General features: G+C 40.1%; 3 protein-coding genes across 5 annotated transcripts; 2 read left to right on the forward strand and 1 right to left on the reverse strand.

Moving 5' to 3' along the window:
* The first annotated feature begins 1709 nt into the window (after positions 1-1709).
* On the forward strand, positions 1710-17578 carry WBP11 (WW domain binding protein 11). 3 transcript variants are annotated; one of them, XM_080662366.1, is made up of 12 exons: positions 1710-2152; positions 3096-3238; positions 3761-3792; positions 5142-5235; positions 7516-7712; positions 8623-8756; positions 9188-9387; positions 9929-10120; positions 12027-12128; positions 12553-12843; positions 13826-14008; positions 15582-17578. In XM_080662366.1, exons 2-12 carry the CDS (start codon positions 3175-3177, stop codon positions 16013-16015), a joined length of 1923 nt encoding a protein of 640 aa, XP_080518492.1. In that variant the 5' UTR covers positions 1710-2152; positions 3096-3174; the 3' UTR covers positions 16016-17578. The 3 variants fall into 3 exon arrangements, with proteins under 3 accessions (XP_080518492.1, XP_080518491.1, XP_080518493.1); XM_080662365.1 differs by having other exon boundaries at positions 1710-1916; XM_080662367.1 differs by having other exon boundaries at positions 1761-1838.
* A 4566-nt stretch (positions 17579-22144) lies between these two features.
* H2AJ (H2A.J histone) lies at positions 22145-25997 on the reverse strand. Its single transcript, XM_080659550.1, has one exon. The coding sequence runs from the start codon at positions 25873-25875 to the stop codon at positions 25486-25488; it is 390 nt and encodes a 129-aa protein (XP_080515676.1). The 5' UTR covers positions 25876-25997; the 3' UTR covers positions 22145-25485.
* A 13140-nt stretch (positions 25998-39137) lies between these two features.
* Positions 39138-108315, forward strand: GUCY2C (guanylate cyclase 2C; the record flags this gene model as incomplete). The annotated part of the gene is made up of 27 exons (XM_080660758.1): positions 39138-39354; positions 48984-49096; positions 50447-50511; positions 53513-53728; positions 55042-55163; positions 56594-56690; positions 59190-59307; positions 61571-61706; positions 65746-65831; positions 68919-69030; positions 75357-75438; positions 76102-76207; positions 77111-77173; positions 77814-77885; positions 78340-78444; positions 82602-82688; positions 85294-85426; positions 87361-87498; positions 88722-88810; positions 91254-91345; positions 94121-94279; positions 98107-98299; positions 100343-100517; positions 102951-103049; positions 104460-104554; positions 106406-106482; positions 107567-108315. The coding sequence occupies 27 exons, from the start codon at positions 39138-39140 to the stop codon at positions 107739-107741; spliced, it is 3222 nt and encodes a 1073-aa protein (XP_080516884.1). The 3' UTR covers positions 107742-108315.
* Positions 108316-109198: the final 883 nt, after the last annotated feature.

Here is a 109198-nt window from a genome sequence, read left to right on the forward strand (position 1 = left end):
GTCAAGGGCTACATGCCCGATTTGCAGACTCAATCCCCAGTAGGAGGCCTGCAGGAGGCAGCCCAACAATTATTCTTTCTCATCATTGAGGTTTCTCTCTTTCTTTCCCTCTCCCTTCCTCTCTGAAATCAATAAAAATGTATTTTAAAAGAAAAGGAATTTGTCATTCAAAGGAAAATCGTAATTGATTATCTTATGAGTTTTCAGAAAAAAATAAATTTCACTTTCAATACCAGCAGAATGGAGGAAGTTGCCCTTGCTATGTAAAGCTTTGGGTAGTCCATTTCATTAATTACATTAATTTCAGAAATATCCAGATATTATGGAGGCCTACTGGTTCAGTTAAATTTCTGCAGATGGAAAAACCTGCACCAACTAATAATTTCCTATTGAGACTCTTAGATTATACTTACAAAATTATTAATAAGCTGTTGATGCAAAAATATATTTGTTATAGTTGATTCTTGCATCCAAGTTCAATAAATGTCTTGAAATGTAAAAACCTCAGCATATCTTAAAAAGTAAAAGCTAGATGAAATACATTAATTTTTCAAAAATATTTTCTTTTCTATCATTGATTTTTAATATTAGTTCCAAAATATTACAATTTACCTTCAATATTAAATATTTTTGTTATTACCTGGTTTATAAGCTTTAAATTACAAGATCGTTTTACTGTTCTTTCTGAGACTCAAGTCAGTCTAAAACCAAATCAAGAATTTCCTAAAACGAAGGTTAGTTCAGATAAAGGACCAATTTTAAACAGTTAAGTGCACATTTAAATATTCTACTAAACATTAATATGTATCTCCACCAGTATTTTAGAATATTGATAATTGATTGTAGGAATTGACCTATATCTAATATTTTCCTATAAGGAATATTCAGATTAAGATCAGAAATAAACAAGTGTATTCTTTAAGGGGAGAATATTTTAAGTATTTAAAATTACCTTTAAGAGGAAATGACAGGGGAGAAGACTTAGAGAAAGAGCGGATGGAAGAGAAAGAAAGAACCTTCGAACACTACAACTAAGGGGATAATCGCCTACGTACAGTGACATCACATAGGATTTGTGGCTGGTGAAAAGACGAGAAGCCAATATAACCACCTCAACTGTCGTAAATTTAAAACTGACAGCACATGTATCCCCACACGTCCTTTCCAAAAAGTAATCCTGAAGATTAGCAATCTGGGACTCCAATAAGGGCACTGATTCATTTGCTCACATGTCTACAAACGTTCTGTGTGTCCATAAACAACTACTGAACTTCCAGACGGGCATGACGCTGGCAAAACACAGTAGCAAATGTATATATATATTCGGGGATTCGTTTCCAAACAGATACTCCTAAAAGATCACACTAGCTTACGTCATGAAGAAGAAAAAAAAAAGAGTCCCAGAACCAGTACAACTCCAGGACGCAGAAACACCACAACACACTTCTCATTATTGAATCCGCCGGTTTAAAGCAATCAATTAAGCACCGGAATTAGGTCAGAGTATCTCTGGCCAAGAGACAGGGCCATCTTTACACCAGCCAATCATATCCGAGCTGGCACGTTTTCTTATTCCTATTGGCCTACAGAAGTGTCGATCAACTTTGCGTCTTTGTACTGCGTAACATTAGGGCGGGCTCTTAGCAGATAACCAACCAATTGGGTTCTGTCTTGGAGCGGAAGAGACTTCCGCCGTGGAGTCCTTGGTTACACTCCACATATCCAGGGCCGAGAAACGCTGAGATCTCGGGCCCACGGGGATAGGAAGTGACGTAGGGACGGTGGCGGGGCGCGAGGTTTCAAGATGGCGGTTGCTGGATAGCTGACCGGGAGCCGAGGTGAAGGCCCCTACGAAGGGAAAGAGGCCGAGAATCCTCCCCTCCCGGCTTCTCGCAGTCCCAGAGCCCAGCAGAAGTGTGAGTGTGCGGGATCGTCCCAAGCGGGTTCTTCATCTCTCCAGTCCCTCCCCGGGCCCGCGCGGTGGCCGCGGGGACGGTAGGCCCCTTAGCCCCGTTTTCCTCTGCGCGGTTGGGGTCTCCCGGGTCACGGACTGGAGGGATCCTCGAGCCTGGGGCGGAGCGGCGACCAGCGGTTAAGCGGCGGACTTCGCCCGGGTCGGTTAGCGCCGCCTCCTGTCTGTCCACGTTGATTGGTAGGTGGCCTTGGGTTTGATGTCTGCACCTCGAGTCGGGGTCAACCGTCGCTATGGTTGCGGCAGTTGCCGCCGAAGTGACCCCTGGCTGGAGTGGGCTCCTTCCCCTGGGAGCCTCTCTGCCTGTGCAGAGTTCCCTCATGGCTTTGTGGCCCGCTTTCCCTGGCGCCTGTGCTTTAAGACAAAACAGTCGTGTGCGCAGAATAAAGCTCCGCTGTCTTCTATAGAAATTACTGTAAATAGTATTCTGGTTCAGTTTCGGAAAGGTGAGTCAAAACAAGAGCCTGAGGATAATGGAGAGAGGAAAGCCAAAAAGGTGCGGGCCATCCAAGATAGGAGAGCGGGTATTTGTACCGGCTTTGCTTGCTTCCGCGGCCCCCAGTGCCTCCGAGAAGGAAACCCTTCACAGGTAAACTCGGTGCCACTGGAGCGCGTGGAAACGCTTGGCAGAAGCCCGGGCAATTGAACACCCGCTGAAAGAGGCACTGATAATACCTGATAAAATCTTCATAAAGAAGGAAAGGTGTCATTGTAAGGTCTACCTCCGGCCTACAACGTTCCTAGTAAAAGGTTTATGGTTTTGTTAAGCGAGCCCTGGCCATTGTTTGTGTGTATGTGCATGTGCTTCTAGGTTAACACACTTTTAAAAAGCTTTCTCAGACCCCTCAGAAAGTTTAAGGACCTTCAAGGGGCCACATTATCTTATTAACTATCCTGAAACCCAATCATAGGTATTTCCTCCCCGCCCCCCCCCCCCCCCCCCGCCTTTGCTGCTTTCTCCCACCTCAATGAAATGGTGCTCACATTCCCTCCGTAATTCCAAGGGTATAAATGGGACTGCAAAACTGTCATTATCCAGAGCAATTTTGAGATCTTGCTGCCAGGCAAGTGATCAGTTTGGCTCAGATAAGCTCTAATATGCTCTTATACAACTTTTCTACAGGTTTGGACATTCTTATGTTGATCCTGGTAGTTTGGTGTGTGTTTTTTTAATAAACAAGTGAACCATACAGATTGTCAACATGGGACGAAGATCTACATCATCCACCAAGAGTGGAAAATTTATGAACCCCACAGACCAAGCCCGTAAGTATCCATTAATGAGGATGCTGGAGAAGTGGTAGAAATTGTAAGCATTAGGGAATCTATTTCATGATGTCCTAATTACAAGATCAGCAGTGCTAGGAGTCAGTTGTGTGAAGTTATCCAGTGTTCTTGTGGGCACATGATTAACACTTCAAACATGAAAAAAAAAAAATTCACACCCATATTTCTAATTTGATTGACTTGCACAGTAGAATTAGCTTAAAGCTTTCTTTTTGTATTCAGAATTCTGAACAAATTAGGTTTGCAGGTTCTTTAATATTTTATGGCATCTTTTTTCTTTGTGTTCCTAATTGTTAAGAAAACAAAAAGAATGTTGACATTTTTAGTTGACAAAATCAGAAGGGTGCTAGTAGCATCCAGTAGGTAGAAGCCAGTGATGCTGCTACAAGAACCCACAGAGTACAGCACAGCCACCCACAGTATGAATTATCTATGTTGAGGAAATGCTGTAATAATGGTCACGATTTGAAAGATCTGTATTCTCTCTTTCTCTTTCTCAAGGAAAAGAAGCCCGGAAGAGAGAATTAAAGAAGGTATGATTTCAGATGATCAAATTAGCTATAAGTGTTGTTTGTCACATCTTACATTTGGGATTAGTGGATTTTAATAGGACATTTTCAATTATTTGCCAGAAAATATACTTCTTATAATAAGCCATAAAATTTACTAATCCGAAATATCATGCAAATGCTCCTTGACTTAAGAGGAGGTTACTGTTATGTCCTGATAAATCCATCATAAATTGAAAATATCTTAAGTAAAAATGCTTTTAATAGCTTAGCCTACCTTACCTTAAACATGCTCAGAACACTTACGTTAGTCTACAGTTGGGTAAAATCATCTTGCTGCTGCCCAGCATCATAAGAGATTATCATAATGCATATGGCTAGCCCAGAAAAGGATCTAAATTTGAAGTACAGTTTCTACTGAATGCATATGACTTTGGCACCATGGTAAAGCCATACCATGGGAAGTCAGGGGCCATCTGTACTTGGAAACTGAAGTAAGTAACCTTGCAGATAGCTCACAATGTGTCACATTGTTTACTTGATTACCTTTCCCAGTGAGCTAAAGAAATACTTTTGAAAGTAACTTTTTTGTTAGTTATTATGATATACTACTTTTTTAACAGCTACTGAACTAGTGAATGAAAATAAATGTGATGCTGAATTGTTCATTTTCCTGGTTTTTGTAGATGATGAGTTTGTGACAAAGTGCTTCCCAAAATAAGGAAGGATTTACTTGTTAGTATAATGCCTTAGCACAGTGGTCAGCAAACTCATTAGTCAACAGAGCCAAAAACCAACAGTACAACGATTGAAATTTCTTTGGAGAGCCAAATTTTTTAAACTTAAACTTCTTCTAACACCACTACTTCAAAATAGACTCGCCCAGGCCGTGGTATTTTGTGGAAGAGCCACACTCAAGGGGCCAAAGAGCCGCATGTGGCTCGCGAGCCGCAGTTTGCTGACCACGGCCTTAGCATGTTGAGAAAATGTTAAGATTTTAATTGTTTTCAATTGTGTATTCTTGTTGCATTGTTTAGCATTAAAATCCTGCAAAACTTTACTGGTATATAATTTTAGAATGTAGCTGAAACCTTTGTTTATTAAATAAAGCTAAAATATTTTAAGTGACTGCTTTACGTCTCATAAATACTTGTCTCAGAAAGCACTTCTAATAAATAACATTTATTTACCTCTTTGTCTAAAGTTGAAGCATTTCTTTAGAGTAAAAAGTTACATGGTTCTGTTTCTGGTGGTTGAAACGAGATCAGAAACCAAGAAGTTCAATCCCAGTTTAAATATATTCTTGAAGCAGATTGAAATAAAAACTCAGGAGTGTCCAGCTTCTTAATATACTGCTCTTTCCTTTTCCTAAGAACAAAAAACAGCGCATGATGGTACGAGCTGCAGTTTTGAAGATGAAGGATCCCAAACAAATTATCCGGGACATGGAGAAATTGGATGAAATGGGTAAGAATTTATTAAAAGGCTAAATTTTATGGCAGAAATAACAGTCTGATACACAGAGGCAGGCAAGCAGATAATGAGTGAAGCAGAGCAGGCATAAGAAAAACTAAAGCATGGTGGCATTTGACCTTTGAATTTGGTTTTAATATCACAACAGCAAAATGGGGTGGTGGGGAGTTCATTGTAAACTGAAGATATCTGGAATAAGAGGGAAGCCATTATTTAGCTTGAGCTCATTATTACTAGGTAATAAACACCCACTTTGGCCAGCTCATTGTTTTTGAGAGAAGACAGAAATCTGGCTTCTGAAATCACCTTGGGGTTTTTTGTTTGTCTTTTTTTTTTTTTTTTTTTTTTTTTTAATTTTGACAGCTACCAAGTAAATCTATTAGGCCCCATGCGTATATCAGTTTCCCATTTTTTCCAATGAGATGATCCACAGATACTTGACTACTTAAGGATGTAGTAGAAATCATCAAATACTTAATATCAATTACCATATTGGGATCCCTCCCTTTTTTTTTCACATTTCATAGTTTTATTTAGTCTCTGTAGGAATCTTCAGTATCACTGCTTTGTCATAACTGGAATCATAGGAGGTAACTAGATGTTATCTTTCCTTGCATCTAAGGTAGATAGAGAATCCTGTGTGATTCTGGCACTGGAAATTTTATTCCAACCCACAAATACTTATTTTCTTAATATTAGAACATGGGATTTTTAATTTTTCTTTTTTTAATAGAAGTTTCCCAACATGCATAATTAAATAGTTAATTCCTATGTGCTTTTTAGCTGCCGAGTTTTTGCCACTCTTTCTTCTGCCTCTGCCACTTTTTTAATTACATATTAAAGTGATCTTTATAAGTTTTGTTTACAAAGATACCCAAAATGTTTCAGTTGTTTGCCCAAAAACAGTAAGAGTTACAGTGGATCTCCTTGGTGATGCATTAAATGGGGTCCCAAAAAAATCCAGCTTTATGTGCATGCAGTATTAGAAGCTTTCTAAAGTAATTTGGCAGAGCCTGTGCACTAACCTGGGCAAGAGTTGTGGGCCAGGCTGCATGATGCCAAATCTTTCCCAGTTCAGCTGTAACTGATCCACTTGTTGCCTCTGGTCTAAATTCCAGTAAGGACAAATGCTGTCCCCAGAGTATCAGGATATTACCTATTAAATGATACTACATTGATTTAGGAAGTTTAATCACACCAGGAATACTATGGTGTAAGACAATATCCTCTGGTTTTGAATAAATTGACAAGTTAATGAGATTTAGGGAAGAAGATAATTAAATTTGTTATTCTTTAAGGAAAAGGGAGAAGGGAATACTATATCAGCACTCTAATTACAATATAGAAAATTCAGTACAAACTAATTTAATCAGAAAAAAAAGTATACATTGACTCCCATAATTTGGAAATCCCTGAGGGATGCTGACCTCAAAAACCCAGATATCATTATCAAGCCTATTCATCTCTCTCTGGTCTTTTGTATGTTACCTTTATTCAGAATAGTCCTAGTGAATTTCTTGAGGTGGAAGGTAGAATAAGTATGGAAAATGAATGGTGGTTTGGAGACAAGGCCACAGATAGCTCTAGGTTTATTTCATCTCTGCTTATGAAAGCTTCTCTCCCACATCTGCATTTTAAAACCTCAGACGGGGATCTGGCCCCGGTTTGGATCATGTACCATTTGATCTCTGAGTCAGTCCCTGGCAAGGGTGATGGAGGGGGGCAGGTATGACTGACCAGGCAGACTTGGGAAGAGAAGGTTATATGGTAGTGAGACAAAGAACACCATAGTTAAGTGATAAGCCAGACACCTCTGGATATTTTTTATGTGATCCCATTTAATCACCAGACCTTTGTTGTGACGTAGTTGATGTCCCCATTTTGCAGATGAAGAATCTGAAAATAAAAGAATTTAAATAAAGTGCCTGAGATCTCAGAATTAAATGACAGAGCCAGGGATTTAGGTCTCTCTGGCTGAAGCTTAACTATATCAAGTCATTAGCATAGAGGAGTGAAAGTTGATTTTTGTTACAGTGATGATGGATTAATTAGGTGACATTTCTTAGGAAAATACAATAAATGGCCCTCTTAAAAAAGTGTAATTTTCATAAGTACCTATTGCAGTTCTTTAGGAATTGTAGAATATATCTGGTGCCTAGCTCCCTTTTAAAAAATGTTACCATAAAAATTTTTTATTAAATCATGTAGTCTGTTGACAACCTAGATGAAGTGACCTTTGTGAGTTTAATTCCATAATCTGCTCTTTTCTCTCAGAGTTTAACCCAGTGCAACAGCCACAATTAAATGAGAAGGTGCTGAAAGACAAGCGTAAAAAGCTGCGTGAAACCTTTGAACGTATTCTACGACTCTATGAAAAAGAGAATCCAGATATTTACAAAGAATTGAGAAAGCTAGAAGTAGAATATGAACAGAAAAGGGCTCAACTTAGCCAATATTTTGATGCTGTGAAGGTAATTAGTTTCTTTTAAAAGAGAAACTAAAGTGTTATATTTAGATTTGCTCTTAAACCTGTTAATGGGAGAATTGATTGTTGAACCTCTTACTCTTGGCAATTTCTTATGAAACTGAACATATACAAGAAAAATTAATCCAACTGCCAACATATTAATAGACAAAAACTGGAAATTGCTCGGGTATTTTTAAATCTCAAAAACAAAACATACTAAACTTCTGTAGTTATGATTCCATTTGTATGATATTGTAGCACAGGAAAAAAAAATTGTAGCGGCAATTGTTTTGGGATATCATTAGGGATTAACTGGGAATTAGTATGAATACATGCTTTTGTCAGAACTCATTGAATTTTAAATGTCATTGTAAATTTTGCCTCAAAATAAAATTGTAAAACACCAAATGCTATAATTCTTGTAAAGTAGGTAGTATGGGTCCCATTTACAGAAAAAGAAAACTAAGATAACTTGCTCAGTCATGCAGCTAATATGTGGCAGAACTTCATCAAAGGCAGACTAATGTTAGAGCCTAAGCTCTGCCCCTGGAAATAAATACACTGTTAATTGATGTATGTTATTTGTCATCCAGAATATTAAATAGGGTGGCTTTAGTACTAGACACTTAGACTTCTCTAAACAGCAGCTATTTCAAACCAAAACCAAAAAGAATTCATTGATACAGGGAGAAAAACAATTGGGTATGGTTCTTTTAGAGGAGATAGTTTTGTTTTTGTTTTGTTTTTTCAATTCATTGACAGACTGGAAATATTGATGAGGCCTGTTCTTAATTTTTTGTGACATACATTTTAGGTGAAAAGCAAATCGCAAGTTATTCAGCTGACACTGAATTTTTAGTGTTGAGTTTGTGGATTACTCTTACCTTCTACTGACAGATTTCTCTCTGTTTCAGAATGCTCAGCATGTGGAAGTGGATAGTATCCCTTTGCCAGATATGCCTCATGCTCCTTCCAACATCTTGATCCAGGACATTCCACTTCCTGGTGCCCAGCCACCCTCCATCCTTAAGAAGACCTCAGCCTATGGGTAAGTTGTAGCATAATCAAATTGCATGTATTAAAAGCACCTCTGGACTATCTAGAGCAGGGGTGGGCAAACTTTTTGACTCGAGGGCCACAATGGGTTCTTAAACTGGACCGGAGGGCCGGAACAAAAGCATGGATGGAGTGTTTGTGTGAACTAATATAAATTCAAAGTAAAGGAGCGGATGGAGAGCAAGAGAACCCTCCGCTCTTTCAGCTCCACGGGCCGGATAGAACAGCCGAACGGGCCGGATCCGGCCCACGGGCTGTAGTTTGCCCACGATCTAGAGCCAAAATTAATGCAGCAGGAAATAAAAGAGAATGAATATAAGCAGCATCTGGGTTGATTAAAAATGAAATTTTACCCTTGGAAATGGTTTAGAAGAGGAAGTAAGTACCACTGTTAACGTGATACCTATAAAATTTTCTTTACAGGCCTCCAACTAGGGCAGTCTCTATTCTTCCTCTTCTTGGGCATGGTGTTCCACGTTTGCCCCCTGGTAGAAAACCTCCTGGTCCGCCCCCTGGTCCACCTCCTCCTCAAGTCTTGCAAATGTATGGCCGTAAAGTGGGCTTTGCCCTGGATCTTCCCCCTCGCCGGCGAGATGAAGACATGTTATATAGTCCTGAACTTGGTAAGGAGTGAATGTTCCTTTTGCTCTTACAGCCTTTCCACTGTCATTTTTTTTTGTTGGCCCCATTCACCACCCTCAGAATTTGGGAAATAAATGATGATACCATGTACATACTAAAGGATGGATAAATCATAGGATCTAGCCAAGTAAAAGCATCAAACATAACAAAGTATAGAAATGTTTATTGTGTTTCAAATTAGGCTATACCTAGAAATACCACTTACTACCAATTCCCTAAGACTTAGCTATCTGTTTCCCTTTCAGCTTTGTCATCTGTGCTGAGTATTATTGTTTAGTCACAGTGATTGTGTATATGTGTATGTATACAACCTTCTAAATGTAATTTGTTTTCAAATTTGAATTTTAACTATTGTGAAATGAAAATATTGTCAGACCATCTGAATAGCTGAGATCTACACAAACTTTTAAAACAATTAGATAATTGTGTTACATAATGAGCATAATTTTCTGTGTTTCGGAGTATCATGTAAAGGAGGATCCAATCATATTACTTGTTCCCTGTTCCCTCCTCCCTTTTCAGCTCAACGGGGTCATGATGATGATGTTTCCAGCACCAGTGAAGATGATGGCTATCCTGAGGACATGGATCAAGATAAGCATGATGACAGTACTGATGACAGCGACACTGACAGATCAGATGGAGAAAGTGAAGGAGATGAATTTGTGCACCGTGATGATAATGAAAGAAATAACAATGAAGAAAAAAAATCAGGTATGTGCAGATGAAAGTTCCATGGTATTGATCAATAAATAGGACACAGACTGAAGTCCTGATTTATTAATGCATCTGAGGAAATAATTGTGAGCTCCTTGCAAGGAAGGATCATAGTTGTATTCTTTATATCTCAGCTGTCTCAAAGTTCTTAACACATACTAAGTACTAATGGATATAAAAACAATTAAGCCATGTATATAATAAAAATGTCTATGTAATTAAGTTCACTTTTGGGGGGAGAGATAATAGCTATTCAACAGCATAAAGATATACTCATGGGTATTAATAAGTCTATTTAAATATCTACATTTAAATACCTACCTTTAAATTATGTGTGATCGTGGTATATTACATGAACCATAATTATACAAATAGGCCTTTGAGTGGAGTCATGACTTAATGGAAACATGTTATATCCATAATGTATGTTATGTGTTTGATTATTATAAATTCAGACTGAGTTAGGTGTGATTTTAAAAATTATGACATTCATCAAGAAAATTTCAACCATTGTAATAGGTACTGAGCATTATAAAATGTATAATGCATCACACCCCAATAGTCTTAGAGCTTCTTTTGGAATTATTTTTGTAGCCTACCACTTCTGTATTTATGTTTTAATAATACTACCAATATTAGTGTTTATAATAATGACAATTTTTTCTCCTGTTAAGAATTATGGTTGCAAATCAAAAAGCTAGTTTAAAAGGGTGGATAGAGAGAACTGGTAATGAAAAATTGTGGAGCACCCTTACTATGGCGCTCTTACTAGAAAGTAGAAAGCCCTTAGAGCCACAGCGGCTCCCATTTCTTCTGGGACCTTGTGATCTTTGCCTATTTTCCTCTTTCTGACAACTGTTCTTTTTTAAACATGTACTTACCAGTGCACACTTGATGATCAGTGCATTCATTCAGATCATATTTACTGAGTTTTTACTATAAACCAGGCATTTTTGCAGACACTAAGGATGTGGTGTAAACAAAACTAAAGCCCACCCACATGGAACCCCTGTCCTTTTGTAAATATTTACCAAGAATGCTCCTAACACTGCATCATTTTGTATGACGTTGAAAAGTGTCTAGTGAATAGCCTTTTTGTCAGTTAAGAAATTCCCTCCTAGTTCTAGTTTTCTAAGAACTATAAAAAATACTTTTTAAGCATCTGTCAGAATGTTGTTTTTTATTGTAATGAACTGCATTATGGCTTGTCTAGGGTAAAAGGCAAAAGATTTACATTATAGCTTTTGTAATGTTAAACCATCTTGCATTTCTGGGACCAATCTTATGTGTTTACAATTTCTTTTTCTTTTTTAAACTGTCATTCAATTTGCTTATATTTTATGTTGGCTAGTAGGTTAGTTTTGGTATCATTTTGATATCATTTAGTATAATGCTAATTTCATGAGTTCTGGATAGCATTCCATCCTTTCCTATTCCCTTTTACAGGAAATTTCTGTAATGTAATGTTTGGCTGAATTTCCTTGTAAAAACCATTTTAGCCAGGTGCCTTTTAGTGAGTAAATCTTTGACTACCATTTCATTTTTGTTTAGTCTGGTCATACCACTTCTTTTACCAATTTTAGTAACTTACGTTCTTAAAAATTACCTATTTTTATCTGGGTGTTCAGTTTTATTGGCATAAAGATGTTATTAGTATTCTTGAAGTTTGTTTGTTTTTAATCACTTTTAAATCACTATAGCATGTATTTACCAGCAGTTGGCACTTTATATACTACCTGTAATATGGCGCTCTCTTTCTGTGCTTACCTTCTGCAAAGTTTTACAGGAATTTACAGGCAGCATTTGTGTCTAGTAATTTAAGGCATATGTTATTTAGTAAGCATTTACTGAATTTTGTTGATGCCAATTCACCCCCCTTTCTCTCCCTCCTCTGGCACCTTAGGTCTGAGTGTACGATTTGCAGATATGCCTGGGAAATCAAGGAAGAAGAAGAAGAACATTAAGGAGCTGACTCCTCTTCAAGCCATGATGCTTCGAATGGCAGGTAAGGTAGGGAAAGAGTAGTGAATCACCTTTTGGTATTTCCTTATGCCAGTTTCTTTATGTACGTTTTCCCATTTAGTATCCCATCCACCCTGAAATAAGTAACAAATCCTCATTTTACAAAAGGTAAGGTTTGGAGACATTAAGGTGCCCAAAGTTACACACAGCTAGTAAGTGGTTGAACTGGCATTTAAATTCAGGTCTGTCTTGTTCTAAAGACTGCTCCATCATGCTGCACCAGCACAGATGAGTGAAATGCCATTTGATTCTTCCACATCTTAGGTATTTTATTGAAGAAGTCTATTTGGTTGTTAATTTTAAGAAAGCATTTATTGAGCATGTGTCTTTAAGCATTGCTCTTTTACTGGCTCCTTGCCTGTAAAAAATTGGTCAACTCCATTTACCTGGTTTAAAATTTCTTTCAGGTCAGGAAATCCCTGAGGAGGGACGAGAAGTAGAGGAATTTTCAGAGGACGATGATGAAGGTGATTCTGATGATTCTGAAGCAGAAAAGCAGTCACAAAAGCAGCATAAAGAAGAATCTCTTTCTGATGGCACATCTGCTTCTTCACAGCAACAAGCTCCCCCACAGTCTGTTCCCCCTTCTCAGATACAAGCACCTCCCATGCCAGGACCACCTCCTCTTGGACCACCTCCTGCTCCACCTTTACGGCCACCTGGACCACCTACAGGCCTTCCTCCTGGACCACCTCCAGGTAAGCATTTCCATTTATGGGTAAATAATTAAGTCCACATGTGGTTAGAGTGAAGTTATTCCAAAAAATATATCATTAGTATTGGTGTTTTCTTATTTATCCTAGTGCAATTCCTTAAGAAATCAGGATTCTCAAAGGATAAGTGCAACTGGTTTATTCTTCCAGCATTGTTTGCAACTTAGTTTTTCTGATACCCATCTTTTTCTCCCAAGATCTTCCTTTTTCATCATTCTTTAGTTCTGATTCTAGCAGGCAGAAACTGGAGTATTTAACCGAGAGTTTATTTAATACTACTTTTTAATATGACAAGTTGACCCCATTTAAAATTGGTAGCCAGTGGTACTAGAACACAGTAAATATTAATCTCATATCCTTTGGTTTGGGGATTATTGGATGTCAGTGTAATCTTTATAGTTAGAGACAATCTTTATAGTTAACCAGGTCTTTGGCTTAAAAATATAAAAAGTTTATTTATAATATGAAACAACATATAGAACTTCTTGGCTTTTCATAATTTTATTCTCTACAGCCAGTTAAGTTTTCTTCAGTTGAATTCATCTTTTTCCTATTGGTCCAAAGCAAAATGACCTATCTTATGTCATTCTCAGTGGTCTTTGACTTTATGAGTTTCAGGAGGTCATTAAAGCACTTTACTTTATAGTCCATTTTCAGCTCACGTTGGAACCATTTAAAAATTCTTCTCACCTTCATATGTTTCCAGCCCAACAGAGCTGTGATTGCATATCCTTTTGGTCAGTGCTAGGAAATAAAGAGGTGATCCGAAAGAAATTCAGTACCCTGTCTCTGGTGCTCAGATATTTGTTGGATGAATTCTGCTTCCACACATTTCAGTCAGTTTTTGAAGTTAACTGATAATCAGGTTAAAGTGATAAATCATACCACATTTGAGTTACCTTTACTGATATCATAGTTACTACTTGATATATATTTGTTTGACATTAATTTATTCTTACCTTTTCAGGAGCGCCTCCATTCCTGAGACCACCTGGAATGCCAGGACTCCGAGGGCCTTTACCCCGACTTTTACCTCCAGGACCACCACCAGGCCGACCCCCTGGCCCTCCTCCAGGTCCACCTCCAGGTCTGCCTCCTGGCCCTCCTCCTCGAGGACCCCCACCAAGGCTACCTCCCCCTGCACCTCCAGGTAAAGCTTTTGATTTCCAGAGCGAACACTTGTCTGCTATACAGGGTGGGGCAAAAGTAGGTCTACAGTTGTGATTATGCAAACACAGTTTATTCTTGTAGTATTATTGATTAATTATTGTATTATTTTTTATGCAACCAACTGTGAACCTACTTTTGCCCCCCCCCGGCCCCCCCTGTATATTTTATTTGCTCTAGGACATATTTTCACATTTCAATAACCTGAATTGAAGGGGTATCTTAAAATGGTGTTTTTGATTGCTATTATCCTGGGTTGAACTTGAGTTCTTTCATAGAGTATTTGCATCCTTCCGCCTGTCACTTGAGGGATGCTCCAGCCAGAGACCACTTTGGATTAAATTCTCCATTTGAGTTTTTAGTTCATTTATAATTGTAGTGATTCCATACATCTACATAAGTACCAACTTAAAGGCTGTTTGTTTTTTTTCTCAACCCAGTATCAATGCTAGATATGCAAATTTCCTTGTGTTATTATGTGTGGCAAGTATAACTTTGGTTTACTGCACTGACTGTCCCAGTTTAATATAAACGTCTTTTAAGCCCCCAGCTTCGACATTTTCTTTCTCTCTCTTAATTGTATATGGAATATTTATGAGTTTGTATAAGCCATAGCATCTTAGATTTGACAAAATTTGGTACTTAATATTCATTCATAAAAATGGCAGTTGAAGAAAATTAAACCTGCTGTTCTTGGTAAAATGTTGATGGTATGTCTGAACCGTCAATGGGACTTGGATTCTTTTCCAGGAATGGTGACATATTGTGATTAGTTACAGTATCTTATTTCCCACTCATGGAGTTACTATGTTGGGGGGAAGAGTGGTGTGAAGATCAGACCCCATGGGAATCAAACCCCAACTTTGTCTGCACTATACAGCTAGAATAGACTCTTGGGCTATCAAATTTGAAACTTAACTATTTTAAAATCATATTTGAAACTAGGTGGTGTTTTCAGTTTTACTTTATATTTTAAAATAGTACATTGTTTAGAGAAGAAGACATTACTACTACTATAAGTACAAAATACAGACTAAAGGTGAATATTGTTTTATAATAAACTAGAGGCCCAATGCACGAAGATTCGTGCAAGAATGGGCCTTCCTTCCCCTGGCTGCTGGCACCGCCTTCGCTCTGGCCGGAGCTGCCTTTCCGCTCCGGCCCAGAGCAGCCTTTCTGCCTTCCCATGCTGCCCAGAGGCCCAGAGCGGCTGGGGTGGTGCGGAATGCCTGCATCCCACCCCGCCCCCGGCCGCTCAGTGCCTGCATATGCAAATTAACCGCCATCTTTGTTGGGTTAATTTGCATACTCACTCCTGATTGGCTGGTGGGTGTCGCAAAGGTATGGTCAATTAGTATGTTACTCTTTTATTAGGTAGATAAATTCCTTACTATCAGAATATATTTAAGTTTTAAATAGTAGCATGATTTCAGCTTACTTTATGTAAATTGTCCTTTTTTTTTTTTTAAGTTGTCAGCCTGTTTTTAACACCTTAGTCGCAGTTATATTTTATTAGTTCCTGTAGTGTTCATCAGCCTGTTTTCTCCTTCATTTAGGTATCCCTCCACCTCGTCCTGGCATGATGCGCCCACCTTTGGTGCCTCCACTCGGACCTGCCCCACCTGGGCTTTTTCCACCGGCTCCCTTGCCAAATCCAGGAGTTTTAAGTGCTCCACCCAACTTGATTCAGCGACCCAAGGCGGATGACACCAGTGCAGCCACCATTGAGAAGAAAGCCACAGCAACCATCAGTGCCAAGCCACAAATCACTAATCCCAAGGCAGAGATTACTCGATTCGTGCCCACCGCACTGAGGGTCCGTCGGGAGAATAAAGGGGCTACTGCTGCTCCCCAGAGAAAGTCAGAGGATGATTCTGCTGTGCCTCTTGCCAAAGCAGCCCCCAAATCTGGTCCAACTGTTCCTGTCTCAGTACAAACTAAGGATGATGTATATGAAGCTTTTATGAAAGAAATGGAAGGGCTGCTGTGACAACTTTTGATGCCCAAACACACTTCTGTTCATATCATTGGTTCGTGGAAAAAGAGGCTCTTAGGAAACTTAGGCAAAAGAGCTACTTTTATTGTCAGGGTATTTTCTAATTTCATTTGAAGGAATATCTTAAAGTTTAGCCTTGTTTGGAATTCACTGCATACAAGAGAGGGTGTTTCACTCAGGCTAGGTTGGTTACTGAAGCAGTTCTGCTGCAAGCGTCCATTCCCTTTCATACCACCACTTTCATCCCATTTCTTCCCCTCTCCAATCCTTTGGAACTTGTGATCTGGGGCATATTTGTTTTTGATTCTCTTGTGTGCTGTGGGCGCTGGAGTAGATTTTTTGGGGGAAGAAACAGTTTATTTTACTCCATCTTGCCTTTTGTGTTTATTTTTAATATTTTCTTGTAAATATTTTGTAATATTGTAGTGAAATGGATCACAATGTCATTTCCTAATACAAAACAAGACATGTGGGAAGAAAATGTACAATTCTTTAATTAAAATTATTTCCCACTGACCTAAACTTTGAGTGTTTCATGAAATAAATGTTCTACCCCAAGATCCTCTGAGTTCCTGATAATGTATAAACATGTTATCTTTTTTATGATCAAAAAAGTACCTTGGGTTTAAAAGTACAGAATGAGAATCTTACTGAAACTAAGTTTTAAAGTTAAGGGATAAAGAGGAGAAATAATTATTTTCCTTCAGAACTACCTTATTGACTTTAAAAAAATTGAGCGGTGTTATTTATTGCTAAGAACTTATTTAGTCTTATCCTCAAAGATGACACTTCCCCCAGAGCTTTGTGAACTGATTGAATGGCAAACCTTTTGGAACATTTACAAAACTATTAAAAAATCAGAAAAGGTTACTTTCCTTTCTTTTTTTGAATGTGTTGGATTTATTAAGCTTTTCTTTATAAAAGCACATACAATGAATAAGAATGCTTAATGATGTTAATTTGCATTGATAATATTTTATTTTCAAAGTGCTTTAATCACTAACTCTGTAATTCTGGGAAATGACTTTAAAAGATATTTTTCCCATTTTAGAGATGAGAGTATCAAAGCTGAAAGGCTCATGTGATTAACCCAGTGGCCCAATAGATAGTGTATTTCATAGGCAGACACACACATGCCTGCGCGCACACGCGCGCGCGCACACACACACACAATGAAACAATGTATGCATTGCATTCAGACTAGGCCATTGGTCAGCAAACTCATTAGTCAACAGAGCCAAATATCAACAGTACAACGATTGAAATTTCTTTTGAGAGCCAAATTTTTTAAACTTCTTCTAACGCCACTTCTTCAAAATAGACTTGCCCAGGCCGTGGTATTTTGTGGAAGAGCCACACTCAAGAGGCCAAAGAGCCGCATGTGGCTCGCGAGCCGCAGTTTGCTGACCACGGGCTAGGCATACCTATTCTTACTTTCCATTATATCTTAGATCCCTTTCATGTGTACCTATAACATAAAAAATAAGATTTATTGAATAATGTATGAAAGAGGGAGAAATCATTGAATATATGTATAATAAATAGTTAATATTGTAAAACTCAAAATAGTGTTTGGCACATGGTAAATATGTTTGTTAGAACTATATTTGCATTTCAGAATGAGACCTGTGGCTATGGGATGGACTCAAGGGTGAAAGACCAGGGGTGGGAAGACGCATTAGGAGACCACTGCAGGCAGAAGATGGGGAGTACCCAGACAGCACAGGAGGGTGGAAGAGAGTTGAAGGATCTATTGCAGAGATAGAAAGCACAAGACTGGATTATCAATTTGATGTAGGGAGTGAGGCAGAAGAGAAGAATTTAGGGTCTCCAATTTAGGGCTTGGGTTGTAGGTAGCATCAGTAGGGAATAAAAGGTGTGAAGCTGTAGAGAAAAAGGATGGTAGCAGCAGCTAAGAGGGTGTTTACTGTGTGCCAGGCATCCTACAATGTGTTTTACGTGTATTAATTTAATCCTTACCCAGCCCTGTGAAGTAGCTACCCATCATTTCCTTCATTTTACAGATGTGTCAATTGAGGGGTATAGAATGAAGGGAATGGGCCCAGTTTGGGACAGGCTGCATTTCAGATCCCTGTGAGACAACTTCATGGAAATCTTGAGTAGGCGGGTGAAGTATGAAGCTCAGGAGGCAGGTAGAGGATACTATCATAAACACTGAATGAGAGAAAATACCCAAGGAAAAGGAAAGTGAAGCAGAAATTATAATCAATGATAGTAGTGATTGAGCTCTTAGCATACACTAGTCACTAACTGCTATATAATAAGGAATTATTAACCTACTTTTTAAAAAAATATATTTTTATTGATTTCAGAAAGAAAGGGAGAGGAGAGAGAGAAACATCAATGATGAGAGAATCATTGATTGCCTCCTGCATGCCCCCTACTGGGGATTGATCCCACAACCCAGGAATAGGCCCTTGACTGGAATCCAACCTGGGACCCTTCAGTCTGCAGGCCAACACTCTATCCACTGAGCCAAACAGCTAGGGCTCCCTACTTTTATGAATGAGAAAACCAATGCTTAGTAAACATATAAATAAATGTCTAGATTTTTATTGGGTTGAGTGTTTTTTATGACAATTTTTTTAATTATATGACAAGTTCAAATCAGGATAACATCGATTTTTATTTGGGCTGGGCAAATGGGAAGCTGGATATTGGAAGAAGGGAGGAAAGTAAGGCCACCGTATTTATTTAATATATACATTTACGTATATAAGTAGTATATATACGTATGTAAATTTAAAATTATTAGAAATATATGGATTACCATGTTAAAGAAACTGAAACATTGTTACTCTACATGAAAACACACAAAAAAAGAAAAGTCCCTTGAACATGAAAACAAGGGGATGTTAGAGGACTCGGATATTTAAAGTACATAAATGTGGAACTGAAATACCCATTAACAGCAGCTCTCTTGCATGGTGCTCAGACACTGCAGAATTTGCTTTAAGGTGTCTGTCTACTTCCACTGCTCAGAAAGCCCTCTTCTCCATGTCACACGTTTTCCTTAAGCTGTTGAGAAAGGAGGAAGCAGCCCATGAACAGGCCCCGACTGTTAGCCAGGCACTGGTGTTGCTAGGAGTTGGCCTGACACAGCTACACAGTGGTTTATTGTGGAAATTTTCACAGAACACCAATACCAGACAAGGCCATTCTGCGGCTGTGAAAAATCAAAACAAGTACCCTGCAATCATGTCTGAACCCAAAAATATGAGAGTTGTCCAAACTACAAAAATGACCAAACAGACCCCTATGCTGGCCAATATGCATTAGTATATGCACCAATTACAACTTTACCCTCACTCCATTCCTTGTATCTTATTAGATGTGTTTACCTCAAGTATAGGTTTCCCTCTATTCCCAAGAGCATGCAATCCTGGGCAAAGCTGCAAAGTTAGTGAACACAAACCCAAAACCTATAATAAATCCTAATACCCCCTTAGTGAAACACACCACATCTCCTCACAGTATGTATTCTCTCTTGCTGCAAAGAGCAATAAACCCAACTTGTCCAACTACAGGTATGTTCATGGTGGTCTTTGGATAGAAAGCATAGATGAAACCACAGATTCATCTAAAGCACTTGCTGGGACCAGGACTCTCAACTCATGAATACTGTGAATCTCTGTATGAGGTGCCACCTGCTCAGGGCTGGGAGCTTAAATTCATGCTGAACTGAGTTTCTGTATTTTGTTGAAGCACTTCAATGTTGAGTTTATTATGTATCCCTAGGAATTAGATCTCTCAGAATTTTTTGTCTGATCGGTATTCTTTGGTAAAACTGTTCTTAGTCTTCCCTTCCCTGTTTTCATTGCTTGTTAGCTTGTTTAATATTTAGTGTTGTCTGTAAGAGGCAAAGTCTGCAGGAAGAAGATGGAGATAGGCCTGAAAAGCCTGTTTTTGAGCTGATCTCCAAGAGCTGAATATTTAAGAAGTTCCCAGACCAGTGATCTTAGGACAAACTGTTTCAGGTGGCCATTTTAACTCTAATAGACTTCTTCCTCACTCTTGCTTTTTTGTCCCTGAGAACTGGTTTGTTTAGTTTTCTTTGCCTGGACCCATGGGTAATGACTGGCCATTGGCCAAGTTCTGAGGATCAGAAATTACACATCTTTACAAAACACTATTATTTCTCCTAGTTAGTCTAAAACTGCACCTCTTCCAGGCCAAACACCTGCTTCCTTTATGTCTACTCATTATAACAGTAATTTGCACACCTATCTCTTAAATAGGCTCAACTTCATCAGGGATCTTTTGGAATTGCAATGGTCACTTAAACTTTTGACATGAACAAGGTAGTTTATTTGAAAAGTACTTAACAGCAAAAGCAAATAAGCCCTCATGAGCAGATTGCCCGTCTGGTTTGTATAAAAGAAAGATAATTTTTCAATGTAGGGCTTATCCCTCCTTCATTTCCATAACTGGAATTAAGTTGTGCTTGCTTTTTAATTGCCTGGCTTGATAAAATTATCAAGGACCCAAGTTACTATCCAAATGTGCTATCATTCTCCTTCATGCATGCACTAGTGGCCCGGTGCACGGATTTGTGCACATTGAAAGGAAATTAATTAGAATTGTCAACCAAATTCATGATCAACAATGACAGACTGAAACACACGCGTGTGAATGGCGCCAGCGAGAGCTTTATATGTATTGTGCATGCACGAGTCAGCATTTATTTTTATTTTTATTTATTTATTTATTTATTTAAATATATTTTATTGATTTTTTACAGAGAGGAAGAGAGAGGAATAGAGAGCTAGAAACATCGATCAGCTGCCTCCTGCACACCTCCCACTGGGGATGTGCCCGCAACCAAGGTACATGCCCTTGACCGGAATCGAACCCGGGACCCTTCAGTCCGCAGGCCGACGCTCTATCCACTGAGCCAAACCGGTTTCGGCTCAGCATTTATTTTTAAATTGCCAGTGCGCGTCATATGTACCAGCCAGTCGATCAGTCAGTTGGATGGTCGGACAGATGGATGGTCGGTCACTTAGCCTTTTATATATATAGATACGTTAAAATCTGTTTTTCAACACCTAAAATTTTCTTCCTCTCCTTGGAGAAAAACACAAAATAAAGCTTTACCAGTGACAATTTCATATCTGCCTGAAGCCAGCTGGCTTCCTGTTTTTTCTTCTTGTTTTTATGTTTTCTGTTCCTCTTACTCTCCATTTCCCTCTACTGAGATAATAAACATTATCTGCTTTATAAAAATTTATATAAAAGTACCTTTATGATTTAGTAAGTTACCACTGTTTCTATAATTTTTTTAAAAATTAAACTTCATTAAAATGTTTAAAAATATATTCAACTACATGGAATGATAATAATGTATTTTAAAATGGTTCTTTAAGAATAATCTTCTCATCTTTTATTAAAAGACAGTTTTAGTTGTCACCATATATTTCTGTAAAGAGTAAAAGTGTATATATCCATTCCAGTGCCATTAGTAAAGTGAGCAAGCTTGTCAGCATTTGCTGTGTGGGGAAATGTAATAACCTCTAAAGAAAGTTTTCTAGTTATATGTCAAAGTATAAGCAAATTAGGAGCTATCAAGGAATGCAGCAATCCAAATGGTGAAAAATCTCTATCCCTTCACACTCTGTCTCCTGGTGTCCTTCAGGCCATGTCCTCCCATCTCCTTAGTGACTCCTCTTCCTCAGCCAGACAATTAAATCTCACAGACCCTCACATCCCCTGTTGGCAGTGGCTTTATTTTTATACTTTCATTTACATATCTATACATATATTCTATATATATGCCCTCTGGATGGCTTTGTCCACTCTGACCATTTTTAATCATGATTCGCTAATTTTTATCTCTGGACCAGACCTTTTCCGCTGGATTCATTCACATCCAGCTGCAGGTATTTTCTTTTGACCCCTGTGCCTTTGTGTAAGTTGCTTCTCTGCCCAGAACACCCTGTCATGTCAGGCTAACTCTTAAATCTAGACTATACACAGATGCCACTCTCCCTAGCAGGCTGAGGGACACAGGTGTCTTTATTCCCTGTTATACCAACACCCTAGGTATCTCCCTTTCTTTACATGTAGCCTGCTAGGTTATAATCATCTTTTTTTATTGTATTATAACCCCATTTTTCTTGACAGTGGTTATCAATCATAGGTATAACATATATACACAATAAGTTGTTGAGCAAACAGGTTCCAATTTTAATCTGCATGGTGACTTAATAAACCATTAATTCCAAACCAGATTGTCATGGGGTGGATTGGGGGGAATGCAAATTAAGGTTCATAAGCATCAAACATTTATTGCACCTTTTTCTATTTAGATTGAGTTAGGGACATCCTGTAATTAATAAAACAGCCACTAAATTTGTTATGATTTTCTACCAGATAAGTTTCAGGATTGTTAGAAAGACATGTTTACCTATTTTAATAAGTCCCATAACTACTGCTACTCACTCTAAATCCATTTTCCCATAGAAATAAGAATAGTTCTATATGGAACACTTATTTCTCTCATTCGCATTGTCTCATTGACTCCTCTCCAAAATCCACTAAGGTAAGTTCTATTATTATGCTCACTTAATAGATGACACTGAGGTTGAAAGAGACTGAGTAACATTTCCCAAGTCATCCAACTAGTAAGGAACAGGATGGATTTGAACCTGTCTCATTCCAGAGAACTTGAGTTCTTAAACACCATGGCATATGACCTTTCAACCACTGGAAGGGGATTTGTGAAGAGTTTGCATGTAGTAGGCCAGTCATCAGCAATTATGAAGACAGATTAAACCTTTTGATTCCAGGCACACAAAACCAAACAGACCAGTTCTCAGAGACACAAAGACAAGGCTGGCCCTGCAGAAAAACAAATAAGTTCTGCCCAAGTCACAGCCTGCCCCACTGAATGGCTTTTCTCTGCAGGAAAGATTATGTGTGTCTATAAATACAACTATGGATTACAAATCTACTAAAAATCAGAATTCAGGTCCAATTGGTTTTTGTACTGATTTCTTCCATATGGTCTTGTACTCGAAGAAATGTTGGCCTTTTAAATAAGCAACCATACATTGGCAAAAGCTGTTTGCTCATTAAGGGTCACAGGCTGAATTGACTTGGCAGGAGGTATGCATTTTTCACTGTTAATAAATTATTCAGGTTAAAAAAAAAAACTCTCAAAAACAGAAATGATGAGGGATTGATTGAACCTTGCAGCAGGGCAAGTATTTAAGGAGAACCTAAGAATTTCAGGGCAGTGGCAAGTGGAGGTGGGGTGGCAGTCACTGCACCTTGTATCTTGTCTGTCTTACCTTTCTAGTATCAGGGTTCAATAGACAGACTCCTGTGAATCTTCAGAGGGGAAAGAAAAGTGGTGTGTAGTTTTTATTATAAATGTCTTGATGGTTTTCATCCTTATTTCTTCTCCATGTTGGTAATAAACCTCAAATGTTTCAGGAAATGAAGACTTAAATGTCACAACCAGCACTTGATTTTTTTTCTTCACTGCCTACCAGGTCCCCAAAGTGGTAACACTGAGAACTATCCTAACAATTGGGCAGTAAAACTCAAACAAAACAAAAAATTCTTATTCGTTACGGTTACTTATACTTTAATCTAAAAGGGTAAACTCATATCCTGTAGGAAATGGTACTTCTTTTAATTTATTGAGTGCCTAATGTGTGCAGTAAGTGAACAATCTCAGTCCTCAAGGGGGTATTATGACTATTTTACATGAGGAAGCCTTCTGGATGAAAGGTGAGGAGTGGAGTAAATAGGTGGACATCTGGAACCTGTCCATGGTACCTTTGGGGTCTAATCTCCTCAGGAATGAGGAGGCAATAATCTGCTTAACGTAAGTGTGTGTGGCCTGGCCTTTGTACACCTCAAAGAGGACCACATGGGAAAAGTAATCCCAACATTCAGTCCACAAGTAGTTAAGTGACACAGTACTAACAGAAGCTGAAAGCGAATCCTTTCTCTGATATCTGTTCATTGTACTGTCTTTAGTCATCAAGAAAAAAAGTGAACTCCAAGAGAGTAGTTGGTTTCATTTACAGCTGTACTCCCGTCACCCATCACCTAGTACTGAGCACGGCAAGTAGAGATGCTCAACAAGTACTGGGAAAGAATAGAGAAAGTCCATATGGGAAAATGGGCCAAAGACTACTAAGAATGAAGACATACTCCTTTTTTTTTTTTTTTCCAGGAAGACTTCAACCCTGACTCATAGGAAAGATGAATTCAAAGAAGTGAAATATAAATTGGGATCTTTGTTATGGGCCCTATGGGCCAGCATGAAGCTTGCGGAAAAAGATGAAATGGAAGGGTCAACCAAGGACGGAAGAGGATTGCTAGTGTTTAACTTTTAAATGTGAATTCTTGACTGAAATGTGTTTGTTCCTGCACTTAAATCATCTGTCCTTACCTTTTCTCATATCTCACATATTTATTAAAGCAATGCTTTAATAACATACTAGTACTTATATAGGTATTGTTGGAATGAGGCCATTACTTCAGGCCAGTGGAAGAGCAAAAGGGATTTCAAGCAGGCTATTTGTTGTTATAAAGCAAAATCAAACTCACTACATTTCCAAAGGAATATAATATGATGGAGACAAGACCACTATGAAGCTAGAAACTTGGGAAAATCATTTTAAAAGCTCATAAGCATATGTTACTCATGACTAAAGGCGTTGCACTGTTATGCAACATGAGTGTCAGGGGAACAATTTTCCAACCTCATGACTCATGCTTCTGTATTACACACAATACTGGGTGTTTCCTTCATTTTAAAGAAATGTGAACATAAGTGTGTGTATAAAAATATCTGATATCCAAAACATGCCAACAACAGCTAACAGGTTAAGAAAAATATAAGTTGACACTGTGTCATCAGAGTCCTTCTTCCAAGACGGAAAGTTACTCCACATTTTGAAAAGTACGACCGGATAGAAAACTTCCTACCCTAGACCATCTGGGTCCCACCGTCTCTTTTCTAGAACTGGTTTCTGAACTGCCCAAATAGGGCAAGAGAGCTAAAGCGTGGGAAGAGGCCATAAAAATAATTGCCCCCCGCCGCAGCCATACCTACTCTCCCTCTCCTTTGCCTTAAAGCCATCAGGGAGAACTCCCAACTCCGCCCCACCAGGCCCGGGGGTCCCTCCAGGCCTCCCGATCCGCCCGTAACGGACCCCCGGAGTGACCTGCGGATCAAAGCCGATCCGCCAGTACCTGCTCCAGAGGTCTCCGGCGGCGGGCCCCGCGACCACACAGCTCTCTCGACCACACGATTTTCACCGACTTTATTGGCCCCCGACCCCGGTGGGCCCCTCCGCAGCCCACCTCCCCACTAGATCGCGCCGACCCTCCTTGGCATCCAGCATGTTCCAACACACTGCGGGGCGGCTCTGAGAAGAGCCTTTGCGCGGAAAGAAGCCAGCTCCCCGGTGCCGGCGTCGGGGTCACTTGCTCTTCGCCTTCTGACTCTCCGTCTTCTTGGGCAGCAGCACGGCCTGGATGTTGGGCAGGACGCCGCCCTGAGCGATGGTCACTTTTCCCAGCAGCTTGTTTAGCTCCTCGTCGTTGCGGATGGCGAGCTGCAGATGCCGAGGGATGATCCTGGTCTTCTTGTTGTCGCGCGCGGCGTTGCCGGCCAACTCCAGGATCTCCGCCGTCAGGTACTCCAGCACCGCCGCCAGGTACACCGGCGCCCCGGCGCCTACCCGCTCCGCGTAGTTCCCTTTGCGCAGCAGCCTGTGCACTCGGCCCACCGGGAACTGCAGTCCCGCGCGGGAGGACCGGGACTTGGCCTTGGCCCGCACTTTGCCGCCCTGCTTTCCGCGACCAGACATGTTCACCTCTCGCCTAAAACTCCAGCGAGGGCAGGAAAGCCAGCGGTCCCGTCGGGGTCTGGGAACGCGATGTAACACACCGGAACTGCCTCCACTATCACTTGGCTGCCGCTGGGCAGCGCCTTCCCATTGGACGCCGCAACATTCTCGGCTCCGGTTACCAATGATAGGCAGGCTCCGCTCCCAATTAACACGCTGGCAGAGGGACCGCCTTCTCCAGTTCTCTCCAATCAAAAGAGCAAACCTCAGTTCTCATTTACATAGCCGTCCGTGGGAAGGGTCTGCCTTGGGGGCTCCTTTGGATGTATTGGGTCCTGAGATTTCAAAGTCCACGCTCCCACTCAGCAAAATAAAGTCTTAAGATTCTGTCCTGGCCGGTGTGCTCAGTGGTTAGAGCATTCCTCCCTCTCCCCTCCCCGCCCCCCCCCCCCCCACTTCCCGAATGGAAGGATCGCAGGTTCGATTTCCAGTCAAGGGCTTGTGCCTGGGTTCCGGGGTTGCTCCCCATCCCCGGTGAGGATTAACAATTAAGGGAGATCCAGAAGAAGAGATACTCTATCCATAAGTACAAAGAGCTCAAGAAATAAATGTCCCTTGAGGTGAGGTCGCGCAAGGTGTGTCAGATGTCGCTGTGCCCTGTAAGCGGACTTTCTCACATAATACAGCATCCTAGCCAGGTAGAGCCTGCTCTTGCGGACAACACTGGTCCTTGTCAAGCGAAATCACAAACTCTCTACCGAATTCTGCCGGCCCAGTACAGGGTACGTTGCCTGTTCTTTAAACAAGTGCCTGGCTTCCTGCAAACCCAAAGGCTCCAGCTGATTACCCAACTGGCTAGACGAGAAGCTTCGTATGGAGTTGTCCATCTGAACTTGAACTAGATCAGATGACTCTGGGTCCTTGGAGCTTTGGAGTGAGGAAACCAATGGTAAAGTGCCTGCTGGGAGGGAAGGGGAAGGGGGAGAGAAGAAGAAAAAGGGAAAGAAGGGGGGGGGTGTTTGTGTGCTCCTGGGAGGGAGAGCACCTGTAGCAATATATTAAATAGCAAAAAATTAGGGAAAACCCATATTCAAAAAATAAGAAACTGCTTGAATAAACAATAAAAAATCTACAAGATTAAATATTACACTGGAGTGATTAAAATAAAATTAATAAAATTATCTACATAGGATAAGTGGAACAATGATTAGGATGAAATTATGTAGATCATTTTTATATTTGATTGTTTCTTAGTGATTTGTAGAAATTTTAAGGTAATCTGCACGTTAGTCCTTTGCCAATTAGACATATTACAATGATTTCTTAGTTGTATTTTCACTCTCTTTATATTATATTAAGGAATAGAACTTCTTAATTCTAATGCAGGAGGAAAAAACTAGCTTTCCCTTTGTAATTTTTACACTTTTGTGTTTATTTTAAAAATTGAAGAACAGATGGTTTCAATCATATACTTAATAAAATAAGTAAAGAATAGAAGAAAAATAAAACAATACACGCAATTTATGTTAGAAATTAGTACAACCTTGACACCAAAACCTTTTCTTGTATTATAAAGGTAAATTACAAACCAATATCACTCAAAACATGGATGAAAACGCCAAATGAAATAGCAAATCAAATCTAGCAATGTATAAACAAAACAAAAAAAAATGAGCAAATGGGGTTTATTCCAGGAATGCAACTTTCAACATGATAACACATGCTGATATAATTTGCTCATTAAAACATAAAAGTAGAAAAAGCATTTAATCATTTCAGTAGATGCAGAAAAACAATACAATAAAGTGTTGTCTTATGATTAAAAACTTGGAAAATTAAAGAAAATATCACTGACATGATAAAAGAATCTAAAAAATAAGATTAAAAAAACTAAAGCCACATACTTAATGGTGGAATATTTAAAAGAATTACCTTTAAAATAAGAAACATAAACCTGGCCAGCGTGGCTCAGTGGTTGATCATCCACCTATGAACCAGGAGATCACAGTTGGATTCCTGGTCAGGGTCAGGGTCAGGGCACTTGCCGGGGTTGCGGGCTCAATCCCCAGTAGGGGGCGTGCAGGAGGCAGCCGATCAATGATTCTCTTTCATCATTGATGTTTCTAACTCTCTCGCCCCTCTCCCTTCCTCTCTGAAATCAATAAATATATATATATTTTTTAAAAAGGAGCCAAGGATGAGCCCAAGGTTTAATATATATATATATATATATATATATATATATATATATGTATATATATATATATATATATATATATATATATATCCTCAGAAGGAAGGTAGGGGAGGGTGGAAGTAAGGTGGAGAGATCAACCAAAGGACTTGTATGCATGCATATAAGCATAACCAATGGACACAGACACCAGGGGGATGAGGGCATGAAGGGGAGGGGCAATGGGGGGATAAGAACACATATATAATATCTTAATTAATAAAGAAAAATATATTTTAAAAATGAAATTAAAAAAAAAGAGGAGCCAAGGATGAGCCCAAGGTTTAAGTACACAAAATTCGTGCGGGGGGTGGGGGGGTGGGAAGGGGTCTTTCAGCCCGGCCTGCACCCTCTCCAATCTGTATCCACTGAGCCAAACCAGCTAGGGCAATAAAAATTTTTTTAAATAAGTAAATAAGAAAATCAGAAACATAAGATATATACTGTTAGATGAAAATAGTAGATAAGAAAGGAGGAAAGATAAGAATATAAAAATTGTCTTAACTCCCCACCTAGCAAATTCAGATGCACAATCTCTCCACTATTAAAAACAATACAATAAAAGGAGAAAAAAAGAAAGGTAATCAGTAAATGTTTTCATTTACCAAAAACTTTTAGTGCATACTAAAAGAGTTTAGCAAGGTTGCCAGGTACAAGGTCAATATAAAAAAGCTGTGGTACATTTACACAATGGGATACTATGCAGCTGTAAAAAAAGATAGATCTCTTACTCTTTTGAGACAGCATGAATGGAGTTGGAGATTATTATTCTAAGCGAAATAAGCCAGTCGGAGAAAGACAAGTATCACATGATGTCACTCATATGTAGAATATAATGAACAAAGTAAAGCGATGAACAAAATAGATCCAGAGACATGGAAGCATGGAACAGATTGACAGATATCAGAGGGAAGGGGCGGTGGGTGGGGGCAGAAAGAGATTAACCAAATAACTTATATGCATATATGCATAACCTATGGACACAGACAATAGTACAGTGAATGGGCTGGATGGTGCGGGAGCCTGGTGGAGGGGGGCAATGGGGGAAAGATGGGGAATGTCTATAATACTCTCAACAATAAAAATAAATAAAAATAATAATAACAATAAGTTTCTATCTATAAGCAATAAGGGATTTTTAAAATACAACTTATAGTTTACTTACAATAACACACACACATATATATATATAGTAGTTGTGAGTAATTCTAATAAATTATGTACAATATACTTATGTTGATAATAGAAAACTTCATTTAGATAAAGGACAGACTTACCATGTTTATGAATAAGAAGACTCAACATACTAAAGATGTCAAATATCTACAAATTGATCATGTTAATAGATTTTAACTTTTAAGTGTTCTCTAAAGACACTACAGAAAAAATTATTGGGGTTGTTTGTTTGTTTTTTAAAGTATGTTTTTATTGATTTTTTAGAGAAAGAGGAATAGAGAGATAGAAACATCGATCAGCTGCCTCCTGCACACCCCATACTGGGGACTGAGCCTGCAACCCAGGCATGTGCCCTGACCAGGAATCGAACAGGCAACCTCTTGGTTCATGGGTCGATGCTCAACCACGGAGCCATATCGCCAGATGAAATTATTGTTTTTTAAAGTAAGGAGGATTATTATATTAAGTGCCTTTGTAGCTTCTTCATCTATATCCTAAAATATTGTGCACTCCATCCAAATGTAGTTGATAATAAGAAAGGGAAATAGAGCCCTAGCCGGTTTGGTTAAGTGGATAGAGTGCCGACTTGCGGACTGAAAAGTCCCAGGTTCGATTCCAGTCAAGGATTCATGCCCAGGTTGAGGGCTCGATTTCCAGTTGGGGGCATGCAGGAGGCAGCCAATCAATGATTCTCTCTCATTATTGATGTTTCTATCTCTCTCTCCCTCTCCCTTCCTCTCTGAGATCAATAAAAACATATTTAAAAAAAATAAAGGGAAATAGAAGAGTACACATTCTCTATTGGTGTGGAGAGAATATTAAAGTCTGGTTGTATTATGAGAAAAATGGGAAATAATTGTCAGGAGACATTAATGGTTATTGGGAGATTAATATGGAAAACTATAATAAACCACCTTATAAGTCTTTGTACTTTTCAAATTACTGCCACTCACCCACTTTTTCTTTTAATTCCTCATAGTCCTTTTAAAAATCCATTTATTCAATAAATGTTTATTGAATTTTGACTGCTATGTTCTAGGAGATAGAGATACAGAAATGAGTAAGACACATCAATTGCTTGATATCATAGAGCTTAAATTCTAATGGGGCAAGCAAATTACTTAATTAATTAATTAACAAGGTACTATCAAATGATGGTAACTTTTGTAAAATAAATAAATAAATAAAGCAGGGTGCTCTAACAGAGAATGACTGGGGGAAAGAGGTGTTCTTTAAACTGGATGATCACAAGAAATGCCTCTAGGAGGTGCCATTTGAGCTGAAATCTGATAACAATAAAGATACCAAGTGGCTGGAAGTTAAAGGCAGATAGAACCGCTGAGAAAAATGTCCTTAAGTGGGTGGAACTGTGAGCCAGGCAGGGCGTGAGAGGAGATAAGACCTTCAACGTGGCAAGGTAATTATCACGTAGAGTAATGGTTCTCAAACTGTGGTCCATAGACCTGTTGGGTGAGGGTCCCCAAGACATTTTAAGGGGTCAGCAAAGTCAAACTATTTTCATAAGAATACTAAAATGTTATTTGCCTTTTCCTCTTTGTTGACATTCATGTTAAAAATTTAAAAGCAATGGTGGGGCAAAACAATTATAACCTCAGCTACAAATCAAGGCAGTGGTGCCAAACTATTCTAGTAGTTATATTCTTCACCCACCACATATCATTTGTAGGATGTTTGAGTTGGAGTTCAGGAAGAGATCAGGATTCAAGATATAAAATTAAGTTCAATCACCATGTAGAGATTATATAAAACCATTATATATGAGATCTCCTAGGGAAAAAAGTGTAGACAGAAATGAGTAGCAGAACAACCTCCCCGCCACCCCCCAAATATGCTGCTTTAGTATGATGATTATTTTGAGCTGCAGGCACTAGAAAAACCACAAATGCAGGGAGGGGCTTTCTCTGAACTCCCCGTATCTGCCTAAAAAAACTAGATCTTCCAAAAGGAACTCACTTGTCATAAATCCCCTCCCAGGAGTTTCATTAACCAGGGAAAATTAACTCTTATCATGGGAGAGGAGACTAGAAGTTGACACCACACCCAGACAAACTTTGTCACAACTATAACACCTCCCATCTGTTCTTCTAAGAACCCATTTATCTTTCATAAAAATAATTTACTCTTCCCTAAGTGGTACACACTTCCCCTCCTCTTCCTGCTAAGATGCTATTTAACCCTGAATTCTAAGCCACCTCCTTATCTGGGTAGTTCCCATGTCTACATAAGGCATCCATGTTATTAAACTTCTGTTTGTTTTTATCTGTTAATCTGTGTTTTATGACAGGCGTCTCAGCTCAGAACTCATATGGGAGAGGGGAAATTATTTTAGACCCTTCAGAAGGGTAACCACCCTCCAGGGCACATGATCTTGTGAACTATCCTGTATTCCAACCCTAGAGATTTCCCTGCCTTGCTTTCTCCCACCTTCATGCAATCTTCTTTACCTTCCCTCCTAATTCCAAATGTATAAAAAAAAACTACCAATTGTCATTCTGGGAAGCATTTTTGAGATCTTGTGTACCAGCATGCTGTCAGTTTACCTCATCTAAACTCCTATAAAAATTCTCCACAGGTTTGGACATTCTTACGTTGACAGTCTTCATCTGAGAACACTTTGTAGAAACCCTTCAACTGGAGGAGAATTTGAAACTTAACATTTCAACTGCTGTCATCTTTTCCTCCCTTCTTAAAGTTAAACTCAAAAGCATTAAACTCTAAAACTATTTTGTTATTCCCACCATTCTTCTCTTAAGATCAAGTGCATAACCTGTTTTGTTTTGAAGTCTCCAGTTTTTCCCACGTGAACCAAGCAGAAAGCCCCCAACAGAAGCACCGTGCACCCCGAGTGGCCGCTGTACAGCGATGACACAGGGAAATTGACACCAGAAACTTCTGGATATGACTTCCTGCTTTTTCTCCTGACAGAATTCAAACCTCTTGCATCATTGTTATTATTCTTGCAAGTTTCATGTTTGTTACAATTTAAACTTGCAGCTTTCTCTCTAAATTTTTGCTAAGGACTCTCACTAACCTCCACCTTCGTTCGCAACTTCAGTGTAATTCATCTTTCCTGAGGAATTTACAGCTCTGTACTTTGTTTTGTTGACTTTTATTACCTTCTGCTTTTCTGGCAGACGCCTTAATTTAAATCCTCTCGATTTTTATTTCACAGGGATGTTGTGGGTGCAACTTGTGAACGGGCTTGGCTTTTCCCCCACTATTTTATATCCTTACTTATCAGGGTATTTCCATCATGTCTATATCTCTGAGAGTTTAAAAGCCTATAAAGATGTGTGAGGCCTGAAAAAAGTCTTGGCTCCAAAATACAAAACGATAACTACAAAGTCAATTTTTAAAAGAAAAATGATATGTGTGGAACGTAGTTCCATTTAATACATTTCATATGATGTGTCTTTAGGCACTTTTTTTGCAATTTTGAAGGACTAAGAAAACTTTTCTTCCCCTTGTCTTTTTATCAGTTTAAATCTAATCCTATTTTTTAGACATTTGTTCATCCTTCAAATAATTTTGCCACGTTTTAAGCATTTGAAAAATTAACTTTTTCTAACTTATACATAATGCGAAAAGGAATATCTCTGCAAACCTTACATTTCAGAACTTTGTTTTTTTCTTTCAAATATATCTTACTGACTCACTATAAATATGTTTCAGACAATCAAGAAGTATATCTAAATAAATGTAGTTTAAATTTTTGTTCCTGTGGTAGATTCCAAATATTTGTGTTAGGGGTGATTTTTAAATTACATCTAGCCGCCGAAACCAGTTTGGCTCAGTGGATAGAGCGTCGGCCTGTGGACTGAAGGGTCCCGGGTTCGATTCCGGTCAAGGGCATGTACCTTGGTTGCGGGCACATCCCCAGTGGGGGGTGTGTAGGAGGCAGCTGATCGATGTTTCTCTCTCATCGATGTTTCTAGCTTTCTATCCCTCTCCCTTCCTCTCTGTAAAAAATCAATAAAATATATTTAAAAAAAAATTACATCTAGCCATATAATTATTTTTATTGAATTTATTGGGGTGACATTAGTTAGTAAAATTATATAGGTTTCAGGTATATATAATTATTTCTTGAATACAACTAAAATTTCTTCCACTAGCATTCTTTTCTAAAATAATAATATTGGTATATGCTTGTTTTTTCAGTTAAGTTAATTTCAGTAAATAATTTCTCAATTAAAAAATTAGAAAAGACATACCTACTATGCACTAAGGAAGGAGTAATCGATGCTGCTGTTTAGAGAATGGCATCAAGGAATAACAATAATTAACAGTTGTTGATCAGTTACTAGGTACCAGGAACTTTATAAGACCATTTTCTATTTTCATTAACCCAAACTTCCCCACACAGGGATCTACAAAGTTCACAGAAACAGTAGTAACTTAATTTTCACTTGCTGTTGCTCCTGCGGGTATTTATTTCTAGAAGTTACTAGGCATGTTGAATAATGTCCATTAAACCTATTTGTTCTGGGTACTGGTATGGGCCCACTGAGCATCAGGGTCTCCAGCAGGTTCTGCTCCCTGGCAGGTACAATGTGTTAATATACTGAAGTCCTACCCCTGCCCCTGGGTGATGCCACTGTGCCAGCAGGCCTTGGCACCACCGTGGAGGACCCTCGAAGTCCAGAGCAGCGTGTCAATCTTTGACCAAGTGGGGAACAATATCCCTCTCCTTAATGTGATGAAACCTGTTAGAGGACTCCTAGGCAATGATGTCTACAACTTAATATTCCACTGAGTACTTTATTGGGTTGCTCTTTCAGTTATTATTCCTGATCTTTTTCTCCCTTGAAATAAGACATGCATAGATGGGCTGGACCGGAGACAGATTTAAGTAATGTGGCACCTAAGTTCCACAGTGCAATGCTGGGCTTTTCCTTAAGAATGAATTGCCTCCATTGTGGCTCTTCAACCCCGGATAAGTGGATATTATTTGGGCAAATCCTATCCATCATCTGACACATCTACCCATGTCCAAACTCCAACAAGGCTGGCAGCTCAGGTTATTGGCTATAATAGACACTAAATTTATTTTAGAAATAAGAAAACTGAACATCAGCAAATGTAGGTCATCTACCCAAGTCCATGTGCTTAGCAAACAGCTAAAACGAGATTCAAATCTAACTCCAAGTTTTGTTTTTGATTTAAGAATATCAAACTGCCTTCTGGAAACTCAAGCTCTTCTTTATCTCAAGGTACACCATTCTGTTCCTTAATGCGTGCCCTGCCTTTCCAACTACCTGCTAAGGATGTTTCAATAAACAGCACTGACATTTACTCCATTCAGGAGGAGTTTGCAATCCAAGGAACTGATATCACTGACCGCTTTCCTTCTTTCCCAAGCTATCATTTTAATCTAGATAACTACAGTATGAGGAAGTAATCCTTCAGCCATCCCAGGAGGAAAAAAAAAACACACACACACACACAAACAACACAAGAGTAATATCTGGCTCAAGAAAACAGAGTCCATTTTTCAGGATTGAACTATCAGCCACACTAACCACTCTTTGACAATAGGGAATGGACTGCCTGTTTCCTTCTGTTTCCAGAGCACAAGGAACAGCTGAGATATACATTACTACTGCCTCCAACACATACTTCCCACCGTATCTAAACACAGCCACCTGGACAGAAGAGCGAACCCAAGAGTCACTAGGAAACTTAACAGATTTCCAGCGACCTCTGGCAAGTGCATAACCATCATCTCCTCCAGCTCTTCCTGAGAACATAGGAATACTGTACAAAAGGGACTGGGGAAGGAAGGAGGAAGACTTCGCTCAGGGATTAAATATAGTTTCTCTTGATGAAGGGGAAGACTCCAGGAAATAGGTATCTTAAGGAAAAGAAACAAACCTGTTAGTGCTGAAGCATCCTAGATCTAGATATGCAGCCCTAGTCTACAACAGTGATTTGGGGTTAGTAGGGTCACTCTACTTTCTGCTCTAGATAAGATTACATTGACTCTCATTACATACTTGTACAAAGTCCAAAAACCCTCCCCAATATTCCTTCAAATCCTGAAGTCTTGTGTTACCACGATCTCTCTGTCTTGAAACTCTTGCTTCTAGCCATCCCGTTCCTGTTTCCGCACCCCCATTACCCGCCCCCCCCTCCCGCCAATATGACACAGACTGAGCATCTTTCCATACTTGCCACAAATTAGGCAAGTTGTATATGGCACAGATTTGACTGAATATTTGGGAAGAGTTGACCAGTTTCATCAGTTTTAAATTCCCAGAAGAATACAATTATGAAGGCAGAAATGTGTTCATTCATGTTGTAACTCAAATGCTGAGAACAAGTTGGGGCACTCAAGTTGGGATGAAGTAAGGCATTCTTTCCCCAGGGAAAATACAAGCAACCTCATATTGTTCTTAAAAGTCTTCAGCCCCCATCCCACCAGGCCTTTCTCACTGGCCATTTTTTTTCTACATAGCTCCCAGCCTCTTGCCATCTTGTTGGCGCATCTTCCCCTATTTCTATTTCCACTTCTCCTCCTCACTCCCTGCTTCCTGATTGGCTCTGGGAACTTCAAATTTTCTTCATTTATATAAAGCAATTTATGTTTCTCTATGCCTAACTCAGAAGGTTTGCATATACAAATCCATTTGAGTGCTCAGCAACACCAAAGCCTTTTAGTTACCTGACCCTATCTGGCATTAGGTGAAATCCAGTGTTTAAAAAAAACAACAACAAAAAACAAACAAACAGTCAACTCAATCAAAACCCACTACTTCAGAATCAATAGTTTTCCCTTGAAACCCCAATGACATACGTTAAGTACCCTGATTCAAGTTAAATTAAAAGATTTTAGATATTAAAAAAAGAATCAATAGTTTTTTTGAAGCCACAGTAATATTTAAATATGTTTAAACATATTTAAGAGTCGAATGCAGAAATTTGATTGGTTGGAAAGGTAATTAAACTTCCAACTTGTTCAAATAGAATTACAAAAAGGCAAAATTGTGTTTTTTCACAGAGATACAGTCCACTGGAATCAACAACTGGACAGTTGTTAGAGAATTTAGAATCCTGCCATCATAGAAATCCAGGCATCCTTTACATAATCTTCTGTTATTCTTTCTTCCCAAGTACAGATTTGTGGATGTGTATAATGACATCACTACCAGCAATTGTAGCCTTGAATAGCCAGCCTTGTATCTCCATGAATAGCAAAGTTGCAAATGACAAGGGATAATACACTTTACCTTTAAATCTTCCCACATTGCTCCTGGCTCAGTGGATAGACCCTCCACCTGCGGACTGAAAGGTACTAGGTTCTATTCTGATCAAGAGCACATGCCAGGACTATGGGCTTGGTCCCCAGTAGGGGGCGTGCAGGAGGCAGCCAATCAATGATTCTCCCTCGTCATTGGTGTTTGTTTCTCTCTGCCTCTCCCTTCCTTTCTGAAGTCAACTTTTTAAAAAAATTTTTTGATGCATTTCCTGCCAATTCAGGTACCTGGATGGTGAGGTACTCTAGGTTACCGTGTTGTGCACAGCAGCAGTCACGCCCCCATGTCCTTGCTGGCTGTCCTAGATTTCAGGTGTGACTGAAGCGCCCACCGGAATCTAGTTTTCTTCTGGTGGGAAACCTGAGTTCTTCCCAACCTTACTGCCAGCCTATTCCGCTGAAGTTCAAACAAGCAAGGTAGAGAAAGGACTAGTCAGACACCGCGAGATCCCACCGGCTACCCACTCAAACTGCATTTCAAACTGGCGGGACCATCTTGGATTTTGTGTTCCACTGGTTGCTGCAGCTCCTTCATTGTACTCCAAAGCTCTCCCACAGCTATTTTTATCAGTGAGTAATTGTTAATTTATTGTTTTTGTGGAGGGATGAAGGCTGGGACCTCCTAGTCCTCCATCTTGTTGATGTCACTCACTTTAGAACATAAATTTTGCCATACGTGGTCATCAAGTCCATGATGCAAATGATCGCATTATTTGATCAGTCATACTACACCTGTGACTCTATTTCCAAAGCCCTGTTTAGATCCAGGTCCTCTTCTCAAAACTCCATGGTGACTATTCTCACACTTGCACAGTCTCCTTAAAATCAGCATGTCCACAAACAAAAGTCATGCTCTTCTCCCTCAAAGCTGCTCCTCTCTCGGAATTCTAGAACGTAGTCCACAGCTTTCCCATCTACACAGCTGAGCATATCAGCAGTCACCATTGACTCTTCTCTGACTCCAATGCCCCAAATCTAATACAAAGTCTAACCCATTTTACCTTATATCTGTCTCTTGATCCCATCTCCACTGCCACTACCCTCATCCAGTCCTCCTTTACCTCTGAATTGGGCCATAGAAACAGCCTCCTAACTTGCTCCATGTCCCCACTCCTGCCTCTCTCCAAGTTAATCCTCCCTTAGCAGCCTAAGACCTCTCCAAGACCACTTTACAAATTTCATCTGATCACATCCTTATCTTGATTCTTATGCTTAAGTTCCAAATCCTTAATGGCTTACAGGAAACCCCATGGCCTACCCTACTACTCCTCTGGCATCTTTTATTGCCACTGGACTCATACCTCTCTCCACACCAGCCATTCTGTATCTACTTCAGTTCTTCAAACATCCATACCACTTCCCATATCTGGGCCTTTGTACAAGCTGTCTCCCTCCCTCACATGCCCTCTCTCTCATTCTGTTTAGCCAACTCCTATGGATCCTGCAGAGTTCAACTTAAAGAATGCTTTCCCAGGAACGCTTCCTTGACTTCCTAGAATAGATTAGGTTAATTTGTCATATGCTCCCACAAAATTTTGCACTTTTTTCATTGTTGAATTTATTCATAAGTATCCTATCTAATAAAGAGGGAATATGCAAATTGACCGTAATGTCATCACAACAATAGCAGCGCCCATAGCCACAAGATGGCGGCACCCAGTCTCCTCAGCCCCGCCGGAGTCCCCCAGTCCTTTCAGCCCTGCCAAGGGGGTGGCAGGCGTGCGGTGTGGCCAGACCTGCCCTCAGCCCCCCAGCCGCCCAGGGCCAGCCCGAGGCGCAGGCAAGCCTCGGATGGCAGCTGCCCAGCTGTCCAGGGCTACCCGAGGCTTAGGTAACCAGGGCCAGCCAAGGCTTGCGCTGCCAGCAGTGGCAGCAGAAGAGGTGTAATGCGGTCATCACCTTCCCCTGATCGCCGGGTCGCCTCCCACCCCTGGGGGCTCCTAGAGTGAGAGGGGGCAGGCCAGGCTGAGGGAAAATTCATGCACTGGGCCTCTAGTTTGTTTAATGTTTATCTTCCCTACTAGAATGCATGTATCATAAGGACATTAATGCATCCATATCATTCATGTCTGTATGCCTAGTGTTTTGCCAATACCCAACACATAGTCAAGTCTCAATAAATAATTGCCAACTGAGTGGCTGAAAAACAGTTCTTCCTATTAAGGATTCAGTTTCAATGCACAGTTATAGCCTAAACACTAACAGTCCATCATATTTGTGCTTTTGTTAAGCCTTTTGACCTTTTTTTTCCACATTACAAAGCTTTTTATGTACATACCATATTTCCCTCTTCCCAGTGATATGTCATAAATTGATGTATTTTTATTGGGTGAGGCCCTGGTAATCTCCCTGTTTATAACTCTGACCTTTCTGTGAACAAACAAAAGAAGTGAACTTTGGTTTATCTCCTACCATAATGTAGCTGCTTATTACTGGTGAGCAGGCTGTATTCCATGGCCCATGTGACCAGAAAGAAACGTGTGGCAGAGTAGACTGAGGGACCTAGCTAGAGGCTGTCCAGCTGGCGCTCCTGTCTCCCTAAAAGCCCAGAGCAAAGCAACTGAGCACAAGGAGTATGGTTCTGAGGTGAGCGAGGTCATGAAGAAACCACTGTTGGGCTTGACTCTGTGGTCACTGCTCCTCTGTCCAGGGCTGATGTGTTTCACCACCCAGGTGACTCAGAACTGCAACAATGGCAGCTACGAGATCAGCGTCCTGATAATGAAAAACTCGGCCTTCCCAGAGCCCCCAGAAAACTTGGAAAATGCAGTGAAAGTGGGAGTGGAAATCGTGAGAAGGCGTCTAAGGGATGATGGTAAGAATATGGTAACAGAATCCTCCTCCTCCCTGTTACAACCTCTGGGGTCAAAGGGTTGCTAAGTGAAGATCTTGTGTTCTTTGCCTGCATACCAACCTTTTCTAAGGGCCTGTCCCAAAACCCCTTTTTATTTCAAGGCAGTAGATTCTCAAACAGAAGGATTTAAGTCCTACCATATTTAATAATTCCCTGTTGTAAGATACTATATTATTTTTATTGTTGCATAATTGTTTTTAAAAGACTACACTGAACATTTTCATGTATATAGTTGTTGTTATTTTTTTGTTTTGTTTTTCATTCTTTGAGACTAGATTGCTAGACTTCACTCATAATCTACCTTGCTCTGGGGACGGCCTGACTCAGGGATGCCAGGTGTTCACAGCAGTGAAATGCCCCAGATAGCATTTCAATGAAAACTGGATTTATTTCTCATTTTTGGAGAGGCATCATGTTTCCTCCTGCAACTGCTCAGGAGCAAGATTTGGTCTGGACCTGAGATTTCCTAGGGTTTCCAGTCAAGAAGATGAATTAGGGAGTAAAATTCGTACAGATGCTGAATCTTTTTCTGGGATTTTTAATCCATCTGTTCACTCTTTACTTCTCTGGTGGCTATTATAATAAAACACTAGTGGCCTGATGCATGAAATTCGTGCAAGGGGGAGGGGGTTCCCTCAGCCCAGCCTGCACCCTCTCCAATTGGGGACCCCTTGGGGGATGTCGGGCCTAAACCGGCGGTCAGACATCCCTCTCACAATCTGGGACCGCTGGCTTCTAACCGCTCAACTGCCTGCCTGCCTGATCACCCCTAATTCCCTCTGCCTGCCTGCCTGATTGTCCCTAACCTCTCTGCCTGCCTGATTGCCCCTAACCTCTCTGCCTGTTGCCTGATCACCTCTAGTTGCCTCTGCCTACCTGCCTGATTGCCCCTAACTACCCTCCCCTGCCGGCCTGATCTTTCCCCCAACTGCCTCTGCCTGCCTGATCACCCCTAACTGCCTTCCCTTGCCGGCCTGATCTTGCCACCAATTGCCCTCCCCTGCTAGCCTGGTTGCCCCCAACTGCCCTCCCCTGTCAGCCTGATCTCGCCCCCAACTGCCCTCCCCTGCCGGCCTGATCACCCCTAACTGCCTCTGCCTTGGCCCCCACCACCATGGCTTTGTCCAGAAGGAAGTTGGACATCCAGAAGGTGGCTGATTGACCCAGTCTAATTAGCATATTACCTTTTTATTAGTATAGATAGTTAATATAATAAATTTCCAATAAAATTTAGTGTTGCAGTTCTTCATTGTATCTTTTAATTATTAAAATAAACTTTATAACATTAGATAAAATATGTAGGATAAAATATTAGGTAAAATATGAGGAAAAAATCACCACTGATCATTTCTAGCAGCCTGGATATTTATATGCTTCTCAGTTTCTTGTTTTTAAGAACATGGTTGAGATCACATAGAAACAATTTTTTAGCCTTCTGATTTCACTTTAAATCATTCTAAAAGTGAATTTCCTATAACTGCATAATCTTCATAGCATCCTGAGAATAGATGTGTAATAACCTTTGGGGTAGATATTCTCCCAAATTATCCTATATAATAAAGAGCTAATATGCTAATTAGACCGAACAGCAGAGCAACTGTCCAGACGACCTTCCAGGCGACCTTCTGGATGAAGCTGGGGCTGCGAGGGCCAAGCCCCTTGCATGAATTTCGTGCATCGGGCCTCTAGGTTAAGAATAATGTAAGATATTTTATTATTTTAAATTTTGCATAATTATTTTTTAAAGACTACACTAAACATTTTCATGTATATAGTTTTTTTTTTTTTTTCATTCTTTGAGACTAGATTACTGGAAGTATAATTACTGAGCCAATGCAATTTGATGCATCTCAATGGTTATTGATGGTTTTGAGGAGGGTATGTCTTAATCTTCTCCATTTAAAATTGTCTGGTAATAATACCAACTGATATTATACATATGTGTAGTAAGTTCTTTTTCTCTGCAATATACATTTCTTCAATCTGGTCTGAGTCTGGATTCAGATATAAATAGAGAAACTAAGAGGTCATTATAAGAGGTCATTTCATAAAATTATTTATTTACTGAGGCAGTGTGTAGTAATGGGAAGAACATTTTATCTAAAGTCTGAAGACCTGGATTGGAATCCCTTTCCTGGAGCTTTCTCTCTTTGTGACCCTGGGTGAGTGATTTCTCTTCTTCTCTCCGAGCCTTGGTTTCCTTGTTTACTGAACACCTCTCATGTGCTGGGTAAGATATATAACCCTTTTAATCACAGCTCTGTTAGACTGGCATTGTTGACACTTACACAATGGAAGTTTAATAACTTTGCTTAAGTCATACAGATTGTCTGTTTTAAATGAGTTTCAAATTCATATCTTCCAAAGTATAATTCCAAAGAGTGAATCTTGCCAGTATAAGATCTTTACCCACCATGAACTACCTTTCTCATTAAAATAAGGCAATGGAGCCCTAGCCAGTTTGGCTCAGTGGATAGAATGTTAGTTGGCAGACTGAAGGGTCCCAGGTTCGATTCCAGTCAAGGGCATGTACCTTAGTTGCAGGCTCCATCCCTGGTCGGGGTGCATGCAGGAGGCAACCAATTAATGTGTCTCTCTCAATACATGTTTGTCTCTCACCCCCTCCCTTCCACTCTTTTTAAAAATCAATGGAAAAATATCCTTGGGTGAGGATTAACAAAACAAAACAAACAAACAAAAAATAAGACAGTGGAACATTGTGGTTCGAAGTAGAGATTTGGAATCAAACAGGTCTTGGTTCATATTCTAGCCGTTTATCCAACCATTTATCACCACTGACCTCAAGGAAATTATTTAAGTTTTCTGAGCCTCATTCCCTCACCTATAAAAATTGCAATAGATAGCAGTTACCTCATATGGCTAAGGTGTGAATTAAATGAGAAAATTCATATAAATTATGCAATACATTGTCTGAAAATAGTAAGAACTCAGTAAGTGGCAGTTGTTTTTATTATTGTCACTTATTCTTTTTTTTAAATCTTCACCTGAGGGCATGCTTAGAGAGAAGAAGGGAGAGGGAGGAAGGAAGAAGAAGAAGAAGAAGGAGAGAGAGAGAGAGAGAGAGAGAGAGAGAGAGAGAGAGAGAGAGAGAGAGAGAGAGAGAGAGACATCAATGTGAGAGATAAACATTGATCGGTTGCGGGCAATCTTTCTTAGCACAGGACAACACCCAGCTGTTCTGGAGAATGTTAATGTAATTGTTGCTAGGCTATTGCTGATATTAGGAGAACAAGTTATCAGTTATATGAAATAAACAGTAAAGTGTATTGGTAAGATATTAATCTCTGAACTCATATAACCTGAATTTGAATTCCTGCTCCATCATTTACTAATGAGTTATTTATTTTCTTGAAGTTTCACTCATCTCATTTGTAAAACAGAGTTATTAATGGTGAAGTTGTAAAATAGATAAAATGAGTGGAAAATTTTAGGGGGAAGAAAGAATAAACAATGATGGCTGAATTTTTGCACTTGGTGATGCATTTTGTTGGATGAGTGTTGATGTATAATAAACTCAAGTTGTGCAAGTTGTGAGGAAAAGATAGGTTCATGTTTTAAAACATATTGAGCATTATTATTTGGAAAAAATCTAATACAATATAATGAAGGGCTAACTAGAAGAAATTCAAATGTTGTGGGTGAAGTGTAAATAAAAGAATGCAATATTTTCTCCTAGTATTAGAAAACCTTTGTGAATTTGAAGAATAGGTAGGATTTGATGAAAAAAGATTGCTTCAGCCTTAGGACATTAACTGCTCAAGGGTGTATGTTCCATGGCTAAACTCACCGGGCCCATGACCTGCATGTGCCGTCACGCCCTAGGCTCAGGCACTATATGCAGATTCACTTTGGTACAACCCCATCCTGAAAGCCCTGGATAGGAGATAGAGGGTTCTGAGATCACCCTGAATTTTATTGCATTCCACTCATTTTCCCAGGACTGAGAGTCCATGGTATAGTGAGAGAGCAGGCCAGAGAGGAATGAAAAATAGTGCTTGGGGTAATTGCTTATTTTAAAAGTTAAGCTTTGAATTGTCATTCCATAGACATCTTACCATTGTCTGAAAAATGTTCAGTATGTTCTTGAGAGATCATTTGGAATTTGTGGTGATCAAAGGGATAAAAAACCAAACATAGTTCACATAACCATAAAATGTTAAGAAGTAGCACCATACTACAGTATGTTCTATAGAAGTAGCTCTCAAACTTTTTGGTCTCAAGACCTCTTTACACTCTGAAGAATAATTGTGACATCTGAAGAGTTTTGTTTATGCAGTTACATTTATCAGCATTTACTGTACCGGAAATTAAAACAGAAATGTTTTATTTTTTTATGTTCTCATTCTTTTTTAAATTTTATTTTATTATTATTACTTTATTGGTAATCATTACCTGAGGATATTTTTAAATTTGTTTTATTATATTTTTATTTATTAAATTTATTGGGATGACATTGGTCAACATAAACATATAGGTTTCAGGTGTGAGTTTCTATGTTACAAGATCTGTATATTGCACTGTGTGCCAACCACCCAAAGTCAAATCTTCTCCTGTCAGCATATATTAGACCCCTTTTCCCCCCACCCCTTCTCTCTGGCAATCACCACACTGCTGCTTGTGTTCATGAGTTTCAGTTTTATATTCCACATATGAGTGATATCATATAGTTCTTAGCTTTTTCTGGATGACTTATTTCACTTAGCATAATGTTCTCAAAGTCCACCCATGTTGTTGTAAATGGCAATAATTCATTCTTTCTTATGGAGGCTAGTATTCCATTGTGTACATGTACCATATCCTCTTTATCTAATCTGCTATAGTGGGGTACTTTGGTTGTTTTCATGTCTTGGCCACTGTGAATAATGCTGCAATGATACATAGGGGCATATGTATCTTTGGGAATACGTGATTTCGAGTTTTTTTGCGGGTATATACCCAGGAGAGGGATTGCTGGGTCATATGGTAGCTCTATTTTAATTTTTTGGGGAATCGCCAGACTGCTTTCCATAGTAATTGTACCAGTCTACATTCCCACCAGCAGTGGATGAGGTTTCATTGTTTCCACAACCTCTCCAACACTTGTTATTGCTTGTCTTATTGATAATGGCTACTCTAACAGGTCTGAGGTGGTATCTCATTATAGTTTTTATTTGCATTTCCCTAGTTGCCAGTGAGGTTGAACATCTTTTCATATATCTATTGGCTATTTATATGTTTTCTTGAGAGAGGTATATTTTAAGGTTCTCTGCCCACTTTTTGATTGGGTTGTTTGTTTAGTGTTGAGTTTTACGAGTTCTTTATATATTTTGGAAATTAAACCTTTGTCAGAGCTATTGTTTGCAAATATCATCTTCCATCTGGTTGGCTGCCTCTTTGCTTTGTTGTCAGTTTATTTTGCTGTGTAGGAGTTTTTTAGTTTGATATAGTCCCATTCATTTATTTTTTGCCTTTACTTCCCTTGCTTTTGGGGTCAACTTCATAAAATGTTCTCTTTGACCAAGGTCCGTAAGTTTGGTCCCTATATTTTCTTCTATGTAATCTATTGTTTCAGGTCTTATATATAGGTCTTTGATCCATTTTGAACTAATTTTTATACATGGGGACAAACTGTAATCCAGTTTCATTTGTTTGCATGTGGCTTTCCAGTTTTCCCAACACCATTTATTAAAGAGACTGTCTTTACTCTATTGTGTGTTTATGGCTCCTTTGTCAAAAATTATCTGTCCATATGCATGTGTTTTTATAGCTGTGCTCTCTATTCTGTTCCATTGATCTACATATCTGTTTCTCTGCCAATACAATGCTGTTTTGATTATTGTATCTCAAAACAGAAATGTTTTAAATATTTGCTTATCGATTCATTTAAATAACTATAGACACTTTATCAGTTAACATAGATAATATATTTTAGTAAAGAAAACCTAAATTTATCAAAACAAAAAAAATAAAAGTAGGTGGGAAAGTGGTATTGATTTACATTTTTGTAAATCTTTAATGTCAGGCTTAATAGAAAATGTCTGGGTTTTCATATCTGCTTCTGCACTTAATCTATATATAAACTAGTAACCCTGCACACGAATCCGTGCGCCATTAGCTCACCAGTAGCTGCTGTCCTCCAGTAGCTCTCTGCCTGCTGTCCCACCCTCCCGTAGCTTCCCCCACCCATCTTCCCCCCTCCCCCGCCCCCATCATAGCTTGCTGCCCTGCCCTCTCCTCCACCACCCGCTTGTAGCTCGCTGCCCCACCCTCCTGCTGATCCATGATCTAGTCGTTATGCAGTCGGTTGTTACACTTCATGGTGTAATGACCATTTGCATATTACATCTTTATTATATAGGATAAAAGGATAAGCAGCCATCTGACCATCCAACCGGTAGCTATGATGCGCGATGACCACAGGGGCAGACACTCCAACTGGTAGCTATGACATGCGCTGACCACCAGGGGGCAGACGCTCAATGCAGGAGCTGGGGAGATGCGGTGACTTGGCAGTGGCAGTTCTCGGGTGACGCACCCTGGAACCAAAGAGGAGGGAGCCAGATTTCGGGATGTGTCACCCGAGAACCACCCTCTCGCAATCCGGGACCCCTCAGGTGATATCAGAGAACCAGTTTCGGCCTGATCCCCACAGGCCAGGCCGAGGGAACCCACCTTCCAGAGGGACCCTGCTCACTCTACAGACGCCCTTCGAGCCATGGTACCACCCCACGTGCAGCCTGCTGGGGTGTGACCACAGGAAGCTGGCTTCAGGCTGTGTCCGGCCCATCTTGCCCAGTCCCGCCCTGCCAGCCACCTTCTAATTAATTTCCTTTCAATGTGCATGAATCTGTGCACCGGGCACTAGTGTCTTATAATAATACATATTACGTAGCCTCTGGAAAACTCTCACTGTATAATCATGAATGAAGGGGAGTGGAAAAAAGCAAAAATGTCTTATTATAATTATGTGAATAGTTTTGACCCCCTGGACCTCCTGAAAGAGTCGCCAGGTACCTCGGGAGTCAACGGCCCCACACTTTGAGAACTACTTTCTACAGCAGGATCTGGAATCAGAGTGTCTTTGGTTTAAAACTCAGCTTCATTTCTTTCTTTTTTTTTTTAATATATTTTATTGATTTTTTACAGAGAGGAAGGGAGAGGCATAGAGAGTTAGAAACATCGATGAGAGAGAAACATCGATCAGCTGCCTCCTGCACACCTCCCACTGGGGATGTGCCCGCAGCCAAGGTACATGCCCTTGACCGGAATCGAACCCGGGACCCTTCAGTCCGCAGGCCGACGCTCTATCCACTGAGCCAAACCGGTCAGGGCTCAGCTTCATTTCTTACACAAGTTAATCAACTTCTATGGACCTCCATCTTCTCATTTTTAAATTAGGAAGATAAATTATTAATTAACCTCATAGGATTCAGGGGAGAATTAAGTGAAAGGATGCATGCAAAAATCCATAGCCCAATGCTAGCCATATAATAACAGAGATCATCCAGTTCTATTCTATGAATAAATGGGTTAGAAACTGGGGCCCCAGAGGTGAAATCACTTGTACAAGATCACACTCAATAGACATCGGTTCCCCTTCTCCCAGACCCTGTACAGTAAAAACCTTGATTTTGCCATGCCCATCATGAATTGCCTTGAACCTAGGATTTTTGAATGGATCATCTTTAGTGTTCCTAATAGCAACAGTAGTTGAGGTGTAAGAGCTGTCTTATACATTAACAGGGAAAGTGTGGCCATCTTCCCAATGCCCTGTTTTCATCATGTGACTGTGCACTGGCCTCCATTTCACTTCCTGACTCCTCTTGCTACTTTCCTAGACTTTCTCCACCCCAATTTTCTATTGCTCTTCACATGCATTCTCCCATTCCACTAGGTCCACCATAGCCTCACTCAGACTATTCTCCTGGTTTCATGTGCCCTATATTCTCCCTATTGTTATGATAATTCAATAAGATAAACGTTATAAAGGGCTGACACATGGGTCACTGACCCCACATCTTCCATTAACTTTCTCTGACTGGTCTTATTTACACTGACCTCTTCTATTTGTCTAGTCTGAATGAATAAAATGCTGTCATCTCTTATTTAGATCTCCTACTAAACAAAGTACAGTAGCAGAATAAGTATCCTTGTCCTGGCCACAGTGTGGCTCAGTTGGTTGAGTGGCATCTCATGCACCCAAAGTTCTCCCATCCCATTCCCCCTAGGTGCACATGCCCAGGTTGTGGGTTCTATTCCCAGTCAGGGTGCATGCAGGAGGCAACCAATGGATGTTTTTCTCTCACAGTAGTATCTCTCTCTCTCTCCCCCTCTTTCTTCCTCTATAAATACATACATACATACATACATACATACATACATACATACATATCCTTAAATTAACAACAACAACTAAAAAGGCAAGAGATAAAATGCTTCCTAGTTTATAGAAACATTTCTGAGGTGGCTGTAGAAGAGCAAAGATGTTTCCATTTTCTAAAAGAACAGGTCTATATCTTTTAAAATATTCTAATTTGGATGTTCAGAAGAACAATAACTTCTATTGCTGATAGTCTCTTTTAAAGGAATTAAAAATTATTACATTTGACAAACCTGGTTTTAATACCATTTAACATGTGAGTGAATCAAGCAGAGAAATTAAAATGGCTTGTGCAAGAACACGTAGAAAGTCACTCATACTGCCAGACTAGCAACTGAGGTTTCTAGGCTTCCTAAATAAGAGCTTCACAAAATGAGAGATATCTCTGCTTAGGAATCAGGGATTCGTCCTGAATATTTTTTATTGGAAGGAAAGCAAAATGCAAGAGAAAAAGTTTGGTCAAATGGTTCTGCTATCTCTTTATTGTCTTCCAAAATGTGATGCCTAGTAATACCGAGGGATATTAGCATCGATACTCTTGCCTTCATCTGAAGATGACCCATTATCCAAAGATTCTGGGCCAGAATGGGTGGGCACAAGTCACTCTGTCATTGCTTTCCTAACACTTCCCAGACCCATATAGGAAACTTGCTGAGTCTACAATAATAAAAAACAGGATGAAGAACATGAAAATGTTCTCAACTAGATTGTGGGATGGTTATGCAAATACACACACACACACACACAAGGTAGGCCAAAAGCAGGTTTACAGTTGTAGGTACACAAAATATGGAGTTTATTCTTGTATTATTATTTATTGATTATTGTATTACTTTCCATATGAACAACTGTAAACCTACTTTTGCCCCACCCTATATATATATGTGCTAAATATATATATACATATAAATATGTTTACTAAAAATCATTGAATTGTACACTTAAAATGAGTGATTTTTCTGGTGGCAAATTATGCCACAAAAAAAAAGCTGATGAGAGAGAGACAGACAGAAGCAGAGAGACAGAGATAGAGAGAGAGAAGAAGAGACAGAGAGTAATATAAGAACTCCAAACTCAGATATCCCTAGGCCTGAAAATGGATCTCCATTTTTTCCCCCCAGGATCAATTGGCAAAAGGTAACTTTTATGTCTGGTATGAACTATTAAAAAATAACACTAGTTTTCTCTTTTCCTCCTTTCTGGATAACAGAAATAAATGCAACTGTGAATGCTACCTTTATCCGTACAGAGGATGTGATTTATAAGTCAAGTGACTGTCGGAGTAGCACCTGTGAAGGCCTTGACCTACTCAGGACAATTTCAGTAAGTATCTGCCTTGGTAGATACACCCTCTTGTCACTGGACAATCATAGTGTGAACCTTGGGCACCTGTCCATGAGCATCTCTCACGTCAGCTCTAGCCATGCTGAGTGATGTCAACGCAGGATTCTCTAACTTTATCCCTATAGATTTCCCATGTGATGAGGGCCCGCCAGGAATCCAGGAAATGGAAAGAACCTTAGCTATCTGTACACTTTCAGTGTTAGGGAATGGAACTATTTTGTTTTAAACACGTTTCAAAAATGTAAATGTTGGTCCTAACCGGTTTGCCTTTGTGTCCCTCAAGAAATACCTGAGGTGCCCTGTTAAAAATATATTCTAAAGCCCTTCAGCAGAGATCTCTGTGTCAAGTCATCACCATATATGTGACTACATGAGATCTGAATCTGAAACCTAACTTTAACATAATAACTGTCATGTCAAAGGGTAGATAATGTGACGAGAGAGATTCTTGCCTAATCCCTACTCCCAACTCCCCCCCCCATGCAGGTCTTGGAACACTAAAGAGTGTTCCAAGCTCTCTAGAAGCAAGTAGGTGTGTGAGACGCCCCCTTTACTACAGAAATCTTTGAAAAGGCCCTCCGTGAAACAGGGCACCAGGCACAGAGCCATGCATGCTTCTAAAACTTCAATCAATAACATTACACATTCACCAAGGTAGGCTCCACCCAGGTCAGGAGGAGTAGCTGATTACAGCAGTAATGGGGCCCTGGGGGGAGGAAGAAAAGTTTAGGTACTTCCTCCCTGGATCTCTAAAGAGGAAGGTATGACCTGGATCTCGAAAACCAAGGACGGGATGTTCCTAATCACATTCCCCTTGAAAATAGTAGAAAATAAGATCTATCATTGCCCAGCTGGTCACATTGCATTTGTTCTCTTTAGCCCTACTTTGTAGCTCTCCCTAAAACTTGCCCACTCCCTCCAGAGCACCTCCAAATCTAGTTTTTTTCTAATGGCTGACAGACACTACTGTGTATGTGCCCGTCTGCCAGTCCTTCCTCCACTCTGCATCTCCTTCTTGATAAAGAATGCAGGTTCCCTGCAGTCAGTTCACTTTCAGTAGAATACCTTTCCCTCCACCCATAGCACCGCTTCTCTCAGACGACTTCATCCCTTAGCTGCCCCTTGCCCAGCAAGAGGCACCCCATGTTGCCCCCTTCTGCTCTGCATTCTAACATCTTAAGTGGTCCACTTTCTAACCTTCTGGGAGCCTTCCCCTTGCCACTTTTTTTCTGTCTTTTGATTCTTTCCTTTGTTTTGTTGTTGTTGTTGTTGTTGTGTGTGTTTTCCATTTTAGGGATTAGTTTTTTTCTTTCTTTTTTTCTCCTACAGAATAAAAAAGAGGTGGGTTGTGTCCTCATGGGGCCCTCGTGTACATATTCCACCTTCCAGATGTAGTAAGTAGTTTATTTTGTTGTTGTTTTGATGCTGCTATGAATTGAAATCAAGACATGACATCCGTGTTAAAAGAGTTTATCAAACAGCATTCTAGTCAAGGCGACACAATTAGGGGTGTTGGGGCCCTCCTATATTGCCACCAGTCTTGCAACCATAATTCCCTTATCGAGTTAACTCTGCCTTTGCTCAGAGTGGAGTGAGTCACTGGTGCAGTTACCAACATCTAAGCTGGAGAAGCAACATGGTATAAAGTCAGAGTTCTGGCAGGAAACAGGGAAGATAGTGCACTTGGATAATTTGAGGAGCTTAATCAAAGAAATACTCACAAAAGTATAAGCAGAGTGTATTGAAACACAAAGAAAGGGGCAGCACCCAAGGGCATGAGCAGGGCTCTGTTTTAGCACTGGGTTTACAAGAGTAAGGAAGGTAGCCAGGTACTTATTTCTTAGCATTATTTGAAGGTTATAAATAACATATTAAAGTACTTTGCACAAAGCCCTTATCACCTTAGAAAGAAGCTTTCAATATATTCCTGAATGCAAATACTTCTCTTTGGGACAGTTGCCCTCACCTCTCCCATTCATTATATCTCATCACCAAAAACACTTTGGTCTTCCAGATTACACCAACCCCAGTCAAAATCCCTCCCACATGCCTTTCTTTCACCTATTACAATCTTCCCCTGAATCAAGGATCAGCCTTCACCTACACAGAGAGAACTGTGCTGAAAAACCCCTTGCAAGAGACTTTGGAGGGTAAACATTAGGCCTCTGAAATGTCTGTTGCAAACTGTTCTTCTCACACCTCACACCCAACTCCACAGACAGACTCAGGTGCTTGGGGCCACTGCACACCATAGACACACCATAGAAGCATTTATTTTTTTTAGCTCATCTTCCATACCAAAATTCAGACAAATACAGAATCTTACTCTTCCTTGCACTCATTCCTGATGGTTATGTTGTCTGACTACTTATTGATAATGCTATAGAGTACACTCAAAAGAAAAGGGGGGTTAAGAAAATGGACTCACCATTTATGAGGACTTGCCATGGGCAAAGAAGCATTTTCATTTTTAAATATGTTTTTATTGAGTTTATAGAGAAAGGAAGGGAGAGGGCAAGAAAGATAGAAACATCAATGATGAGAGAGAATTATCAACCAGCTGCCTCCTGCACTCCCCCTACTGGGGACTGAGCCCACAACCAGGGCATGTGCCCTGACTGGGGTTTGAACCGTCACCTCCTGGTTCATGGGTCACCTCCTGGTTCATGGACCAGCCAGTCAGCCAGACCATACAGGCAAGAAGCATTTTTATTTTATTGGAATAGAGAGAATTAAGTAAAACCTAGCCCCTGCCTGGTGGCATAGAGAAGTTGATGAGGACGCTGGTGACCAGTACAAGTCAGAGTGAGGTAAGTTCCATCAGAGAAGTACAAACAAGACGCTCTGGATGCACAGAAGGAAATGGTCACCTCTGGTTGGGAGAGTTACAATTTGAGAAGAGAAAGACTTAATGAAGGCAGTGGTATAGAAGTTTTATATTGAAAGTGGGTAATATTTTAATGGGTAAAGATGAGGGGTTAAGCATCCAAGCCAGGCAGAGAAAGAAGTAGGTGTAAAAGCAAAGAAACAGTGAAGTGTAGAAAACTTGTTAAACTCTGTACTAACGGGCATGCAAGAGATATATAGGAGAATAATAGAGATAAAACTAGAAAAAATGAAGGAGGGCCATATATGGAGGTCTTGAGTTCTGGGGGAAAGAGTTATATTTAATTAGATTATCAGTTGCATATGCTTTTTATATTTAATTAGATTTTGTTCTATTTCATTAACCACCAAGGGTGAGCAGGGAAGTACCAAAGGAAGCAGTTTAACTTTGGGAAGAATAATTGAAAACAGTGTACAGGAAAGACTGGGGCAGACAAGGGGAGACTGTTGGCAGGGGAGAAGGGGGGATCTGTTCAGCATGAAAGCAGCTGACATGCACAGGGAGGATAACTTTTAAAGATATTTAAAGGTGGAACCAATAGTATTTGATAACTTATTGGATGTTGGGGTGAGGGCTGGAAAGTAATCAAAAAGACTTTGAGATCTCAAAACACTAAAAGAAATGGGAGAATCAGGATAAGGAACCATTTTGAGAAATAAAGATAAATTTGGCTGTGAACATGGGGAGTTTGAGATGTAAGCAGAACACTCAGTGACACCTTTCAGTGGAACACTGAAGACGGAAGGGGGTATTGTTGTCCTTCCTTTATCAAATACATATTGGGCACCTACATCTGGACTAGGCTGACTGGGTATGCTGAGGTGAACAAGCAAGACATGATCCCTGGCTTTAATGGAGCTTGCAATCTAGTGGAGGAGACAGATTCTCACCCAAATAATTACCTGGTCTTAGGTATCAAGGAAATTTTCCCGATGAGTAAAGAGACATTTAATCTAGGACTTGATGGATTAGTAAGATTCAGCCAAAGGGACAGGGCAACAGCATTCTTGGTATTTGGGAGGCCCTGACGGAGAATAAAGCTTGTTATGTTTAAGGAACTACAAGAAGGTCCATGTGCTGAGCAGAGGAAGGAAAACTAAAATCCTCAGCGATGTCTGTCTCAAATGTAATCCACAGAAGAGCCAGAAGTAAGGCAGTGAATAGAGAAAAAAGTGTAGAGGGCATCCTTTGGACTTTACAACTGTGGTAGCCCATCCTCTATTTTCTTAGCCCTACTCCCCAACTTTTATATGTCCCAGCCTGCATGTTATGACAGCCCAAATGACAACTTATTTTAGAATAAATCTAAGTAACTAAGTCACAGACACATGAAGACAACTAAAGTGATCTTAAAGCCTAGCATATGCTCAATAAATGTTGTTTTAAAATTCACCTGTGTGGGAGGGTCACCTGTATTTCTTTACATGCTGAAACAGGTTAAAGAGGGATCTTATTTGTGCTACTTAAGTTAACCCTGATATTTATTTCTTTTTTACCTCTTGGCATAGCCTTGACACAGATTTTAAATATCCCATGATTTCAGCTGGAAGTTTTGGATTGTCTTGTGACTTCAAAGAAAATTTAACCAGGTTGATGTCTCCAGCTAGGAAGTTGACGCACTTCTTGGTTGACTTTTGGAAGACTAATAATTTGTCATTCAAAACTTTTTCCTGGACCACTGCATATGTTTTCAAGAATAATAACGAGTCTGAGGACTGTTTATGGTAAGCAGAATTATTAACATTCTCTGGCATTTGCCACAGAAAGAAGCCATGGACTCATGGCCAGCCACTGGTTATTATCAGATGCACCTTTCCCATTTGTTACAGCATTGGGAGTGGACACCAGCCCACTCTCTTACAAATAAAAGCAAAGGGGCCAAAGGAAACATAGTATAATAAACATAATCAGCATGTGTTGCATTTTCAAACTCTTCATAGTTTTCAAAGTACCTCCAGGATAGTTTTATTGATTTCCCACAGTAAACCCTCTGAAGAAAAGAGAACAGATACTATGATCCCCATTTTACAGATAAGGAAATGAAAACCAGAAGTTAATACTTTCACATTACTGTGCAAGACATGATACCAGAGAATGTGCATTCTGCCTATACCTACAATTTAGTTAGAAACCATTTCTTTCATAGTTTTTTTCAGAAGAATAAGTTGGGATGTGGACAGAGAACAGGATAATGGGCACCACTGCTAAAATAAAATTGCAAGTTCCCTCTCCTTCAGCAAAGATAGCAGAGAGGATCTTTTGATCAGGTTATTACAGAACCAGGATGCTGCTCAGTTCTGTAGTCTCTATCTACGTAAGTGCGCAGAAGACTAAAAGTAGGGCACCACTGGGATTGCACATCTATGGAACTACAAGAATAAACCCAAAGGCCTCATCCTAGAAACTTTGGGGTGAACTTAGAACACACATAAATTTATTTCACACAGGAGGAGAAATTATTCCTATCAACTTGGAATTTTTGTACTGTAGATTCAAAGGTTTCAATTTATCTGTGATAATGGGGCTGGTTTCTTCGGCAAATAGCAGAAAGCCATTATAAAGGACCCGCCAAATCTCTACTATGTGCATGAAGATCCCCTAAAACTTCCCCAATACTTTCACTAAATTAGATGCTCACACTCATGGGGTGTATTATCTACTGTGTTAATAGCAGAAGTGAGTTTTTTTTTTTGTTTGTTTGTTTTTTAAATATATTTTATTGATATTTCACAGAGAGGAAGGGAGAGGGATAGAGAGCTAGAAACATCGATGAGAGAGAAATACCGATCAGCTGCCTCCTGCACACCTCCCACTGAGGATGTGCCCGCAACCAAGGTACATGCCCTTGACCGGAATCGAACCCGGGACCCTTCAGTCCGCAGGCCGACGCTCTATCCACTGAGCCACACCGGTTTCGGCAGAAGTGAGTTTTTGATTAACGAGTCCCAGGACAGATCTGTAAGCAATGAGCAAATGGCATGGAAGGCCATGAAGAAACAAAGCTGGATTCTTATAGTTTTTCTCTTTTTTGTTCTAGGTATCTCAATGCTCTGGAGGCTGGAGTTTCTTATTTTTCTCAGGAACTTAGCTTCAAAGATGTATTGAGAGGAGAGGCTGAGTTTCAGAAAATCTTGATGGACCAGAATAGGAAAAGCAATGGTAAGAAGACATGAAGATAATTTTGCCAACTTCTTCCTCACAACTACCACTTCCTTATGAGTCATTTTGACAAATCTATCAGACAGAGTTGTCATTATTACCTCAATTTACTTCTTATCTTTTGGGAGATCTGTAGTTGCATGCAATTCCATTGTATTGTTTCTTTTGTTGATTAAAACTTTATCCTCTGGGAGAAATTAGAAAAGTGACATTGAACAAATATATTAACTTCATAAAAGTAATGATGATGTTAAAATCCAATTTTTATAAACCAAAATGACATTACGACCCGTCATCATAGTAAACTGGTTTTTAAGTTCACCTCAATCCAGTATGTTATTGGATTTGTGACAGTTCCTCAAACATTCTGAACCCTGCTTCACTCATGACTAAGAGGATATATTTACTGATATCTAGCCTCATGTAAAATTATAAAAGTAAGCAAAGTACCTCACCTGCCTAATGATCTCTGAGTTACAAGTCAAGTGTGAAACACTAATGGGATAAAGTCATCCTTTCTAAATTATTAGTGATTTGCTTCATTTTCTATAGAATTCTCTTTACAAATTAGAATACATCAGGAGTAAAGGAATCAACTGTGGGAATTTCCTATGGGAAAATGCTTGTTTGGCAGGATTTCCTGGTGTCACTCAAATCATTATCTACATTATCATACTTATTAGGCATTTACCAAACTAAGAACCTACCATTTGCAAAACATTGATCAAGATATGAGGGGGTGGGGGGGAGATGAAGTATTAAATTATTCATGTCCCTACAGGGTTTACAATTCAACTGGGCAACACAATATTTTTAAAAATCTAATAAAGTATCTCCCAATTCCTCTTACTCATAAAGTCATGCATTTGGGAAGTGTAGCTGCAGTTATAGAATCGGATTGGACTCCATCACTGAGATCACTAAGACTAAGATCTGAGTTAAGAAGCTACAAAGCCCATAAGGAAAGTTGCTTAGGAAAGCTTCATAAATTTTCACATTAACTTATACTATATCTTTTCCACCCACTTTACAAATAGTGAGGTGGAAATAGTTACCAATGAAAATAGTTTTTGTAATACTCCTTGTGGTGTAATGGAATAAGCACTGACCCAGACTCATAACGCTTGAAGAGTAGAGCTACCTCTGTCATCTACTAGTTCTTTAACCCTTTGCCATCTTGGCTTCAATTTCCTTAAATCAATAAAATTAAGGGAATGGACTAGATCATTCTTTTTAAGATTCCATTTAGCTCTACTCTGACTCTGTGAATGTAAATTTAAGAAAAGGGGAGGTAGTAATTTGAGGAATTGGTGTTAGTCTTAACACAAACATACCATGGACATATTGAGTTCAAATTCAGGCACCGGGTTCCCTTTCTATTTGTGTACACCATTGTATATTTCTCTCTTTGTCTTGCTCTCTCTCCTCAGTGATTATTGTGTGTGGTACACCAGACATCATCTCCTCCATCAAGGGTGACCGGGAAGTAGCTGAAGACACTGTCATTATTCTAGTGGATCTATTTAAGTAGGTATAATATTTGGAAGAACTCTTCTCCTTTTAGAAAGAAAATACTCCAAGGATTTCCAAAAGGCACATTCTCTTTGCCTTTGCTTTGCACAGCCTCATATAGGGTTCAGTATGGTGATAATATATTTTTTTAATCCTCACCAGAGGATATTTTTTTCCCATTGATTTTTAGAGAGAATGGAAGGGAGAGAGAGAGAGACAGAGAGAAACATCGATGTGAGAGAGACACATCAATTGGTTGCTTTCTGCACGCCCAGGGCCAGGAGCCTGCAACCAAGGTACGTGCCTTTGACTGGAATCAAACCAGCTAGGGCATGATGACAATATTTTAATCTATGTTTCATTCCTTTTCTCATGCCCTCATTCTTTTTTAATTAATTATGGCCTTAGTGGAAATGTATTCCTTTGGCATCACTATCATGTCTAAATAATGAAGATTTATGAAAATCCCATTAAACCCACATGTCTATTCATCCTGGTGTCCAGCCTGACTTTAAGGTCTTTCTCAGGCAGTGATAAATCAACTTGTAACCCAATAATATTATCTATGAGAATGTGTGCCATATCTGTAGCTTCAAATGCTAATGGCCTTTGATCCTAGATTATTTTTCCTTCAGCCACCTTTGGTATGAGGAAAGTTCCAGTTAAATGAATTTAACTTGTAGTTATCCTTTGCCTACTGTGGATCATCACTGGGTGGTGATCTTTTCCTCTGCATTTCTCTGGAACTAAAGAGAGAAAGAGAAAAAACAGAAATCGCTCTTATTTACTTATTATTTTTATTTTTGGTTAATCCTCACCTGAGGATATTTTTTTCCATTGATTATTAGAGAGAGTGGAAGGGAAGGGGGGAGACAGAGAAAGAGTGAAACATCGATGTGAGAGAGACATATCGGTTGATTGCCTCCTGAAGGCACCCCAACCAGGGCCGGGATTGAGCCTGCAACCAAGGTACTTGTCCTTGACCAAAATCAAACCCATGATCCTTCAGTCCATAGGCCAACACTCTACCCACTGAGCCAAACCAGTCAGGGCAACAGAAATTACTTTTTATCACATCCCTCATTTTACCACTCATCTTTTAATGTGGAGACTAACTGTGTCAAGGTAATATTTGAGTCAGAATAAGCTTAAATAGGGTTTCACTGGTGTGGCTGTGCCCTTTGCCCCATCAGCTAGATCATCTGACTTCACTTATCTGACTGGATCATTAATCATTACCTTTCTGTGTTCAGACCAGAAACTGTTACTGCATTAGCTCTTTCCTGTGTTTGCCTCGTCACTTCACCCACACTAAATGTATTTTTCACAGTGTTAAGAGAAGTGAAGCATATCAACTGGAGGCCTGTGTGACCACAAGTTGTTCATAAAAATAATCAACCAATTTGACTTTTTAGCTGCAAAATACAGGAAGGAGGGCACATTATCAGCATTTCATTCCAACAACCACATTTCAATAACTGTTTTGCCCTCTGGAAGGAGTCCTCAGTGTAGCTTAGTTGGTGTAATTTTACTTTTAGCAAATGCTCAATTGACTGCCAAAGTGTTGGCAATCCTTTGTCGCTATTCCTGAAGGACACCTGACTATGTTTTGGGAAAATCATGAGATTCACTTGAAACTAGACATAACTTGGATTCAAATTCTAATTCTGACACTTCTGGTTCATTTGACTCTTGGGTATTGCTTAGTATTTTGAGATTAAATCTACTCATTTATAACATGAGAATAAAAATGTCCACTGCATCGGGGTACTTTTAGAATTGTATGTGCTGATATGAGCAAAAGATTCAAAACATTTCTCAGTTCATAGATGTGTTCACCTCCTGTTTGAATATTAAATGATGGTCAGCCTAGTTATAGCAGTTCAAACATGTTAGATTCTTGGCCTATTAAAACATTCAAATGGTTGGGAAGCTAGATACCATTTGCAGCACAGTCTCAGACATTATTGAGAGTCCACAATGTGCCAAGTATTATCTTGGAGTTGAGGATACAAGGATCAATAAGCACATGTCAAGAAGTTTACAGTAGTGGTAGAGAAAAGGTGTAGCCCTTCCATTCTTATGTTTTACCATCTGAAAAGTAATTTTAACTCCTAATTTTTTTATCATATCTTAATATCTCTAAATTGTTATGAGCACTTCAGGAAAAGAATGTTCCCAGATATAAACCAAGGGTCATTAAGTCTTGAAAGCAACCACTAGCTCACGTGTCCAGAGCCCAGACACATTTCCCTGAAAGTGTATCTGTCTTCTGATCTTCCTTTCCCTTTGTGTATGTTATGCACAGCTGCCTAATTTCTCTTGTTCAACTTAGCACGTGTAGAAGGAAATAAGCCTATATGGAGAAAGTAAAAAGTTTTGCAGGTTACTGGAAAAAAGAAAATGTTTTAAACTATTTCAAGGCTGCTGTTTTAGTTTGTGTGAAATTTTAGGAGCTCTGTCTCTCTATTTGGAGGAACCTAATTTTCATGAGAAACTGTGCTTTTATTGCAGTAACCACTACTTCATGGACAATGTCACAGCCCCTGACTATATGAAAAATGTTCTTGTTTTGACACTGTCTCATGAAAAGTCCATCCCAACTGATTCTTTCCCCCAGGACTTACCATTGGTAAGCTTTATATATGCATACTGTTTTCTTTTTCAAGGTTAAGATATTATTCTACTATTTGGGACTCAAATTCTAAGATGAGCACTATTTTTTTACTCATTTCAATTCACTCAGCAAGTGTTAACTGAGACCAACTAGGTGTAATTGCAGGATTCCTGCTACTAAAACTCTTACTATGGGACCAGCACAGCAGTGCACACTTCTGTAACATCAGAATGGAAGTGAAAGCGTGGGAAGATAGAAGATGCCCTGCTAACTTAGGGGAGGTGGAAATAAACAATGTAAAATAAGTGAAGTTTTTCTACATCCTAAAGCAACTTTCTGCTGGCACCAATATCAAATTCTATCTTTAGAGATATACACAGGGGTGGGCAAAGGTGGGTTTACAGCTGTTCATATGCAAAATACAATAATTACTAAACAATAATACATGAATAAAATCTGTGTTTTGCTGTAAACCTACTTTGCCCATCCCTGTATTCCTAAGTAAAGACATTGTTATCTATTATGATTAGGTTAACCTTGTCCACATTTATCCAAGAGAGTCCTGATTTATTCCTCTTATCCCAGCATTTCATCTGGTTTAGCATTTGTCTCCAAAAAAGACATCAATTGGACATCAAATCATGGTCACCTAATTATAATGAGGGGCTCCTGACTCTAATACCACTTGGTCTTGGTCATACACTGCACTTTAATGTGATCAAATTCATCAGATGTATTCTGCACTCAGAGATACTTGAGAGCAGTTTTGGAGTGGGAAGAGGAGGGAAGGAGCAGTCCTGAGGACCATGAACACTTTTGGGTTGGCAAGCAAAGGCCAGGCCCAAAGAGCTCTATAAAGAAAGTTGGGTATCTTTGGAATATCACAGTTTTTCCTGCAATAGCAGCGCTAAGCCCTCTGTTTTACAACCCTGCCAAAATTAGGAGTCACACCCCTTTTTGGGTAGGACTGGGTCTCAACTGGATTCTTTTCAGCTCATGAAATGATGATTTCAGCAAAAATAACTGAAACCAGTGAGAGGTGTTTTAATTTTTCCCTGTTATATTGTCTAACATATATTCTTTGGGGTATAGTATTCAGGTATCACTTGCACAGGTATCACTTGCATAGCTTCTAGGGTCTGGCAAAAGTGTGCAATCCAAAATACCCAAGCTGACAGAACTCACTTGGCTTCAGTGGGGCACAGAGCTTTTAATCCATAGCCTTACTCTGTGAAGACCAGCATATAATTGTTGCAAGGGAGTTTTAACCCTCTCTTTTATTTCTTTATTTATTTATTTGATTTTTAAAATTGATTTTTAGAGAGAGAGGAAGAGAGAGAGAAACATCTATGTAAGAGCAAAACATCAATTGGTTGCCTCCTGCATGTCCCCTACCAGAGATCGAGCCCTCAACCTAGACATGTGCCCTGACACAGAATCCAACCAGCAGCCTTTCAGTGTACAGGACAATGCCCAACCAACAGGGCCACACCAGCCAGGGCCTGACCCTCTCTTTTTTGTTCCCCTGGGCAGACATTTATGGCCTGGAGTAACACCCAATCAGAACTGTCTTCAGCCCAGCCAGTATTGCTCAGTGGTTGAGTGTTGACCCATGAACCAGAAGGTCAGGGTTCAATTCCTCATCAGGGCACATGCCTGGGTTGTGGGCTTGATCCACAGTAGGGGGTGTACAGGAGGCAGCCTATCAATGATTCTCTCATCATGATGTTTCTATCTCTCCCTCTCCATTCTTTCTGAAATCAATAAAAATATAGTCTTTTAAAAAATAAAGAGAAAGAACTGCCTTCAAAGCAAGCTCAATACCTTCCAATCAAAACTCCTCCTGTCCCATTCAGGATACTCAAAGGCAGGGAGATGTTTTTGTGGTTGTTCTCTTTTACTCATTAAGGAAAACATTAAATTACAAGCATTAATTTTCTGTAAAATCTTACAAGAATTATGAAAATGCTGTATGTTTGCCTTCCTGGTTGAAATGAGGTATTTTATCCTCATGGGAAAGAAGTACAACTGCTTTCAGTTACTTCCTGGAAGGCAGTGTTCTCGGTTTATTGTTCCCAAGAGAAGACAGAATTGTGACATAGTGATAATAAAGAGCCCCACCCCAAGGAAATATTATCCCAAAGTCTCCATTTCTACAATTCCCCAAATATTCATTTACCCTTCCAGTTACCCTGCTGACCCCAAGAACATTTTGCGACAGGCTCAAGACCATAATCATTTTTTGGAACTCATTTTAAGATTTTTCTTTCTCATTCAGAAGTTAAATGACTTTTCTCTTGCCTATGTGAATGGAATCTTGCTCTTTGGACATGTGCTAAAGACATTTCTTGGAAATGGAAAAGATGTTAACACCGACGAACTTGCTCATGCATTCAGGAACCTCACTTTTGCAGGTACTGGTCACCTAAGAGCAAACAACAACAATTAACTAACACTCTACAGAAAGCTGAAGAAATATGGACTTTGGGAAGCAAAGCAGGTCGGGCGGGGGGGGGGGAGGTTGGCAATAAGTGGATCAACAGATAAATACCTTTGAACTTAATGGGAGGTAGACTTCATTGTACAGAGTTTGGGGGTGCTATTATCAATAACTAGACCCCAGTTTATGCTTTAGAATTTCAGAATATTTGAATATCAAGGAAAGAGCATGTAGCTCAGGCCCTGTAGTTATGAACAAGCTCATCACAGACCATTTTGAGCCATGATTTCCTGATTGTTCTTGGAGATTAGCAAGAAGAAAAATGCCTGTAGTTTGATTTGGGCCCTTCCATACTTCTCTTTCTGTCCTTCCAAAATCAGGGACCCTGTGTTACCCCTCCAACTCAAAACCTCTCATAACAATACCATCCAAAATTTCTCAACACTTATCCATCTGAACTATAGGAATCAGCATTTCCTTTCCACACACGCTTCTATTGAAACTCTTTTCATTTCCCAGATCTCATCCAGATCCCATGAAAAAAATGTCTTTTTAGATTAATGTATATTAAGTAAAAGACAAACAATAGTTGACTTTTCTAACTTGCCTTAAATCCTTACTCTGACAAACTTTTATCCTACTGCAGAGTGATTCTTCTCTTGACTTCAGAGGGTGGCAGACACCCAGCATGAAAGCTTGAGGGCTGTATCAATGTCTATAGGATATGACAAGGATAGGAAGAGATGACTTCTGCACCCCTGAAGAAGCAGGGAGGGAGGGAGGAATAATGGTTTATTGATTTTTCTCCTGTGTCCCAAGTTCTTCTAGGCACTTTATGTACATTATTCCCCACCCCCTACCCCCAGTTTTTAAAATTGTGGTAAAACACATAATATTAAATATACTATCTTAATCATTTTTAAGTATAGTTCAGTGTTATTAAGTTCATTCAGATCGTTGTGCAACTATCACCATCACCAATTGCCAGAACTTTCATCTTTTAAACTGAAATTCTATAGTTATTAAACAATAATTACCCATTGTCCCCTACTCCTACCTCCTAGCAACCACTATTCTACTTTTTGTCTCTGTGACTTTAACTATTCTACATATCTCATATAAGTGGAATCAGACAGTGTTATTCTTTTTGTGACTGTATTATTTCACTTAGCATAATGTCCTCAAGGTTCAATTCATGTTGTAAATGTCACAAAGGATTCTTAGTTGATAGTTTTTTTCTTTTAGCATTTTGAATATATCAGCCTGCTGCCTTCTGGCCTTCAAAGGTTCTAATGAGAAACCAGCTAACAATCTCATTCAGTATCCTTTGAATGTGACAAATCACTTCTCTTACTGCTTGCAAAATTCTCTTTGTCTTTGGCTTTTGACAGTTTTATTATAATGTGTCTTGGTGTGAGTGTCTGAATTCACCTTACTTGAAGTTTATTGAGCTTCTTTCATATTTATATTCCTGTCTTTGATCAAATTTGGGACATTTTTGGACATTATTACTTTTAATATTCTCTCTTTTCCTTTTTTGCCTGTGTTGGTCTGCTTGATAATGTTCCATGGGTCACTTATCTTCAATCTTTTCTTATTTCTGTTCCTCAGACTCAATAATTGCCATTGTCCTATATTCATGTTTGCTGATTCTTCTGCCTGCTCAAATCTGCCTTTGAATCCCTCTAATGAATTTTTCATTTCAGTTATTGTACTTTTTACTTCCAGAATTTCTTTTTGGTTTCTTTTTCAGATTTTCTTCCCTTTAGTGTTATTTTCATTTTGTTTATGCATTGTTTTCTTGAATTTATCCATGTCTTCTGAGTTCTTTGAGCACATTTAAGATCGTTGTTTTAAAGCCTTTGTCTAACAGATCCACCATCATGTCTTTTTCAGGGACAGTTCTGTTATCTTACTTTTTTTTCTTTTGAATGGGCCATATTCTCCTTTTTCTTTGTATGCTTGTGATTTTTTTTCAAATATATTTTTTATTGGTTTCAGAGAGAAAGGGAGAAGGAGAGAGATAGAAACATCAATGATGAGAGAGACTCATTGACTGGCTGCCTCCTGCATACCCTCTACTGGGGATCAAGCCCGCAACCCGGATATGTGCCCTTGACTGGAATCAAACCTGGGACCCTTCAGTCCGCAGGCCGAGACTTTATCCACTGAGCCAAACCAGCTAGGGCGTGCCTTGTGATTTGTTGTTGTCATTGAAAATTAGACATTTGAATATAATAACCTGATAATTCTGAAAACCACATGGGGAATGAGAAATTCTCCTTTGAGGAATTTCCCATTACCCAGGGTTTGCTGGGTTTTGTTTCTGCTTTTTGTTTGTGGGCTGTCTCTATGCTGAGAAATAAACTTAAGGCCTTCTCAGTTCTTTTCTGAGCTTCTGGTTTCTCCTGGGCATGCCCAGTGCAGTTGCTTGAATGTCCTAGCCATCAATGTCTGTCCCTCAAAGGGAAAAAAAAAAAAGAAAACGAAAGGGAGTATAAGGGGCACTAACCCTTTACACCCCCTGAAAGTCATGTTAGTAGAAAGGTGGGGTTTACAACAATGGGAGGAGGTGCAGCAGCAATGGCCACTACCTCTTTGTCTGCACCTCTGTGATCATAAGCAAAGATCAGCAAATAGAGCACAGATCCCCAATATCTTGGACAACAGGGTCTTTCTTTTTTGCTCATCCTGGCTCCTGCAAGCGGTGTGTGAACTGCTGCAGGAACACTGCACAGCTGTCTGCCACAGGACTGAGGGTGGGGGAAAATACTGCAGCTGTGCTAAGAGCCAAAGTGGGCAAAAGTTAATCACAACTTAACATCTAAGCCTTTCCCTGCAAGTTGCAACCTTTGAAAGACTTCAGAGTTCCAGAATAATTATATCAGACAGATTCTACCAGTGCAATTGTTGTCTATATTGGGAAGTTAGGTTTCTGGTGCTTCCTACTCTACCATCCTCTCAGTATCATCTTATGTGCATTCTTTTTTTTCAAAGATGTTTTTATTGACTTTAGAGAGAGAGAAAGGGAGAGGAAGAGAGAGGGAAAGAAACCGATTGATGTGAGAGAGAAATCAATCGGTTGCCTCCCTCAGACACCTGGGCCAGGGATCGAAACAGCAACTTGGGTATGTGCCCTGATCAGGAATGCAACTGGTGACCCTTCAGTACACAGGACAACACCCAAACAACTGAGGCACACCAGCCAGGGCTATGTGCATTTTTAATTAATTTTATCGTATCGTTATTTTGGTCAAGCATCTTAATAGGCACTAACACAGGCTTAGAGCCAATAGACATTTATGTCCTAAATTAGCCATCTACTAGCTGTACAACCTGGAGCAAGTTATTTAAATCTCTAACCTGAGATTTCTCAGCAATTAAGTGGAGATAATAGTTTCTGTATCATGGTATTTTAGGAAGAATAAAATGATAAATGTATATAAACCACTTAGCACAGAGACTGGTATAGTAAACGCAAAATAAATATTAGCTATAGTGTTAAACCATATGAATTTGCTGATATTTCATCATATTTTTACCTAAACAGCCATTTCATAAGTTTGTTGTACTGTTGTAATTTAATAGATGAGAAACCAAGACACAAAGAACTTAATTTTCTCAATGTCTTCAAACATCACGTGATAGTGAATGGATTTTGATCTTCTTGCAACCTTAAGTTAGATTGTGCAATGACCTACACACTGTGATACTAGTTTAGTAAATATGCTTAGCAAAAACTTCTCACTAATAATCAAGAGAAATCTATTATATTTAGAGCCACTCTAAATGCAATGAAAAAGATTTTTCCTCTAACTAAATAACACCGCTCATAAAAATATTCTTCAGAGATTTCAGGGCCAAGGACCAGTCCAGGTGCCCTCAGATTAGATTATTTAGATCAACAATTTTTCAGTACAATAAAGCAATTTGAACCTATGTTATACTCTCTGTCAGGATCTCTCAGTAAGTAAGTTAACAAATGCCTCTAACTCTTTCTGCTTTTCCTTTAGGGTATATGGGCCCTGTGACTTTGGACATCTATGGGGATATTGACAATAATATGGTGCTTCTGTATACCTCTGTGGAGACCAACAAAGTACGTCTGACTTCTTATCAAGAACTTGGGTTGAAGTGATTGGCTGAGGAGGGATAACTTGGGAGGCGAGTAATAGTGAAGGAATTAAAGAAGTATGTAAACATAACTTTTGGAAGTTAGTTTATGTCCAACTCACAATTATGCTCCACTTAGGAAAGCATTCCTTAAGCATTTTGACCCACCTAACTTTTTATCCACTCTATTTAATATATAAAAATATGCCATCCAGAATATATTGATAAAAAGACCAAACTATTGATACAATATCAATAAGAGGATGACAGTTCTCTTGTAAGAATTATTTATTCATTTCCACAACTAAAAATTTCAATAAAACATTCTCCTGTTCTCTCCATCTGAACTCTCATGAAAATCATTATGAATCCCTCTGGCACATATAAACAGCCCTATAATGCTATGCTTTTATTCACATTATGTATGTCTTTTCTTCTCTCCAACTTAGTAGGTTCTTTAAAGAAAAGGAGTGGGTCTTACCTTTATGTGTCTCCAGTGCTTAACTTCTTATCTGGCACATAGTTGATGGCTGATCAGCATTTAATTTCAAAATCAAAATGTCTGTTTTTATGTCACCCAAAGTAGTGCTCATCTCAAAACCCAAATTTTTCAGACCTTTAATATAATCCAATATTGAGCATACATTCAATGGAAATACCTTAAAAAAAGATCCCCTCCATGCTTCAATCACTAATAGTAACAACAAAGATAATTACACCCCCCTCTAAGTTATTTGCTCCTGGAATGAGAGGCAGGTGCTTGTGGTAAGATCCTATGTCAGCCTCATGACTGCTCTTCACAATAAAAAATGTTGTCCTGTGCACTCATTCTCTCTGAAGGCAAATGTAGTGAAATTTTCAGTAATCTAATGCCATCAATTGTGCTTTGTAATACGTGTATATGTGGAAACCAGGGACTCATTTTCAAAACCTAGGGCTATAGAGCTATTATTCTGCTATAGGCCTGGTGCACGAAATTTGTGCATGGGGAGGGGGGGAGGCCCTCAGCCCAGCCTGCACCCTCTCACAATCCGGGACCACTGGCTCCTAAGCGCTCACCTGCTAGCCTGCCTGATCGCCCCTAACCAGTCACCTGCCTGCCTGATAGCCCCTAACCACTCGCCTGCCTGCCTGATGCCCCTAACTGCTCACCTGCCTGCCTGATAGCCCCTAACTGCTTGCCTACCTGCCTGATCACCCCAACCACTCTGCCTGCCTGCCTGGTCGCCCCTAACCACTCCTATGCCTGCCTGGTGGCCCCTAACCACCTCTGCCTTGGCCCCTGCCACTGCATCTTCTTCCAGAAGGATGTCCAGAAGATTGTTGAGCTATCCAGTCTAATTAGCATATTACGCTTTTATTATTATAGATATCCAGAGTAGGTCTCAATAGAGATTCAATGTACCATACCCTAATATGTAGGATATTTCCTATTCTCAACACATGCAATCATAGATTCTACTCTCAAGTTAAGAGTATATTTTTAAGGATGTAAAACTTTGGTCCAGAATGTTTTGAGGCAATAGTGGTGAATTCAGAAAGATGGTTATTTTTTAGATATCTCCTAAAAGTTGATTTAATATGTGTAACAGTAATTTAAGGATACATTAATATTCCCATTGTCAAATTACTTGAAAAGAAATCTTGTGTCTTAAAAATCTAGTGTTGTGTACAAGAAAGCACATTAGAAGAAAGGGATAGAAGAGATTAGAAAAGTTTGTAATTGAAGGTATGTAAGCAATGTAGAATTATTTCAGAGCCCCTTGACGTATCAAAATGGATAATGGTTTTTTGCTGTGGTGCATTTTCTCAAAACACCATTTTCAATAGCAACTTAATATTGTAGAAAACATTGGTGCTTCACTTCTCAAGTGACTTGGAGCTAGCCTTTTAATTTATCTTAGCCTCTATTTATTTTGTTTTTTTATTTTTGCTTCTTTTCACATTTTAAGTTTTATTTTCAATGGCAGTTTACATTCAATATTATTTTGTATTCGTTTCAGGTGTATGGCACAGTGGTTAGACAATATACTTTACAAAGTGATTTCCACCCCACCCCCCTCCAATATTTCAAATATTCACCTGGCACCATGCATAGTTATTACAGTATTATTGACTATATTCCCTATGCTCTACTTGGGACTCTTTTATGACTACTAATTCTTACTTCTTAATCCTTTCACCTTTTTCACCCACTCTCCCAGCCCCCTCCCCTCTGGCAACCATCAGTTCTCTGTATAAGTGAAATCATATGATATTTGTCTTTCTATAACTGACTTATTTCAGTAATAATAATACCCTCTAGGTCCATCCATGCTGTTGCAAATGGTAAGATTTCATTCTTTTTATTGGCCATTCTTTTTTATCCAGTCAGTCTATTGATGGGCACTTGCATTGCTTCCATACCTTGGCTATTATAAATAACGCTGCAATGAGCATAGTGCTGCATATATTCTTTCAAATTAGTGTTTTGGGTTTCTTCAAATAAATACCAAAAAGTGGAATCACTGAGTCATAAAGCAGTTCCATTTTTAATTTTTTGAAGAACTTCCATACTGTTTTTCATAGTGGCTGCACCAATCTGCATTCCCACCAACAGCGCACGAGGGTTCCCTTTTCTCCACATTCTCACCAACACTTGTTGTTTGCTTATTTATTGATGACATTCTATCAGATGTGAGGTGATATATCATTCTGGTTTTAATTTCCATCTCTCTGATGATTCATGACATTGAGCATCTTTTCATATGTCTGTTGGTCTTAGCCTCTATTTTAACATTTGTAAAATGAAAGGCTTGAGCCAGTTCTCTAAAGACCCAAGAACCTGTGTTGGGTAGACATAGTATATGGTCATAAAACTAATTGACCCACGTGGAGCTTAAATCAACATTCATGCTGTGAAGCAATAATGAATCCTAATAAGCTCCCCTATGGCTGGTTAACATTATTTTGTTTCACTGAGAATGCTACTATGAAATTCAAATGTCGTTGGACAGGATGGTCAATTTCATCAGAACTTGTTTTAAAATCTCTTTTTCTGTTCATCTTTCTTCTTTTTCATGCCCTGACACAGTACAGAGTACTTTTGACCTATGACACGCACACAAATGTCACTAATCCAGTGAATAACAGCCCCACATTCATCTGGAAGAACCAGAGACTTCCTGATGATATTCCAGGCCGGGGTAAGATATCCTTAGTGAATTTTCTGTTCTTAAAATTGTGTGTGTGTTTTCTGATAAGGAGAGTAAACTCTATAGTTTATGCAATTAGCTTGTGTTTTTTCTTTTGTTTGTTTTATTTGTTGTCTGAATTATATTTTCCAGGCTTATAAATGTGGACTTTACTTCCCCATACAATGAATGATATTACAGTTCTGATGAAACACCAAAAACAATTTCTATTCTAACTTAGCATATCCATCTTTAATATCTGTTCTACCCTCCCATTGACATAAATTATCTTGTAGAAAACTAGGTTTGACAATTGGAAAAATGAAATATATTCTTACTCCTTTTATATTTTACTGCAGTAAACTCAGAGAATACATATATTTGATGTCAGCTGGCTGAGCCTGGCCTCCAAAGTCTCCCCCATTCCCTCATAGGACACATATTTGGGTTATAATGATGGTTACCCACCTACTCACAATAAGGTCTTCCCTGACCAGGAATCGAACCCTGACCTCCTGGTTCATAGGTCTACGCTCAACCACTGAGCCACGCCGGCCAGGCAAGAGAGAGAGAGAGAGAGAATAAAATTTCAAGTAGCTTTGATTACAGTCCCTTTTGTAAGGTCATTTTAAAAGCCAACTGGAAATATTCATTGCACTTTGCATTCTAAGTATTTATTTGGAGAGAAAAATCATCTCAGACTAGAAAAAAATAAAAAATATAAAAAATAAAAGTTATCATTGTGATCCATTTAAATAAAATGTGATAACCTTAGCAGCCACCAGAAGGCAGCAGAAGCTTAACCTTAGAGCTAATGTGATCCTGTGACTTATTGAACAAGCAAAACTAAAAAGTATGTTGAATTAAAAATTACAAATTGCCAATTATAAAAATAGTCATGGGGATGTTAAATACAACATGGGGAATATAGGTAATAATATTGTAATAACTATGTATGTTGTCAGATGGGTACTAGACTTATCTGGGTGATAATTACATAAGTTATATAAAGGTCTAATCACTGTGTTGTACACCTGAAACTAATATAATATTGTGTGTCAACTGAAATTGAACAATAAATTTTTAAACAAATTTTAAAATGGAGTAAGAATGTATTTCAGTTTGCCAGTTGTCAAACAGTTTTCACATAAATTTAAAGTATCATTTTAATTTCTATTTAGTGTACATCTTATATTTAGTGCCATGAGATGGTCACACTGTGAGAAACAGATAGGAATTGAGATAAGTTGAGGGCCCAGCACATGGGAGTCCCCCATGTGCCTTCCAACCCATGCTCTAGGGCAGTGGTCGACAAACTCATTAGTCAACAGAGCCTAATATCAACAGTACAACGATTGAAATTTCTTTTGAGAGCCAAATTTTTTAAACTTAAACTTCTTCTAATGCCACTTCTTCAAAATAGACTCGCCCAGGCCGTGGTATTTTGTGGAAGAGCCACACGCAAGGGGCCAAAGAGCCGCATGTGGCTCGCGAGCCACAGTTTGCCGACCACGGCTCTAGGGGATGTGTAATTTTAAATTTTAATAGACTGATAAGTAGAATCACCTGCCCTGTTGAAATTGTATTTCTCATACTCCCTTTTTGAAAATAACGTAAGTATGGGAATTTATTTTAAAACTAGAGGCCTGGTGCACGAAATTTGTGCATGGGGGGGGGGGCACGTCCCTCAGCCCAGCCTGCACCCTCTCCAATCCGGGACCCTTACACCTTTTTCTTATCTAGCTAACCTCTTCACATTTTAAAAAATTAACTGAAATATCACCTACCACCTACTTTAGGAAATCCTCTTTGAACAAATCTCTTTACAATTTGTATTAAGTATTTTCATAATATACCATTCTTTTCTTTAGCAGCAACTAAGAGTGGATGTGATCTGCTTCTCATTCTTGCCTCTGAATTCTTTCTTGTTGCTCTTATAATAGCAAAGCTTATCCAATTTACATTTGCTTTTCAAGGGCTTATATTTGGTTCAGTTTCTAGTTGACTCCCTGCTTTTTTTTAAGCAATAAATTTTGGTTGTGATAAAACCTCACTTGTAATCAAGCCTGTAGGTCTCCCTATCTGGACATTTCTATACTACCTAGCACTTTAGCATACCAGAGATTGTGTCCATTTATAGAAAATAATAAATGTCACCTGATCATTTGATCTTCTAGTAATATTTTATAGCAAGATGTATTCTAGTAATTTAACTATTACAAAACTGAGGCGTACAGAAATAAGTCACATTGAACAATAAAGAATGTCTCAAATATCAAAGCATAGTACACTTAGGGCCTCCCTTGTTCTGTGCCTCAAATATCATAGCATAGTACACAGTTCACATGGAACTCAGCTTCCTTTAAAATAGGAAGGGATGCCATACTCATGAAGCAGCTACTTCCACACATATTTTTTTTATTTAATTCACAGCACATACTCTTTGTACTAATTGTTGGAAAATCACCCTAGCAATTGCCTCTGTTCCTCTCTGTATTGTTGCCTTACATTCTGATGTCATTATTGCGCTTTCATCATCCACTCGCTCTAATAAGATTGTGAATTATTTAAGAGAAGAGCTTGTGTTTCTCTGTCTTGGAGCCTAGATAAATACCCAAAATGCCATCCAGTCCAAATGACTGTGATGAGAGAGGCCCACCATTGCTGGAGACCTCTGATTTTTATTTAAGGGGCCTCACTTGTTCTGCACCTTTACAGAGGGGTGAGTAGGGGCTGAGGGAATTTGGGGAAACCCAGACAGAATTCTCCTCCTGCGAGATTTTGCTAAGCTGGCGCCCTGGGCCGCCAGGCATTTGTCCAATTAAAACCCAGACACACAGCAATAACAAAGGCACTGGTCTCCTATGGCTAATGCATGGGGATCAAACCCCAGCTTGCAGGAACTCACCCCGCCCCCCGTCAGGGCGGGGCGATGAGTGGACCTGGGCTGGTGCTCCTGACTCTGGGGAGAGGGAGACTTCCCAGACCCTGGAAACTACTATCAACCGAAAAATCAGAGAAGCACAAAGGATGATTTAAAAACAGGAAAGATAACGCTGGCGATTCCTGCACTCTCTGGGGTAACCCCGACCAAAACAATACCCTGAACATGTACAAGCACACGCAGAAAAACGTTGCTCAAGGGAAAAGCAATTCAGACCCGCGCCACGTGCGAAGGCTCTGCGCCAGGCTGATGCTGAGCAACCCGAAGCTGAGCTGCCAGCGTGTGGGGGCCACACACAAAGGCCGGGGGGCTGGCGCTGCCCGCCGCTGCGCCTCTAGCAGAGCCCTTTCTTCCTACCAGCGAACATGGCGGAGCGCTCCAGGGCTGCAGTGCACACGTTGGGGCCAGGCCTGAGGCAAGCACGCTTGCCCGCCCTCTCCTCCCGCCGACCACCTAGGGCGTTTTGGCCTCCAGGCCGCCACCAGCCTGCCTGCCTGCCCCCTTCTCCTCTCCAGCATGGTGGCCCCTCACTTACCAGCGGCCAGCAAGCGCTTGGGCTCCGGCAGGTCCCTGAACAGGTCCATGGAGGAGGCTGGTCAGTGGAGTGGCTTCTTCGCCCTGGACCACAGGAGGCTTCTTGGCCCTGGTCCAGGGCTGGCTTTGTCAGGAAGGACATCCGGAAGGTGGTCTGGAAGACGTCTGGTCTAATTAGCATACTACCCTTTTATTAGTATAGATAACCAAATCTTTTTTTTTTAAATATATTTCACTGATTTTTTATAGAGAGGAAGGGGTAGGGATAGAGAGTTAGGAATATTGATCTGCTGCCTCCTGCACACCTCCCACCGGGGATGTGCCCGCAACCAAGGCACATGCCCTTGACCGGAATCAAACCTGGGACCTTTCAGTCCGCAGGCCTATGCTCTATCCCAGTGGTTCTCAACCTTTCTAATGCCGCGACCCTTTAATACAGTTCCTCATGTTGTGGTGACCCCCAACCATAAAATTATTTTCGTTGCTACTTCATAACTGTAATTTTGCTACTGTTAATGAATCGTAATGTAAATATCTGTGTTTTCCGATGGTCTTAGGCTCTACAGCAGCGGTTCTCAACCTGTGGGTCACAACCCACAGGTTGAGAACTGCTAGCAGGGTCGCCTAAGATCATCAGAAAACACAGATATTTACATTCTACAGCAGCGGTTCTCAACCTGTGGGTCACAACCCACAGGTTGAGAACTGCTAGCAGGGTCGCCTAAGATCATCAGAAAACACAGATATTTACATTACGATTCATTAACAGTAGCAAAATTACAGTTATGAAGTAGCAACGAAAATAATTTTATGGTTGGGGGTCACCACAACATGAGGAACTGTATTAAAGGGTCGCGGCATTAGAAAGGTTGAGAACCACTGCCCTATCCACTGAGCCAAACCAGTTAGGGCTAGATAACCAAATCTTAATCTGTAATAGAGTATGATGGTATTTTTAAATATTTTTTGTTTGTTTTTCAATTACAGTTGACATACAATACTATATTAGTTTCAGGTGTACATCTCATACTCGCTTTTGTTTTCTAGCTAGGAGTGTGAGAATGATGGCTGCCACAATGGTGGTGGCGGTGATGGAAATGGTGATTATAGTAATAAATAGAATTCACCGAAGTCAGATGTGCCCACAATGCAACTTCAACTGCAATCTATTAATTTATTTCTGCCCTGGGAGATAGAAACCCAGAGCTCATAATTTCACGGTTAAAAGTTTCCCTTTCGCCCTGGCTGGTCTGGATCAGTGGGTTGGGCATCATCCCATGCACCAAAAAGTTGCTGATTCTTCCCGGTCAGGGCACATGCCCAGGTTTCAGGCTTAATTGCTGGTAGGGGGCGTGCAGGAGGCAGCTGATCAATGTTTGGCTCTCACCTGTCTCTCTCCTTCTCTCCCCCCCTTCCTCTCCCTCTTAAAATCAATTTAAAAATTTTTTTTCAAGTTTCCCCCTAGCAGAAATTTTTTGTCAATATATTTATTGGGTATCTTTGTCATTTTAATTAATATGCATGAGCTTCTAGTGTTGTTCTAGCAAGTATCTATAAAACTTCTTGCTTCCCAACTTTGTAAGATAAAGATGTTAGTGTCCCTATTTTTTTCTTCTATCTCTTTCTCTGCTCCCAAAGTCTCCTGTATTTTTCTTTAATCTGTCATGGCTGATAATATTTATTTGGTAACCATAATGAAGCCCTCTGTCATTTACCTTTAAGTAGATAGTCTATAAGTTGAAAACATTTTATTATTATTATTATTCACATGAAGCCAAATAGCATGCCATGATATAATTTCTTTCTATATAGCTAGCTCCAGTGTCTCCCCTTTGTGCCACACCTACTAAAAAAAATAATAATAACTTTTTTTAAAATTGCAAATTCTCAAAATCTGGCCAATTTTTACTGTGTTTCATTTTTAAAATATGTCTTATTTGAACATTTTCCCCTAGAATTTCTGATTGGGTCTCTTATTTTTACTGTAAGAAGAAACATGTCTCCTTCACCATATTGCTATTGTCTTCCAGCTTCTTACACATTCTCGTCTATTGCTTGGAATCCATTCCATTTTTTCCTTCTTCAACCCAGTAGCTTCTGAGTCTCATAGAGACCCTTGTGGCTTAAATGAACCACGAGTTTCTCGTAGTTTATCATTGTTTTTGTCCTTCTCCATCTAGCTATTCCTCTGCATACTCAGATTCTGCTTCGTTGTTTCTTTGTATTGGATCCACATTGTCCAGGGTTCCACTTACTCCTCTGTGAGTCTCCCACAGTACCCCATCTACATAACTCCACCCACGTACTCGTGTTCTAATAAATATAATCACTTACATTCTTCATTGACTTCCCCCAGTTGTCTAGCAGAGCTTGGAAAGGACCACCAGCAACACTGTAATTTAATATTCCAGCACTGGCTTACTTTTCTTTTCTTTTGATTTGTGGTCTGTGTTAAAAAAAAAAAAATACTTGTCTCTGCCTCCCACTTTGAATTCCCTTTAGGTCTATTGTTTCAAGAACACCAGGAAGACATCCACCACCAAAATTATTTGTGTGCTGGAAGCTATTTTATGTCTTATTTGGCGACTCCTATAAAGAAAGACATGACATGTATAGACTGAAAGGATAGCTGACATTAAGCCACTTCCTTAGGGCACATTCTAGAAGATAGTTTTCTTCAGAGACCAAAGACACAGGACCTACATTATCAATGATGAGATGAATAAAGGATATATATTTTTAAAGGGCTCTCCCTTTCCCCTTCCCCAAATTACATCATACAACTAGAATCTCTGAAATGCTTTTATTCTCTGTTCAGCAATCCTTACTAACACGTTTTGCACTGTCTTTCCTGTGACAGGACCTCAAATCCTGATGATTGCAGTCTTCACTCTCACCGGCACTGTGGTCCTGCTCCTGCTGGCTGCGCTCCTGGTGCTGAGGTACCCACTCCCTCCCCGCTGTGCTCCGCATTCTGAGAGGGACGAGGGAGGGAAGGAGAGGTTTAATGGCTATTGCTGATGATGTATGTTCACAAAGAGGTCTCTAGACAGATGTAAGATCAATAAATCTAATTTATCCATACTCTCTGGGAAAACAATTACAAAACTTTGACATTTTGAATGTTGGGATGCGTATTGTTACAAATTCTCTGTGCTTTTGTATTTTCTTCTTACATATGTTTTCCAAGGCACATATACGCAAGAGGAACTGGCTTACTTAGGAATCTGGTATATTCTCTGGTGATTTAAAAATTTGTGTTTTTGCCTTTCAAGGTTATCAATTTAAAATGTTTTTCTTTCCCCTTTTTCCCCCTGCTTGTATGCCATCAGTTCAGATTCTCTATTATAGTGAAGGGCTGTATTAGTGAAGGACCCAAGAAAGCGAAACAAAAAGGGGGGGGGAATAATATAAAAGGCCATCGGAAATCCTTACAAGTTTGCTAATGGCCAGCACTCGCCAGATTGGAGCGTTGTAATTGGGCTGGCCTCACTCACCACATATCTACCTGAGAATGCCAGGGTTTGAAATTTCTCCCAGTGTTCAGAAGCTGAACAGCATGAATTCTAATAGGAACCTATTGACTGGTTCTGTTCCTTCCATAGAAAATACAAAAAAGAGCATGAACGTCGTCAGAAAAAATGGTCCCACATTCCCTGTGAAAACATCATTCCTCTGGAGACCAATGAGACCAACCACGTGAGCCTGAAGGTAAGGGGCCTCACCTTTTGAAGAAGCCTGTCCAGAGCTGGTGCAGCTTGCCGGGTGTTTGACAGGCACTGGGAGATGGTGGGAAATGAGCCAAGCAGGGATCATTTCTTTCAGAATCTAAGACTTCGATGTTATTTCACTCACCGTTTAAAATGCCCCTAAGAGGTCAATTTTCACAATATTACAACAGATCACAGGTTTTTATGAGAATCAACTTGAAAGATGCAATAGTTCTCAACCTTTCTTCTGCCTTTGAAGTTTGGTGGACCAAGGGCCATGTCTGGCCTGCAGATGTGTGTGTGTGTGTGTGTGTGTGTGTGTGTGTGTGTGTGTGTCAATATTTATCTTTTAAAAGTAATTGCCAAAAATAAAAATCTTGGAATGGCTAGAAAAATTCAGATTACCAGCTTCTTCTGACAATTCAGATGATCCAGCAACTCTCTCGGCTGCAACTAGAGCTGATGGGGCTGCCCCCCTCACACACCCGGCCCAGTGTCCTCGCTGCATTGCCACTTGGGCTTTTAGACATGAGTTTGCAACTCCAATGCACAACATGTTCCCCTAAGAGCAACTGTCTGTAACTACAGGCAATGATTCCCACGAGGAGGGGCCAGGGGGAGAAGGAAGCAAGAAAACCCTGGCTGAAGTAGAACACAAGAAGAAGGGAGGGACAGCACAACTCTAAGAGGAAGTGGGGGAAACCCAGAGTTTAGCATCTTGTTGCAGAGGAAAGGCGAGTTGTGAGAGAAACACAAGTCAGCTATAACAGTTTTCCTGGGAGTCTGTCCAGCAGGCTGTGAGCGAGTAGATACCGCTCACCTGGCAGAGTCTCTCGGCCTTTGACTGGCAGTGGATGGGACAAGACAGGAAGCTTCTGGAATAATTAGCCTTTTCTTGTACCAGATCGATGATGACAAGAGACGAGATACAATTCAGAGACTACGACAGTGCAAATACGACAAAAAGGTGACTATCACCTCCCCCTGCTTCTCTGAACTGTTGGTGAGGGGTGTGTTCTGGGCCTGCTGACTCATCACTGCCCACTTTCAGATAGATGCTGGCTGTGCAAAGGTGGGCGTGGGTGCAGGGCTGCCCGGGGCTGTTCTAGGCGCCTTTCACAGGGATGGGCAGGGCGCTGCTTCAAGGGTTACAGACTCACAGTTCGGGGAAAATTAAAGAATGCATACAATTTTTTAAGATAGGTGGAGTGTAGGAAGCGAAAGGAAAAATAAAAGAGTTTCAGAGCAGTCCAGGCAGCCCTAGTATTATATTTTGCCTCATTCAGTAAGAATATGACAATTCCACGTGAGATTTCCTTCCTCCCTCCCTCCCGCCCTCCCTCCCTCCCTTCTTCCTTCCTTCCTTCCTTCTTATATTCCTTCCTTCCTTCCAACCTTTCTTTCTTCCTTCTCATTTAGTCATTCTTAAAGAAACATTCAAACCTGAGCCTCTCATATCCAAGGGACATAAACATCAACAAAATACTGTCACTGCTCTCAAGAGCTAACATTATAGTGGGAAGATAGACACACAAACAAAATATTATAATATGCATATAAATAGTCATGCTACAACTTTATCTTCTTAATTCAATTGATCTTTGCAGAGAGTGATTCTAAAGGATCTCAAGCACAACGATGGCAATTTCACGGAGAAGCAGAAGATAGAATTGAACAAAGTATGTGTCCCTTGCTTGAAACCCTTAAGTGAGAAATAGCATCACTGCATTTCCCCTAAGCCCTGAGGGCCTAGGGCAGCAAGGCATTACTGGGGATGCTGACAGAGAAGCCCTCAGGCCGAGAAATGGGTGACCATACGTATTTGTGTTGAAGATTCTACTAACAGATATTGGAGAGTGTTGTTTGATGGTGCAAATCATGTTGGAAATCTAATAGCATGTCCTACAAAATGGTCCTGATATTATTTGAGAGTAGCCAAAGGTTTGTATTCGAGTCCCCTTGCTGAGGAAAAAAAGACTGGTTGGTAAGATGCGTTGCAATGTATACTAAGAAATATACTGACATTCCAAATCATCTTCCCAAAGATCTAAAACACGTTTTATTAGCATATTAATTTTTATTGTGGTGCTGCTTTCTCGCTGACTTGCTTTGTAAATAATCATTTTATCTTAGTTGCTTCAGATTGACTATTACAACCTAACCAAATTCTACGGAACTGTGAAGCTTGATACCATGATCTTTGGGGTGGTCGAATACTGCGAGCGAGGGTCCCTCCGGGTAAGGACAATTTCCAATTTCCTATCTGGTCACCCATATAGAAAAATAAAAAATTAAAAAAAAATATATATATATATATATATTAGAAGTTTTAGATGTTCACCTAGTGAAATAATATTAGAGAAGTATCAGGACAAGTTGGTGGGTTCATATGTTACTAAACTGGATCACTCAGATTTTGTCAATAAGTCTTAATATATTATATATTAAGTCTTAATATATTATATACCAATTACCTCTAAATTCATTTTATTTTACTTGCATATTTACTTGATTTGTATGAAAAGAAAAATGGGTGGCCATTATGATAGCACCAGACAAGAATTAGGGAACTTGTTCATAAGTCCTGGTTCTGCTACAGTATTAATTCATACCATCCTTTCCCTTGTGAGGGATTGAGGATGGCCCAGGTGTTGCCAGATGGGGCCATGTACTCTGGCTGAGCAAGTTCAAAGCAGAAAGAGAAAGTAAGACAGAAATAAGTTGATTTCTTGGAAACAACCAAGCATCAAGAAGGAATAGCAAATCATTAAATTGTTCAGAAGGGCAGGCATATACAAGAAACAGTCACTTACAAGAAACAAAATCAGGTGTGCAGCAGAAACAGGACTGAATGGGGAAAGGGTAGGAGAAGGAAGGAATCGAGGACAGTTGCTTCAAGGAGCACTGAAATATTTGAACATCACCTGGAGCAGTTTCTGGGCATGCATTGGGTAGGTGACCATATGATTTATCGGGATATTTTGCAAGTAAAGGGGGTACTATCATAATTGTTGGAGTAGTAGACATAAATTGCAACTGACCTCAAGCAAACCACAATGTGTGGTCACCCTGCCCTCGGACTATTTTGAGACCCAATGTCCCTTCATAACCTGAATATTGTCCCCCATAACAAAGACAGAATCCTAAGATTGCGGGCAGTAGCAGCTTTAAAGAGGTCCAAATATTCATTATTCAGTAACATTTAAAAATAATTTTGAAATTTAAGCTAACCCCTTAGAAATTTTTAATTTTTTAATAAGCTTCTATTAAAAAAAACTAAAGTAAACAAGATTAGTAGTTTTCAAAATAAACTCAGGTCTATCCTCAAAGAAGAAACTCATAGCCCTAAATGCTACTCTGTCTTTAAAAATAATAATAATCTAAGTATTCAATATAAAATTTAGAAGAATAGCTATGGCCTAAGGAAAAGAAACTTTCAAAATTCAATCATTACAAAATAGGTAGAGTTTTTAAATGCATTTATGAGTTATTGATCTTTTTTAAACTATAAAGCATACAAGCATCTCATATTTCTAATTAAAACTTAAAACAAGCATAAAAATAAACAAACGTGGGCATAGAAAATAAAGCCATTTAAAAAGATACTTTCAATTGTGAAAGAATACTTCAAAGACTATTAAATTATAAAATCCAAAAAAAAGAGAAAAATTTTAGATGCAATATAATCATGAAAGTTTGACTCAAAAAGTAAAAACTTAAGTAAGCTAATAACAATAGGAGAAATTCTAATTTCCATTACAAAAAAATACTAGCTTTGGCTTAATTCTAAACTTCAATAAATAATTCTCTGTGTGTATATAAATACTGTTCTAAAGTTAAGCAAAAACACAAATATCTAAATTCATTTAACATTCAACAAAGCTAGCATAAAGTTGATAATAAAATATAATTAAAGGCTAACATATTTAGGAATATTGATTTAAAAATGATAAATAGAATACTAGTAACTCTAAGCCAGTTGTATATAAGGAGCATAGTATAATCAGATATGGTTAATTCTATGAATTAAAAAATATCACTCTCACGTATCATATCAAAAGGTCATAGAAAAAAAAGACCATGTGATGCTGAAAATGAACATTTAAATTAAAAAATTATAATTTAAATAAAACATTTCTAATGATAACAATTACATGAGGGCTATACCATACTCTGATTCATTTAATTTCAATGAGACAGCAATTTTAGAATACCAGTTCACAAAGTCTGGTCAAAGAGTTTTACAGAGTCTTTTACTCCCTAAAATGCTCAGCAAACATTGGGTATCATACCTATAGTTTTGGGGGCTCTCTACCCTCAGGAAGGAAATTTCAATTATCTGAATAGTTCTGGACCCCCTTCTGACATTGCTGAGTCCTTTTGGGCTCAGACAATAACAGAAGTTTCTACAGAAAACCACCGCTTTGTACCATGAGCCTCAAAGCAAAGACTGTGCAAAGGCAAATGGCAGTCCCCTCCCTGTGCATCCTTCAGGCTCCAACCATGGCAAATCCCATCAGAACGTACTTTTGTGGGGAAACAAATCAGAAAGTTTCAACCTAAATGGGGTAAAGACAATTTGCTTCGTGCCTTGTAAATATACCATAACTGTAGCTAACCTTGGGTGGGAACAACTGATTCATTCAAGCAGCAAACAACTATAATAATAAAAGGGTAATATGCTAATTAGACTGGACATCCTTTCGGATGTCCTTCTGGACGAAGCAGGGGCTGTTAGGGGAAGCCAGTACCAACAGCTGGGGGAAGGAAAAGGCCTACTCTTGCATGATTTTCATGCATTGGGCCTATAGTTTATTAAATAAAGATTTATTCCAAGCCAGACACTGAACAAAATGCTGCAGAAACTTCAGTGAACAAAAATTATCACAGAGTCTATGTGTTCATGAGGCAAAGAGATAATAAACATAAACAAAATATAAAATATGTCAGGTGCTAAGGGTAAGAATTACTTTAGAGTGTGTCTGGGCATAACTCCCCTCCCTTAACTTGGCGTGGTACTTACAACCCAGCCAGCCTTATCGGAAATGAATTACAACTTTGGACCCTTCACTTGAAATTATTGGTATAGTGCCTGACTTAAAACTAAAGGTCAAATTGTGCTTTTTCCCCAAACAAGAAACTATTGTTAGGTTATTAGAGCTTTACTATGTTACTAGCTTAGAACCATCATCTTGTTAGAACCATCACCATGTTAAAATATTGAGTTCAAAATTCTAGGTCATACAGTTCACACAAAATCCAGGAACTCTGTCTTATTGACAGAGGACTTAGTAAACTAAAACAAAACAAACAAACAAACAAAAAACCATTTAGCTGGCCAGTGTGGCTAAGTGGTTGAGTGTTGATCCATGAACCAGGAGGTCACAGTTCGATTCCCAGTCAGGGCACATGCCTGGGTTGCAGTCCTGATTCCCAGTAGGGGGTGTGCAGGAGGCAACCCATCAGTGATTCTCTCTCATTGTTGATGTTTCTATCTCTCTCTCCCTCTTCCTTCCTCTTTTTGAAATAAATAAAAACATTTTTTGTTGTTGTTGTTGTTAATCCTCACCCAAGGACATTTTTCCATTGATTTTTAGGGAGAGTGGAAGAGAGAGGGAAAGACAGAGAGTAACATCAATGTGAGAGAAACACATTGATTGGTTGCCTCCTGCATGTGCCCCAACCAGGACCTGGGCTGGGTAGGAGCCTGCAACCAAGGTACATACCCTTGACTGGAATGGAACCTGGGACCCTTTGGTTTGCAGGCTCTATCTGCTGAGCCAAACCGGCTAGGGCAATAAAAAAACTTAGAGCTATAAAACCAATGGATGTAATTGAGCATGTTAGTAAAAACATAAGCCTACTGAATGAATTTCCTAACAGCAATTCCTTGTTTAAAAACACTCATATAATTTTGATGAGACAGGACCTGCAGTCCAGCGACTTGTGATTCAGACTCACCTGCCCACTCTCCAGGCAGGCGTGTGCTCATGGGCTCATTCCTTCACCCCCATGAGGTGGAAGAACCAGAATTTTGGATACTCTGGGTATCTCCTGCTCATGTCCTCATCGTGAAAACCACCTAATGTTTCTTACGTAGGAAAGAAAATAAATACTGGGTGGAGCAAAAGTAGGTTTATAGTTATTCGTATGGGAAATAATGCAATAGTTAATAAATAATAATACAAGAATAAACTCTGTGTTTCACGTACTCACAACGGTAAACCTGCTTTCCCTCCACCCTGTATACGTTCAGGAAATCCAGGGCAACAGAGTTCCAATGTGTTCCTGAGCCCAAGATCTCGTGATTATATCATTATTTGCCTGCAATGGTCTCTCCACACTATCCCTCCTGTGACAACTGATCTTCTTCCTTTCTTTTTTTTCCTGTTCAGGAAGTTTTAAATGACACAATTTCCTACCCTGATGGTACATTCATGGACTGGGAGTTTAAGATCTCTGTCTTGTATGACATTGCTAAGGTAAGAGACCTATAAACACAAAATACATCTAGAAAATTAAATACAGGAAAACAGATCAAGCAAGTGTTCAACTTCTCTGCATTGGTTTCTTCATCTGTAAGATGGTAATAAAAATATTTAGTACTAATAGTCATGGAGTTGTTCTGAGTATTTTATGAAATAGTGCATATACTTCGCATAAGGCCTGGTACAAGTAAATGTTCAATATATACTGGGTCTCCTTCTTATGATTATTATATGCTTTCTACTCTGGGTTTGAGGCACACATTTTCATAGACTGGCTGGAAGTTAAGATAATATAAAGTTGCAGAGAGAACAACTGAATCTTCAACTTTATAAGAGAAAATATTAAACACAGGCAACCATCTTGTATGAGGCAGTAATAAATTTGGACATATACATTTCCAAACACAGGAGTACCAGTAACCAGGGCCTCACTCAAGAATGAAGAAAAGTCAATCCCAAGAGTGAGCTATTTGATAATCTTAAATCTCCCTCCACATAGCATCAGAATACGTTTGCAAAATGTTATATGATACCCCATTTGCCACATATCACTCCTGTGATCCAGGCTGAAAACGAGTGTCTGCAATGACACCTCTAGCCAGCTGAGGGAAGTACACCAGAGAAAAACAGGCTTCCCCTTTCACAATAGAATGAAATCCATTAAATTTTAGAAACTAATCTAGCCTAGCCCCTCCCTTCAGAATAGCAAAGCCTTATTATGCATATTTTTTAATTGAGGTAGTAGAGGACCAGACATACCCAAGGTCACAGACCAAATAAGTGGTAAGTGAACACACTTTAAGAAAATAGGATCAACCTTTCATTTTATATTATATACTAGGGACCCAGTGCACGAATTCATGCACCTTGAAAGAACTGTGGGCCACAAGGCTGCTGTGGGTACAGGGGCAGGTCTCAGTCCTTCCTCTGCACCCCCGCCTGGCCCCTCCTACCACGGCCCTTGGTCCCCTGTCTGCCGGCAACCCTGCTCCTGCCTCTGCCATGCACTGACAGCGCTGGCCCCGCTTGCACCTGCTGATGGTGCGGAGTGATTGGGGCCGGCGCCAGCAGAGGGTACGAGCAGGGCCAGCACTGGCAGCAGGTGTGAGCGCCCAGCAGGACCACGGTGCACGGGAGCAAAGGATTTTCAGTAATCACCAGAGGCTTGCCCCAAAGACAGTGACCAGCGCCCCGCTTGGTCTGGTGTCCCTGCTTACCTGCTCAGCCATCCTGCCATGGCCGATGCCTGCCGTGTTCCATGCTCTGATGCTTGCTGCCAACTCCCGCCATGTTCCACATGCACCCCCTGGTGGTCAGGACACAACATAGCAACTGGTTGTTTCATTGTTCCTCTGTTCTGTCTGTTTGCATATTAGGGTTTTATATATATAGACTAGAGGCCCGGTGCACGAAATTCGTGCATGGGGGGGTGTCCCTCAGCCCAGCCTGCACCCTCTCCAATCTGGGACCCCTCGAGGGATGTCCGACTGCCCGTTTAGGCCCGATCCCAGTGGGATCGGGCCTAAACGGGCAGTCGGACATCCCTCTCATGATCCAGGACTGCTGGCTCCCAACTGCTCGCCTGCCTGCCTTCCTGATTGCCCCTAACCGCTTCTGCCCGCCAGCCTGATCACCCCCTAACCACTCCCCTGCCAGCCTGTTTGCCCCCAACTTCCCTCCTCTGCCAGCCTGGTCACCCCCAACTGCCCTCCCTTGCAGGCCTGGTCCCTCCCAACTGCCCTCCCCTGCTAACCTGATCACCTCCAACTGCCCTCCCTTGCAGGCCTGGTCCCTCCCAACTACCCTCCCCTGCTGGCCATCTTGTGGTGGCCATCTTGTGTCCACATGGGGGCAGGATCTTTGACCACATGGGGGCAGCCATCTTGTGTGTTGGAGTGATGGTCAATCTGCATATTACTCTTTTATTAGATAGGATAGGCCTGGTGCATGGGTGGGGGCCAGCTGGTTTGCCCTGAAGGGTGTCCCGGATCAGGGTGGGGGTTCCCTTGGGGCGTGGGGCGGCCTGGGCAAGGGGCCTGAGGTGGTTTGCAGGCCAGCCATGCCCCCTGGGGACCCAAGTGGAGGCCCTGGTATCTGGGATTTATTTATCTTCTATAATTGAAACTTTGTAGCCTTAAGCGGAGGCCTGGGCCGGCCAGGGTGTGCAGAAAGCTTGGCTTCCTCCATTGCTGGGGAAACCCAAGCCTCCCTCCTGCTCTCTCTGTGGCCGTAGCCATCTTGGTTGGGTTAATTTGCATACTCTCTCCTGATTGGCTGGTGGGCGTGGCTGGTGGGTGTAGCAGAGTGATGGTTGATTTGCATATTACTCTTTTATTAGATAGGATAATTACTTAATCCAAGTCTTTAGACATCTGCCTTTTACTATGTCACCTAAATAGATTTAAAACTAGATGTAGAGCTTAGGCAAACGTTAGGGCCTTAATATTTTTAAAGTAAAATTAGTGGAACTAAGTTTAAAATCTGTTAGTGTGTTCCTATCTGCATGCTGAAATGAGTTCAAAATGTCATTTCTTTCTTTAAAATAAGCAAATGCTGAATGTCTTATCTCTTTGTTTTCTTGTTATCTGAAAAATTGCAGGGGATGTCATATCTGCACTCCAATAAGACAGAAGTCCATGGGCGTCTGAAATCCACCAACTGTGTGGTGGACAGTAGGATGGTGGTGAAGATCACTGATTTTGGCTGCAATTCCATTTTACCTCCAAGAAAAGGTCTGTAATGAAATATTAACCAGTTTCCCACTGGTCTTTCTCTTTTCTTACAAGCCCACATAATTCTCTCAAGAAATAGTGATACTGATCAGAAAATTAATACTTGGAGACACAAGAGACAACAAGCGGGCTCAGTCTCCAACACTTCGCTCTTGTTAGTTTTCAACAAGTGCTTCTTGAATTTAACAAATCTCCTCTGTGGATTTCTTTCATCCATGTCCCTTGATATCGGTGAGAAATCATGAAGAACTTATTAGCTTGCAGAAGCAGAACTGGGTGAAAAAATAGAGATGATTAGAGTGGTAATAGACCTTAGAAATCTTCTGCTCTAACCTCCTCTCTTTATAAAACAAACAAACAAACTAGAATAAAGGTTCAGAGAGGTTTGCCCAAGTAGATAGAGTATAAGGCAGACAACCCATTTCCAAATTCTAGACATCATTTATTTATCTGTGATAATGATAAGGAAAATAACTCTTATCAGTAAAATATTTCTTATCTCTTTTAAGATTGTGATGGGGTCAAAAAAAGTAACATAGAGAAAAATGATTTGTAAAGTATAAAGAGTTTTCATGTTGAACATTTACCCATTCTTTACTATAACTCAGGGTTATGGACTAAAAAATCTAACACTCATATATGATTCAAAATACCATCTAGGTCCAAACAGTAAATTCTACTTCCAATTCTATTTTGCAATCCTTTAGTTTTTCCTAAACAGAAGAAAATTACAATTCTGCCCCTAATTTCTTCAGTCACATCAAACATGCTAGACATTGGACTCAACCGAGTAAGTGCTTATTGGAGACCTACTGTGTGCCAAGCATGATTCATCATGTAGTGGAACAAATCTCCCTCATTAGATGACCCACCATAACCGAAAATCACAGGTCAAATCCCATCCTCCTGAACACCACTCAGTTACACCGACCTATCTGTGCTGTCGGTCACCTGGATTTTAGCATAAGTAGTTGTACCTACCTTTCCTGAAACCCCAAACCACATGAATCACAAGACACATAAAGTCACAAGACATCAATTCAAAAAGGCAATAAAAATTTGGATGGAAAACCACGTGAGGAAAATGTGCCTTGTCATAAGCCTAACAACACTGTACCCGACAACATGAATCTATAGATTTTTTCCATCAAAACTGCCAAACATACAAATCTCAAAAAGCTTACAAAAAGCTAAGTGATTCTGGAAAAAATTCAAGGGATGTTGGAGAACAATTGTATGCCCTGTTATTACTAAATAAGATAAGTGATGAGAGTCCAAAACCCAAGTGTCTACAGGAGCCAAACACAGAACACAGGAGCACTTCACTGTGAAGTGGACTAAACGGGAAGCATTAGGGAGTAGCAGGCCCAGTAGTAAAATGGGAGTGAATTGTATGCATTATGTTTTAAAGAACACTGTGGGAATGCAAGAAAACACATCGCTGGGCAATAGCTGACTTGGAGGCTGCCAGTGTGTCACATCTGGAAAATATCAGTCATAGTCTCTTTGTTTGAATGTGCTGTCTTTATTTTTAAACATTTACAAAGGCTTTCCTAGGTTTATGCCTTATGTCCCATAAGCTGGTAAACCCTCTTAGGCTCTCATATTCTAGTGCGTTCATCCCACAATCCTTTACAAGCACTTCCTGTATACCAGGTGCTATTCTAGGTAGACCTTGAGGGTGTTCAGGACTATGATCCTAGCAGTGTTAGGGAAGACATTGCCATATGACTTCACCCAAATCCTGGATTAAAAGGTGTGTGTTCTACCCTTAACACCATTATAGCATAAACTTCTCAAAAGTCTGGGCCCATATAAACTCGAGACCACTCATATTCAGGGTGCATGCTGTAGGGACTTAAAGAACAGAAGCGGGTTGGCGACTATGGGCTGCTCACCCCCTTAACGTTGCAATCTCCATGCTGAATGCCCAGACCTGTGGACAGCCCCGGAGCACCTCCGCCAAGCCAGCATCTCTCAGAAAGGGGACGTGTACAGCTACGGGATCATCGCACAGGAGATCATCATGCGGAGGGAAACCTTCTACACACAGAGCTGCCGCGACCAGAATGGTAAGAGTCTGACCCTTTCATGTGCCCCCGCTGGGAGCTGGCCAACCTGCATTCTAGGCTGACAGGGACCCTAATCTGTGTGACTGCAGATCTGTCCCTCAGCTGAAAAGCAGGGGCATATCTGCACTACCCATTTCACAGGGGTTTTGGAAGGTTAGATGGATGAATGTTAGAATGTTCTGAAGAGCATAAGACAATACCCCACTGCCAGGTGTCACTACCACCAGTATTATTGTTAGTTAAAGAATCTTCCCTTGCCTGGCAGGTGTGGCTCTGGTTAAGGTCATGATGCAATTCCCGGTCAGGGCACATGCCCTAGTTGCCCCAGTAGCAGGCGTGCGGGAGGCAGCCGAGCAATGATTCTCTCTCATCATTGATGTTTCTATCTCTCTCTCTCTCCCTCTCGCTTCCTCTCTGAAATCAATAAAAATATATTTTTTTAAGAAAAGAATCTCCCGCCCTAGCCAGTTTGGCTCAGTGGATAGAGCATTGGCCTACAGACTGAACGGTCCCAGGTTCCATTCTGGTCAAGCGCACATGCCCAGATCGCAGGCTCGATCCCCAATAGGGGGCGTGCAGGAGGCAGCTGATCAATGATTCTCTCTCATCATTGATGTTTCTATCTCTCTCTCCCTCTCCCTTTTTCTCTGAAATCAATAACAACGTATTTTTTAAAAGAAGAATCTCCCCTTATAATTTCCCTCTTTCCTTCTGATTCCAAACAGCCATGTGTCTAACACCTGAACTAGATCACTGAAGTGGGACATTTTAGTTCCTACTAAGATCTATACTTTTGTCACATGTCCCCTTGGGGCCTTGAAGGGGGCGGGTATGGTTCAATATTTCATTCCATTCACTCAATCCTCACTTATTACTGAGCACTTACTTGCCAACTTTTAACTGTCTGGGGGGAGGGGTGACTAGGGATGTCGGGATTGCAGGCTAGATATTGGTCAGAGGAAGCCCACTGATGGCAGTGGTGTCTGAGTTGAGTTTCATAGGGTTAGTGGCCTTAATTTGAGGGATAGCCTCCTGGGTATAGGTGGTATGAGACCCCTTAACCTGGAGGCTCATTCTGCACCCCTCTGCCAACTGCTGGCCGAGGTGCTGCCGCACTCTCGCTGGCCCCATCGGAGTCGGTGAGTCAATTCGGAATCTGACCACTGCTCCACGTTCTGCATGCTGCATTCTCTCTTGTAATTGAATTATTCTCGTCCATTCAGAGAAGATTTTCAGAGTGGAGAGTTCCAATGGAGTGAAGCCCTTCCGCCCAGATCTGTTCCTGGAAACAGCCGAGGAGAAGGAGCTGGAAGTGAGTTTCTCTGGGCCACTGTAACAAATTACCACACACAACGTCATGGATTAAAACAACAGAAATGTATTTGCTGGAGGCCGGAAGTCTGAAATAAATTGTCAGCAAGATCATGCTCCTTCTAAAGGCTCTAGAGGAGGGTCCATTCCTTGCTACTTCCAGAAGCTTCTGCTGGCTGACATTCCTTGGCTTGTGGCCAAACACCCCAACCTCTGATTGGTGGTAGTCACATTCTTCTCTCCTCTCCTCTTCTAATTTCTCTCTACCCCCCTCCTATATAAGGATACATGTGACTGAATTTGGGCCCACCAAGATAGTCCAAAATAATCTCCCCATCTCAAGACTCTAAATGTAATCATACCTGCAAAGACCCTTTTCCCAAATAAGGTCACATCCACAGGTCCAAACATATGTTTGGGAGCCATCATCAGCCTGCCACCCTACCTTGTCTGTTTCCACTTCTCTGAACTCAGGAAAGAGCTGGTCTCTTAAGCACACACCCCATTCTCAGTTCCTAGGAGCTAACAAAGCAAGATGCCCATGTGGTACACTGGCCAGGCTTGTAAATACCACCTAGTGATTGAAAAATAAGTATGCCAACATCTGGAAACAATGGGGAAGTGTACTTTCTCTCCTTTTATTCTTCATTTGAAGGAAATTGAGCTTTTCTTTCTGCATTTGTTTAAATTTTTTAATAATGCCCCATAAAGGCGTTTAAAGCATTTGGGAAAAGATTCTAAATTTATTTTAGAATTTTATCTGAGCTTTTATAATCCCCAAAGATAGTAAACAATGTGTTTTAAAAGTTTTTAAGGTCTTAAAAATAAAACCTTTTGTTTGGACCTTGTGGGATAAAGATAAAAACATTTTCCTTCAAGTTATAAGCATCCTTCAGGTGAGGTTTATGGCTAGCCTAGCTGGGCGTGAATGGGCTATTTTTACCTCTTCTTTTCTCTATTTCAATATTAAAGACAGGTTGTAGCCCCAAGGTTCTAAAATAGAACTGCTCCTATCCTGGTCTTATTCTATCCCTCCACCCTGATTTTCAGGATGCTGGGATTCCTCCCCACATGTCAGCATATCCCTTCTCGACACTCCTCTCTAGTCTGAGGATAGCCACATGTTGCTTAAAACTTTTTTCACTAAAGCATTCTTCCTCCTCCCTTCACTCGTGTAGTCAGATGGTTCTTGAATTGGAAGCAAGAAAAGATTTCATATCTAGTAGCTGGTTCCAATCGAATACAGGCCTGAAATTAGATGACTTGGCAGTGCCCCACCTGTTTCACTCGGCGGTGCTGTGTCAGCCCGGCTGTGGTTGGGTTTGTCCATGCTTCTCTAAGGCTGTCAGTAGATCATGTACCAAAGCAAAGGCATCCTCTAGTGGTGAATGCAGGCAGGCAAGGGCTATGCCATGCATATAGCTTGTCCTTCCCAGGGATGCCCAAGGCAAAGAACATGGGCAGGGACTGCACCTAATACCATTTGTGATCCTATTTCTGACTAAAGTAAAGAACAAACTAATGGTTTTCACCATGCTTTCTGATCCAACAAAAGCTGCAAACCAGTGATAGTGAGATGATGTTTCCATGGGCTTCTTCATGTCTCCCCCTTCCCCTGAACCTCCCCTTCCTTCCTTCTCTTTTATATATGCAATAATAATATATAAACTATATATCATAATAATTCTATTATAATTATGATGTTATATGCAATTATTCTATTATAATATAGTTATAATTATAGTATAATCTTATAATATAATTATTATATAATTATATATAATTATATTATTTAATACTATAATAAACATTTTATATTAATATGTAATGATAATAATTATATATATATATATTATTGTCCTTTGCCCATGCAATATTTGGGACATACTTATGCTAAAGAAATTATTCATTGTTTATCTGAAATTTGAGTTTAACTGGTTATTCTATATTTTTGTTTGCTAAATCTGAGAGCCCTAAGATTCCTTCATAAACCAATTAAGTCAGAATCTCCTATGTTGGGGCCTGGGCAAAAGAAATTCTGTAAACTCTCCCAGGCAATTCCACTGTTAGCCGTGGTTAAAAATGCTGCTGAAGTGCCTCGCTCTCATTTACAGTCACTGTCTCATACTCACTGAACCCAACTGTTTCTTGTTCTTCCCAACATACACCCTGCAAATGTATGTAAAGATTTTGTCTCTCCCATCAATCTAGCCTTGTCCAAATCAATATTACCTTTTTCATTAATTCAGTGTCTAAGGGAAGGGCTTAGGCAAGGCGGTACAGGTGGTAATGCCTGAGATACACTGCAGACAACTGGGCGACCTCATCCTCATTGTCAGAGTTGAGATCTTTTTAAAATAGTCCCTGCCTCAATGACTCCCATCCTGGAAGAAAATAGGATAGGATACCACCCCCTGAGCTAATTCACCCTTTTTTCCTTCCAGGTATATCTACTTGTAAAAAACTGCTGGGAGGAAGATCCAGAAAAGAGACCAGATTTCAAGAAAATTGAGAATACACTGGCCAAGATATTTGGGTATTGCTGACATTTTGCTTTTTTCTCACTGATTTCATATTATTCTAACAATAGTTGACATTCAGTGGCACCTAAGAATGAGAGTGCCTATTCTAATGAAAAACCCCAGACTGAAGCACCTACCTCAGAAAAATTAAAATGATATGGAGACTAACAGGGAAATAATCACTTGACAAGTTAAATACTCAAGGGCAAAACTTGCCTGATTAAAAACTATATTCTGACTAATCATAAGTATGTCTGTTAAAAATATAGTTCCCTGTCCCTTCTGCAGGTAATTAGAATTTAGAAGTCTGTTATGGGTCCTGAAAATTGGTAAAGTCCCTGGATAATTCTTAATCACCAAGTTTCTTAAATTTTTCAAATCTTAAAAAAAAATTAAATCTTAGGATCAGCAACTTTGCCCCTACGTCCTTAAGACTTGAGCCATGAATCAGACTATAATTCAGGATTTTTTGAAAAAGTAACACACAATTGTCCAGTAAGATTGAATTCTAGATTTCTCATGTTTTCTGTTAGAGACAGTGCAGAGTGAGAAAAATAACACTGGAGTGAGAGAAGGGATCCAGTTTCTACACTAGGATCTAATAATAGCTTGCTGTGGGACATTGGGCAAAACACTTATCCTAATTGGGTGTCAATTTTCTTGTTAGTAAAATTGAACTGAACAAGTTCATTTGTACAATTCCTTCCAGCTCTAAGTTTCTGTAAGTCTCATTAAGTCATTCAGATACTTAACGAGGCTAAAAGCCCAAGGCTGGAGAAGAAGTAGAGTGAAGTTAGTCAAAGTGAGGTCATTCATTTGGTAGATCTAAGCTGTCGTTTGGGGGAAAGGAGCAGGAAGTAATAAGCGATTTAATTCTTGCCCACTTTTCATTGCTTCACAAACCTGTTACTAAGAGCAGATGAGCTTGTACATGAGACAGATGACATGTAAACTCTTGGAGATAAACTGGGCCCCTGATGGTCTACCCTAGAGAATCTGATGTCATTGATCTGGGGAGCAGGCTGACATTGGGAGTTTTAATAGCTCCTTAAATCAGTGGTCGGCAAACTCATTAGTCAACAGAGCGGCAAACCACGGCTCATGAGCCGCATGTGGCTCGCAAGCCGCAGTTTGCCGACCACTGCCTTAGATGATTAAAACTTGCAGCCAATTTTTTAAAAATGCAGCCAAGGTTGAGGAAATGTTCGATTAAATCAATCCATCATGAAGTAAGATATCCATCTTCATCCTTTACACCTGCTCCCTTCCCCTTCCAGGCGTCCTCAAACTACAGCTTGCGGGCCACATGCGGCCCGCCGAGGACATTTATCCGGCCCGCCGGGTGCCACTGCCTGGCCTGCTTAGCAGCCGACTCGTCCCAGGCCCGCAGTGCGCATAGGAATTTGTTCATAGTTTTTTTTTTAAACTATAGTCCAGCCCTCCAACGGTCTGAGGGACAGTGAACTGGCCTCCTGTTTAAAAAGTTTGAGGACCCCTGATAGACTATAGGTGTTTCTAGTAAGTTCCCTGGGGAACTTGTTTAAAAATTCTGTTTCTTAATCCCAAGCCTAGCAGTTTCCAGTCATATAGGTCTGCAATGGGACTCAGGAATGGATTGAATTTTTAGCAATCATCCCTCCACATCCCAAGGGGATTATGATGTAGGCCATCTTCTCCTTGACTGTATAAATTGTAATTTATAATTGCTGTTGTTGTAATAATGAAATGGTATGATTTGTTCAGCCCCTTCAATTGTGCCATATGTGTTACCAACATTATCTCTGATCCCACAACAACTCTGCAGGAACTCAGCGTGCCGCTGAGCCAGCTCAGCACCAAGGCCTGTCGTAGGCTCATGTCACAGAAAGCTGGCATCTCATCCAAGTCTCCTTGGTTTAACAAAATCATTCAGTGCTAGGGGGGTTTTGCTTTAGGACCCTGGCTTTCCATGCTGAGGAAATCATGTAAGGCTCAACTTTGCTCTTCTTGGTTCTCCTCATATACTTTCATTTATCACCTCTAGAGCTTTTTTTTAAAGAAAGTTTTTCCTTTATTGTAAATTATTTATTATTAAAATTTTGGAAAATGAATAAGCAAACAAGAAAATACAAACATCATTTTTTTGTGTGAGTAGATAACCATCAGTTTTCAAAAATTAAAAATGAGTTTATAATTTTTGCTATTTTATAATATGACTTTTTCATGAGCGATATAGAAGTAGTATCTTTTTGTGTTTAACTATTCTAATTCATATTTAATGCTACATTAATACTCCATTGTACCGTAATATTTTAACTACTTTTTTGTTACCCATTTAGGTTATTTTCAAATGTTTGCCATTGTAAAGAATGCTGTGACTTCCTTTATAGTTAACCTTTAGCATGTTCATGATTGTTTCCTTAGAATAATTCTTAGAAGCAGAATTGATGGGCTGATTGGTATGTGTATTCTTAAAGGTGTGACACATTTTATCAGATATTCCTCCAGGAAGGTTGTATGTATATATGTCTTCCTTCTTACCTACATTGATTACCATTGTTACAACATTTGTTTTTCTTTCATTCTTTCTTTCTTTCTTTCTTTCTTTCTTTCTTTCTTTCATTCATTCTTGCTAATCTTATTTCTATATTTCTTTCATTTTTCCTGAGGTTATATGTTTTTGTTAGGTGTCAGCCATTTTTATTTTTTCTTTGTTTAATTACCTGCTCATCATATTTGCCCATAGTTATAATGGATGTTCATGTTTTCTTAACAATGTGAAAGAGCTTTTTATATATTACTCCCCACAGCCTTTTTCATGACCAGAAAAGTGAAAGTTATATGGACACCTTGATCCGACGTCTACAGCTATACTCTCGAAACCTGGAACATCTGGTGGAGGAAAGGACACAGCTGTACAAAGCAGAGAGGGACAGAGCTGACAGACTAAATTTTATGTTGCTCCCAAGGTAAGACAAGTGGTCCTGCTGATGTGGTTTCCCACAACAGCACAGCTATGCCTCATACTTAAAGCTGAAAGCTTCAGCATATTTGTCTAGCATTGTTTTTCATGATCTATTTAGTATTGTTCCATTTTGCATATTCTTTTATTGTTTCATATACATATTACAGATATCCCCCTTTTCCTCATCTTTGCCCCCCTCCACCCAGCCCCTGCCCCACCCCAGGCCTTTCCCACACCATTGTCTGTGTCCTCGGGCTATGCTTATATGCATACCGTATATGTTCTTTGGTTAATCTCTTCCTCTCCCTCTTCCCCCTTCCCCACTGAGATCTGTCATTCTGTTCCATGCATCTGTGTCTCTGGAGCTATATTGTTCATAAGTTTCTTTTGTTCATTAGATTCCACATATAAGTAAGATCATGTGATAGTTGTTTTTTTCTAACTGGCTCATTTTGCTTAACATAATCTTCAAGTCCATCCATGCTGTTGCAAAGGTTAAGAGAGCCTCCCTTTTTACAGCTATTTAGTATTCCTTTGTGTAAACGTACCACAGCTTGTTTTATCACTCATCTACTGATGCGCATTTGGGCTGTTTCCAGATCTTAAATACTGTAAATAACACTGCTATGAACATAGGGGTGCATATTCTTTAAAAGACTGAGTTTTAAAATGCATGGATGTCGCTAATCCTTGTTCTGGTTTGCACTTTAAATACCTTAAAAAAAAAAAGAGTTATTTTCAAGTGACCATGTGGTGCCACAGAAGGACTGTGGACTGTGGACTGTGGAGTCGGAATGACCTGGATTCCAACATCTCTGTGCCACTCTTACTAAGTCTGACACCTTAAGCAACTCAGGGTCTATCCTCCATGAAATGAAAATTTAAGTCTCCTATGGAATCTGTGTGCTACAAGGCACTTTCAGGCACTAAGTATTCGTTTCTTTGCTTTCTTTCTACCTCAAAGTAGAAGCCAAATTACAAGAAGTATAAGTGTTTGTAGTGGAGGAGGTGAGGCCATGCATTAGATATCTCCTCTCCTAGGCATGTATAGGCTGGCCTCCATTTTATGAAATAATACAACAGCTGTGACAGAAGAGAAAAGAAATAAGGTTGGGATCACCAAACACTTTAGTTTTATAAGTGTTAGTACTCAGGTAATAAGCAAGAAATTAAAATATGAAGAGCTAGGAAATAGGCGTAGGACAAGGCCACTGTAGGTACAACTGTTACAGTGAGAAGCAATGTTCTCCTCTCATTAAAATAGAATAAACTGTCCTATTAGATTAAGGATAATGTAGGGAGTCTAGCAGTTAGATAAAATCATGGAAATTGAGATCAGCCAAACCTGACTTCAAATCATTGTCTCACTGCCTACTGTGGATGTGTGATCTTGGGCACTTTCCTCAATGCTCTAAGCTCAGTTTCCCATGTGCCTCACAGGCTGGCCCAAAACATCCCCTGAAATAAGGTGCAGGATGTAGGTTACGTAGCACCGTGCTTGGAACGTCCATGGTTGTTGTTATTGTTGTTATCGCTCTGACTTTTATATATAACTTGTATTCGTTATTATTTTATTTTGAACTCATGCTTAATTTCGAATATCAGTTCTACAGTAGTGAAGGAATGATTTTCAGATTGTATGGGCTGTTTTCTAAATAAATAGTTTCTCTTCTACAGCCTGAGTGAAGAAGTAAGTTACACACATACTCTACTCGGTCATCCAGACCTCAAGAGAGCCTAATATAGAACCCACGTGCCCTCACAGAGCCTAGGAACAGCCTGGGAATGGCACCTTTGGAATAGGCTGGACCCCTGTTAAGCAACTTCTGTCAGCACTCCATGAATGTTAGTTACATGATGCATCATTCTTTGCCTGGCCTTTAACTCTGTAACAAAAACAAGACCCTGCTTACCTGGCTGCCTTTCCAGGGTATCATCATCGGTGTGGTTTAACCAAGAACGTCACTCAAATGATTTCAAACAACTAGCTCACCACCTTGGTTTTCTTTTCTCGGTGCCACTTTGACCACAAGATGGTAAATGTTTTTATTGGATTGCCAAGGTTGTAGAACACAAATCTCTTCAATAGCTGCAATACACCATGACTCCAGTGCAACTCACTTCCGTAATGTATGTAAAAATTCTTTGTATTTGTCAAAGAAAACCAACAATGGCTAGAAGAATAAAACAGAAATATTTACAGCAAACTTATTAATAAACTTAAGACTGCATGTAGGAACCAAATAACTACTTTAACACTTATTTGAACCCTTCCCTTTGGGGGTTTTTAAACAAATTAAAATAGAAATTTTTTCTTCTTTGGAAAGCCCTTCGAAGATATCTACTCTGTACACTAATTCAATCTGTGTCAGCAACAACCTGTTTATGAAAGCTCACCGTGTGAGATTATAGTTCTTCCATCATTTATCTGAGTATCAGTTTCTCTCGCGTGCATGCTACTTTCCAAGCTCATGGGACTTTTCAAATATAATCAGTAAAATGAACGGTAAAGATGGGGAATATCCAATTTTATCATTACATCTAGGTGGCCACCAAAATAATCTGTACCCTTACACTGGGCATGTCAAGAACAACCAGCCCAGAGGTGCCCCTGCTCATCCAAACAGCCACACCAAACGGCTATTTATCAAAGGTCCTGAGTTCCAAGCTCCGGAGGGTCTCCAAGTAATTTCTGTGGTTGATGGGCTGTTTTCTGCGAAAGTGCCACAGTCAGCATGCTCCAGACCTTCCCCAGCTCCCCAACAGTCCCAGGCCTTGGCGGGGGAAGCGGGGGGAGGGTGTGAGGGGAGGGAGTACTGAGCAACAAAAGCCCTGAAGGGGTTGGTGTTGCTGAGTTCTGGACTGGCTCTGCTCTCAGTGGCCGTAGACCTTGTAAAAGTCATACTTTTAAGCCTCAGCTTTCTCATCTGTGAAAATAAGGGATTTATTCTCAATGACCTCTATGGTACCTCCCAGCTTCCAGGTTCTGGTTCTAGTGGTTACATACTCTGATCCTTTACAGAGTGACCCCAAGGGCAGATGGGGAGCATGCGGCTCATGATGGGTTGGGGGAAATGAAAAGCCAACTTGGCACAAGAGGGAATATGGAATTCCCTCTTGTGGTTTTTCTCTCTTAATTTTGAGACTGATAAACTGCTCTTTATATCTCTTCAACAGAGATATTCTAAGTTGCTTCTTATTTGACTTCTTCGGTTTTAGCATAATTTTAACTTGTTTACATGATGATTGACTTTGCTTGTTAAAGAACCCAAATCTGGTTCAGAATATATCAAATAAATTCTGGTTCATACTGTATCCAAGTTCATTTTTAAGTGCGTATTCCTTCATAGTGATAACAAACAATGTCATGTTAAACATGTCAGGTAGGTAAAACTATTGACTCGGATGATGAGAAAGATCTGATAGCTATAGTCACTCAAGCCCTTACATTAATGACACTCTCTCCCTCTCAGCTTCTGGATATAGAGTTATGTCTAGAAGAAACTATGAGTAGAGAGGTAAAAAGTGGGCAAGTATGTAATAGCATGTGTATATGTTTATTAGGTTCAGAAGTATTAAGTTAATGCTGAACCTGCTTACTAGTATAGTCATCTGAGTTCAAATGCCTGTATTATATGTGTATGTATGTATGTGTGTATGTAATATGGTCATATATGTGGTATATGCAACTTACCTTTGCTTCATAGCCACCCAGTTTGGAAATCAAAATTTCTAGAATTCCTGGTGGACAATTACTACTGTCTCAAAGGTTTATGTAAGAGAAGAAAAAAATTTACTAAAGTTGATGGCAATTTTTTTCCTTTCATCTAGGCTAGTGGTCAAGTCCCTGAAGGAGAAAGGCACTGTGGAGCCTGAACTATATGAAGAAGTTACCATCTACTTCAGTGACATTGTGGGTTTCACCACTATCTGCAAATACAGCACCCCCATGGAAGTGGTGGACATGCTGAATGACATCTATAAGAGCTTTGACCACATTCTCGATCACCATGACGTGTACAAGGTAACCACCTCACCTAACAGGCTGAGACGATCCTGAAGCCCCAGGTCAGCAGAGCCAGAATTGGTTGTTCCTATTACTTGTCAGGTCTTGTCCTTCCTAATTTACAATTTAATGCATCGGTGGTTGAATTTGAGCTCAAAGTGAAGGGAAGTAAAAGAATAAGAAGGGCCAGAAGTCAGGGGGAAAAGGAGGCATGTAATACTTTAAACAATAAAGAAGAAAAAAAAAGAAAGGCCAGAAGTCAAAATGACCAAAAGACTTTAAGTAGTTTGAAAAAAACAACATAAAGTTCAGCAGGAATGAATTTTGGGTACTAAATTTAGAGAAAATGACATCCTCTCAAATCATCTTCAAAAAATGAATAGTGTTCAGGCTGATTGCAAGACACTGGAATTATAGTAAGTAGAATAGGAATATCTTGTTGTTGAAATAGCAGCATCATTCAGAAAAGACCACAGAAGAAGAGAGAGAAGTTTCTGCAAGTTCACAACTGGATCTATTGCCTGACTGGCATGCTGACCAGTTCTAGCTATTAAGTCTGAGTCAGAAGAGTAAAGGGAAATTGAATTCCCACACTCTCATGTTAGAAAAAGCAGCATACCATATGAACAAGTAGCTTTAGAAATAGATCCCTTCATTCAAATCCCCATTTGCCCCTTATTAACCATGTGATCTCTTAAAATATACTTAACTTCATCAGGTCTCAGTTTGCCTATCTGTAAAATTGGGTGATAATAATACCTACCTCAATGGGTTATTGTAAAGATTATTTAGATAAACAATATGCCTGGAACACTGTGTCCTTAAGTAAAGTGCAGAACTCATTCCTATAACACTCTGTCATACTGGTTATTACTCACAGAGAGGACTTCCCTTCTAGAGTCTGTCTTAGCCCAATCCTCAGAAAGCCATATTAACAATAGCCCTTGTTAAACAGAAAATGATTATGCATTTTAGAGATATATGACAAAAAGAAGTTAACTAGCCCTAACCGGTTTGGCTCAGTGGACAGAGCATCTGCCTGCAGACTGAAAGGTCCCAGGTTCAATTCCGGTCAAGGGCATGTACCTTGGTTGTGGGCACATCCCCAGTAAGAGGTGTGCAGGAGGCAGCTGATCTATGTTTCTCTCTCATCGATGTTTCTAACTCTCTATCTCTTTCCCTACCTCTCTGTAAAAAATCAATAAAATATATTTTAAAAAAAGAAGTTAACTAACCAATAAACATGAACTATACATATGATTGTGAAAATAAAATTAAAGGGAGGAGAGGACATTTATCAAATAAAAATGTTTATATACACTGAGTGGCCAGATTATTATGATCTCTGAACGCATAATAATCTGGCCACTCAGTATATATATATTAGAGGCCCGGTGCATGAATTCATGCATGGGTGGGGTCCGGCCAGCCTGGCCAGGGGGAGGGGACATGGGCAGTTGGCTGGCCTGCCTGCTGGTCGAAATCCTGGTCGAGGGGACAATTTGCATATTAGCCTTTTATTATATAGGATATACACTGAGTGGCCAGATTATTATGCATTCAGAGATCATAATAATCTGGCCACTCAGTGTAGGACTGTTAATATAAATCTACCACTTATTATAAGAAAAGTGTGCAGAGTCACCATACTACAAGAATGTGTATTTTATCTTGGAGGAAACTACAATTTTTTTTTCGAATAATATGTGAAAATGGGTAAGTGCTGAAAATGACTTTTCTGGTAAATAAAGGTCTTTCTAAAATAACGTATAGCTACTCAGATTATTTAAACATTCCTAGAATTGTCAACATACCTGGGTGATTTATATTATTGTGAAGTACTTACATATTATCATCTATAGCTATTTTATCATCCATTTTACTAGACTATAGAAACCCTAAAGAAATGAGCATAGAAACTGGTCTGAAACTGATGCCAGAAAAAGTATACAGGACTCATACTGAGTTTTCTTTTATATTTGATATGTGATTAACTGCTTCTGTTTCATTTCTTGTGCCTTTTGAAGGGACAGCTTCACTGATCAGAAACTGTTTTCACAGGTGGAAACCATTGGTGATGCCTACATGGTAGCTAGTGGCTTGCCTAAGAGAAATGGCAATCGGCATGCAGTAGACATTGCCAAGATGGCCTTGGATATTCTCAGCTTCATGGGGACCTTCGAGCTGGAGCATCTTCCCGGCCTCCCAATATGGATTCGCATTGGAGTTCACTCTGGTATGGGGTTGAGCATTGTAACAAATGGGAACCATATGTATCTCTGTGCACCCACTAAATCAGAAAGTGTAGAGACTTCAAATGTGATCAGTGTTGGAGTGAGGTTTACTCTTGGATCTGTCTGCCAAAAATGAGGTCCATTACACATCCTGACATAATTAGACCCATTTCTAGAGAATTCAAGGAAACACCTTTGACTCCTGGAATGATAAACACCAACCACGTCCTAAAATAACAAGCTCCAGATTTCCTGGTTAAGTCACTATATTTAGTGTTACATTTATCTCCTTCCCATTCCCTCCCTCTCCCCTGCCCCAACTTCAGTATTTTCCCCCACTAAAATATTATGGTATCTTAAATGGATTCGATTATCTATGGGGGTGGGGAGGGGTTGGCTGGTCAAATTCTTATAATAAAAGGGCATTTATGTCCTCCACCCCCACCCCTCTCATTGGTACAGAAAGCACATGAGCCACTTCGAAAACCATGAAAGTTACTCACCCTTGAATGTAGAGATTTGAAAAGATGAGTTACAATTGTTCTAGAAAAACATAGTTGGAAAGGAACTCAGAAATCATTTAGATTAATCCTTATAGGACATAGATTATCTTTATAGGTTCCAAGATAAGTAATAACATAGCCACTTTTAGAACAATTCCAGGATTTTCTGAAAACTCACTGTTCCCAAAGCCACGTCACTCCATTATTAAATATTTGTAATCATAAGACAGTCTTTCCCTGTGTTAAATTAACTCACGTCTCCCTATAATTTCTTATCATTGCTCCTCTTTCTGCTGTCAAGCCTTGCAGAAGAGCCACAGTATAAAAAACCAGAGAGATCGCTCCAGGCTTTGTGGCCAGGACCAGACAACTGCATCTACAAAAGTCATTCTGTATCCACAGCACCTGTCTCAAAGCCTGGCAGTAAATATTGATTGATTAAGAAATCAGTGAGATTCTCAAAGTGATAGTCAATAGACATTAAAAACTGCTGCCTCATCGTTCACTGCCAGGAACATATAGCTGTGGCCTTCCCCGATTGTGTCCACAGCCAAATGTCTTAGATGTTTCCATATACACACAAGGGAACTTCCTGGGCATCTCTTCAGCCAGCAACAGCATTCTGTCTGTTTTGAGCCATTGCAAATCTCCAGAGGAAGGAACAGCAATAGGTCTGACCGAACCAAGTCAGAGAGACTGGAGCTCTGGGTCCTCGCCCCTTCTCTCTCCCTGTGACCCCCTCAAGGTCTGAGCTGACTACCAGGGCCCCAGGGCTACCTTATTGGGCTGAAATAAGGATAAATAGTAGGCATACATTTTAGGTACTATCCTAGGGCTTAACCCTAAGAAATGAAAGGGTCAAAGTTAAATAGTGATAGTTGAAAACAAGACTAACTAATATCTGCAAGGATTTTCCCACATCCAGGCCCTCCTCAGTGTTATCACTTTGTTTCTGAAGAGCCACTTGTGACTAGACCTAAGGCCCAGATCAGAAATCTCATCTAGCAGCTGCCTCTACTGTGCCTTTCCTGCTAGAGTTATTCTTTTGTCTGTTTGTTTTTTCTGTTTGCTTACTTTTTGTTTATTTTATACCCAACCTAACAGGGAAAAGCTCAGCACTCAGGGGAAGTCCAGTATTTTTTTTTCAATGTTCATAAACATAGGGTGTTTATAGGATAAATCTATAAAGAAACTCAACTAGAAATCAGCCAGACTAGAAGACCAGTAGTTACTTCTATCCAACACCTGTTTTTGCAGTTTCTGAGTTAAACTTTAACCTCTAAAATCTTTCACCCCTTGCATTCAGTGGTTCCACACAAATACTTGTTTAAACAACCCTTCCTCCCCACCTGGTATACACAGTGCACAGTCTTCCTTGGCTTTGTTTTGGCTAGAATGTTCTTGTGCTCCCCCATTCCACTGCATTCACATGGCACGTGAAATGCTCAGGGAAAATTCTGCCAGATCCTTGTCTTCTGGGTCTCCCATCATCATGCCATTAATCCCAGAAATGCTACCCTACTAAATAAAAATAAAATAAGACAAACTTGGGCCATTGAACCTTCAAACGTACTGGGACCTCCAGCAGTTCAGAGCTTAGGGCTGTGTGGCTCAGTGCAGTGAGCAAGCAATGGGATAGACTTCATCCTACAGCTTCTATTGAAAATATTCAGAATGACTTCCCATCTTTCATCCTGGATCTGATGCCTTCTTGCTTTGTGCAAATGCACTTTTCTATGCCAGAGCAAAATACTTTCTGAAAGCATGCATTGATTGACTAATGATGTTTCCCTCATTGAATACATTCTTCATTCGAGCTCATTATTCACACCCGCAGACATGTCTTCATCAAGTGGAGTATTCAGCATTGTGGCACCTTCATTCCTCTCTGTGCTTTCCATTCCTCCACTTCCTGCTTTCTGCCCTTTCCAGGTCCCTGTGCCGCTGGCGTCGTGGGGATCAAGATGCCTCGTTATTGCCTATTTGGAGATACCGTCAACACAGCCTCCAGGATGGAATCCACTGGCCTCCGTAAGAAGGGAGATTGCATTTCTTAGAGGACAAAGATTCTGTCTTTCAGCAGGAGGGAATTGTAGGATAATGTGCACAAGAAGTGCCAGTGAGATGATGAATGAATGACCCTTCTTCACATTGAATGAACACAAGACTGTGTCATTCCAGGCCTTGCTACATTTGCTTTTGTTGTGACTGTTTACTGATCATTATTCTTGCTTTTGGCTCAGTTTTAGGTCGCTTCTATTAGTTTGGGTTCATTAGCAATGCATTCAGGTATGCTCTACCTGGAGTAGTCATTAACTTTAGCAGAATCCATGTAAGTTAAAAACAATCAGTAGGCTAGGTATGGAGTATACAACTTGGTTCATTTTCTTATTTCTCTTTTATTTGGTTTTCCTGGGAATTGGTTTTAGTAAAGAAAAATGTAAGTATTTGTTATCTGCAAAAACCTATATTGTATTTGCCTGGCAAGGTAGAGGCACTGTGTGTTGCATGTAGTAGATGCTAAATAAATATGGATGACAGAGATAGTAACATAAATATATACAAGAGTGAATGAAAGAATTGGTAGATGTGGGCAGACTTTGCAAAAATACAGGTGTTAGAACAGTATTTTGGCAATTTACTGACAACCTGATACTGATTTATACTGGAAAATCATGATGTAAAGGAAAGAATAAGTTTGAAGCTAAACAGACTTGTGTTAAAATTATAACTATGCAAATCACTGTCTGTGTTAAGGTAGTGGGGGAATTACCTCATTTTTCTAGGCATCAAAAATTTGAGGATAGGATACCAACCTTGCTGGAAGGATTGGAGAGGATATGTGTTAGTTAAGCACTTAGCAATCCTCTGATAGATGGTAGGCATACAATATGGGGGTGCTATTATTCTTACTATTGTTGTTGTCTGTGGCACCCATCATGGGAAATGTGATATACAGCAATGGACTTATGAGTGGAAGTATATCCTCACCACTTAGTTGTCGGGAAGATAACAATATCCCAGAAGAGTATAATTTGAGAAAATCAAGACCCTGTAACTGTCTCCTGAATCTTTACCTTGTCACCAACACTTTGGCTACTTATTGGAACGTTTACGTGGGGACCCACATGCCAGCTCTCAAGCTCAGCACCGCAAGCTAAATCTAAAACACGGTCCTGGGGCTACCACTCTGAGCTGGAATGAGAGTCCATGGAGCACAACCCAGGAGCTCCGTCACTCAGCACCCTGAAAACAGTGCCAGACCCTCTTTATTCCCACATGTGATATTTATTCCACTGGGTGTATTTTTAAGTGTTCTTTCACTAAAATATCGGAGCTGTCAAGAACATCTAAAGTGAATGTCCAGAATCAAGGGGAAACAAGGCCATATAACAGATTTCAAATGGACCAGATTTTCATTGATCTGCTTTGCTTTTCCAGCCTTGAGAATCCATGTGAGTGGCTCCACCATAGCCATCCTGAAGAGAACCGAGTGCCAGTTCTTGTATGAAGTGAGAGGAGAAACGTACTTAAAGGTAAGGGACCCACAGAGACAGTACCCAGAAAAGCCACTCACACACACCCGTGGACCACTTCCTTTGAGACTGGACACCCAATGGTCAGTAATATCGGGGAACATAAGATGAAGAATCCTTTTCTGAACTCCCTGCATGGATCTCCCTCTGTCCCCACGATGATCACTGACCATCCCTGCGATGGTCACCCACTATCCCATGTAGGAGAAGCCACCACCAAAGAATGTGAACTCAGCTTCTCTTTATTTCAACGAGCCCTTTTCATATTCTGAACTCTGACCTCTATGTTATAAAATGCTGCCACCATTTCTTCCACAGGTACCCAAGTTTTGCCCCCAATTCCTCCAGTCACAACAACTGGAGCCACAGTCCAGTTCAGGACTAATTTAACTACAGTCAATGTCCCGTCTCCTTACATCCTTGCACTTACTTCAAGATGCTGCCACTCTAAGGCCACCTCTCCAGCCAGTTGCTTTATCATTCAAAGCTCTGAACAAGCGATTACAAGCTGCCCTCCAAAGCCACCAAATGCCTCCACTTGGCTCTCAGGCTGCTTTTTGAAGGTCATTACAATCTTTTCACAATTGGTCTGAGGCCAACTATTGCCAATAAGAGCATCTGTCTCATAGCACTTCTAGCCTTTACGCTGTGGTTACAACTTAAGCCTCCTTTTATGTAGTAGGGTCCCAACATCACACTCACTTTGTAATCCTCCATAAATACATTTTCTACACCGAGCATTTCTCCCCAGATAGAAGCAGTTTATGGATTACTACAGTTCAAACACATTAAAAAAAACCTAAACACTATTTTTAAAGATGAGTGATTTTTAAAATACACATATTTTAAAAATATCCATCCCTCTCCTTTTCAAATACCAGCTCTAGCAAAACCAGGATTTTCAGTAAGTTTCCATTCATTTTATAACCTCCAGATAGGCCCAGAAAATGTCACTTAATAATTGTTTAGTATGATACACAGGTGTTTATAATTACACTCTTTAGGTGGGCAAACTGTGGCAAAACTTTTGTGGCAAACTTCATGGCAAAATGAGCCAGAAGAAAATGTGGATATTGAAAACCAGTCAGATTTGTTGGCATAACATAACTGTAGATGAATTTTCTTCCTTTTTAATTTAGAGTTCTTGTGATGTTGCCATAGTAATATTTTAAAATCTTTGCGGGGGGGGGGGGAGACTTACTTTGAAGAAAACATGTCTGGTGATTAAAAGATTTGTTTTTATTGATTTTAGAGAGGGAGAGATCAATTTGTTGTTCCACTTATTTATACACTCATTGGTAGATTCTTGTATGTGCTCTGACTGGGTCTTGAACCCATAACCTTGGCATGTTGGAATGATGCTCTAACCAACTGAGCTACCAGCCAGGGCAAGAGACTTGTTTCTAAAATGGCACTTGGAGCCCTAGCTGGTGTGGCTCAGTGTTTGGAGCATCAGCCCGTGGACTGAAGGTCAAAGGTTTGATTCCCATCAAGGGCATGTACCTTGGTCGCAGACTCCAATCCTGGCCCTAGTCAGGGTTTGTGCAGAAAGCAACCAATTGATGTGTCTCACATCAATGTTTCCCTCTCTCTCTAGAAATCAAGGGGAAAAAATATCCTTAGGTAAGAATTAACAACAAAAAAATTTAAAAAATAAAAAGGCATTTGGAAATAAGCTCTGTCCATATGTAATGCAGACTATATCAGGAAGGTGTGCTGCACTGAAATATAGGCACTGATGAGGAACGCAGAGGGGAAATGTTTCTTAGGAACGGACACTTGTCAGAATAGTGGGCTAGAACTGAACTGTCTCATTGGCCTCCACGGTACTCACCTCTCTTGTCTCACTAGGGAAAAGGAACTGAGACCACCTACTGGCTGACCGGAATGAAGGACCAAAAATACAACCTGCCAACCCCTCCTACTGTGTAAGCTGCGGGGTGTGGCGGGGAAGGGGAGTGGAGGTCTTGACTTTGTAAGTTGGGCTTCGTACAGCCAACTTTTTTTGGCAAGTGCTTTGACAGTGTCAATGGTGTATTAAATATGAGGACTACAGGTGTGAGAAGTTTAGAAACCTCCCTCTCTGGCTGCTAGAGGCTGGGTATTCCAGGCATGCCCAGGAGAACAGAGGACGGTTGAGAGCTCACTTCCTGCGTGTCTGGTTCTGATAAGAGTAAAGCACGCTGGAGGCGAAGAGGCACTCTGCATCTCCACCCCTGCCTACAGCTCTCTGCTGGGCCACATGTTGACAATGGGATCTACCCCATTCCTATGGCTGTGGTCCTGGGTCTTCCCATGGAATGTGTGTTCTCCCTGAGACGAGGAAGACAGGTTCCAGGTCTGAATGACAGTCTCAGTTCCCCTAAAGCTGACTCAAATGGTCACCAAGTTGCACAGTGCTTGCTGCAGTCAGTCACGTGGCTGTTGCTGTGGTATTTGCTATGGTAGAGAAACCCCATCTTGGAGACTCCTAGACGTTGGACCCAGACAGATGGCAAGCCTATAGATGCCAAAACCAACCAGGTCTTCCCTGGGGCACAGGGGACCTGGCCTCTTCCTAAAAGTGCTCCACGTCCATTCCAAATTCTTGAAACCCTCCATTCATTCTGAGTCCTCCCCACACACTCCTAGGAATGTGTGGGACCAACACGTTTCCAGGGTTGGGTTGCAGGGGCCCAGCGTCGCTCTGGCTTTTTGCCCCCTCCCTGCAGTGGCATGGGTGAACCTAACAGCACCCCCAAGTTCTAGCAGCATGGTGTTTCACTTTGAAATTGAAATAACAATTTTCAGTTTGAAATATATTCTGCTTTTTCTATATATTCAACTGCACAGAGTAGGCTAACAGTGCCTTATGGTCATCCAAGACAAGCCCGTTTATCTGGACTCCCTGTGTCTAGCACAGGAGCAGCCTTTGATAAGTGCTGGGTAAACTGAGCAGATTGTTCTGGAGCGAAGAAATATTCTGTATGAATTGCTGAGAAGTTCTATTTTCCTTCTCCACTCACTTCCCAGGGAGAATCAACAGCGCTTGCAGGCTGAGTTTTCAGACATGATTGCCAACTCCTTGCAGAAAAGACAGACTGCAGGGATAAGAAACCGAAGACCCATGCGGGTAGCCAGCTACAAAAAAGGCTCTCTGGAATACATGCAGCTGAACATCACAGACGAGGAGAACACCCATTTTTAAACCTATGAGGCCCAAGGACTCAGGCAAATGAAGTACAGATGCCCTCAGGCAACAGCCTCCAGGGTCCCGAAGCCTCCATTTCCCTGAGACCTCAGTGGAACACAAGACTCAGATGCCTCCTACTGAGCCTCTAACAGTGGGTATCGTAACCCACATAACCCACCCACCATTCTATTTGTTTCTATAAATACTGACTCTGACTGATCTATAACTTATAAAAGCGTGTTTGTATAAGAGTCCTAGGAACTGACTTCAGATACAGACACCGACCTTCATTCATCCCAGTTCTGGGGGATTTGCTGACCTTCAACCATAGAACCAGGATAACAAAGACCAGGGTGACACACACAGACCATCACTGGACCGATTTCGAGGTCCTTATCGGGATGGACTGTGTGGCCTGCACGTAGAGAACTTTTCACCCCCTCCCGTTGGTCTCTTTGTTCTGCTTTGCCTCTCCCTCCTCATTAAAACCCCTGCCTACCCTGAGATGTTGAGCTGGGCTTTGTGGCAAGAGTCCCCCATCTCCTCAGGTGACCGGCACTTGAATAAAACCTCTTTCTTTTTTCACCAGCATTTGTCTCATGAGTTTGTTTTTTGTGGTGGCAGGCAGCCGCACTTGGGTTCCAGTTACAAGCTTTGGCGGACTGTCTGGATCATTTTATAAGAATATTCTGGAGCCCTAACTGGTTTGGCTCAGTGGATAGAGCGTCGGCCTGCAGACTGAAAGGTCCCAGGTTCGATTCCGGTCAAGGGCATGTACCTTGGTTGTAGGCACGTCCCCAGTAGGGGGTGTGCAGAATGCAGCTGATCGAGTTTCTCTCTCATCGATGTGTCTAACTCTCTATCCCTCTCCCTTCCTCTCTGTAAAAAAAAAAATCAATAAAATACATTTTTTTTAAAAAAAAGAATATTCTAGAAAAGTAAACTACCTTTCACTGTGGAGCCTGATCTCAACACTTGCTTCAGGGAGCTTCAACCTGGGAAAGAGGAATGGATGTACTATCTCAAAGTTGAGGAGTTTTGTTCTCATTTCATTTATATTGTTTTTGTTTTATTTACTGGCTCTTTTTCCTTTTATATTCATGATAGGATATTTTAAATTGTTAGTTATATTTTAAATATCTTATCTCCATTAAATTTTATTTAACTCATAATTTTTGCAGAAAATATGCTGTATATAAGAATTAATATGCTATACTTAGGATTAATATATACAGAGTGTCCCCCAAAAATGTATATACACACTTTAACAGCTGATAGCTCAATTTTGAAGATGAAATGTATTTTAATAAACACTGCCTTTATAATTATTCAGTGTGTGTGTATACATTTTGGGGGGACACCCTATGGTTAATGGTTGAACGCTTACTGAGTCTGTGTGTTTCCACCTATCCCTCCCATTTTCCTGAATTGCACCAGCCACATCTTGTGCTCCCTGAAAAGCTGGCTAAATC

Source organism: Plecotus auritus (assembly GCF_963455305.1).
Source record: "Plecotus auritus genome assembly, chromosome: 3".
In the NCBI taxonomy this organism is placed as follows: Eukaryota; Metazoa; Chordata; class Mammalia; order Chiroptera; family Vespertilionidae; genus Plecotus; species Plecotus auritus.

Excerpts from the sequence above, each read along its gene's own strand:
- WBP11 (XM_080662366.1), top strand. The coding sequence starts at position 3,175 with ATGGGACGAAGATCTACATCATCCACCAAGAGTGGAAAATTTATGAAC. Across the intron at positions 10,121-12,026 it reads CAATGAAGAAAAAAAATCAG|GTCTGAGTGTACGATTTGCA; the intron begins GTATGTGCAGAT and ends CTGGCACCTTAG. Across the intron at positions 14,009-15,581 it reads ACCTCCCCCTGCACCTCCAG|GTATCCCTCCACCTCGTCCT; the intron begins GTAAAGCTTTTG and ends TCCTTCATTTAG.
- H2AJ (XM_080659550.1), bottom strand. The coding sequence starts at position 25,875 with ATGTCTGGTCGCGGAAAGCAGGGCGGCAAAGTGCGGGCCAAGGCCAAG.